At 32.3% G+C, this 103,222-nt stretch overlaps 4 protein-coding genes across 5 annotated transcripts; 3 read left to right on the top strand and 1 right to left on the bottom strand.

Moving 5' to 3' along the window:
• The first annotated feature begins 1,782 nt into the window (after nucleotides 1–1,782).
• Nucleotides 1,783–26,542, top strand: LOC124353600 (arf-GAP with dual PH domain-containing protein 1-like). 2 transcript variants are annotated; one of them, XM_046803513.1, is made up of 8 exons: nucleotides 1,783–2,213; nucleotides 4,375–4,600; nucleotides 5,915–6,098; nucleotides 7,366–7,602; nucleotides 8,418–8,552; nucleotides 9,576–9,798; nucleotides 12,551–12,611; nucleotides 17,983–26,542. In XM_046803513.1, exons 1-7 carry the CDS (start codon nucleotides 2,132–2,134, stop codon nucleotides 12,601–12,603), a joined length of 1,140 nt encoding a protein of 379 aa, XP_046659469.1. In that variant the 5' UTR covers nucleotides 1,783–2,131; the 3' UTR covers nucleotides 12,604–12,611; nucleotides 17,983–26,542. The 2 variants fall into 2 exon arrangements, with proteins under 2 accessions (XP_046659469.1, XP_046659470.1); XM_046803514.1 differs by having other exon boundaries at nucleotides 1,794–2,213; nucleotides 7,369–7,602.
• A 1,130-nt stretch (nucleotides 26,543–27,672) lies between these two features.
• Nucleotides 27,673–33,754, bottom strand: LOC124353599 (2-(3-amino-3-carboxypropyl)histidine synthase subunit 1). The gene is made up of 3 exons (XM_046803512.1): nucleotides 32,657–33,754; nucleotides 30,957–31,122; nucleotides 27,673–27,995 (listed from the first exon to the last, which is right to left on the bottom strand). Exons 1-3 carry the CDS (start codon nucleotides 33,409–33,411, stop codon nucleotides 27,687–27,689), a joined length of 1,230 nt encoding a protein of 409 aa, XP_046659468.1. The 5' UTR covers nucleotides 33,412–33,754; the 3' UTR covers nucleotides 27,673–27,686.
• Nucleotides 33,755–35,827: 2,073 nt separating this feature from the next.
• On the top strand, nucleotides 35,828–61,880 carry LOC124353598 (ketimine reductase mu-crystallin-like). The gene is made up of 6 exons (XM_046803511.1): nucleotides 35,828–36,150; nucleotides 46,587–46,737; nucleotides 46,816–46,980; nucleotides 47,857–48,040; nucleotides 58,948–59,154; nucleotides 61,327–61,880. The coding sequence occupies exons 1-6, from the start codon at nucleotides 35,975–35,977 to the stop codon at nucleotides 61,404–61,406; spliced, it is 963 nt and encodes a 320-aa protein (XP_046659467.1). The 5' UTR covers nucleotides 35,828–35,974; the 3' UTR covers nucleotides 61,407–61,880.
• Nucleotides 61,881–67,867: 5,987 nt separating this feature from the next.
• LOC124353597 (UBA-like domain-containing protein 2-A) lies at nucleotides 67,868–92,662 on the top strand. The gene is made up of 4 exons (XM_046803510.1): nucleotides 67,868–68,180; nucleotides 78,569–78,640; nucleotides 91,729–91,834; nucleotides 92,245–92,662. The coding sequence occupies exons 1-4, from the start codon at nucleotides 68,073–68,075 to the stop codon at nucleotides 92,364–92,366; spliced, it is 408 nt and encodes a 135-aa protein (XP_046659466.1). The 5' UTR covers nucleotides 67,868–68,072; the 3' UTR covers nucleotides 92,367–92,662.
• The last annotated feature ends 10,560 nt before the right edge of the window (nucleotides 92,663–103,222 follow it).

Genomic DNA, 103,222 nt, shown 5'->3' with positions numbered 1-103,222 from the left:
TTACAATAGTGAAAAATCACACATCATCTCCAACTGATATTAAGGGGAAAAAACTCTATCACTCATTACTGTTGCAGTCTCTTTTTAAGGTGTGCGATGCTGTCATAAAACATATCACCATCGGAAGGAATGCTGTTTCCACGCCTATGAAGTCGAGCAATAGGACCGTGATAGCTGTAATTGTTTGAGTGGTGGCAGGTTGAAAACATATTCCTGGATCTGGTTCCAGCAGGCACCAAGAGGGATATCCTACTCAGAAGCTCTGGTGAATCGATCGCCCCGTTGATAAGCTTGTGCAGGAAAATAATATCAAACATTCTCCTTCTGCACTCCAGCGTAGGCAGAAGAAATTCCTGCTCAAGTGCGGGGACAGAGACCTCCCGATAGGCTGCACCTCTCCGGACTCCTTGAAGTCTGCAAAATTTGTTTTGAATACTCTGTAGTTTGTGAATATGAGATGCGTAATGAGGGGACCAAACAAGAGTACAATATTCCAGGTTGATGATTTATTGCTTAACCCTCTAAAATTATTGAGAGGGTAGTCTATAAGTCCACTGACCATTAGTACCTGGTGGAAAATAAACTCCTGGTCGAGTTTAACAGAATGGTAAATGCACAAAACAGAATAAGTTTCATAACTAAAGTGCGAAAGACAAACAATGACTTGGTAAATCACACAAAGTTTAATGCTTGAGTTGATTTGAGGGACAGTATGGGTTCATAAGACCCAAATCAATCTAAATTAATTTTTAAACCTCTGCATTGATGTGGTCGAAGCTGGTGAAACAGTTTCAAGCTGGTTTTCTAATCTTTGTAAAGCATTCGACTGAGTTAATGAGGATATTTTGATCAGGAATATTTTTTCACAATACAGCTCTTGCTTTATTTACCTTATACTTAACATATATTAAGCGCAACAATATTCAAGATTAAATCTGTTCTTTCAGAGCATATAATGATCCAAATTAATTGTATACCACAAAGATTGATTCTAGATTCTCTTTACTTCTTTGATTATGTAAATGACATGACCAAAAATATCCCGATGGAAATCCATATGTTTGCTGACGACACTACTCTTGTTACCAAGCACTGGAATTTGGGAATCCTTGAATTAGATTTCCTTATCAAAGCAAATGATAGCCCAGCAGTTCATCGAAGAAGCTTGCTTAAAATTAAACTCAGAAAAAACCATAAATATTTGCTTTCTAACTCATAAAACAATAACACAAAAAATATTTTGACACCTGGTCTATGCACTGGTGTTGCCAATATAGTTGTAGCAAATTCAGCTGAGCTACTAGGAGTAATTTTGGATGATTGCCTAGACTGGAGTAAGCAGCAGGGCAAAATTTAAGTTAAATTAGCCAACGGCATCTTTATCCTTCGATATCACTCAACACTTGACAGTCTTCCGCTGTTTGAGTAACATTATGTAATAATACTATCCTTTGGGATGGCTCGTCTTCAAATCTCATGGAAATGTCTACTAGACAAAATAAAGCCAACCTAACCCTGTTGGGCTTACCACATGTTCTCATAGCAGTGAAGTTTTCACAGAATTTAATATTTTGGTTGTTCCATATCTATATGCATATTAGTGTGCCTGGTTTTTTTTTAAGTCACACACTTTAGAATATCTTACCAGAGTACACTCATATCACACTAGATTCAAAAACATATTTACTGTACAATATGGGCTTACTATTTGTGACAAAATACCAAATTTCTCTAGTTTTAAAATATTACTACAAGCATTACTTTGTAATCTGAAACTAAACGATTGGTGAAATATGGGGGAGCAACTTAAACTAATTGCTACAAAGCTTCCCGATAAAGCGAATGGTATTCTTTTGGCTTCTCCATTTATATTGCTATTGTATTTAACCACCATTGACGAGGTACTGATCGCCTGTATATTGTAATGTGGTAGACACAAAACTAAAGTTTTTAATGTTATCTATCCATTTTTTACTTTCCAATGAACGTTCCGATACCGCACTCATCTTTCATGCACTATTTATATTCAGTAAAACTACCTTTTTCAAAGTTCAGCAAAGTCAGGTCCATCCAGATCCAAGAGCTAGTAAACATAACAGACAGACCAAAATAATACCCAGTCAAAACAATAATGGCTGATAGTAGTGGTAAAGCAATTGAAGAACTTATGAAAAGACCCGGAAATGAAATATGTGCAGATTGTAGCACTAAAGGTAAGTAATTATTTATTCATAAAATATGTTTGTTATTATATTTTATTAACCATGAATTTATTTTGTGCCCTTTTATTAGAACATAACCTTGAAATACTAGATGTTCTTGGTGTTTCTAGACTAGTACCCTATTACTGATAAAGAGCTTTTTAATATAAATCGTATATAATTAATTACTAAAGTTTAAAAGACACATAGTTTGTTTGTTAAGCAGTTTGGGAACTGAACTGTTTTCATATCAAATAAAAAGATTAAAATTTGTCACTAACCCTCAATGAAATTATGTCAATATACCTAGGTCTGTTGATTTTCTGAGCACTGATTTGGCATACTGGTTTTTGTCTAAATGATTTACAATGGTCCTACCAGTTCTTTTGTATTAATCCTGCATCTGACAGTTGAAATTCCTATAATGTCAGGGACTATTTTGCTAGTTCTGCACACCTTCATTCAAATCTATGTAGAAATATTTATTATTAAAGTAAAGTATACACTATTAGTAAATTTATTACAGTAAAACTCATTGTCTCATAATTATTGTCCAAGTTTACCTGACGGGTAGGGTACGATAAGCGGACCCGGTTTTTTATATCGAAATTGGCAAACGATATTACTTAATCATAACCATCGATATAATAAATCGATACTGGTTAATTATTTTTAATGATTAATTAAATAATCTATATCAATAGCTGTAAACACTTTCAAATAATACTCTTAATGTAATATTTCAATTTTATATAAGTAACATTTGATTATTAAAAATGACAGTCAATTTTAGAAAACTACACAACATTGCTTTTAAAGATGATGACATGTTTTTCATGACTTCAACATGTTGGACTCGTGCGGAAAACCCCATTATGTGAAATTTGTGGGAAAGAAACAACTGTAACTGTGAGAGGAGCAAACATGGTCATCTTCAGTTTTCCCAATATTGGTTATAATAATTTGTTTGATCACTGTAAATATTAGATTCATATTTTAATTTAAAGCATATAACAAACAAACAGCCCTAACAGCTGTCCGTTGTTATTGACATTTGACTTGCTATATAGTTGTTTTTATGTTATTCACTTGTTTTACTATTATTGTTAATTCTAAGTTTCCGTTTAATTCATTCTAATATAAGTTATTACTGATTCTTGATTTATAAAATGAAAAATTGCAAAATTGCCAATGAAACTTTGCTTCAAAATAGCCTATATGATTTTAATTAGATATTTCAAAAAACTTTCAAAAAGATATATTGAAATTACCAAAAAGAAAATTGGGTTCTTTTCCGTTAATTCACTACCATTAGTTTTAAGGTCTGGAATTCCGTTAATTCACTACCAATGATGTTTGTACTTAAATTAGATTAAATTTTGGTTTTCTTTAGCCAATTGTGTTAGTTAATAATAGTAAATACCTGGAATGAAGTGATTTAACGGAAAAGAACCAACTCGTCTTATCTTATCAGTGATAAACGCGCGCCGCTTATCTTTTGCCTGTAATGAAACCTGCGTTAGTTCTGTCTGAGTTTTGTGAGTTGATCTGGGCTTGGACTTTGCAAGCTCGAGTTAATTTTTTTTTAAGAGCAAAGCGTTGCGCAGCGGGCAAGAATCGCGTGGTAGTGAATTAACGGAAAAGAACCGAAAATTGTTTAAAAGTATTTTCAAAAGCAATAACATACGGACATTTCATGGTAAACATTTGCGTTAGGATTAGCAATGTTTGTCATAATTAATTGCTTTTGATTTCATGATTTTCACACAAATAGATATAGGCTATTATCTGAATAAAAAATAACACGAAAATCAAAAGCCACAGAACAAATGTGTACAAATGATTAATTGTATTTATACAAGAACAACACCACATTCTATAATAAATTATCTTAAAAAAGAATCAAATTTCAAGAAATTTAGTCATTCTTAATTGAAACATGTTTTATTGAATAAAGGAATATATATTTAGAAGAAAATTAAAAATGTTTATTAAATTTTAAGAAAATATTGAACATTTTAAATTGTTTTACGCTTAAGTGAATGTTATTTGTTATAACTAAGAAAGAATTTGAGTTTATAGGTTAACTTCCTTCTGTGATGTCATTTGAATCTACATCAATTTGAATCATATTGAAGGCAAGGCAAGGCATATATAATATTTTATATTACAGATCCAGAGTGGGCGTCATATAATCTGGGGATTTTTATTTGTGCACGGTGCTCTGCCATCCACCGTGGACTCGGAGCGCACATCTCCAAGGTGAAACATGTGAAGATGGACAGATGGGAGGCCAGTCAGCTGGAACGGATGCGCGAGGTTGGCAACAGTGCTGCCAAGATGAAGTACGAGTCTCGTGTACCATCATGCTACAGGAGGCCGGTGGAGGGAGACCCTCAGTGAGTAATAAACAAAGTAACATTATTCAGCAGTAGTAGTAGTTATTCAGCAGGAATATAGAAAGTATCTATTTTTCTCAAATGAAAACAAAGAACTAATTCTTATCCAAAAAGTGGCAAATGCCAAAACTGTGCATTTAGTATTTTCATATAATGTACTTTTTATATAAATACTATCTAATTTTTCTGTCATTGATTATAATAAAGAAAGAAAATAATAAAATCAATCTTAATATCGGACTTTGTCTGTTTCTATTGTTTTCACATGTTTCTGTTGTTATTGTATCAGCCGATGGTTTTCTTCAATGGCTGCTGCAGCTGTTATTATATTTATTGTACATATTTTAGTTTCCTATTAAAAAAAGTGATTATTTTGGAATTTATTTCATCGCATAAATAATATAACAACTAACTTTTAACATTCTAAAACACAAAAATATACTTTGTAATAAATCATAAATCCATAAAAAATATTAATAAAAATACATTTTATGTTACACATTAGGCTGTATTTCTGAAATCAGCATTAATTCTGGGCATAAATTTGTATTTGATTGGTTTCTGTACACACTTTAATTCAGGAATGCAAATAGTTTTAATAATTTTACATAAAATGCGTACAATTACTTTTGTTAAACCATATAACTATACTCTGAAATCAACTTAAAATTTTAAATTAAATGTAGCCTATACATAGCCTGTTAGGTTTTGTTATACACTAAAAATTAGGTATAAATACAGTGTAAAATGTCAAAACGTACTTGGGCAACCAACTATCAGTATTATTTTTTACATCCCTTTGTAGTCCTTGTTTTAGTGGCTGAGATATTAATTAGAGTGGCCCTTTTTTTTAGAGAAAATTAAGATGTAAGTGACAAAATCGGTTTTGATGTACTTAGTGTGTGGTATACACCAGCAAGGTGTACTTAGCACCTTAAACCAGCAATAAGTGATCTTTCCTGGTGATTTAAAGGAATGAGTGAACACCTGTAGGTAGACTGCCATATCAAAAACGTGATAATCACTTGTAGTGCGATCTAAATGTAGTCTTACAGAGATATATTTGAGATTAAATAAGGGCTAAAACAAATGCAAACTAATGAAATGAAAGCTCTCCTAAAATCCGATAATTATGATTGAAATGGTTATATATCAACATAATAATTTAAAGTGATAATTCCTAACTTAAGAAACCAAAACTTTTTAAAATGTGATTACCTTTTTTCCATTTCAGTATAATTTAGACTTTGAAGAGTTGTAGAAACATTAGTAGTTAGATTCTTCTCAAAATTGCAAAGCTACTCCCTTGCGCAGACCTCTGCTGGAGGAATGGATCTGTGCCAAATACCTAAGAGAGGAGTTCAACCGTCTGGAGCGGCCCAGCTTCATGTCTGGCTCTCTGGAGGGGTTCCTGATGAAGAGGGGCAAGGAGGATGCTCGGTTCCACCCCCGCAAGTTCGTACTCGCTGGTGACACCATCAGTTACTATGTTAAAGAGGTCAGTGGGTCACAGGCTGTTTACCATTTGATTTAGTTTAGTTGCAAATTTCAATGTAAGCACAGCAAATAAGTGCCAGTAAATAATTTTGAAATAAGTGCTTTTGTGGTATTTTGTCTTTATTTGGTTGATTGTGTTTACATTTGAATGAGAAAAATATGTATAGGTATACACAACAGAAAAATGTTTACTATAAATATACAGTTTTATTATATACAGTGATAACGCATTTTCCGAATATTAATTTTTATTTTTAGCAAGGCCTTTCGAAATTACATATTTCATCATCAGGCGACTCCACAAATAAAATAAAATATTTACATGTTTCAATGTAATAAATATTAAAATAACATATGGTAAAGAATTTGGAAATATGTTTAGTCAGTATAAAATATTTTACATTTACATTTTAATTTTTTTTAATTCATCTTTATTAATTTTTTTGTTACAATACAGTATACGATACAATATGATAACATGAATAAGTGGTCAAAGCTTGATACTAGAAAACTAAAATACAGTAGTCATAAATTACATTTATAAATGTATATAATTGCAAGTAGCTACTATTTATACAGAGAAATGGAATATAAATCTTATTGTTGTTTCTTATGTACATAATTAAACTATTCTATTTGATACAGATCAAGTTGTTATAAATTATAAAATTCTTCTAAAGGGTAAAAGGTCTGTTCAACTAAGAATGTTTTAAGTAACGTTTTAAACTCTTTTTCTTTGTTAATGTTTTATTTGATTGTGGAATAAATTTAAAAACTTAACGCCATTGTATGATGCTTTTATTTAAAAAAAAAACTAACTTGAGATAAGGTAATACGAAAACTTTTTTCTTATGTCATAATTGTGGATATCTGCATGTGTTATAAGCATGTTAATATTGTTTCTTACCACCATTATACACTGCAGTATATATATATGTATAAATGGTGGACTGCTAGAATTTTCAATTCAATAAAATACTGTCTTACGGTCTCATCATTTTGTAAATTTAGCATTGCTCTTAGAGCTCTTTTTTGACCAATTAGAATCTGTTTTAAGTTTTTATTAGATGTCCCTCCATAAACACATATACCATATGACACATGGGATTGGAAATGGGCATAAAATACACCTTTTAATACTGTTAAATTACAGAAATGAAAAAGCCTTTTAAGAGCGTACATTTCAGAATTGATTCTATCTAAGATATAATCAACGTGCAGATCTCAACTCAAATACTATACTGGGACTCTAATATCAACACTCTTAGCAGAACCGAGAGCCTAAAGCTGTGGTCAAGCTGGCAGAGCTGAATGTTGCCTTCATCCCGAAGAAGACAGGACACCCCAACAGCCTTCAGCTGACCTGGGTGAGGGGAGACGGGTCCACCCGGCACATCTTTGTGTACCACGACGACCCGCAGACGATCGTACACTGGTACATGGCTATCCGGTGTGCCAAGTTGCATCGATTACAGGTCGCCTACCCTTCGGCGCAGGAAGATGAGGTACTATAACCACCAGATCTCCACACTCCTCCACTCCCTTACCCTCTCGGACCTCCTTTTTCATGGCCTTTCACTCTTTATGTGTATTTTCCAATTTTATTGATTCTATTCTGGTTAGCTTCTTTAACTCCTGTTCTCTGTTTGGAGAAGTCATCATCAAATCATCACATTAGTTTTTGGTGAATCTTCCTTCCTATCTTTCATCCTACTATCCTCAGAAATGTTTATGTGTCTCAGTATTTGACAGTGACGTTTTGATGCTTAAACCAAAGTAATTTTTATTGTACAAATAGTGACTGTTTTGATAGACTATTAGGTAGGTTTTCTTATACACTCATACATCAGTATCTGAGGTTTAGAAACAAGTGAGAAATACAATTACTAATATTTTCATTTTCCTGAAGGTTTCCTCCATGTGATTTTTTTTTGTAAATGTGTCGGATTTGATAGATAAACAAAGGTAAGTGAGATACAGAAGACTTTATCTGGATTAAGTGAAGGGTCTATTCCAAGCACCCAACCTAAAGGAGTTATAATAAAAAGTGACTAAGTTGGTAATGGAGTAATGACAAAATTAGTGCAAATCTTTTTATAAGTAGTTCGCAAATCTGCTGTATGAGAGCAACATTAAGCAGAGAGTATGGATAAAACAGTATGATGATGCATTTTGAGGCGCTTAGATTTTAGTGCAATGCTTTCTGCCTCGAGACACTTGGTAGGAAAAGTGTAAAGGCGAAGTTAACACTAGGATATATTTGTCTTTATCACTTAAAATCTTTATCATAGTATCTGATAAGTGTTATTTGTTACTATAGCTGGTGGGACTGCTTACGCAAGACTTCATCAAGGAAGGTTGGCTGTTCAAGACAGGACCTCGGCCCACTGACGCTTACAAGAAACGGTGGTTCACCCTTGACAACAGAAAGTTGATGTATCATGAAGATCCTCTGGTTAGTTTCAAAATGTAACAGTAAAACATATTCAATATTACCTTTACACATCAGATGTGCTATTAATGTTAAACTTCAGTGATGCAACGTACAACACTGCACACAGCAGTCAAAAACATATATTGTTAGACGTGGTGTTCCACTAGGTTTAATTTTAGTCGAGTTCTATCTATACCATCTACTAATAATTTACATAGCTGTGTACAAACTGTGATGTGGTAGTCTTTGTGAGTAACTACTCACTGCGTCTTGTACATTGTACAAAGCAAGCATTTCTTGAGAAAGCCAATCTTTGTTTCCAATATCCATTAAAGCATATTTTTTATTGTTTAAATTTTAATAAAAGCCTAGCATATTTTTAATTTCTTATAGTATGTTCTTAAAATTAATTACAAGGTTCCCAACCTGGGGAGTGCGACCCCCTTAGGGAGGTGTAGAAGATTTTCAAGGGAGGCGCCAGTATATTAGAATAATAGGAAAGTAATGGGGAACACGGCTTGCAAGCAATTCTTGTAATGCTCGCATGTAAGTTTGTTTGTTGAGTGATTCTTGACGTTTGCATGGTTTATATACCATATAGTATACTACACTATATTGAATGCTTTGGGACAGACAAATTGTGTATTGTTGTAATAGGCCCAAAAATGACGAGACACTGCAAAAGAAAATACTGTATAATGATGAAGTACAGAAAGGTATTTGAGATAACATTAAAGGTTTTGTAAAAAATGTATCAAATATTTCATTTGAAAATGTACAAATCTAAAATCTACCTAAATTACAAATAGAAATTTAAATCTTACTACTGTGTTGCCACAGTAAGGTAATATGATGCTAGAGGGAAGGCATGACCAAATTTCAGTGTGCTCTTAGAGGGTACATAGAAGGTACATGCCTGAATGGTTGAGAACCTCTGCGATACAAGATAATTTCGGACCAAGGTTTCTCATTCCTCCTGAGCACCATGACAACCTTCTGTCACTCACCCTAGTTGATACACTACTACGTATGAATTGTCCACAGGATGCACACCCCAAGGGGGAGGTGTTCTTGGGGCACATGCTGGAGGGCTACAGCGTGCGAGTGGGCGTGGCTGCAGGCTTCAAGGACCAAGGTTTCTCATTCCTCTTGAGCACTCCTGAGAGGCGCTACAACCTCTCTGCCCTCACTGCCCCTGACCGTGACCACTGGATATCCGTCATCCAGGATGTGCTACAACGGCCACTCACTCTGCAAGAGAAGACGAGTGAGTCACTATACAATTTGGCAGATTTAACCTCAGTTTTAACCCTAGATCTGGCATGCATTTTAGCCTTAACCGGCACAGCTTTTTAAACCCTTACCCAGAGTTAAACAAAACACTGCAAAATCAGTTATTACGCAAAACATAATGTGTTATATATAATTTTATTTGGAATAAAATATAGTACATTATACAAATTGGGTTTACCTTTACATTCGTAAAAGTATGTTGCTTCAAAGTTGAAACTTTTTTTCTAAAAATAGTTTTTATTTTCCACAGTCCATAGAAAACACTAAACACCTTCAATTTAAAATCCAAAATATCCGGGTTTTATGTTGATCAAGAAAATGTCTACTTATAATACAGAATGAAAACAACATAAAACTCAACCGAAAAGAATCCAGCTGACTCGAACCGGAACAGTCAAGATTGCATAGCGCAACAAAAATCTTTAGCTTTTAGCAACTACTAAAATACAAAGAAATGTTTTATGTACAATAGTGAGTACACTAAAAGAAAGCACGGAATCTGGGAATTATAATGATGTATCTTTTATTACAATTTGAATGAAGATTGTTCAAAAGATGATGTTTAATGCATAAAAAATTACAACTGCCAGTTCCAGGGTAAGTAATATTTTGTTACGTGAGGGAAAGTTATGTAGAATGTGCTAATTTGTAACATTGTTTAGTTTACAGATTGAACAATTATATTTTGATTTCTTGTTTCTAAATCTAGTTATGATTTTTTCAGTACTGATATTTATAACTAAAGGTATATTTCATGGAGGTAAGGATTAATAAAATTTGAAATCGGCTGAAGTCTTAGGTTGGTTATGACTCAATATGATTACATGAGATTTGCTCCAGTGGAACTTCAGGTTCTGTTAGAATATACACATTTCTTAGAAAGTTCTTCCCATACCCAACTTTTCCATGAGATAATTTAAGATAGTATTGCCTAGCTCCACACTAATAAATTCAATGTGTTAGCTGCTTAATTTATTAGTTACTAATTAAATCAATTGTCTAATAGTAATTAATTGTATGGTAATTGTATCAGTTGAATTTGTATATTGATATTTGTAAATTGTCATCTTTTTTAATGAAATGTAAAGCATACACATTATACTGTATTAAATTGTATGTTAAAACCTTAGAGCAATAAGAATTTAAGTTTATGCAGTTGGTTTTTTTTTTGCGATAATTAAGGTATATTAAGATGACAGTTTATACAGCTTAAAATAGTAGTAAATGTTAATAACAATACTTTTCAGTATATAGTTTATTTTTTGGACGAGGCCTATCAAAACCAAAGGTATAAACTATATTGGAAAAGTATTGTTTTATTAACATTTACTACTATTTTAAAATTCTTTCAAATTGCTCCGAGTCTTCAATTATACAGCTTAGTTCAATTTGATGGAAACATTCAGTTACAGTAGACTAAATTACAAATATTTAGATTACAAAAATTCTTTGATCCTAGATTTAACCCTTTACACGCCTCTACTGAATTCCATAATTTTCTTTTAATTCTGACGTTTATAAAATATATTTTTCTTTAAGTTCAAAGCTAATTTTTAATATAAATATGTTATAAGCAAAAAATATAAAACATGGAATCTTAGTCTAAAGTAGCATATTTAATCATAAAAATAAAAAAAATAACTTTGTACCATACTGTAATTTGATCTAAATACAAATTCTTGGTATAATACGAGGGCTGTTTTTTTTTTTCAACTACCGATGTGGTATAAAAATAAAACTAGGGAGAGTAATTAAATAAATTTATTATCAAAAGTTAGGTACATTGTTAGTTAATTTTCAACATAATCGCCATTTAAATTGAGGCATTTTTCATACCTGGGTACAAGCTTCTTAATACCTTCTTCATAGAAGTAAAACGAAGTTTCTATATAAAATAAAACTGAAAAATTGTATATACTACTAATTACTAAAACATTTCTTATCTAAGGTTTCGTGGATAAGGTATGTCATCTTATCATCTGGGCAGGCAACGGATATATTTGATTATGGCTCTGTAGGACCAGAAAACAGAGGAGTAGGTAGATGGAGTTAGACAAAGGGTGCCCCCCTCCCCCTGCCGCAGAATATACTTGTCTAAAAATATTTCTTAGTCAACCGCGGAGTGTGAGCCTGTCATTCCAAAGCCTTTTTATAAACTAAAAAACTCTCCAAGAGACGCAATGTATAATTTAGGATATAATCATATATGGCGTTTTGGTCAAAGTCCATCATTGGAATATATCCATCTATAGCGTGAGAAGAGTTAAATTTGTTTAATTTTAAACTAACTTACAAATTGACAGAGGAATTAAATTGTTAGTTTTTGTTTATCTTATTGTTGTTTGATAGTTAAAACTATTCAAATTCATTTTGACATGTAACAATAATCTATTTTTAGTAACAATGTAAGGATCCTCACGGATATATGTACTGGATTTTAGTGATTTGTTTTGGTTATATTACAAACTTAATAAGCCTAACCGTTTTTAAGAAACAAAAGTTGTTGAGTTAAACTTGAATTATTCCACTGTGTGATTCCATAAGATAACTTAGATGGCGGTTAAAATGACATGTAAGAATATAGAACGCAGCAAGGTTTCTTTATTTACACTAGCCTACTTGCCATGCCAAACTTTGTGGTCTTGGCAAATAATGTTATTTTATTACAATTGCATATAAATGTATTATTTGTTGTATAATAGAAGTATTTTATTTTTTGTGTGCAGTGAGCAAAGGTCTGGTACGTAAGCGTGGAATGTTCAACAACAATCGGAGGTAACGAATGAGGTAAGTGTTGTAGCTGAACCGATGAACGTAATAAAACTGTACTAACTTACAGCATTGTACCACCCGTACTTCTGGCGGAAAAAGAAATACATCCTTCGAGATAGTACTTCATATCATGTGAGAGCTCGTAAAGGTTAACTTTAACTTTGGTGCTACTAGTAACATATTTATGATAACCTAATCTAGACCTACTTATATCGCGTAATAACAAGAAGTAGATAGAGACAGAGTGGCCGACATTGCTTCCTTTCGGTAGACAGAAATTAAGGACGGACATGTAATTTTTACACTAAGTCAAATAAAGTCTGTTCTTTCTTATAATGCAGTTTTTTTAAGGCCCCCAGTAAGATAAACTTAAAAAATAAATAATGGCACCTAAATAATACCAAAGCACCATGTTTTTTGTTGCAAGTATGTTATGCTATTTGGAGTTATTATGTTAACCTGTTGAGGAGTAGCTGAAAGTTGTTCCAAAAGAGTACAGACGGTTATAGCCGTTTGATCCCAAAAGAGTATTGACGGTTATGACCGTCCATAACGGGGTTGCTAAAACAATCAATATTGCAACTGTTTATGCACTCTAGTGGCGTTCTTACATACTCTTTCGACTGTGAAATGTTCAAAGTAATTATTGCTGTACGGTGCTGGCTCCTAGTGACGGAATACCTAATCACAGATTTGCCGCCAAATGTTCTGTCATTTTCTCGCGCCACGTTCATTTATAGGCTGTACATGGAATAAAAAAACCCAAATGCTAAGGTTCACATCATGGACTTCCGAATTAACGTTATCAGACAGATACTGGAAGCACATGTTGCACCAAGAGAAGAGGCCGCATCTGCGACACGTTCGTTGGGCGGAGCCCAGCAGCCGCTACGCTTGTCAGGTCACCATTTCCCCCACCCACTACCAGTAAGGGAAAATGGCCGAAGGAAGCTAAAACGCTGCTTTGTGTGTTCAAATACAACACGGGGTGAGCGTAAAAGGAAAGAAACTGCTTATGTGCACAAAATGTGAAGTAGCACTTTGTGTGTACCCGTGTTTTGAACACTATCATACGTTTGTAAAATTCTAAAAAAAAAAACAAAATGTATGAATTTATCAAGTTGTAGATCCAAAAAATGCATTATTATGATATTTTGTAAGGATTCAATACATTTTGAATGAAAACAACACAAAATTTTTCTTTACTCCTGGAGTTCATTAAGGATAATTTTGCTTACTCTAGTATACACTAGGTATACTAGGAGGATGACGGTTATAGCCGTCAGTACTCCCCAACAGGTTAAATAGTCTTAAACATGTTTTATTAAGTATTTCTCTGTCACATAATATTGTAATAATACTGTTTCACGCATAGAAACATTACTATAATTGTTGCGATATTACATGTTACCAGGGTAATGTCAATTGTCATAAAAATGCTCTATTGCAAGTTTTATTATTGTAAAAATTGTATTGTAAATGTATGAAATAAGTCGATCAAACTATAAATTTCCTGATGAAACTAGAGAAATGTACGAATAATGTGTATTTTTGCAATTTTGATTTAGCAGTATATACCACTTCTGTAGGTATAGTCTCCCCTCTAAAACAAAAAAAAAGTATTAACAAATTCAAATATTCAAAAAAAAATATTACTTATACAAACATGGACAATACAAAATACAGACTTTTATGAAAAAACTGTATATGACAAAGCATAATCAAATTACTTTCAGCATTTCTAATACGTTTTATAAAATACCCTTGCAAAACGTGACAAATTGGTCTGTCATTAGAGGTAATTTAATTGGCAGTTCTTGGGTTAATTTTTGACAAAGTTTCTGCAGTGTTTGTACTAAATTTGCCTAGAAACAATCTCAACAATAATGACATATTTTGTTTTGAATTAGATGATAAATTCATTGAAGGAGGAGCTCTTCTTATTGGAATACCGTACACTAGTTTCTATTATTTGATGAAAGAAATGTCACAATTATCCAATAATCTTATTTTTATACATGAGGCCTTTCGACATAAAAGATGCCATTGTCAGGTGTGTGATTATCAAAACAAAATGGTGGTAAAAAGGAGGGAATGGAACTGGGCCTTTTTATTATTGGTTCATTCTACTTCTTAAAACCGTACTCTGAGTCCGCATTGGTTTATTATACCTAATTAATAAACCGATGCGGAATGGTTTTTTTTTTTGGATGTAAATAAAATTTTATCAAGTAGCCAATTTGGTTTTAGGCCAGGCTAGTGAAGGCACTGGATGAGGTTGTCTCTCAGATTCTGTAGTTTTGAGGCCCATGAATATTTGGGCATGACTTGTTGGACCTCATTTGACAGTATTTCACATCTTGTTAAATAAATTAGATATAATGGATCCGCAACGATTCTACATATGGTTTTTGGGGGAGATCAATGAAAAGAGGTTCTTGCTGGGTCCCACAGGGTTCAGTCCTTGGCCCCTTTCTGTTTACGATTTGCCAATCAGTCTAAGCTGTATATTATATGCAGATGACACATCTCTTAATTGTAAAGACAACTATTTAGCTAGCGTTTTTCATTGACCACGAACAGAGTAGTTAATACTAATGAGTCAAATCTTTTAAGAACTAATGAAAGTAGACTGAACTCATACTATTTTCAATGAGAAATTTTGAAATAGAGGATGACATTCCAAACCAGTAAAGCTTCTGGTGTCTATTAGTTGATGAACATACTAATAATTTAATATCAAAAATGTCAAGAGTGTGTTTCTTATATAAAAAATTAAAGATTAATGAAGACTGCATATTTTAGTTTTTTTCACTCACATTTATTGTATGTCCAATATGTTATGGGAAATAGTGTGGGTGCGGACACAATTTTTATATGGCAGAAAAGAGCTTTAAGAATCATGTTTGGACAGAAATTACTTTACCAGTACATAAAATACGACTGTTCCTTGCATTTTTATATTTTAGATTTAATTTATGTCAGAGAAAATGTTACAAACTTTTTTAAAATTTACAAATGTACATACTTTATCACACTAGACATGCAAAGATTTAGAAAGGTTGGAAAGATGTGCTAAGAGCCATAAATATCTACAGATAAAATTTACCAGAAGCATGGAGACGGTCAAACATTAAGTTATCGGTAGAAGATAACTCATAGAAATTTTATTTAAAATAGGATATATCTATATATTTATTTGTCAGTTGGCTAATTTTTACTGTTGTTTTAACTTAATTAATTTGTAAAGTGGTATTCGCTGGGAACTGTATATTACTGACTTGTTCCAATCTGTAAAGATAAATGACAATAAAAATGATTCTGTTCTGAAGTTCATCTAGAATGAGCCAATAAAAAAAAAAGGCCATTCATCGATGATCTGGCAGTATAGAAAAACAGTTGTAGAAATTATTATTATTATTATTTTATTATTATTCTTTATTTGAACATATTCTTAGGAACAGTACAATCGTCAGATTTTATTTGTTACATCAGTTAGAAAGTTCTGTTTAAAAATTCATTTATCTTGGAAGCCAGAGTTTTGAGTTTGTGTCCAAACTACAGCCGTCCTTTCAGTTCTAGTGGGAGGGCGTTCCACAGCTTTGCTCCGAACATAGTTGGCTTCTTCTCTCGTGGACGCTAGGCGGTGAGCTGGAAGATGGTAGTTTGCAGCATGCCGAGTGTTGTATTCATGTTGCTGTGCTCCAGTCATCACTTCATCGGGTGATTTCGGGTGTACGTAGGTCACAGCTTCTAGGATGTATAGGTTGACCACAGTGAGAATCTTCAGTTCCTGAAAGGCTTGCCTGCATGATTCTCTTGTGCGTAGGCTTGCAAGGGTCCGAATTGCTCTCTTTTGGTGTATTAGGACCCGTTGCAGGTTGCCTAGTGTGGTACCTCCCCAGACTGCTATACCGTATCGAAGATGTGATTCGTAGAGAGCATAGTATGCAGTTTTAGCTGTTCCTAGGTCGCTGATATGTTTCATCCTGTGGATCACATACAGTCCTGCGCTAAGCCTTTTACAGAGGTTGTCAATGTGGTGTGTCCACGTCAGAGAGTCATCTATTGTCACTCCAAGATACTTTGAAGTGCTGATTTCCTCCAGTTCAGGCTGTCCTCCTACAGTATCTTTGTGTCTTCCAAAGGTCATTGCCATGGCAATATTGCACTGCCATATTAACAGCCGTGTAAGCAGCTATCTCTAGCTCGTCTTGATTCGTTTTCCTGAGCAGAAGCACAGTATCATCAGCATACATCAGTGTACTGCTGAAATCCTCCATGTACTGAGGAAAATCGTTTGTGTAGAGGATAAAGAGGACTGGTCCAAGAACAGAGCCTTGCGGCACTCCTCGAGTGATGGCTTGTAGTCCTGAGCATATTTGGCATGTAACTCCTTTCGCTGTTGTATTTCACTTCTGTCATCTGGCTTCGTCCTGTGAGATAGCTTCGGAACCATTTCCAGGGATTGTCCTCGTATTCCAAGCGTAGCTAGTTTTGATAGCAGGTGGTCGTGGCTAAGACAGTCGAAGGCTTTTGCTGTAGTTAAGGAATATGGCTGTGGAAGTGTTTCCATCTTCGAGTTGATCAGCTAAAAAACTCTACCAGACTTATCAAAGCAGTTGTAGTTGATCTACCTGGTAAGAAACCGTGTTGATGTGGAGTCAAAAGTTGATTCATTGATAAATGTTCTAAAATCCTATTAAGAACAAGCTTTTCAATTACTTTAGAGAAGGTTAGGTATCAGTGATATAGGGCGGTAGTTTGCAGGTTGTGGTGGTGGGTCCTTGTTTGTATTTGGGGTAGACTTTAGCTATTTTTAATGCAGATGGGAATATTCCATCGGCTAAATGAACTATTGATAATTTCTGTTAAGGGATCGACAAGCTCCTCTTTGCAGATTTTCAGGAGTCTTATAGAGAAATTGTCGTAACCGGTAGAGGTTTATACCTTCAATGATTGAAAATCTGTGTTTCACAATCTCTGAGCTTTCAGATAAATTTCCATAAATCTCTATGCATATGAAAAAGTGGCTTGGCTCTCAACATTTCGATGACAACAATTACCTCAAAGACGCCTACACTGGCTGGCTTAAGGTGCAGGCGGCAGAACTTTTTGAAGAAGGCATTTTTAAGTTGGTGAAAATATTGATAAGTGCTTAAATCTTAATGGCAATTATGCAGAAAATTAGAGCAATCAAGTATGTAATTTTAAAATACATATAATAAAACATGTTTATTTATCTTGGTGCTTTTTAATAACCAAACAGTAGTTACTTTTGGAATAGCCCTGGAATAGATAAGGTTTTTGTTTGTATTCTAATATAGTCCAAATATAACTTTACTGTCTGTATGATAACTACTGTTCTTCTTGGTTTCTGTTGCAGGAAGAGAACTTAGACTGAAACTACTTTCAAGTCCTTATCTTGCTCTTCAGTTTTAATGTCATCTCTGGCTTTCCCCTTAATACCACAGCCTATAAACAGTGTAATAATGTTGGGTTCACATGCAGCTGAAGATGTGTTCGGAACTTTTTTTAATTTCTGCCAACGTAAGCTAAGAACAGATTAGGAAAGGGAGAAATAAGAGAGGGAAGGATGGTTTGAAAGGCTTTGGCAGCCAAAACATCTACCTCTTTTAATTCACATGAGAACTAGAATTAACACGGACCTAAGCATCTCTTAGTTTTCTAGTTTATCAATGAATTAATATGCCACCTTCGGTTTAATGATTTGGTTTCAGGGTATGATTGTATCCACATGTTACTCTACTTGTGGAAAATCTTGCGGGTCGGAATGAATAAGGTAAAAAGTAATATGGTATTGAATAGTTAATAATGTTTTCATCTTGGTAACATAAAGTTGACGCTCTGTGAATTTTACAGTTGTACAGCCAACTTCCGATTATCTGGGCAGTGTTTATCATTGATCATCCAAAACTATTTTATTGTAGAATATTCATAAGTGTATTATTGAACAGTAGCTTCAAAATGTATTAAGAACAAAGATAGGAAACAAAATTAATTACTGCACAAAATAGATTTTGTTCTGACAAATGATCTGTGTTAAATATTTTATTTTATGTTGTTATTGAGTCGATGTTGTGCAATGTTATGTCCAATGAATATTTACTTGCACAACTTAAACTCAAGATCTGACACCTTATGTTTGTGTGTACACTGGATACAGTACTGTCTCCCTTTCATGTGATATTTGCTTGACCAGTTTGTTCTTGTTAATTTTCACTGAATTAACGAAAACATTGTTTGGAAAAACTAAAAATAACATATATGGAAGTACCTAACGATGATAATTACTGTTGCGTAATTAAAATGAACATTTATAATAATTACAAGCATATTAACAAATTTTTTAATGTCTGACTTGTTCGAAATGGTTATTTAAGACGAAGAGCATCGGTATCAGTTCTGTCTTTCCTAGGTATGATCTATATATCTCACTTCCCACTTACACATTTATTACTTCTTAATTTTGTTAAGCCACTATTTGTATTTGCAGCCAGTGGTATAGCTGGAGAAGAATATCAGAGTGTAAGATGACGCATTTATCAGACGTAGAATTGGCCCAAAAATGCACGTAAGAACAAATAATTAAATGTTGCTCTCTTTGTAAACACTCTGGACGTTCGATCCATCCAACCCCTGAAAGTTTAGTTCGGCTACGCCACTGCTTGCAATATGGTTGGTCCACCGCCAGATAATCAGCAGTTGGCTGTACTTTAAATGACATCTTGAAGTTTTTTTTTTACCTGAAGAGCACTCCTAAATTTCCTCAGAGTACTGTGTGTTTTTTAGACACGTACAAGCTCAATAATGCAGAAGTATATGATATTAAAAAAAATAAATTAAATGTAATGAGACTTTATTTCTGTGGCATTCTTGGGATGAATGGTTTGACGGAATACTCATGTAATACTCGCTATAGAGATAGACTTTTAACTCCCCCTTATTTTCTCAACTTTATCCAGTGATCTAGTCTGACTATTTGAAATGGGCTACATTTTTCCTAGAATGTATGGTTGCTTAGATTAATTTGGAGCTTGTATTAAATTTAAACGGCCATTAAGCAGATTTCTTTTACTACAGAATTTGATAAAAAAATATCAAAGTCACAAAATGAAAGGATTAAAGTTATGGCAGTTATGGATTAAAGTTTTATATATATATATATATATATATATATATATATATCCATCCATCCCATAATATTTCCCATAGTATGTATATTTATATTATGGGAAGAAACTGGTAAATGGATGGAGAGAAAAGGGCTGGTAACTAAAATTATTGACCTGTTTCATGTGGGATAGGTTATATATGTAATACTGTATGGATATGGACACCGATAAAATGCGGTTGTAATAATGAATAAAGGCTCGCAACCATTTATGAATTGGTTAAGCCTCACCACAAAAGGTAGTTAAATATTTAGATTTTAGGTTAAAATGGGTGAACTTAGTATTTATTTCCTAAAAGTAGTTTAGTTAATTTGAAAAGACATGTTATTCATGTATTAATTGTTATAATCAATATTTATAAAACTTAACGGAATTGTATTTAAGGGGTGTAAAGATACGTGCTAACTAACTTCAAATTACTTTATAGAAAATGAACAGAAACTTCCTATATAAATAACATATCTTGTTAGTTACTGTGATCAGTTTTAAATGTTTCCAAACAATTTTAATGGGAAGAAACAGGGAAAGGGCTGGTAAATAAAATATTGACCTGTTTCATGTGGGATAGGTTATCTGACCCCTGCGGTTGGTAAAGTTCATATGGCTGCCTCAGGGAACTCTGGATATGATACCTGTAGGGACTGAGACGTCAGGGTCAAAGTCCAAGAACTCTGCGGTAAATGATTGTGCTGAACAAATGCACTCCAGATACATAGGTTGAGCTATTTTGTATATGCTCTTGGTTTTGTCGTCTCATTATTATTAAACAACTGCATCTGTGGAACTCTGACTCATAGTGATCGGAATATGTACGGAACTGGTCCAAAGAACCAGAGTCCACTGATGTAGTTCAGACAATGACATTTATGTACTCTCTTCATTCAAAACTGTTCAGTGAACAGTCAAGTACCGTACTCTATTCCACCAGTTCTCTATTGTTGTTTGTTAGGACATTTAAAGTTCGCACAATGTGCTCTTCTTGAACTGTACAAGCTTTTTAAAACTTTCCAAACATCATCAGGGATGATGAAAGCATACAGTTTTTCCAAAGTTGCAAACAATAAATTGGAAAAAAAACTTGGAAGCATGTGTTTTAACAGTGAATTTATCACTGAACCCCGAAGCGTGCATAGTGATCTCAACTTTTCAAATGTTATTTTACAAACAAAAATAAATAAATAAAGATGGTAAAGATACAAAAAAGTATTGCTGGGTATTCAAAAAACAATGTTCCAAATTAGGTACAAGTCCCTAATCATCTACTGTGTTCCTGATGCAACCTTCAAGTACTCACATTTCCTTCGAGAATAAAAGCACTTGTCCTTAAGGTATATGTGAGAGCTATAACAACATGGGCTTTGTCAAAGTTGTCAGCTAGAAGTTAAGGCAAGCTTCTGTACTAACCAGAGCTATCTGAACTCCACTTCGATTCAATAAACAAGAGATTGTTAGTTAAATCTAAAGAAAGAATTATGTTTCTCACATTTTGTCAAAGAGGGCTGTTGGCGTTTTTTTTTTTTTTTTGCAAGCATATCTCCCTCTTACTGCAACCCTGAGTATCTGTCGTTGTGACGACCCGAGATCTAAACAATCCATGTCATCTTGAGTGTCTTGATAAAGCTGAAGACGTCCCTAGGAGCTAACTCACCTCAGCAAGTTGTATAAATGCCCTGTGCAGGTGTAGACATCTGATAAGGGCAATCGCGTCACAGTCAAGAATGATGTACATTGACGTCTCTCTGGACTCCCTGCAGGAGCAACATGTCTTTGACTCGGAAATACCCATCTTAAACAAGTGTTGGGTAGAGTACGATAAGCGGACCCAGTTTTTTATAATGATTAATATAATCATCGATTCCTAACACTCTTGTCTCGAATACTAGACTATCAATCAATATAAAAGTATCTATAGTCCTCAATAACAATCATATGTTTGAAATCAAAATATGAATTTAATATTTACAGTGATGATAGCATAAATAATAAATGAATCAGAATGATCAACCAAATTATTATAACAAAAAAAAGGAAAACTCATAAATAATTAAGAAAATAAACATTTGGAATATAAAAATAAATGATAACAATAATTAGAATAGAAAATGGCAACTTATCGAACTATGTTTTCTCCTAGGTAGTAACTGCTTTTAGGAAATGGTTGAACGCCTCTTCAGAAATCGTACCTCTCTTGTATATAAATATTCACAGAGATGATCTACGAGAAGGTCGGCTGGTATACCACTTTTCAAACTGTGTTTTACGGCTCTCCACGAGCTTTTAACTGTCAGTGTTGGCACCAGTTGCTGGGTCTAAAAAGTTTTTGCTATAGTTGACGGTAAAATGGACCAAACCATAGCCACTCAGTCTAAAATATGCTTTCCACATGTCTGTTACTACGGTTGTTCCAGGCTTTACTTGTTTTAATACGAGAGGAATGAGGGTTTTTGCATCTTGTTTGTTTTCAGGACAAATCTCAATTCTATACCAACCTTCACGTTTTTGTCCTTCTGGTATGGTTTCAATTAAATGTAAAATCCAGGTTCCTTCTACCAACCTCCTTTTGTTATATTTTCATTTTCCAAAATTTTGCACTTGTCAATTTTCACCACCACTCCAGGACCTACAAGCTTTTCTTCCCTATTAAACTGTTTTATCAACCCATACAAAACAAACATCCCTACAAAACGACAGTCAGTCAGATATTGTACTTCTTGATGGACTGTGTAAATCCGAACTACACTCAAGAATTAAAAAGTCATAGTTCGTCTGATTTCTGGAAAAGAAGTACATCAAACTCACAATGTTGCACAGTCTAAACTTTGATCCTTCAAAAAAACTATTCTTCAGTGCATTTTTACTAAAATTATATCCACCATTACCTTCTTTTTTGCATCGGAAGACAACCATATTTGCAACTCTTACAGTTACATTTGTTTCTTTCCCACAAATTTCACATAATGGGTTTTTCAGTACTAGTCCAACATGTTGAAGCCACGAAGAACGTGTCATCATATTTTAAAGCAATGTCGTATAGTTTTCTAAAATTGACTGCCATTTTTTAATAATCATGAGTCACTTATGTAATATTCAAATATTACATGTATTGTCTGAAAGTGTTTACAGCTGTGGATTATTTAAGTTAATTGTTCAACATAATTAATCGGTATTGATTGATTATATTGATGGATATAATTAAGTAATATCGTTTGCCAATTTCAATACAAAAAACCGGGTCCGCTTATTGTACGCTACCCCAATTGTTAGGTAAGCGGTCAATGTCCAGTTATCAGATTAGAGAACAAGCTAATGTTTGATTTGTCTATTAATTTGGGGTCTGACAACTTTCACTTTCCACAATACCTACCTGCACATATCATGTTCCACTTGGAAACATCAAATCTACAGATGAAAGACTTGCATGTGGTTTGTCAACTAAAAGCATATAGCAGCAAGGATTCCACATATGGGACATTTTCAGTTTCATTTACTTTGAGTGAATATTACTTTAAAACTTAATAACAACGTGGATTTCTTATTAAGGGTGCAACACGGTCACTGAAGCTTTTTCAAACTTAATAAACAAAACAAAAAAAGGGACAACCCTTAAATTTCTTTTACAAATACAATCCGGACCATACAAATGGTTCATTAATATGCAGGATGTTTAATAAAGAATTACTGATTTTAAAACTCTAATACGTGATGCAAACGTATTAGAAAATTGGGTCAAATTTTAAAATACTCTCAGAATTTTAAGTTTTAGGTATCCTGTTAGAAATGCTCTCTGTTTTATCACCAGCAGCACAGTAAAAAATCTAAACAATAGCGAAATTTGATTAACTGTACTTTACATGTCTAAATAACAGAGGTCACCGAAGTTCATACTTGCAGCTTGTGTTACGACGAATAAAAAGACTGTTTCACCTATCCAAAGGGAAAATTCATAGGCAAGTCTAGAGATTTTGAAGGCCATGCATGTGGTTTAATGCTCATAATCACATGTGTCCTATCCAGCATTGAGGCAGTGTGTCGTTGAGGCTCCATCCAGTTGGAGTCATTTTTTGGTTTTGGGAAAACCCAAGTCTGCAACATTCGAAGGTGGCTTGTTTCCACTACTATCTGTACAAGTAATGACCAAAACACATTCATTTTTTACGACGCTCTTTCATGCGCAACGAGTTTGTATGCTTTCTCAGTTGTTTCCATACGTAACACTGTATATCAGGTTACGTTTACAAAAAATGTATTCTTGGCACGAAAGCAATTGTGGTAAAAATCTAGTCTTCCATGTCCTCTAACAGCGTTCCTGCAATCAACACATTTCCTGTTATAACCCATCCAAAGTGCTTTCACTAATTGTAATATGTAAGGTTTATAGTGCAAATTATGCTTTAAAACTCTGCAGATGTTACGCACACTCAGCGGGTGTTTTCTTCATGGTTTCCACTTCATTGACTAAATCCTTTTTCATGAGTAGGAGGTCAGGCTGGACTTTTAACTTTGGACAAAATCCTGCTTCTTCAAATTAGTGAAATCAATAACAAATGTTCTGTGGTAAAGGTATATCAATCCCAAAATGCAGATGAGAAGCAGGCTTGACGGAAAATCATTGACTTGCTCTTGGTGAACTGCAGAACATAAATGGCTTCCATGGAGCGAACTCCATTTTGCTTCTGAGAACATAAACTTTATGTGAACAAGGATTTAATGGCAGTTTCTAAATCTATGCCACTCATTCAAGCAAAACACATTTTTTGACCATCCCATATTTTGTAGTTATTAAAATTTAAAATTAGGTTAATCTTATTAAAATAACTCTGTATTTATAAATATTTTTAAATGTATAACTAAAAGTTTTACTTCAAATCTCTATAATCAAATTTGTAAAATAGTTTGAAAGTGTATTAAAAAGTATAAAACTGGGATAAGTGCAGACATTTGGTTGGTTAGTTTCAAATTGAAGATTTTAGAAGTATAGTACTAAAATTTCTAACTGGATTCAAGTTTGGTAACACTCAATTAGCCAAAATTTTGTCCGTTTGTTAAACTACAAAATTACATTTTTAAGGAATTGCTTCTAGAATGCTATTACAGAGAAAACTTATTCTTTGTATTGGAAAAAACTAAAAATTGGCTAAAATGTGTTTACTCACTATTTATATCTATTGTCACTGCAATGTTACCTGTTTCTAGTTCTTTGTATAATTTATTGTACTATTAATTGTATCCTTAGATTAAGCGTTATTTATTGACTGGGTTTAAACACAGTTATTTTGTGGGTAGTCAGCATGTTGCGGACATTAAATTATCGTACATATGTGTGTATTACAATATTGTATATAATTTATGGAAATCTTTTAGTGATGTAAGTGTTCATTGGTAATCCAAGTTATTTACAGGAACTGGGTAAATGTTATCAGTAAGTTCTTGGTTAAGGAATTATAAATCATTAAGTATTTCAAAGTACTATCTTTGTTGTTATATAGCTACTGATGTCTTGTACATTGTAATTGTTAATTTAAAATCTGCTTTACATACATAGATAATTAGCTAATTAAAACTTATTTGATATGCCCCTTTCAGATTACAAAAAATTAATAGTTATCCTTATCTACGTCAAATCCAAAAACAACTGAAAAGGCGTCACTAGTGATTTGTTTCAGAGATAAAACTACACTAAAAAATCTGCTGAATGGTTCTGTTATTTTAGTTAAAGTTGCTCAAAACAAAAGACAAAACAATGACCCAGTTCACACAGACGTATTAAAACTATGTAGGCCTACATTTACACGAAACAAAAGCAAACTGCAACATTAACAGTTATTGTTGCACCAACGCATTCTGTCTTCTGACTCTTGGCCACACAATAAAGAAGTTTAAAACAACAAAAAACATTAAATAATAACTTTTTTCTACATAATTTGCCTATTGAAGAATAATAATAACTGACAACTTAAAATTACAAATAAAATAAATGGGAGAAAAATAGTTCACTCCATTTGTTTAATAAAATAATTGTTTTATTATAACTATTAATTTGATTTTCACAGATTATTTACTGGATTTAGTGTCTTTTTTAAGCATTAAATGAGGCATCACAATCTACAAAATATCATGGAAAAATAGAAAATCTAAAATTAAGGCAGATTAAAATTTAACAAATCAAAATCATAACCTCACTATGAATCAAATAAAAAATACCTTTGTAATATAAATAAAATAAGGACACATGGAAGTAATTTAAAAAAAATTAAAAAGTATAATTTTGCAGGGAATGAGCAAAAATGTAGACTAAATTGCGATCTCATTTAACAGTTTTGTAGTATTGCAGAAGCTTGAAAATGATATGCCACACGTTATATGTTACGATTTAAGAACTTTGAGAAGATTGTATGAACACAATATGTCGAAAATCAAACAAAATTAATGTAGTTTATGTACTAGAGTAGATAAACTGTTGTTGGATAATAAAGAAAGGGAACGATTATTTTGAATATTCTAAATTAAGTTGTAAGATTTGTATTATGTAATCATTACGCACACATCATAGAATAATTAAAGATGAGCCATCTATACTGGCACAACCTCTAATCTAGAAGCTGACTGCCCAGCCTGAGATCTGTCCTGCTCAAGACTACAATGTTATGTAGGTTAGTCGTTGACTAGAGCAATATCATTGTTAACCTGACTTTTGTGTATATTTATAAAAAGATTCATTTTACTTATAAATATAATTATGTTGAATTTGTATGTGTTATTCTTTTTTGTCCCTGATGACTTCACCGAATTTGGGATCGTGTAGAACATAAAATTTTTAGTGCTTTTGGAAAAAGTTTTTATAAGAAAGTGGAAATTCTGTTTGTTATATCCACAACTTGATTTATCTCTGGAAAAACCAACAATTTTTAATTCTGGAACTTTGTAATTTAAGTATTGGATATCTTTGTAAGGGATGAACTAGGAATGAATTAAAACCAACAATGTTTAATTATGAAACTGTGCAAATAAAGTATTGGCACGATATCTTTGCAAGAAATGAAGTAGGAAAGAATTAAAACCAACAATTTCTGAAACTGTACAATTTAAGTATTGGCATGATATCTTTGTTTTCAGCTTCTTTGTTGTTGATTTTCTTTGGATCTCTTCAGACGAACATGACTTCAGAGTCCAGGAATCAAGTATGAGACAGTGTCATACCAGACGAGTTTGAGTGTTTCGAAGATTGGAAGAAGTGCCGGGACAAGTACATAATATCTTTGCTTATCCTTCAAAATTCAGAATTAACCATATTTTGTTTAACTTAAATGTTACCGTTACCACAGCAAAGAAAAAACGTGCAAGAAAATGAAAGATATCAAGATAAGTTTAATCTACATCTCTGATGTTTTGCAGCACTCAAATTTTAAAATTTAACGTTCTAAGGAACAAAAAATTGTGGGTGAAAATGTTTTTATAATGTGAACCTATGTTTTTTTATACTTTAGTAATCAGGAGTTAAATACTATGCTATCTTTACATGCAGAACTATGCTAATATCACCTTTATGGATTGAAATAAGTTAATTTTGAATCTACTTTGTCACAGTTCTTTTTTAATGTAGAATCCAACCGTCTGGTGTTGCTTCCTTCCCAGAAAATTATACGCTAATTTTTACTAATATAGACATTGTGTAACAAATATACACACCTACTTCATGAGTATAATAACGACATACTATGTAATTTTATTCCAACTGGCAGGGAAGCAAGTACATGATGACGCTCTGTCAAGTAATAGCTGAGAAAGTAACATCTAATATCCACAAAATGGTCCTTTTAAATGTAAAGAAACCACACCACTAACTTATGATGGCTGGGGGGATAACGAAAAGAATATTAAAATACAAAATAAACATTTATTTATCCTTGTGACATTCCTTGCCACAACAACCCTCTGGCTTGTGGTTGGGGGTCCAAGGACCGAGACTTCCAGCTGCGTAGAAGTCCATCGGGTAGTTCTGTCTCCACTCCGTGTTCTTGAGTACGACAGCAGCCTCGTAGGGTGTCAGCAGTGGCTTCGGAAATGCAGTGCCCCAGTCTATCGACAGACGAGGACAAGCCACTTGTATAAAAGCTCCGACGTCTTGAAACAACTCCAGTTTACTGGGAAAGATCTCGGACAGTAAAATTATTACACTTTCCTTTGATGCCGCTTCAAGTCGCTCCTGAAAAAACGTAATTGTTGAATGCCTTTATTTTTAACTCTGGTTATGGAATTAAATATGGTAACAGACTAAATTAAATGTAAAAGTGATTGCATGTAGATTAAGAAATATATTCAAAAGTATACGAGTCTTTTATTTTATGAAACTAACTCGCTAAAAGTTTGCAAACAAGTTATCTAGAATAAAAATGTATATTAGTGGATACGCATTGTTAAATATAACAAGGCACTTGAATTGAGATAGCATTACTACTGAAAAATATACAGTGAAATAATGGGTTATGAGAGGTTTTACATTACATGATTAATGTGGAATATGAAAGAAAGGGATATTTGCTGTTTTAAAAAAAATGGTGGGATTTCTCAGCCAATGTATGTAAAATAACAACTGAGATATATAATGTGACGTATTAGACAAACATGACAGGTATGTAGCAATGCATTGGAGAATTATAATAAATATTAATATTATTATTGCATTAATTTCCAAGTTATATTTCACTGGTTAGCAATAAGGGTAGTAATGGTGTTCTAGGGCTCTTGTGATTCAAAAATTGACAAAGCCTATACTGTCTAAGAAATGGTTACATAAGTTCATTAAAGCTAAGAAACAAGCAGAAAATAGCAACTAAATTGAATGAATAATTGCTGCAAATAAAATACAAAGAGATTTTTATGTAATGGCTTTGATTATTATTTGCATAATACAAAAATAGATTAGTGTAGTGATATAATAAACAAAAATTCTGCTTGTGATAAAATATATGTGATTTCTTCCACAATAATATATTTAAATCTTTCACATTGGAAATAAACAAATTGATTGAGTATTTAAATGCAAAATTACCGTATATATTCATGTAGTAATTCAAACTGTGATGTTTTTTCAATGAGAATGAGAATAAAATAGTTTATTTAAACTATGTCTAGTTGTTGTCACTGCCTTTAAAACTGAACTTCAACTTCTTAATATAGTATAAAACACAATTTTAAACAAATCCATATCTATATGTCACTCACAATTCAGCTATTCTGCTCAAATATAAAATTTTAGTTCATGTACATAAAAATTTCCATTCAATATTATTCTGGTTCACCCATACAACACTTTGGTGCCTATGCTAAAAATATAATAAATTCATTTCTACAACAAACTCATATTATATTACAAAAATATTGTACAAGTACACAACAACGACTTTAAAATATCTTCTTCATCTATGATTAAGATTTGTATCTCAACCCTCTGTGAGCTGTTGTTTTAAATTTGCTGGATAGAGCTGAGTCTTTTCAAGTGGCTTCAAGATAACCTAAATGTCCTCTCCATTTCCCTCTACTGCCATTGTCGGAACCAAACTTATTTCCGATAACTGTTTTTAAACTAACCATTATTTAATATATTTATAAAAACATTTGCAGTTGGTTTCTTTAAACAAATTAACAACAGATGCCATAAATAGATGATATACGTTTTCCCTGCATTTTTCTCTCTTTTTAATTCTTTTACAGCATATTTATATATTATTTATTTGTTACACACAGACTTTAAATACCTGCTTCCAAAATTGATTTTAATTGTTTCACGAATGTATTTATGTACTTGGTGAAAATCATTATTTAATTTCAAACAAGTTACCTAGCTCAAAAAGTTTATCCATGGTCTGGGTAAGTTTTACTTTTATTAGCCGTCATGCATGTTCATCCTCGTTTTTAGGATCGTCCTAACATCCCAAAAAGAGACTGCAAACATTTTGAAGATTAACAATTCAACATTGAAAATGTCTGTAATCCTCTTATTCTTTCAATTAATCCTACGTTAATAATAACAAAGAAGTGTTAACCGTAATTCAATGTTAGTTTACTCTACATGGCTGCATTATAAGCGGCTACCAACACAGTCGGAAAATAATTATTATCGATTGATTTGAATCATCGATATTCATGACTATCCAAACGAATGAAAACAAACTGTCAAAGACTAAAAACAAAATGTTAGACCAAATAACGTAATAGATATTTAAAAGACAATATGGTTTTGGTTGTTTTCAATCTTAGAAATTAGTGTATAAATATTAATATAATTTACAAGTTAAAATATAATATATAATTAATAAAATTACAAGAAAACAATAACATTTAATTACCGTGTGTATTTTCAAGGATACATGACTGCTTTTGAAACAAAGAAGACACGTACGTCACTGTTCTTGCCGCCATTAGAACAGTAAATAACATTTGCCATTTGTTTAAATGTTAGTAAATAACAAAACACATGATTTAAATTTTAAATGTATTTCCAAACACGATTTTACTTTGAAATAATTTTGAGCGAACTGAAATAAGTTTTATGCTTCTAAAATCCTATCATGATGAAGCTATATATGTAAAAAGCTTTTATATGTAAAAAGAATGTATTTGTTTCAGATTGCATAAAATAACTAAACTACATTTAAACAACGTTTGAGCAGCGTAGTACTTACGATTACTTTAGCCAATCTGAAATGGCATTTTTGCATGTACTGATGCCGTCAACAGTACATTCAATTATAATTAAAAGTCATAGTTTGTTTGATTTCAATTAAAACAGTACATGATTTTTTATTATATTCATAAAAACATATTTAGAATGTTCATAAAAAGTCTTCTCAATATCATTAAACGGACAATTCAGATTTAAAGAAGCAAGGTCATTATCTTGTAACCATTTATAACATTGCTCAGTGTTTATAAAATTATTTTGAGCCAATATCTGCATATTCATCACCAATGTGCCTGTCGTTGTCATTAGCCTTCTCCTACATAAACGAAATAACAACAGCTGGTAATGACGTCACTAGTCTAAATAAAGAAAGCTGGCAATGATTATTTATGAATATCTACAGGTCAAATGTATTCAATAGTATCGATAATCATAACCCGATTGTGTTGGTGGCCGCTTATTATATTGTAGCCCTCTACACACCTTTAGATTGGTCAGGACCTTAGTGCTCCCCTGTCGTCCTAAGGTACCAAGGATGAGACCGAACCTGCCTTCCTCACTTGCCTTTCTCACAGCCATTTCTCGATTGTTCTTCATCGCTTCATGGTCATACATCTCTTCAGTTAACTCCTTGGCATACGGATCATATCTGGATTGAACAGATTAAATTCAGTTATGTCACAACCACGGTCTCAAAAGCCTCTTTTTATGAAATTGATTTATTTAACCCTATAATTACCGTGAAATCAATTTTAAGGTTAAATTTTATTTGTTTACATACAAAGTACTATGGTGCCACTTTAGCATCATTAGACTGAAGGGTGTTAGATACAGTACCTCATACTGACGTAATGAAATTATTTAGCTTAAAAAAAGAGTATTACAATTTAAATAGTATATATTAATTGCTAGTGATAATCATATTTTATAAAATAATTGACCTTACATAGATAATTTATATGATGACACTGATGCTGTCATCGTTACTAATAATTGTGTCAATGACATTGTTCAGCGAATAAGCTCTACTGTACTATATTATCAGGATAGACACATGCATCAAAACACTAATCGTCCTCCTCCGTAGACTAATGGTTATAGTCTCGGCTCTCTAACCGAGAGATCACTGGTTCAAATCCTGGGGAGGTCCAATCATGTACTTTGACAATAAAAACCAGTGGACTTCGAAGCCAGCATAGCTGACGCTTAAATGAGATTAAAACAAAAAACAAGAGTTTTTTATTTTTATTATTTATTATTATTATTCCACTGAAAAATAAGTGTCACATCTAAGAGACTGGTGGAAATTTGAATCAGCTTATTTACAGCTGAGAGTTGAATTCTCAAGTCAGATACAACAAAATAACTACAATTCTTTTAGGACTAATTTGTAGAAAACAAAGTTAGTTCAGCTTTTGACATGGTAATGTTCAACAAGATGTAGACTTGCTGCAGCGCAGATATAGACTGTGACAAGAGAAATTACTGCTTGAACTTCAATTTCTTTCATACTTTAATATGATAATGAGGCAGTCCTTAGAAAGCAGGATACATGAAAATTAAGTGTAAAAAAGTCATTATTGATCTTTCCATTAGTGATAAGAAGATTCAATCTACGTAACAGGCCTGTCATCTCGTCTAACCTACAATTTTATCCACCTAAAATGTGTGTTTTTAGGCCATCATACACAGAACTTGATTTGATTGTTTTCTATATGGCAGTGATAACGAAGTGAACTCTGAACTTTCTTATCGCTCGGTAACTTAAAGGATGGCTTTCCGACTCTTAATTTATGTTTTTTTTACTGATTTATGATTTTTATGTTTATTACTTTATATCTGACTACCTGATCTTCATATTGAAATATGAAAGAAATTTCAGTTGACCCAGTAATTGCACAGAATTACCTTAAACGAAATGTTGCTCTACTTTTAATGTTCTACAACTTCTTTGCTTGTAATCTTCATCCCTTAAACTTTGCATAGATTTATTCAGGAGGCAGAGTGCAATGAGGTAAGGTGCAATAGCATCAAAATAATTATTTTTCACTTCAGAAATATCTTAGATTTCATATTCAAACTACTTACAGTAAGTCTATAGTACAGGTCCATGTGATATAAAATGTGAAAGTAGGTCTTCTAATATTAATAAGGAAAAATTAAGCCTAATTAGAGTAACATACCTGTAGTACTTCATTTTGGGATTAGCAATCATTGCAGCTTCTAGATGAAATCTTCCATCGCCTAAGTAAAGGAGACAATCAACATCAATGAATGTAGGGGCAGTGCATCCTAAAATCTCTCCAGGTGAAAGAGGCCGGCTCTGAGGAATAGTTATTGAATATCCATCTTTGCGAAGTTCGTTGGCTGATGTCTGGAGTGTTGTTACAAACTGTATTGTACTGACAAAACCTAGCTTGGTTGTATTGGGAAAATTGGCTTTAACTGTTTCTATAAAGTGGAGTGGGTCAATTTTTATATCAACAAATATATAGAGCACTGTAATGCCTGAGGTTCGATCTATGGGTATTAAACAACTATGCCCATAATGTACAAGCAAATCAGCTCCTAATGCTTTAGCAGTGAAATCATCAACACAACATGCACCATAAGTTACATCACCCATAATAACCGTGTCTGCATCTGTAAATTTTTCAATTACATCACATAAAGTAACTGAATACATAAGCAATCCTTCAGGCATTTGCAAGGCTACTCTCTTACATTTATTTTGCTTTATTCGCCAAATGGTTTTGTGAACTTCAAAGTTATAATTTGATGGTAGAAACCTCAGAGCTGCATTAAGTTCTGCATTATTAATAAGTTCATCAGGAATCTTACTGATAGTCTTAATGGGTCTAAAAACTTTTCTCTCAGGCTTTGCCTTTACAATGACTGCTCCAGCGACATTACCAATACTTCCAGTTTCCTCGCTCATTTTAATTAAATATAAGTTAATTTATTATAATTTTTTCACTTACAATTTTACAGTGAACTTGTTACAATTTAATTTATAATTATAAATATTTTTACCATGTTTAAAATACAACCTTCAGGTTTCCTAACCTTTTTCACCCACTGATATATTTCTTTAACAGTATTCCAAAATGACGATTTTATAAATATAATTAATAAAAATCTAGTAAAAATAACTTAATCACTGATTTTAAAATACGAAATTAAAAATTAACAAACTCGGAAAAACTACCAATAAATAGGTTCCGCACTACAAGCAAATTATAAACATAACAGTGCACACAATGTGTAGTCTGCTTTTCAACCATGACTTGAATGAATATACGAAAGTAAACATAACCTTATACATGTTCACTTCTCAGTAGGTATGAGATTATAATCATGAAACCATGTGGTTAAAATTCTGCTACAAAATAAACGTACGGGGATTTATGACATTACAACAATATAATGAAACATGAAGTTTTTGTAACGACCAGCTGAGTTAAATAAGAGATACTAGACATTTACTGGATTAACCTAATCAAATTTGCCCAAAAAATTATTTTTTGTTTGAGTTACTTTACCTATTTCAAGTTTTATGCAAAGTTTAAATTTCGTCACACGATTGAGGTGGTACGAAATCTGTTTAAAAATCTGAAAATTATTTCATAATAATAATAATAATTGTATTATTCTAAGACGTAACATATCGCCAAGCAAGTAAGCCTCGGTGCTTATTAATCACTTCTAAAAAGTGAACTAAAATCCTACAAGCAGTTTATTTGTTTTTATATATTACATAATTGTATTATTTTCTATGACGTTTGCCATTTTCACATTCAAAGTTAGAAGTTTTAGAGTAGTATTAATAACGATAATCATATAATATAAATTAAGCATAATAAAATATACAATATAAGATGGGATGATACGTTCTGTTTCTGTATATTAGTAAATACGTATTTGTGTAGTGCATAGATAATACAATTTACAATATAAGTCGATAGTGGCAATACAATTACGTTTACACTGTATTCAAGAAACGGAGCAAAACAAAACAGAATAATATACTTGTGAAAACTGTAGTTAAAGTGTAAGTAAAAAAAATAACAATTCATCGTAGAGAATAAAATAAGATAAAATTCGGAACAAAACTATTATGTACAAGACTGTAGCTAACTGTATTAAGATCATGGAACGCCCAGCGAAAATAATTTGTTCAATTAAGAACAATTCCATTGACAGGCCAAGACAATTTCCAAAATCCAATGGCTCATAAGCCAAGGGATTTTTCTTGTACTATAAAATAGCGCAGCCTGGAAGCAATTGCTCAGTCCTAAAAATGGTAAAAAACCGACAAAGTCTTTCTGAGGAAACTTACAATACTTATAGTAGAGCCAGAGATGTTAAAGCTGTATGAGTAATTTAACTCAATCGCTGTTGGTTTTTGTTCGACTAGGTAATACATACCAGTCGAAAAACAGATTATTTGTGCATTGCATAAATCACAGATTAGATTATCTAGAAATTCTAAAGATACCCCACTTAATGAACAGTTCCACAAACGACGTGAATAATTATTTGAATACCATTGCAAGTATTTACGCAGAATAGTAAAAATTAACTTGAGTGAATACTGTATTTGGATCTTTCTTGTTTCAGTAACTTACGTCAAGGAGTAAAATTTTCTTCTATATGCATTATTACTGAATGAATCTCAGTAAACTGATCAAATTTTGAACTAGGGATTTTGCTCTTAACTATACATTTTATGTTGTGAGCGAATACCCTGATTCTAAAAATTGTGACTACTAATCTATAGATGCACCTGTTCTAATTTGTTTTTAGGGTCTGCTGGAAGTTCTTCCACTGCATTAAAAAGGACCTTCGATATATAAATTTGGATCAAATCTTAAAAAATAAACGAAAATACGTTTAATTTCCAATTTACTAGAAATATTAAATGTACTAAGTAATATTGACATACAGTTTGTATTCCAACAATATTAAATTAAACTAGTGCCGGTATCGTATTTAAAAATGTAAGATAAATAAATCAAAGGTTATACGATAAACATGACTTCTTTTCGACTGTTATGAAAAATGTTTATCATAAAAATAACAATAAAACACTCAATCTTATTATTATAAGAATAAAGCACGTTCTGTTTTTGCAATACAGTATACGGACACTACGGATCATGCAGCCTAGCGGATGATATTGAAACTATCTGCAAATATTTTTTGCCTAATAGTACAGAGTGCACCTGTTGTCGAATAGAAAGCTATACTCTGGACTCTGATGGAGATGATGTGACATTACTATCACCACATAGAGCAGACTTGGCGATGTAATGTTGGTAAGACTGAGCTTGCAATAGTTATAAAGTGACGGCGCCTCTGTCAATCGTCATCACTTTAAATTTGGGAGTTGTGATAGAAACTTAGTTGTTATCTTTGAGAGTTAATTCTTAGATTTTTGTAATTATATTTGTTAAAGGGGATTAATTAGTTGTGCAAAACTTAAATTACCATTTTTAGTGATGGGTGATGAAAAAATATTATATTTAAATGACACAGTTATTAAACACATTTTGACTTGGGACACTCTTGTTCCCGCCATAGAAAATATGTTGTACGCTGGAAGTAACAGGGAGGAAACTGATACTTTACAACCTCATAGAATATCAATGAAAATACCATCTAAACCACAAGGAAGGTAAGTTAACAGCTTACTAAAAGTACAACCCTTCCTAATAATTAGGTGTATACAATAATTTCTATGGAAGTGTGATTTTAAGTAACCGATGGTGCTACCTTCAGTGTTTCTGTAAAAGTCAACTGAACAATATTGTAAATCAAGTATGTTTACTGAAGTAATGTCTCGTTCATGCCGAACAAGACCTGTAGTGGCCATAAAATTGACCATTGCTTAGTGTTTATTAGAAGAAATAACTGGAGTATCAAGACATATAAAAATTTAATACAAGAGAAGGCAGGGTTGGTCTCCTTTATAGTCTTATAACACTCCTTCTCGTAAGCCACATGTCTGTGCAAGAGTCTTTTTCAAAGGTTTCAGAGGTTTCATATGAATCAAAATAATATGCATTGTTATCATTTTTATAATATCACATCCAATCTTTCACCTAACCTAGCATCCTTTGCTAAAAATCTATCCATTGCTTTATCTTGCAAAATGTTATTGCATATCTGCAATATGCCTAGAATTTGTATCTCTGTGTTTCGCATAAAAAATGTCGTGTTCCATTGCAGCTTTATCTTATTTATTTATACCAGGATCTCCTCTTTTCGTTCGTTTTTCAAATTTTGTGCTAGATTCCAGATTTTGATAGCCTGGTACGTGTATTTCAAAAGGTAAATTGTTGATAAAATCATTCAAAAGTCGACTACCTTCAATAAAATATAGAGAACTTATTTGAGGCAAAATTTGTTGTAAATATTTAATTCCATCGGGTTTTTCAATCAATTCATCAAGTTTGTTCGAAATAAAATCTTTAGTTGTTTTCTTTTCATTTAAAAAATTGTTATTTCCAGCCTTTTCTTGAGCATATAATAGAAATATTATATTATAGATTGAAATATAATTAACAATTCCATCACGTTTTGTCAAATCATTGATATATCTGATTCAATCTTTTTATCGCTGTACTTTCTTACACCAAATACTTCGATTCGTTTTACCCAAATTGGTTTAATTCAATTCATATATTTTTTACCTCTACTTCATTTAGGTATTTTAGTTGATGGATCATTATTTGTATAAATTGAATCACATTTCCATACAATTTCGGTATACTTTTTCAAATCTTTTTCAGAATATACATCGTCTTTTGGGAGATTATTATCTGTTATTAATCTCCACAAACCTTGAGTTCCTTTATATGTTTTATCTTCAATAGTTATATCATTATGTTCAAAATTTGCGGTCAAATTTGCAATCATAAAAATGTTCTTTTTTCTATCCCAATACAAACCAAATTTATCATCCTCTGCTCTAGGAAGAAATTTTTTACCAATTTCACCAATGATTATATACGTTGTTCCAAGACTTATTGATTCAACTACTGTAGATTCTTCAATGATTGTAGGTCTAAATGGTGTTGAAGATGGTTATTTTGGCAATTCAAATTCTTCTACTTCAGATTCTGGAATCGAAATATCAGCAAATTGTCGTACAACTGGAACTAAATCCATCATTTTTTTTAATTTTGATTGAACACATTTTCAATTTTCCCCCTAAATTCTTATTGCAGAAGTTACAGGTTGGTTGATTTTTTGAATAAATTCTTGTTTTTTTCATCAATTTTAATATATTCTTTAAATTCTTTGATAAATTTCTTTTCCATTTGATCCAGTGTTTTTGCTTCTCCTAAAGTTACGTTTGCCATTTATTAAAAAAAAAAATTGAAACTTGAAACCTAAACGTGGAATGTGAAACATGAAACGTGAAACACCAACAAGATTATTACACGTTTATATTAGAACATTTATTTAAATATCTACCGTTTTTAGGCTTCAAAGTTAGATTAATTGTTAAAACCCGTAGTCTTTTTTCCAAAATCTATCACATAGCTCATTAAATTGATCAGACGCCACATCACAACCAACATAATCATTGTAAATATTTTAGTATAGTATTTTAGTTTAGTAACATATATAGATCATTTCTTATAACTTGCTTATCACCTTTTGAAAAACACTAAGGAAAATAAATACAAGATATATTTTTTATGACGTGAAACGTTATTAACATCAATTCAAAGAGTTATAATTTTTTAACATTTTTTCGTATTGGTGTACGAATTTCTCTAGCTTCAATTTCTTGTTTATTCTTCGATTCTTTCATAACAATTGTTTTTCATTCTAGCTTCAATTTCTATTTCTTCTTTATTCTTCAATTCTTTCATAACAATTACTTGTTTTTCATTTGGATTCTTTATAAACTTACTCTTATTTGTCTTACATTTAGAACATTTTGCAGCAATTCTGAACAATCCGTTCTGAGTTTGAACAATTTTGGAATCTATATTTTGACGTGACAACGTCTTAAATTAGGTTGCGGCTCGGAGTCACTCATGAAAAAGTGTAACGCCCGGTAACGTTACGATGCCCGTCCAGTGGGTCCGCCGCACGGAATCCGCACGGGATAAAGCAGATAACTGTGGGTCCGCCGCACGGGATAAAGCAGATAACTATGTTTATTCGTGAAAATGTGGAGTGCTTAGATTCGTCATTTACAACAACTACAACAATAAAGGTAAATAATTGTACACTGATATTTCATTATCGTAAACTATGATTGATTGATTAATTGTTAGATTGACACAAAAGTTGAGAAACTGAGTTTATAGGTTATGTCATACTATTGACAAATGTTGATAGTGTTAAGTAAATTATTAGTTTAAATCACTCTGCAATCAATCGTAATTCAGTCGATTGAGAAGAAACAGCGCGTATTGCTAGTCAAACATTTAAAATAACAAATTATAACCTCTAACCTGTCATAACAGTGCGACCAAACAAACGAACTAAACCGACCAATCACCACGCGCGGAGTTAGAATTTAACTGTGTTTAGCAAGAATTTCAAATTCCAATTTTAGTAAATGTTTTATTCAACTTTACCATTTACAATAACAAATTTTAATTAATTTCAAATTATGTACAATGTTTTAGTAAACAAAATATATTTCTATAGTTAAAATTTGTGCAATTCTTATTTTCATTCAATTCCTTGTTCCTATTGTGCAATTTAATAATATTCATATCAATAAATATTCTACAGAGAAAAAGACGTTGTCACGTAAAATCTTCGCCCGTAAACCCGACTTTACAGGCAACCATAATTTTTTAGTTTTCTTTTTACATTTGTGACAGTGTATTAAATCATCTTCCATTTATAGTCAAACATTTTCAAATTTTAATTTTGTTTAATTCATCTAATATATCAGATTTTGCTTCATTTTTATAACTAGTACTGTTTCGATCTTATTTTTTATCATCTTTCGAGCTCAGTGCTAACTTGTTTATAGTAACTGTGTACAATTCATGTTTGTAGCTTTTGATTACATTCATTTCGCTAAATACTTCTTTACTTTCGAACAAACACTTCTTTAAACTATCGATATTTATTGTTTTGTTAACAACACTTATTTTGATTCCTTTACAACTAACTGGATTTTTGTCTATATATTTGTACGAGTACATTTTAGATCTCAATCCACAAAATTCTTCTAATATTTCACCATGTTTTAGTTCGTCTTTAAATTTTCCTATTACTTTCTTATTTTTATTAGTGAAACAATTATTGGTTTTTTTATAATCACTTGTATTAAACTCGTCTTTGTATATTGTCTTTATTAATTTTGCAAGGATCTTTGGTCATTTCAACGAAATAACTGTCTATATCCATGTAACATAGATTCAAATCTGGATCATATTTCTTAAGTTTATCGAAAAAAAACTCATGCATTAGCAATTTTGATAGATCAAAAAATGAAAACCCTATGTAGATTGGTTTGTTAAATTTAACTTTTTGCTTGTACATATGACTCGCAATGCAATTGTCATAAAAAATATTGAAATATTTGAAGTTAGATTTTTTGCTTGTTTCATTGAAAATTCTTCATTTCCTAGTTTGATATCGCATCTATTTCGAACATTTTCCATCGATTTAAAAAAAAACTGAGTTTTTAATTAGCTTATAAAAGTTCTTTTCGAAGTCACTTGTAGCTTTGGTTGGTATATTTGTATTAAAATTGATATATTTTTTTCATAAAAGGCTTCTGATCAAATGCGATCACTCTATTCACATGTTTCAACACCATTCCTTCTTCTAGATAGTACATATTTTAAATTTCTTGAATGAACAACATATTCAGTTTTATCCAGTAACGTTAAGCAAAGTTTCTTGTTAAAATGTTCTGGAGCAAGAGGTAAATCTTTGTGATTTTCGTGTAATTTTTTTGGATATCCTAGATCAACTTCGAGAATATAGCCATATTCTTCATCGCAATTCATCATTTCTATAATTATGTTTTAGGATCCAGCCAGTTCATTTTATTGTACCTCAAATTTTGCGACAGAGCCCAACCATAAAGATTATTGGGATCGTACAACAGATAGTTTTCTGGTTTTGCTTGATCAAAATCTTTAAGATATTTGTAGCCTAATTCGCTTTAACATATCTCTTGATGCATTGAGAAATTCCACCACGAATTTCCTTTTTAATCATCAAATACATATTATAATCACTGACAAATTGTAGTTCTATTTTGGTTAATTTAAAACATTGCATCCGAAGCAAGATGAATAAGCTGCACCTCTAAATGTTTTGGTAAAATGACAATGATCTGTTACTTTTAATATTTTTTCATCGTCAAAATCTTCTGCTTCACAAATATGGCAAATGTTAGAAATTTGATGCGAAATTTCCTCTTCCTCGGTCAATTTTATAGGTTGTTTGTTTTTAGAATTATATTTTTTAGTTAGGTTTTTTGACAATTTATTGAGCTCTTCGAACAGTTTAGTTGAAACATTCGGCAAATCTTCTTCATTTTTGACTCTATAACATGTAGCTTTATACATGTGATTGGTTACATTCGACATTAAATATAGAGTAAAACCATTAGGAATATTGGTTGTAGTTGCGGTTTTTGTTGATTATTCTTACATGTCGAAAATTTCTCTAATATGCTCTCAAAATCCATATAAATAACATAAGGATGATTAAAACTTTTTTTGATAATTAATTAGTAAATGTAGTGGTTTGACCTAAATATTGCATAATTGGCTTACAAACTTAATATTTTTTACAAATTTCCAAATGATCAGCTAAATTTCCAGATTCGTAGAAATGACATAAACATCTTCCACAAAGATTTTTTTTTGTTCATGTATAGACAACTGAGAACTTACTAATCTATTTTTTTACCTTGATCTCTTGTGGTAAATCGATATATGATCCAGCATTCATAACTCAGTGTTCATAAGGCTCAAAATGTTGTTTACAGCTTTTAAATGTCCAACCACAACCTCTATTTGAATGATTTGTCTGTTCTCGATGTGATAATGTATTGAATTGCTTAGTAATAAAGTATTTTACGTTAAGTATTTCATCTGCTTTTATTGTAAAATACATAGGACAAGTTTGTGTTTCACCATGCACTAAAATTCTTTCATATTCAAATTCTAAAAAGAAATAATCTTTGCTATTTTTCACAGTTTCTTGAAAATTTTCGATAAAACTTTTAATTTCTGGTCGCATAATTGATAGATATGTTTAAATTGACATGAAATTATGGTTTACATTTTTTACAAATGTATTGCTTGAAATAACCATGTAAAGAGAATAAAATCTCAACATTAATTATGTTTTCTACTGGTTTTTCGATGTTTTTAATAGTTTTATCTATTTGCTCAATGATTTCAGACTTAGTTTTATCGTTAGTTTCAATGGATAATTTATCCGCAATTGAACGAATTTTTTATCATTAAATAGATCAAGATTTGTCTCATTTTCCATATAATTTTTCATTAATTCTCTTAACTTTTCTATATTATACATCTTTTTGTGATCGAAAATTTGATTTTCTTTAGCCCAATTCCTTAAATAGTTCAATTCATCTCGTAAATTTCTTTGTTCTTCAAATGAATCTTAGAGTTGTATTGTCTGGTTTAATGATGTTCGAAAAATTCTTTATTGAAGTATGGACATGATATTTTTTCCGCCCCATTTATATAAGGAAAAATTGTATTTACAAAATTAAAATTGTTTAGTTTTTTGAGTAAATTTAAAGGCAATTTCTTCAAATCAGCACAATTGATGGTGAAACAGCGATAGATTCTTCTATTTATTATAGAAAAATCTTTTAACTAAGACTTTGAAAAAATGTATTCGAAGTAGACATGAGGACATTGGCAATAGATTTTACATCGATTCTAAGTAGATTTGGCTATATTTCTAGTATATTTTACGTTGATTCTAAGCAGATTTGACAATATTTCCAATATATTATATAGTACATTGCTTCCAAACAGATTTTACATTGATTTCAAACAGATTTGACATCACTTTTAGTAGATAGTTCATTGATTCGAAGCAGATTTTACATAATTTTTAATAGATAGTTCATTGATTCAAAGTAGATTTTTCATTAAAACAGCTTAAGACATTAGAAGCTCCACAATTAACAGTAAAACAGCTATAGATTCAGTTATGTTTTCACTGAGATTTACTGTTTGATATCAAATTCATTTATGGTATATTGAACAGGATTTTATGTTTATTTTCTGACTGTCCCAAAGTGTGCTAGAACCGCCATAATCCCATCTACTCATTGGTCAATACAATACTCATATAAATCATATGTAGTATTTATCTCTTTATTCGGTACTAGCAGTTACCTGCGGTTTTGCACGAAATTTCGTAGGCTTTGTAGGTGTATGAGCACTTCTGATTCGATTGAATTATATTTCCAACGCCAATTTCATTGGCGTGCGCGCCAACTTTGTCTTTAGTATCTGCTATATATTAACTTCTAAACATATAGGGAGCCTAAGAATATTTATGTCAAATTTCAGCACAATCGGTTTTAATGTAATTGAGCCACACACACACACACACACACACACACACACACACACACACACACACACACACACACACACACACACACACACACACACACACACACACACACACACACACACACACACACACACACACACACACACACACACACACACACACACACACCGCACGCACTCACGCACACAAACATTAGATTTTTATATAATAGTATAAATAATATCAATTACATAGTATAAAATAAAATTGAATGTATATTAAAACAAAACCACTTTCATTATTACTTTCTAAGTACAGTAGTCGTTTATTAAATTTTATTATACAGGTTACATTATTTAATTAGATCCTAGCTATTATTTTATTTGCATATGTTTATTAATAACGAAATTTTACTTGTAGTAGGAAGAGTGAATAGCAATTTAAAATACCAATCAAATACAGGACTGAGAACACTAGGGACGTTATAAGTTCTGGAGTTCTAGTTCTTAACCGGCCAATACCTGTATCTCTTAAACTAGATGCTCGCATATTTTTCCATATTAGGCTGAGCCTGTTTTATTCTTTTTGAGAGAGTCCCTTTACTGTTCCAGAGGAGGAGGAATTGAGTAGTCTGTGTGATTAATAACTAGCAATGAAATAACAAGATAAATTAAATTAGTTTTAAAATATACCAATATTTAAATTTTTGTTTCAGTATTTTTGTCAACTTAGAACCTCGACTGCCAATATAACTATCTTTGGCAGTCATTCTCATGTCCACGGTACATCAATCCCATAAATGCCAGAAGCGGTCATTAGAAAAAACACAATCTCTTTTATATCTGCATCTCAATTCTGTTTGTTAAATTACAGTTTTGACCCTTACTTCCATCAGAGATATACAATTCCATACAGGGACATTATTTACGATGACTGGATTGTTTAGATCTAGAGGAACATGTGTGCTAAGTGCAGAAGCTCTATATAGTTTTATTAAATTAATTGTTTGATAACTATTGAGCTTTTGAAAGCTCTTATGGAAATAGTTTTTGAAGAAGCCAATAATTTTTACTGTCATTGGAACTTAACTGCTTTCACAAACTTACTGTTACAGTATTCGACAAATACTGTACATAAGATCATAAGATTAAGTAAACGCACATCATGCTTTACTTGGTAGTTTTGTTTTAATAAAAGACAAAAAGTAGTGGGATGATAAAATAATTGTCATTTAAGCAAATGTGGTCTTATTCCTGATCGCTGCGCTCTAGCAATTTGTAATTTAATAATAATAAACTTTATTTCGAACAGACAATGCACACATTGTATCACAATCGTCCTACCTAACCTAATCATTCATTCTGACAATAGACCATTCAGACATAGGCCTACATGGTATCACTCACGCCTCTTTCACACAATTTACAGGCCCGGCAAGTTTAGTTATTTTGACGGTCTTTAAGAACTTTTTTGTTTTAATCATCCCAGCGATCCATCATAAACTCGCCAACATAGTAAAATGCTTTAGAAATCAGAAGGGTTTTCAACTGAATTTTGAATTGATTTCCATTTTGTTGTTTGATGTGTTCAGGGAGACTATTAAGGTTAGTCAGGAGACCTGGGAAGGTTAGTGCGTTTGCTGACGATATTGCTTTGTTTCTATTCAAATAAAAATGTGCAAGTGCTGAAAAATCAAATTTTAGAAGATTTATTATTATTAAAAAATTGGTGTACATTAAATAAAATGCATGTAAATGTTGAAAAAACACAGTATGTAAATTTTAACTTTAATGATTTTATTTTTGACCAAGACCTTAAGTATCATGCTTTAAATTGTGGAGAAATTGACTGTAATTGTAAGATAATTAAAAAAGAAGAAGACCATTTTAAATACTTAGGAGTAATTTTTGACAAGAAATTAACATGGGAAAATCACATTATAACTTTAAAAACCAAACTTAATTCAACAATCAGAAAGTTTTATTTTTTAAAGAATTTTTGCGATCAAGATTTGTTAAGAACTTTATATTTCGCTCTGGTTAATTCAAGAATAGAATACGGTATTATTTGCTGGGGGGAACATATAAGTACTTAATAGAGAAGTTAAGAGTAGTTCAGAACCATTTTATGAGAATTATTTTGTACAAACAGAGGAGAGATAGTTCTTTCCCACTTTTTTGTCGACTTAAAATATTGCCTTTGCAGAATTTATTTATCTTTAAGGTATTAAGGGCTTTTTATCTCAGAAGTGGCAATTTGGGAACTACTGATCTAAAATATGAGACCAGAAGTATAGAAAATCGAATTTTCCGAATTCCTAAAGTGAATAAGTCTGCATTTAAACATTCTTTTTCCTATGTTGGTCCCAAGTTTTTTAATAGATTGCCATACGAAATAAAGTTAGCAAACAATATAAATTCTTTCAGTTTTAAGCTAAAGACATTTTTACTATCTTTTGAGGAGTGTAATTGGTTTTTATGATTAACTTCAAATTCAAAATTAGCACTAATTTACAGTAACTTTAATTTAAATAAAATAAGATGAGTATGTTTATGTTCTTGATAAAAATGATTTTCAATCAGTGTCTGTATATTTGCCGGGTTTTTTATTTTTATTTTTACTTGTTACTGTGGAAGCATAATTTTCTTTGTTTTATATTGTAAGCCTTTTGTTATCTAGTGAGTAAGGTATAGAAGTGTATTGATAAGCCAAATGCTAGTGTTATAAGACACAGATGCCACAGAGAGCGACTCGGCTGTTGAAAACACATTAAGAAACTGGACTCTGACACAAACAGTGTATTTTATTTTGTTATTTATACTGGCCACAATACATGTAAAAGTGGCCAGTTAATTCCAGGATTTTCATTTTTTTCAATATTGACTTTGTTGTTTGTGGAAGGAATAAAATCATTTATTCATCATTTATTTATTCTATTGATCAATCTGACACCAACTTGGGATTGTAAGTTTCTGACAAAAAATGAATGCAGGAATTCAACTAAGAAAAAGTAATTATTTCCAAAATTTGAAATGTTTTTGCTTTAATACAGAGAGTCGTGTCGTCAACATACTAAACCACCTTTCCATTCTGGATCGATGGGTTCAGATCGTTTACGTAAAGAAGAAAAAGAACTGGCCCAAGGATAGATCTCTGCGGGACTCCATGGGTGATCTTTACTTTTGATGATAAGGCACCCGAGATCTGCACACACTGCTCTCGGTCACTAAGATATGATCCAAGCCATTTTAGAGGCAGACTCCGTATACCACTCCTTTCTAACTTGTGCAAAAGTGTTTCATGATGCACACAGTCAAATGCTTTGGAGAGGTTGAGAAATACGCTGAACACGTGTTCACGCCTCTCCAGTCCATCGACAACATGTTCCATGAGGTTAGTTACAGCGTCTACTGTACTCCTTTTTTTCTCTGAATCCGAATTGGGTCGGGCTGAGAATATCAAAACTTTCGAGGAAACTATTGAGTTGTTGGAAAAGTTTAAGGAATATATAAGGAAAAGTTTCTCGAATTGTACGCTTAACGGTTACATTTCTTGTTTTTTTTGCAGTTTGCTGTTGTGCATGCCTGCTTACTGTGGCAAAGAACACGCATTTGGCTGTAAAGTAATATCTTCTTTTCCGCAAAACAAAGAGAAAGGAATTCCAAGCATAAATGGATTAGTTATTCTTCTGGATACTGAAACAGGTAGATTGAAAATGGTAAGTATATGTTCAATTAATACAGTATGTAAGATGTCTTATTTGAATGGTTTACCTCAAGTTTTGTTTGTTTGGTAGATATTGGACGCTATCGAGATCACAGCCTGGAGAACAGCTGCTGTATCTGCCGTGGCCACCAAACATATGCACAAGGGTGAAAAGAAAATCTTGGCAATCCTGGGAGCCGGAGTGCAAGGGAAAAGTCACGCCTTAGCTATGTACAGTATCTTTAAGTTCTCGCAGGTAAACATTTGTGTGAAATTAAACATTAGAGAACAACTCTGACAATAACAAACGTATTAAAAACTAATCACTTACTTTTTAAATTAATAAGGTTAAATTAATTAGTTAATTTCAAAGCCGAGAAAAACTGATCCTGAAGAAAAACCTCGAATATTCTTCAATGGATTGTTTACTCGTTCTTACTCTGTAAAGAGTCATAAAATGGTAAATGAGGTGATAGATATAAAAATAATCCTAACGTCGTAATCGTAAACGTATTAGTAAAGAGATGCTGAAAATCATGGGGATGAAATCTTTCATCCTGTGTCCTATGTCTAAAGATGCTTGATAAAAATCCTTTATTCCAACCTATCGGAAAATCAATTTAATGCGAAATGTCTATTTAGTTTCTTCCCAAATTGTGATTCGTTTAACGGACGTTCAACTTAATTTTTAACTTCTTTTTATTATGTATATTTTTATTTTGTTTTTCTTGTCCATATTAGCCCAGATAATACAGTGAGAAATGAACACTATCTGCGAGTACTCAACGTAGCTTGTATTGTTTATTTTATTTATTTATTTTTAGTTTTATGAAGAACCTTCTTTTCATTTTATTATTTTATATAAATATAGGTTATCATTTTTTAATATAAAACAGTTTTGACTATAATGTAGCTCTTGTTTTACAATAATAGTATAGTTTATAAATTTATGGTTAGGTGTAAGAGAGGACTTAATAGTCCTAACCTCGCCAATTGAATATGTTTTTCTTTGTATTCAATAAAGACATTTTTCATTTAATTTCTTTTTGATATATACTAATTTGTGGACACAGAAATAACTCTGAAATAAAATACTTTTAAATTATCTTACTATGCTTTTCCTCGTACTTAGGTGAGAATTTGGAACCGAACATCTGAACGGGCAAAGGCACTCTGTGCCGAACTGGGACCATGGGCTGTGCCGTTTGAGGACAGAGAGATGTGTGTTCGTGGAGCAGACGTCATTGTCACCGTAACGTTTTCAACGGAGACCATCGTCGAAGCAAAATGGCTGAAGACTGGTGCCCACATAAATGGTGAAGTAATCACTTGTTTTAGTTGTAGATTATGACGGATAAACGATGCTTTGACCCTCCTTCAAAAATTATAAACAAATCTCACGGTGTAGACAATGGTGTACTCTTGTTCAAAACAGTGGTATGTTATATAAATTAATTTCGTCAGAACCCATCCAAATTTCACTAATTATTATAAAATGTATTTCCCCATTACATAATAAATCTATCAAAACTTTTCCTCATACTTCTAACATTGATGTGAATGCAATTCAGATTATCAGTGTTATTTTGGGGATCGAAAAACATTAATATTTAAGTTTACACTATTTGACATACCCTATTGGAAGTTAAGGAAATTCTGTCGATTGACAAATTTAAAGTAAATATAGACAGATCTGTTGAAACATATTTGCTTTTTAAGACTAACGCGTTAACAAAAAACTACTGGAGCTTGTTTAGTTCACCATAACTGTCAACTTTTTTTATACTTTCCATCCTGACACCACCGCACAAAGAATTTGCCGTCAACTTTATCTTGGGGCAATTTCAATAATTTCCTCATTTCCCCCAGAAATAAAGTATGGAAACAAAAAAAGGCGGCAAACGCCACAACCTTCTGTTAAAATAAAGTATTTATAAACAAAAGTAAAACTAAATGGAGCCAAACAGATACTAGTTGTGCATAAGCACTAAGTGTACGCGTAACAGCTTATCTGTATTTAGGCTTAAATAATAAATTTAAGTGTCCACTGCCGCGTTTGAATTTTAACAACCACATATTGTTTATTATTTGTATCTATAATGTGTAAATATTAAACATTCATGTGTATGTAGAAAAAAGTATTCTTGCAAAGACGTATGCATGCTTTAAATCAGAAATAAATTTAAAATCTCATTAATTTTTACTTTAACATTTAATAATTTGTTTGTACAAGTAGGCCTAAATGAACAAGTAGGCCTTTTTGTTTGTTAGGTTTAGAACAATTTATACAGGCTGCTTTAGACTGTTTAAGTGGGAACAATAAAATTAATGTTGTGTTTAATTGGTTTACGTAGTTAACTTAATTAATTAATTATAAAAACTAAAACTCATAACTATTTCAAATTTCATTCAATATTGTAGGGGAATATTTTCTACGCCAATGGCATTTAGATTGAGCATACTGAACGTTCTTACGAGATAACGGTCCGAAACCCACCTTTACATATTTATTGGCCTCACCGGGAATCGAACCCGTGACGTTTCGGTTTGAGAGCCTCAGCCTTGCCCCTGCGTTACGGTGAAGGTCATAGTAGTAAAGGATTTTTTAATAGTAACGCTAGTTTTAAATTTATACCATTTTAAATAGTAATGATATGAATACAACAATACAGTAAAATTGAAGCTATAATAAATGACTATTTATTTATCTTGATGTAAAGAGTGTTTAAATTGTTCAAAATTGAGATTCAGTATATGAGAAGTTCTGTGTACAGTTTTGGTCTTTATTTACGTATGTAACAGTATCAGGCTAATTTTAGAAAACCTATAATATTAAAAACTGAATTCAAAATCACACAAAGAATATAAAATGTTAGAACGCAACAAAAACCAGAGCTAAGCATTGTACTAATAAAAGAGCCATTCTTACAACACAATACTTCATGCGAGCTGCCAAATATATTGAAGTAAGTTACAAGGACAGATTTTTGAACAATTTATCTAAATGTTACTTCAAAAATTGTTAAGCGTACGAATAATTTTCTGTCATTCAATTTCGTGGTTAATTTGTTTTTCTACACGATGAGTGTTGGTGGTAAATTTTAATTTAAAAAACCATTATTTAATTGTAATTGTATTATTGTACACAGTTTTCTTCAGTATTACATTTTCTACAAGTTTCTCTGTAAGAAATTACGTTTTCATTACCTATTTAACACATTAATGTACGTTAAACATAAAACATCGTTTTTAGAATGCTTTTTGTCTTTTACATAGTAGCCTACATCTTAAATAATATGAGAGATACAGTTATGGAACAAACTTTATTCAATTTATCATGTCGAAGAACATTAGAAAAAACTGTATTCGTCTCTAAATCCCTCTTCCCAAACTCCCAATGATAATTTAACCTCGGGTACTAAATTGTGGATGAAATCTTTTGTAGGATGCTACTCAGTAACACAGCATTTCCGGACCTATGTTTGTATGAACTTTTTTCATTATTTTGTATAGTACATAAGCTGCTCAGAAAGTGCCGGTAACACTAACCGAATCACCCTGTATATCAGGGCATCTCAATGGCGGTTTGAAGGTTCACAAGATGACCATCACAACCATCACAAGTTTGAAGGTTTGATTATCACAGATGGAGATTTTTGTGAAAATGGGAAGATGAATGGGAATTGAGAGAATTCATCCAGCACTGTACGAATGCATTGATTTCCCGAGTTAGAGAAAATGGGATTTAAAGTTTATGCTCAAATTTCCTCCGAAGTCTTGAATAATTTAAGTTCCGAGCGTTCTAATGAAATTTCTTTTTTACCCTGATCAGTTTACCCACTTAATTCACAGACTTTGATTCATTCTCGTTCATTTTCTGATTTCCTCAAGAAAACAAGGTATGCTTCTACTTCTCCAACTTACTTAGTGGGTCAGACTAGTTACTGTAATATGACAGATGTTTATGAATTTCTTAGAGATCAAAAGTTAATCGTTGGTCATATTCTTGATACAATTTTCTTATCTCCAATAGTAAATTACGTTATATTTTAAAAGTGAACATTTTTAGAACCTGCTCCGTATTTAAAAAAAAATCACGACAATGACCCCCTTTTCTTTGTTTCCAAACATAAAAGTGACAACACTAATGTTTCCTAACATTAGCGATTAGTGTAATGTCTGCAATTTCTGAAATTTTCCACAATCACTTGAGTTTTCAGTGCTGGAATGGGCTTGATCTCGTTGTGGAAGTTCCCTGGAGAAAAATACCAAAGGTTGGCCTTTGTGTCAACGAAGAATTAGTTTCTATTTAAAATAAAAAATCTTAGAGATAGATGAGTAAAATGAGTGCATTGTATATTAAAAGGTTTGGAATATACGCGTATAAAAGTAAAACGGGTTTTATTGTTTAAAGTCAATGACTGGATACGCTATAAAGATAATTGATTCCCTTATGTATTACGGCTCATTCATACTTCAAGTAGTGGTTAATTTTTATTTGTCAGAACTGTATACCCTGACAAACTGATTTCTAATTTTAGTGAAAGACAATAATTGTTTAGAAAATGCGTTTATTTATAGCTACAAATTTTACATGCTTCAATTAGTCTGTTTGTTTTCATTGGGATTTTATAGCTCAAAAGACATCGATTTCAATGATTGTATTGTCTTGCTTCCATTGCATGATGATACAATAAAAAGCATTTATCTATTGTTCTTAGTTTCCGTGCAATCGGGCGTGCATACAATACTTCAGCCTAGCGTATTAAATGAAAATGTAAATTTTAACCTTGAAAATAACTTTTCAATAAATCTTCTGTCGCTGCCGTTTCAAATTATATTATATGTTTGGCACTTGGTTTAGCTTCAGTAATAGCTGATAACCATAGATATGAATATGCGTTCGTATATGTTTTTCGAGCAACGAAAATGTTTTAAAAATATAATTAAGAAGTTAAAATAAATTACACTAAAACTGTTGGGCTACGTAAGAAGTTTAATAATCATATTTCAAATAAGTTATAAAATTAATATCCCGGTGATTATACTTTAATTGAAAACATATAAGTATCAATAAATTGTAGTATTGGATTACTTATTATTACTTACTTAGATTACTTACTTATTGGATTTCATAGTTTTAGATTAATTTATAAATCAAACCGTCCATTAATAAGATTTTTTTCGTGAGACCTTTCGCTTTCAAAGGACACACAATCAGACCCCCATAACTGGATACAAAGTGGTTATAAATGATAATATAAAGAAACCTTTACTTAAATAAAAACACGTCATTAAAAGGACTAAAATTGGAAATAGGAGAACCTGCCTGATGCACATGCAAAACACCAAAATTAAAATTTAATTACATAATAAACAGTATCGGTGAGTTTTGATAAAGTCCTAGTTCATTATTTACTATTTTCTCCTTCTTTACAAAAATCGTTTCATGAGCATCGAGGTATTTTTTATTTAGGATTTCCTTTCATAATTTTACGTTTGAAAAACAGTGTCCCCTCTTTTACAAACATTTTTTTATGAGCATCGAGGTATTTTTTATTTAGGATTTCCTTTCATAATTTTACGTTTGAAAAACAGTGTCCCCTCTTTTACAAACATTTTTTCATGAGCATCGAGGTATTTTTTATTTAGGATTTCCTTTCATAATTTTACGTTTGAAAAACAGTGTCCCCTCTTTTACAAACATTTTTTCATGAGCATCGAGGTATTTTTTATTTAGGATTTCCTTTCATAATTTTACGTTTGAAAAACAGTGTCCCTCTTTTACAAACATTTTTTCATGAGCATCGAGGTATTTTTTATTTAGGATTTCCTTTCATAATTTTACGTTTGAAAAACAGTGTCCCCTCTTTTTACAAACATTTTTTCATGAGCATCGAGGTATTTTTTATTTAGGATTTCCTTTCATAATTTTACGTTTGAAAAACAGTGTCCCCTCTTTTACAAACATTTTTTCATGAGCATCGAGGTATTTTTTATTTAGGATTTCCTTTCATAATTTTATACGTTTGAAAAACAGTGTCCCCTCTTTTACAAACATTTTTTCATGAGCATCGAGGTATTTTTTATTTAGGATTTCCTTTCATAATTTTACGTTTGAAAAACAGTGTCCCCTCTTTTACAAACATTTTTTTATGAGCCATCGAGGTATTTTTTATTTAGGATTTCCTTTCATAATTTTACGTTTGAAAAACAGTGTCCCCTCTTTTACAAACATTTTTTCATGAGCATCGAGGTATTTTTTATTTAGGATTTCCTTTCATAATTTTACGTTTGAAAAACAGTGTCCCCTCTTTTACAAACATTTTTTCATGATCATCGAGGTATTTTTTATTTAGGATTTCCTTTCATAATTTTACATTTGAAAAACAGTGTCCAGTTTTGAAGTTCTTGTTTTGTTTGCAATTGTCGATCTCGTTATTGGTGATTTTTAACCATATTCGATTATACTTAACTCTTTTTTAACTTTTCTTTTGTTTTACCATTTTGATCAAAGTTTTCAAAATTAATTTTATTAATTCCTGATTTTTCTTCCTCGATTATTTATTCTTTTGACATACTAATACATTTTTTATTAATTTTAAATTATTATTAAAAGAACAACAAGGAAAGGAAGGTCATAGTGAACTACTAGAGGAATGTGATTCAAAAATGGCTGAATCAAAAGCACCATAGCAAAAGACTGACTTAAAGTATCTCGACATATGTTTCAGAAATTATTAGCATCTTTGCTTTACGTAACCCGATACAGCTTTGTTCCAAATTCACGGATTTCATATGAGAGTTATAACAATTTAAGAATTCAATCTCACAGAATGGAATTGGAGTCAACGTAAATGTACAGACTCCATAATTGTACAATAGAGTTTGTAATTAGTTAAAATACGTTTTAATGCTCAACTAATAGATTTTCGGAGTGATTTTTATTCCATTGATAAGTTCATGGAATATCACTGGGATCAATAAATTTAATTTGTTCAATTTCTTCCAGAAATTAACCTTTATAAAGAGTGACCCATTAATGTTACTAAAACACTACCGCACTTTATGTAGGTGTATACTCCTTTCTTGCCAACCAAAAGAGAAAAAATTGCTTCCATTTCACATTAATAGTTTTGACCTTTTGCACTGTCAAGATAAAATGTGTACCTACCTAAAAATAACGGAACAAGGATTTTCTTTGCATAAATAAAGCTGTTGTATACAACGGTGACACTGGGGTGTACGAATATTTCAATATTAGACATATATTATACAATATTTCATCGGGTGTACGAAATGGCTGTAAACTGGTAAGACGACTTTTGGTCCTGACTTTGGCGCACCAAAAAATCTTCTTTTGGTGATATCCGAAACACCGGAGAGTCGGTGCATGGAAAAAACTTCCATACTAGCAGGGATGGGAATTTTTTAAATACTAGGTTCTAAAATGTTTAAATATAGTACTTCTGAACTAATAACAGGAGGCCAAAGATGACATCTGAGTGTATAAAGTTTACAGTAAAACCACTCTACTACTACCACTCAGCAGGGGAAAGCTTAAACAGAGATAATTAAAATACTCTGTAAAAAATACAGTTTATTTAACTAAAACTAAATTTAATCATCAAATTTACAAAATATTGAACAAAATAGTTCAGTTTAAATTACAAATCAAGATCAAAGCTAAATCTTTATGTCTTTTATCGAATTAAAACGTTTAGGTATCCGAATAGTATAGGAAGTTATATTAATATTTAGTTTGTTATTTTTGCAATTCTACATATTATCTTAATGTTTAATAACAATAACTTCCCGATTGTATATCAATAGCAACGGGATAGAAAAATACCGGTTTTGGCAATTTTCAACCAATCTCCAACTTTGAACATTCATAACTCGGAAATTTGTGATCCGATTAAGACTAAATGTTTATACAAGATAGGTACACGTGTACTGTAATTGTAATTGTGGTATGTAAGTTTAGGAAAAGTATGAAAATAGTTGTTATTAAATTACTATCTTTAACTTTTATTCTTGACCGTGTGGTCCACAAAATTCGGCATTGGTCACATTATGGATCTTAGTCATTATCTAGAGCGTGTAGTTTTGTAAGTCACTAATTTTTAACTTATGTTAACTTTAGCAAGATGTTTTAATTCACTGTGACCAGTAATTATTCGTTTTAAAGCGCAATAGCCAGAATGGTCAGGGTGGTGTTGCCTCATAGTGATAACGAATGACTTGTTTCAACGCAACACAGTACATAACTGCTCAGAGCTCGGCAACTTATTCATTACTGAGACAACTTATCACGTGGGGACTACTGCAAAATGTACTTTTTGTACCAATTACTCTTTTGTACAGAGAGTACAAGTTGCTGCAAACCGAAAGTACTCGGTACAGATTACTGTTACAGATACATTACACGGTTACTGTCGTTCCTGGTACTAAGTACTCAGACTCTTAGCAGTAACAGTAAATGGAACTTGTGCCTGTATCATTTTAGGAGGATTCTGTAACGTATGAGTCTAAATCAGTACGAGTACATTTTGTACTTGGTTACTGAAGTACCGGGTACAGGTAGAAGCCAGTAGAAATAGTAAGAACTAACCCCACTTTTGTGGTTGCTGCCTGACGATGAAATTCAAATATTTAATTATCAAAAAAATATTAGTTAAAAAAATCTAATTATTATATGTGCCGCGTATTTCGTAAAGTAAAATAGGTATAAGGTTTGAATTTATATATTTGAGTGTGATTAGTTTCAAAGTTCCAGCACAAATGTTACTTTTAGTCAAAAATATACTATTAGGCGATCGATTATTTAAAAAATGCTCTGGGAAGGGGAAAGGTCTTGTTCGTCCTCCCCCCCTCTCAAGAGGGTGCCCACGTTATCGCCATTTCGTACATCCGATCTTAAATTCAGATACAGATTATTTCGCCGAAACTTCTCTCCACTTCCATTATAGATTCACTAACTACAGTTTCTACGTTATCTCAGTCAGTTTAATTTTTAATTCATGTATGTTTGTTTCCATTGTAACTGTGTTTTATTTTACTTTGATATTATAATTTGTCTATTAAAAACATTTTCAAAGAGGGACAGACAAATGCTGAAGAAAAATAAACTAGTTTCTGAATATTTCAATTACAATTCAACCACATTGGACAGACAAATAGTGAAAAAATAAACTAGTTTCTGGATATTTCAATTACAATTCAACCACATTGGGCAGACAAAATGGTGAAGAAAAATAAACTAGTTTCTGGATATTTTAATTACAATTTAACCACATTGGGCAGACAAATGGTCGGAAAATAACTTAGTTTCTGGATATTTTTATTAAAATTCAACCGCAATAGTTTGATGTCGGTTTTGATCGTTGGATTTGAGGTTTACTGATTCAATCTTCCAGGTTTCTTCCAGGTAGTGATGGAATATGTTGATAGGGTCCGTAATGGTATCGTAAAAAGGCAATCGAATGCTGCGAATTAAACTGCAATAGAACAATGAAACAATCTAAAAAAGGTTATTGTTAGTAGAGAAACAATAGTATTTTCCATCTACCTCAGTCAATGATTGAGCGATTCATTGTTAAACATACCAGAGCGATCATTACAATGAATAGCAATTATCCACGGCTTTGCACGCATTTGCCTATTGATTAACAGATAGCTTACGCCATATTGTCACTGGAAGATATTCCAATCTCTTGATGAATTTCAAAATAACTAAGATCTAAGTTGTAAGGCAGTTAATCTTGGATTTTATTACTATACTACGCAATGAAGTTTGGTATGATGCCCGCTCGCCCAATCAGAATACTAGTGCCGTTTTTTTTGTCATTAAACGCACAACCTAAACAGAGAGTTTTTAAACCTAATGCCTACCTACTAATAAAATAATTGAAATTATTTACTTAAAGAGTAATTTTATCTAACCTGTACGTATCTTGATGCATTGATATGAATACTTTATTGATGTAAATAGCTTCGGATACGCTAATAAAAAAGTACACCTTCAAAGAGAAAGATTGTTGGAAATAGATACATGCAAATGCGGACTTTTTTTGCAGGCCTTTTTAAAATGTACAATTCTGAAGTACAATATTTTGTTATGCGTCGTAAGGTCAGGCGATATTAACAATGAAAGCGCACCAAAAATGTAAATTTTTATTTATACATGTACAAACGTTTCACTACTTCCTATGATTAAAATATTGATGTATCATACTCAAGAACCTTCCCTAGTTTATAACGAAGCTGACAGTGAAAACCGCATCAAAATCAGTTGGGTAGTTTAGATAAATATCGTTGCACAAACAGATTAACACAAAAAGCGAAAATAAATAAATACGAATAGAATTGTATTTATACTATTTATTGATACAGTAGCTATAATAAGTAACGAGATAAACCGAAATTCTCAGAAAATTATTTCTAAGCTTTAAAAAAAATTATAAAATTGTAATGGAATTAAGAAGTTTATAGCTAAACTTATAAGTAGACATCGATTTTACTTGTATGATTCTTTGCTAAATATTTTTAATTTAAAGGTAATGTAATAAGATTAATATTTAATATTAATATAGTTCAAAATACAAGCTTACGTAATTTGGTTACTAAAATATTCTCCGAGTACAGGTTTTGAATATATTGGTATAGATTTATTGTAAACGAACAAGTTTCTCAGTTTGTTAAGTTTTTTCATGTAATCTAACAGAATAAAACTGGGATTCTTGCTTTCACCAAACTTAGCGGCAAGGTCAACTGGTACATCGGTACTATCCGGAGGTCACTATTTTTAGGGAATTTTCTTACCGGGGATCTAAAAAAAACTAAATTATTAGAAAAACAGCAGACTATTTTACTTACTTTGAAAATTACATGTTATTATGTCAATTGGACCTTGTTTTCTGTTTTCCAAATGGAAGCGAAGTCGGAGAGGGAGAGAGAGAGAGAGAAAGAGAGAGAGAGAGAAACTTTATTACATAAGCTTTGAGCTTAGAAATGGTGTCACAAGATACATTATTTTAAAATTCTCAAGTCACATCTTTAAACAGTTTTTGAGTTTGATGTCTTCAGCTTGTTGGCCTTCTATCACAGCGGGCTACAAACTCCTCAATGCTATACACAGGGCCCTCAAGCATCCACTTCTGAAGTCTTCTCTTGAGTGTCTTCGGGTTCCCGCATTTTAAGTCCACTGGAAGGAGGTTAAAAAGTCTGGATCCAGCATATGACGGCTTCTTAGAAAATCTGGAGGTTTGGTGTACAGGGAGATTGAAATTATCACGGTTTCGGGTGTTGTGTTGATGCACATTTGAATTTCTTGGTAGAGTTGAGGGTAGTCGAAAAGGCAACAACCTCGCAGATGTAAATGGCAGCTAATGGAAGGATACAGGTTTCGGGATATTCTCCAGAGGGAGAGAGAGAGAGAGGGAGAGAGGGAGAGAGAGAGAGAGGGAGGGAGGAGAGGAGAGAGAGGGAGGGAGGGAGGGAGGGGAGGGGGAGAGATCCCTCCAGAAGAACAGTTTATCAATAACTACGAGTATGTAGGCCTATTTTACTTATGGGTTAGGTTAGGGTTAGAACTTTATGATGAGAATTGGGTGGGTCAGTGGTTGCTCAACCTGGGTGATGCTGCTGCAGAGGCACTGATTTGTTCGCTTACCAATAAATTATGTAGAAGCCTCTTAACAGGAAATATTGTGTACATAAGAATTATTATTCTTCGATGTGGTTTGATGGTGCTGTTGGACTGTTTTCATCCATCTAACAGTAAATATGGTGGTTAAGCGGTGCCTAAACTGAATAGAGCGCGCGCGCGCGTGCGCGTGTGTGTATTCTCTTGGAGCAGTTTTAAAGGAAAACTACAATTATTTACTGTACAATATTTCGTTTTAATTACAACTTTATCAAGTACACTGTACTGTTCATATAAACATACATGATTTTTATAATAATGCATTTTCTACAATCTTAACAATCTTAAACTAACATTTTGTAAAATTTTATGTACAACTTTTATGTAAATTTAATTCAAGATAAGTCTGATTTATGGACTCTACCCCTTACACAGACTTTTTCATTTGAAATGATGGAAGTGTACTGTATATGTTATTGTTTTGTGTATGTGAATAGAAAAAATTGAATTTGAATTAAAGTAGCTAAACTTGTCAAACACTTTCGCTAAATTTATCTGGAACATTTTACTTCACAGCTGTTGGAGGTATGCGAGGACGCTATGAGGCAGATGTGGACGTGTACAAACGTGCCACAATTGTAGTGGAGTCGCTGGAACACGAAGATGAAGATTTCAAAGGGTTGCATGCTATGGGAGTAAAGCCGCTCTGTGAGGTTGGGGAACTTATCAAAGGAACTCGCAAGATGCCAGACAATAAAGAATTCTCTGTCTTCCATTCCTTGGGTAGGTTCAATTAGTCATATTGTGTAAAGCTCGAGATTGTAGTAGATACTTCGGTGCTTTGTCCATATTGATCATTATCAGTAGTATTGGAGTGCAAGCCATCAATCATTTTTCTAGAAAATTAAGATAAATGTTAAATTTTTTATGAAGCTCTCATAGAAACTGAAACTGGAGGTTCATTTCGTAAAAGTTTTTTTTTATTGTCAGTATTTTACACCGCGATGTTTTTAATATTTGTGTAGCAAGCTAAAAAATAATTGATCCAAACTGAAGAACATGTGTAATGACTCATTTCATACACCCATCTCACATTCATTTCAATATTTAATTTAATTTAGAAATTTATTAGTAATAATAATGAAATAATTAAGGAATAATTAATTATAAAATGTCTCAAATTTTAATACAAACCATAATAAATACAAAATCAAAATTAATCAAAATTTACCTTATTACATATAAAACTCAAAAGTTATAAAGTGAACTAAAGTCAGTGATACAGTGTGCAGGGATGATTGTTGAGTGAAGAGAGCAGATGTTTAAAAGTTTAGAGGAGAGAGGGACCTGGAAGAAGTGAAGCAAGATTATTATTTTAAATAAAGAAACTGGTTACAGTTTTTATTTAATTATACAGAATTATACAAAAATTCAGCAGTATTTGAAAGGTTACTTTATTAAATTCATATTATCACAGAAGTACAGAGAAGCAGAAGACAGACATTGGGTGAGAAAGTTCCTTTTAAATTTAACAGTGATCCATTGGAAGAATATAAAACCCAGGAACATTTGATTTGGCTAACAATTCAAAATTAATATAATTACAATTTAACAAAATTATTTTTCAAAATTACAATATCTTTTATTAAAAACAATACCTAATATTTCTATTTCATTAAGCCAGCACGACCACCCTGCCCTAAAATATAAGAACTGTATTTAAAAAAATTTATCATTATTGTATCCTCCATCTTGTTTCAAAATTCAAACCTGTATGTCAATTTATCATCATTAAAGTTCACATTTGTATCATACTGAGTTATTTATTATTTCAAGCTAAAATCATCAGAATACAAATTAAGTTTAACCATTTATTTAAAGTGTATAGTAGTAGGATATTACACATGTTTGCATGAAATTTAACAGCTTATTTTGTAGAACACTTTTATTCATTTCGATAAGCCAGGTGCACTACGTGTATTGGTTCCAACGCAAATTTAAAATATGCTTAATGTATAAATTAAATATAAGACTTAAATTAATGTTAAAACGCTTTCTCTATGTGTGTAACAGTTTGAATATGTATGTTCTTGTTAAAACAATTAATATCGCATTATATCAAGATATGTTGCTCCTTTTCAATAGTGTGACATTTCATAAATCATTCAAATCTTATTTTATCGTAATAAGATACCAACCGAAGAATTATAATAATATAAGCAATGTTTAGATAATTTATTGTAAATATGGATTTAATTCCATTGTTAGTTAATTTTTTATGTGTTAGATTAATTCTGTGTTCATCCACCTTATCATCAGATTTTAAATTTTAATCAGCTTAATATAAACATGATAATTATTTCAACCAAAACATATTTTCCTCCCCCACAATTTTCAAAATAAGTAAAACAAGTTTAATATTTTACTTTCAAAATTCTGTTCAACCAATCTAGTATTGTTAATAAGACAAGAAGACTACAAGCAAGAAGGCTGTGAACAACAATATTGTTAAGAACTACCACTTGTGTTGCCTGCCACCTCATCCTTTTTCTCTACATGACTAGGCTATGGAATAAACTGAAATTTAGGCACTAACCCAAAATTTGTTTTAGTCCCTCGGAACCAGTGTTTGAACACCAACAGTTTAACTTGTTTTAGACTGCAAAAACCACAGAGTGCATTTCGCTTTTTAAATTACTTTTGATAAAATCTCTGTAGTGAAGAGTATACATTTTTGTGAGACCCAACCTTTACTACTTCATTAGAACTTCACACCCACAGAACGTTCAACGTTTCTAATTTGTCAAGAAGACCACCAATGTTTAACCCACATTTGACTTTTGAAGAGATACCTTTTTAATAAATTACTGTATACATTCGTTTTAGAGTGAGTTGATAAGATATATAATAGCATGCACTGATTCTAGTTAGAATGATATGGTCAATCTGTTTCAGGCATGGGACTTGAAGATATCGCAACAGCTGAACTCATATATAACCAATATATGAAAAGAAATGAGAAACAACTGTTGTAACTAATGACTTTTTGTCAATGTTTGTTTGTGGTATACCTTATAATCACTGGGTGTTTTATGTATTCTTGATGGGTTAAGGCATATTTTATAAAGGTTGGCTAAGAACGTCTTGTTAACAACTTTCACTTTTGTTTTCACTTTTGACGTTTTTTGTTTGTTGTAAGAGATCTAAAATATTATATTTAATTATGTCAAACAACTTTCGTCACACACAGTTTTGAAAATGTGAATTAATTTATCTGAGAAAACCGTGCAGGTTCAAAAATACAAAGACATACAATACATTAAAATTTTTACGAGAAATGAGAAAAAATATGAAACATGGGTTGTTGAACACTCGGAACATGCTGAACTATGGTTTGTTGGTATAGTTCAGCAAACACCTACAAATAGATCATGTATAATGTTAGTAATCATCTAAAAATAATGTGACTTCACTTTATAAATAAATATTAACTTGTGGGAAAAGTAAAAGTGTATTATTTCTCTGGACCTTTTTACCTTGTATGCATTCTACTGATCCTCCCAATGGCCAATGATAACAAACCAGTAGAATTATCGAAGAAGCGTGTTTAAAACAATCAATGAGTTCTGAGCATGCAGCACTGAAACAAAGGCGTTTTTACGACTTTGTCACAAGATTAAATAGATTTCCGCTTAATCACAAGAGACACTTTTGGAACTTCGATACACTTTTAAAGAAGGGATTGTTAATGATAAAATTGCTATAGTTTCCTTTAGTATATTGATATACAGTTGTATTATTTTCAAGAATAAAGCTTATAATGTTGGCAACACTGATTCAGCAAATAAACCAGCCGTGGCCAACCAGTTTTCTCTTACCTCTCCTTGTCCATGACCACATGCCGGTATATGGAGATAGCTGATCTCAAAAACAAACGCGGTTGACGATCGATTTTTTTACTTATACGAAATTTCTCTATCGATTAAAAAATTCATATTATGAGTTTATACAATGAAAATTTGCTCTTGTCTCTTAAAGTATACGTTTAGATTACAATATTGTCGAAAATAGTATAAACATAGTTCAGTAGTAGTATAATCATTTATTCAATTAAAGTTTCACATCGTGTTTACATTCTTTAGAAGAGCTAGAATAAACATGTCAATTGTCACAGTCAACGCAACAAATAAAAAGAAAGAGAAATAAAAAGTACAAATTACACTTTTGCTCAACAAAATGATTTAAGGCAAATAAGAAATATAAGTAGATAAATTAAGTATTTAAGTACTCTTCAACAGAGTAATATGCCCGATTTATGAGGTAACATTTTAAGAAATTTTTAAATGTTTGAATTGAATATTAATTTTTAAAAGATTTTGTCAATTTACTGTAAAGTTTTTATACGGAATCCCCTGCTCAAAGAGTTGAACAGGATAGTGTAGTATCTAATTCCTTGTATTGTAAGGGTGAAATACTTGATTTTTATGGAACTGTTCACTATTAGATTTATAAAACCTAAAATTTCAAAAATGTACAGAGATGGGAGGGTCAAAATGTTCTTATTTATAAAAAATGGTTTACATGACTGTCGAGTTTGAGCTTAAACATAATTCTTATAGTTCGTTTTTGCAATTGAGATTAATGAATTTCCCAAAAATGCCACCCCATATCTCAGGTGCGAGAAAACATATGTGTAGTTAACAGACTTAGTATCACGGTTTAATACAGAGCTAACTGTTCTCAAAGCAAAACAAGCTGTATTTAGTTTCTTTATTAGTTGCTTTACGTGTTCATTCCATTTTTAAGGTGTCTGTCTATTACTACCCCGAGGAATTTTGAAGAGTGAACAACCTCAATATCAGGCAATTTTACTTCTGGAATCTGATTTTAAAAAGGCATGAAGATAATTATTTGGCTCTTTTCTTGTTGAGCATCAGACCGTTAACGTTAAACCAATTACTTATTTCACATAGGGACGTTTGCAAGGAACTTTCAAGCTCGGCCAAATTATCTCCTTTTACTGATACAGTTGTGTCATCTGCAAATAACGTAACGGACGAACATGTTAGGCTGTGTGGAAGGTCATTAATGTAAATTAAAAACAGCAAAGGGCCCAATACTGACCCTTGGGGAACTCCACGTGTAAAATAGCCTTCCAAGTTGAAATTTCTATTTCCATTGATTCATCTTTGTATGTGACTCTCTGTTTCCTATCAGATAAATAGAAGCTTAGCCATTCGTAGACCTTTCAATGTAAGCCATAATAATCAAGTTTTAATAAGAGCAGATTATGTTCCACGCATTCGAATGCTTTTGTCAGGTCACATAAAATTGAAGGAGTTTGATGCTTTTTATCAATGGAATTTAATTCTGAGTCCAATAAATTGTATGCCGCAGTCACTGTGGAAGATTTTTTAATAAAGCCAAACTGATTTTTTTTACATAAAATGTTATATTTTCCGAAATGTTTCAAAATACTAACTGTCATTATTTTTCAAAGATTTTAACAAAAAGGTAAAATCGATATTGGTCTATAGTTGGACATGTCTCTCTTTTCAACCTATTTAAAGAGTGATTTTACTATAGAAAGTTTTAGTTCCTCCGAAAAAATCCCTGTCTGAAAAGAAACATTTATTAAATCAGCGAATGGAGCGGAAATATCAAAGACAGACTGTTTAATGAGAGAGGTTGGAATGTTATCCCACCCAACCGAGTTTCTATTCTTAAGGCTCATTACAATTTTATGAATTTCCTCCGAATCAGATGGAAACAAAAGCATTGTTGGATCCGTGATTCTCCAAAAGTTTTGCAGAGGATAAAACATCTGTTTTTAAACCTATTCAAAAATTTATTGAAAGAATTTGTAATTTCACTAGGTTTAACGATTTTTTCCATTTACTATCAAAGTTACATTTTCTTGCTGTTTACTGACCAGTTTGCCTGTTTCACGATGAACAACCTCCCACACAGCCTTAGATTTAGTTTTCGCACCCGAGATGTGCCTGTCGTTAGCCATCCTCTTAGCAGTACTGTACTGATTACTTTTTTAAATATTTTACAATATTTCTTAGAGTGAGTGGTAAGCTCGGGACAGTCAACCGTTCTCTAGGTTTCAAATGAAAGCCTTTTGCGTTCACATGATAATTTAAACCCCACAGTCATCCAAGAGGTTGGTATTAGCTTATATTTTTCTTTCGTAGTGGTTTCAGGGGAAAAGACTCACTAAAAGTTAACACAGGAAAATTATAAAAACATTTAAATTTATTTAAATAACCAGCACAACTTTGTAATTTTAAGTCAAGTTGAGAAATAAATATTCTAACATTTTCTTTATTAAAAATTCTCTTAAATTGAGTTTTATACAAGGGGTTTGCTTAAATCTTGGAATGGTGCATGAAAGAATTAACAATTTGTGATCTGATAGACTGGGTTCAATAGTATTTGTCTGAGCTGGAGCAAAATTAGTTACTATGTTATCAATTCCAGTTGATGATTGTTTCGTTATTCCAGTGGCTTCAGTAAAACTCATACTTAGCCCAAAAGATGTAATTAAATTCTTAATCTCGATAGAATCCTTATTGTCTGATAGAATGTCTATATTGAAATCCGAATTTCTTCAGTTTTTTTTTAATTCGTCTATGGAGCTACTTGTGTTTTTGTAAAGTGATGCAATATAGTATAATACACCATTTTTACTCGCTTCAATTGTGAGAACTCGAAACTGCCCTCTGAACAGCTTACATGATTCGGAAAAGGAACATTTTTGTATTGAAGTTCGTTTCTTATCAAAATTGCAGTGCAACCCGCACGCTGTTGTATGCGTGCGTACACATATACTGGCTTGTAACCCGCCAAAGTATTCAAAATAGCGGCACTGTTACTATCAGTCAATGTCTCCTGGAGACATAACACATCGGGATGCTGTGGGAGGGATTTCATGAAGACCGTCAACTCAGGCATTTTATGACTAACACTTGTTATATTATCGCTAGCCACAGTTAAACATGTCAACTGTTTCTCTCTAATAGACCCAGGGTTGAGTCATCGCCGTCCCGAGCCACACAAGCGTCCAGCTCCTGTCGCGGAGAAAAATTGTTTACTTTGGGTTCTAATAAACTGCTATGGCTTTGAGTTGGACTGGATAAAGGAGAGTGATCCGAAGGTCTGATTTCACTAACAGGTAGTGGAGATGAATGAGACAGGACTGAAACGGGAGAGAGCTGTATCGGAGTAGGCTCGGTGGGTAATGGCGATACAGGCATTTATGCGACAGGAAGTTGGGGTCGTACTTCGCAAGCGGCAATACACCTGGCACACAACTTTGATTTACCAAACTTATTCAGGTGCAGGCTGTGGCCGTCGTAGTGCCGTCTGCTCAAACCCTCATTTATTTCAAATATTACTTCATTGTCACTATTTACACTAGTTATAGTTAAATGGTAATTGAGATTAACTTGATCATAGCGATATGGTAATGTGAATACAACTGAAGTACGTTTTGCAATATTTTTTACAGCTACCTATAAGGTTTCTCCAAGTTCGGTTTGTCCTTCATCACCAATATCGTTCGTACATCCAACAATAACAACAATATCGTCCTCTGTGATGCATTCAGTCATACCTTCAATATCGTGCACCACATGTGATAAGGGAGCCCTGGCGTGACCAGAGCTGAGATGTCGTACCCTGGGCCTAACCTGCGTACATTGCAGAGCAGATAGTAAATACAAAGTTACTATCAAACGTTCACTACAGATTGCGCCAGTGACGAATTTAAGCCAATTAATGATTTGGAAATGTTATTTAAAACACGCTTGTAAAACATACATTAATGAAGAGACTGTGAATATACTCTAAAATGGTTAGCTTTCTTGACATTGTGAAATTACGTTTTTTCTTGCCGGAAGGTGGTACTAAGTTAGAGATAAACTATTTGATTTGAGGAATATAAGGCTGCATTAGTGTTAGTATAGAATACAATATTGGTTGGAAAAAGTCGTTTGTTCAGGTAATTATGTTTAATTGAGTTTGTTTTTAGACTCTTTGCTAGCACTAGCGTAACTTTGTAGCAGGTGAATGGATATTGTAATTCCTGATACTTGCAGAGTATTAAAGTAAACTGGTTTTTAGACGTGATTTTAAATTCAATTAGTATGAGCTTAACACTATAGTTAGTCGTATTTTGTTTACTACTGTCTATACATTTGACTGGATTATCTTTCTTGTTCATACATGCGAAGTACACATTGTTGCTAGCGCATTTTACTCGTAGGGTTTTGAGTTTCAACAATTTCTAGTGTGCCCGAGTGGTTTAAAATATATGTGATATCTGATATCGATTGTATTTCGATGTCGGTTTCAGTTCAATTTAAATTTTGAAATAAAACAGGAATGCAAGACAAAAAAATGTTAGTTCCATAATTTGAATCTTCAAGTTTTAAGGCTCAGTGAAGCATATGAAATATATTGCATTTACAATTAATTTTGAACGTTGGGTAGTAGTTGGTTTAACTATGTAGAAATTTCTTCATCAAACAGGGAAAAGAGGAGTTTTGATAAAAGTGTTTTCGAGTATGAAAAAAACATGAAACGGTACGTTTACGTTATTAAAATAAGCGGTTAGGAGTAGTCTTCAGAGGTCGAAACATTAATTTGTGTAGTTATAATTTTAGTTATAGTTTGATAATATTGTAGAATTTAATCTCGGTCTTCAATCTAATTACTGGAGTATTAAAGAAAACGAGTGGAATACGTTGCAATTTGGGAGAAGCAGAAGCGTAGTTGTTATCATTAGAGTTATTTATGGGATCAAACCGATTTTGGAGTAGATTACTGTTTTATAGCATTGATGGGTAAATCGAATGTGAGATTAGAAAGATGTTTGGTTTTATATTATTCTCTACTAGTTTGAAATCACTGTTTGGTAGGTTTATTACTCTGATGCTACGTAGATTAATTGATGTGAGTTCTTCAAAATGTGTTGGTTCCGTTTTGCAGTTACTTGTGTTGGCTTAGAGTGCCGAAGTTTTACTATTCTAAATAGCAAAAATAACACAAGCAAAAAGAATCTTGGAAGTCAAGTTTTTCTTTCTTGTTCTTGATATTGAATTATTTCATCATGATCATCATCTTTAATAATAGCAATTTACTCTTAGAATATTGTTATACTACAAATGGAAATAGCGTATACCACATATAAAAATAAATGAGTTTTTAAGTAATTATGAACGTAATGGAATGTGGATAGAAAATATATATTGTAACTTAACTAAATAAAGTTATGCAGATAAATACTCGTACGTAACTTTATACTAGGGATAAATCCATATTTTTTATTATATTCATGCGGTTTGTTATCCAATTGAAGGAAAGAATACTTTTAGTATATTTTTGTGGTATACTATTTTCTTACCGTATATTGCGATTTAGTGTTGGCCACCCTGTTGTTTACATCAGCAAGATGACCTTGTTTTGTTTTGTTGTTGGGGAGCGAGAACACGTAATGGAACAGCGAAAACAACTCATGAGCGATTCATGGAAGGGATTTGTTTAGAGGAAAGAACAGCAGTTTAATTTCATCCAATCACTGGCTACAACTTGACGTCATTCATTGAATGGTTCGTAAGATTTGAAAACAAGTCGTATTGTGGGTTCGGGTGTGCTGATTGTGGATTACCAAGATAATTGATAATTGTAATAAAATGGACTCTTTACGTGAACAGGTCATGATTAATCAGTTCGTATTAGCTGCAGGATGTGCCAGAGAACAAGCAAAACAATTACTTCAAGCAGCCCATTGGCAATTCGAGGTAAGCTATTTGTAAACAAACATACTATGCCAAGGAAAATGGCTGGCCGTCAGACTTGATTATTGATGCGTTTATTTGGAATTGATGATAATGTTGAACATTATTGAAATGTGTTTCTGTTGATCAATAAATAGGATAAGAGCCCTATAAGAATCATCACATTTTCTTATAAGACATTTCGTTTTGAACATGGTGACTCATAAGTACCGTTTTACAAGTTTTGTCAACATGGAGATTGGAATTGTATGAAATACGTAGGCAATGTGTTGTCACAAAATAAACTGGACTTGCATTAAGTCAAGTTCTTCAATTTTCATCCTAATGTCAACTAAAATAACCTAACTATAAATTAAAGTATATGTTACTTTCAATTAAAACTGGAACAAGTTCTGTAATCCTATAGTAGGCCTATGCTTTGTAGTGATAACATTATCAGCTTCTTATATATTTAGTTTTTGTCAGTACATTTTTAATTTACAGCGAGCAAAGGGTTCAGACATTTGTAGCCTACAGTTATAGGCTTATTTCCTTTTACAATTAATTAATAATTTCAGATTCTATATAAACTAACTGATTAGTGACAGTAAACAGCTAAGTTAAGTTAATTATTTTAAAAATTCAGAGTTTGAATAAGTTAAAAAAATAAATAATAAATGAAAACATTTTCCAACAGTTTTGTAACCTCTGTTTAGCTCTGGATCAGTGACTAATTGCTTAAAAAATCTTGGGGTAGGGTCCAATAAGCGGACCGGTTTTTTTATATCGAAGAATATAATCATCGATACCTAATATTCGCATATCGAATCATAGACTATCAATCGATATAAAAGTAGTAACAATCATATGTTTTAAATTAAAATGTGAATTTAATGATGTAACAAATAATAAATGAACATAACCAAAATCAGGGAAACTAATAACTTTAACTAAATGAAACAGAACGAAAACATTTTTACTAAAGTTGTGTCCACCATTACCTTCTTTTTTGCATCTGAAGACGACCATGTTAGCTCCTCTGACAGTTACGTTTGTTACCTTTCCACAAATATCACATAATGGGTTCTTAGGTACTAACCCAACATTCTGAAGCCATAAAAACATGTTATATCGTCTTTTAAAGCAATTTCGTGAAGTTTCTTAAGATTGACAGCCATTTTAATACACAATGTTACATGTGAAATTTTAAATATTACCTTAATTGTATTATTTGAAAGTGTTTACAGCTGTTCATATAGATTATTTAAGTTAACTGTTAAAAATAATTAATCAGTATCGATTGATTATATTGATGGTTATGATTAAGTAATATCGTTTGCCAATTTCGATATAAAAAACCGGGTCCGCTTATTGGACCCTACCCAAATCTTGCCTGGCTGCAGTATAATAAGCGGCCTCTGCCACAATCAAATCATAATTATCAAATGATATCCAATCATCGATGTTCATGACCATCCAACCACCTAAAAATACTGAAAGCAAAATGTCCGACTGTATAACGAATTAGATATCTCAAAGAACCATGTAGTTTTCTGGTTTTATTTGTTACAAATTAGTTAATATAAATTTTAAGTAAAACTATAATATATAATTAATATAATTACAATCAAAATCATAACATTTACTTACCTAATAAAACAATACTTTTCCAAATGGTTTATTTTTTGGACAAGGCCTTTCGAACCATCTTTAAAAATAAAATAAAAATGTTTATTGTGGAGTCGCCTGATGATGAAACTTTTGGTTTCAAAAGGCCTCTTCCAAAAACTAAACAGTTAAGATAAGTATTGTTTTGTTAACATTTAGTATTATTTTAAACTTTTCCAATTGTTCCAAGAGTCTTCAATTACCTTTTAACTATTTTCAAGGATAAATGTAACTCTTTGTGAAACAAAGAACACAAGTACATCATTGTTCTTACTGCCATTAGTAAATAACCAAACACATGATTTCACTTTAAATGCATTTCCAAATATGATTTTACTTTGAATAAATTTTGAACGATAATGTTGAAGTGAATTAAGTTTCAGGTTCTTAAAATTGTATTAGGTCTATAGATAATCTGTACTTTTCACATGTATTTATTTCAAATCGTATATAATAACTGAACTGTATTTAAATTACTCTTGAGTCATGTAGTACTTACGATCACTTCACTGGGTAGACGTGTGATAGCATTTAAAAAATGCTCTGATGGATCACCAATAATAATCATTACTTCTCGTCAATACATGTATTTTGCAAGATGATCAACAATGCAGTCACTTCTGAGGCAAACTTTTAAGGATTTGTTTGTAGCTCTCCAATTAGATTCTGTAGTTTTGATGTTTACTCTAGTTAGTGGATCTTTGAAGTTTGTACTGTGGTTAAGTAAAATATGATCATTTAACCTTTGTTTTTGAAATGTTTAAAAACTTTGGGCCGACATCTGCATATTTATCACCATAGTTCTTCTCGTTTTTACTAACCTGCGAGTAGAGTACAATAAGCGGAGGCAACCTTTAATAATATACCTAAAAATGGAATTGTTTCTTCATTTCTTCAGCACATTTTAAGAACAAACAATATATTTTCGTTCTTCCTTTAGAGCGCCATTAGCGTTCGGCCCAGTCCCTCTATTTCCATTACAGTTAATTTGAAGTACGGTATAAGATAAGTAAACAAAACAATATCATATCAAGATGCTTCTATAATTATTTTATTTTTGTTGATTAGTTGACTGATACTTTGGTATTATCTGGAATCGTTTGTAGTATAATACTCAATACTCGTCCAATACTCAAATGATCGATAATGTCTAATCATCGATATTTATGAGTTAAGAATTCTTGCTTCAACTACTTAAACCAAATTGCATTATATTTCAAATTACAGTTTAAAAAAGTAGTAATGTTATAATAAATATAAAAAACAAACTAGGATATGTTTAGGCCTATGTATAAAATATAACTAACAAAGCATATAACATTTACTTACTTTTTAATATTTTGAAGGATAACCGTGTCTGACAAATAAAATGGTGCATAACGACTGCACTTGCTGCCATTACAGATGGGCATTATTAGTGTCAGTTCAGTGGCAACGAATTACCGGGATACTGTTGTTTCAGTAACAGCTGGGCTAAATGATTTGTTCTCATAACAATTTTTTGTTTTTTGGTTATTAGGTAACCAGTAACAGCTGAGGCCATTTCGTGCAAGCAATGAGGCTTAGAATAAAAATATTACACTATGAAATGTTATTATGCTATATAAGTAGGTTTACATTAAGTTATTGTAAATATGTTACTAGTGTAGTACGAAAGATTTTTTTGTTATTCTCGAGGGAAACAGACGGTTGCTTCCGCACATAGCCCTAAAAGGACCTTACTTAGCGCTTTCTTTACTTAACATTTGTACCCTCAGAATCTGAGAATTGTACAGAATCCAATCAAATTTGAGGGCTTCTGTTCTCTGATGTCCTTGGGACTGAGTAGATATGCCCCTAGGAATGTTTTCCCACTTTGATATGGCAGGACAGTTTAGCCATATGTGTTCCGCTAATTCTTCTGCATTTATCAGGGTCTGACTAAGACCTACCTTCATAAGATGTTTTCTAAGGGGGCCATATCCTATCAACATCGCTATATCCTCCTTACTTTGTTCTAGGAGAGGTGTTCAAAATTTATCATAAGGATAGATAAATATTTTAGATTGATAAATTAAAAATCAATCTAAGGCCCTGCTCCAGTGTAAGGATCTAATTCTCTTTTCCCAATATTTTACAAGAGTTTTGCTGTAGGAGAAAGCTACTCTACAGCTAATACTCAGTGTTAGTAATGTTTGTGAAATTCTTTGTGTAAATAAAAAAATACTATTTTAAGAAATTGTTAAAATTAGTATTATATCTTACTTAGTGTTATTAGTGACCACTTGTAAACTCAGCGCGTCAATATTCTAGGAATTCACGAAATGTTCATGGACTTTCCTGGGTTTTTCTCCCCGGTTGATTACAGTCACTATATTTATAGTTTAATGTCTTAATCATTTAAAATTTTATTTATTTGGTACCATATCTATATTTAGTATGAAACAAGCCGAGATCTGAAAGGATAATAGAATTTCGGATACTTGCCATAATTTATAGGCTATAAGTTACAAAAGATGTAACACTACATTTCTAGGATTGAACTCTATCCTTCTCTTCTTCAGATGCCAAAAAACTAAAGTGTGTGGCAATGGTCTTCTTTGTCGTGCAAGTGTATGTATTGGGGGTTTTGACACCTGAAGAAAAGGATACATTATTTTCAAACCTCAAAATATGGTGTTTATATATTTTTTGTATCAAAGATGACAAATTTCAGAAATCCTATTACCCTTTCAAGTCATCCATTGCCAATAACAAACTTAAAAGAAGAATTCTAGGTCTTTTGAGGTAACCGTTTGCATTGTCCAGCATGTCCTATGGTAAATTTCTTTAATAGCTTAGCTTAAATGCTCAATTTTAACAGTTTCAGCAAAAATTTTGCGGTCACATTCTCTATAAAAATTTAACATACAGATCCTATGTTAATATTAAACTTAATATATCCTGTTTTGATTGTTATTTCTTTCAATGTGACACAACGACCATCCATGACAAAAGATTTACACTTCTTCAATGTAATTTTCATTTTGACATGATGGTTTGCTTGAACGAGGTTCACTGTTCAGTGACCATCTTTAAAGCTGTTGTTCCATTACTTTGCACATGATTCCTCATGGTGTCGTCCCCACAAGTTTGTTGAATCTTACAAACGGTTTCCTCTTGGGTATCACTTAGTTTTCAGCAAACTTTGATGTAATTTCACTGTTCAGTTTCCCGTTTTTAATATTAATTAATGAAATCCAACGAGTACTTTACTATAATTTCTCACTCTGAGGCCTACTGCCAGTGACATGCACAACTCTTGCTTCTACATCTCCATAAATGGACGCCTCGTACACTTCATTTGTTCATGGGAGAAATAAGAAGATCTTATACTTCTTAACATACTCCTTGTGTGCCGTGATCATCCAGTACTAGACTTTACAATTTTTGAAAACAAAGAACATCAAAATGGACAAATTATGACTTACTCAGTGTGTATTTCCCTAACCATATTATTTCACAAATTCTCTTTATTGTACATGATTTATATCTGAAGAAAACAGGCACTATTTAACAGAATAACTCTGGAGATGGCTAAGATATTGTCAACCTAAAGTGATTTGTCAAAAATTTCTTGGAAACAGCCCTTACTCATCTAATACATGAACATTTTCAACACTAAAATTGAACTTTCAAAATAAAATTATGATATAACTGTTTATTAACTAGGCTCCAATATGTTCCACTAATTATTTTTATCATTTATTCTATAAAAGTGCAAGTTTGTAAAATACATGAACATTAACAACATCGGGTGAATTGAATAAAATTAGAAAATTCTACTTTTACGAAAAAATACGAACAAAGTAGTTGTAGCACATCTTAAACGAGATGAATAAGAATTGGCTATGGCTAACTAGTATATTCTACACTCATCCGGATCACTATAGAATATTTTAAGAAGTTAGCACGAACGAACCCCCAGTATTTTCTAAGATCACTCATACACTCCTGTCGTGATATGAACGTTCAGTTGTGCTTATGCATTGAGTCACTTCTGTGATGCTGCTCACTGTTACTGTGTAAGGTAGGAGCTCAGCTCATAAACTACCAACAATAGATTCAGATAAAGAGGAGTTTGAAGATGGACCAGAGAATCATGTAGTTAGTTGTAATCAACTAATACAACTAATCAAGAAGTATCCAATTATTCTGGAAAAAAATAAAGTACCAAGTAAGGTGAAATCAAGAAATATGGCTAAGACTAATTTGACTGAAGAGTTGTGTAATACTCTTAGGAAGAAATTCACTATTGAAAGATGAAAAAGTTAGTAAATAATATGGAAGTTGTAGTAAAAAAGAAAACTGACATGAAAACGACAAGAAAACAAATAAAACAGAAAGACTGGAAAAAATCATTTTTAGACGTTGTGGACAAGGAACTGAATTCTGTATTTACCAAAGTATCATGTACCAAAGTACCAAAGAACCAAAGCACTATCTGCTGGTGTAATCAGGACTGGAGGTATATTGGAGGAGCCAGAATCATCTACGGCAAAGAACCAAAATGATGAAGGACAACGCCCCACGTGCGAGGATATATTCCAAACGGATTGAGATATCGATTTACAATCTTCACTATTCTTATAAAAAAATTTTCCTCCCCTTTTCAAAGGGGGTTAGAAGGGGGTCACTTTTGAATTTTAAAATTGCAACCCCTACCGGTACCTTAAGTCATGTCATTTTAAAGGCTATTCAATAGAAACACAGTGACTTGAATAAAACACCTCTAAGATGTTTCTATCAAAAGTTAGAGGCAAATAACCTCTTACATTGTAATGCCACCTAGAAAAAGACACCTAACAAAACTATACATACAAAAAAAAACTAGATACTACGTAAATGGATAAGCTGGGCATCTCAAAGTCTTACTGAAACTTTGATAACTGAAGTGTTGATGTGCACAAGACATTCGCATTGTCCCTACAGATTATAATTTTTTGTGTGTTATTAGATATAAAAAAGGAATTTATAGAAAAAAATGTATTGCTTTTTAAATTATATGAAGGAAAAGGTGACAAGAAGGTCAGAAGAACTAGAACAAGAAAATACTTAACTAAATTACATTCCATTGTAAAATATAAACTAGGAGAGAAATCTGTGAGCCTCAACGTGTATTACACAAATTTATATGTCTAAACTGTGCACTGTTTAAGAAAGTAATATTTATAAAAAATGGGTTATGGAGTGGCAGCAAGTTAATCAGTTCATTTTAATGTGAGTTAATTTGCGTCTGTGTGCGTCACATGTCTGTGCCCTTATGTGTTTGTATGTACGTATGTGTGTTCTTAGTGCTGATTATGAAGTGTGGATGTTAAAGTAAACGTCTGTCCATGGATATGTGTATGTGTTACTTATATTACGTAAGTATATGGAGACAGAATACTGCTATACAAATATACGGTCAACACTCACCAGCAATCCAGTTAGAATATTTTGATAAAGATGTTGTGAATTTTCAGAGAAATACTTAATCTGGAAGGGACTTACATATAGTGGGTTTTGTTTAAAACCATCCAAGCGAATCTTCAGTGGACAATCTTTCTCATGAGGTTTCTCTTAAACGGACAGGAGAGAACGTAGTAGTTTATCGGAAGCGGGTCATCTACAAATTTGTCTGATTCCATGACCCAATCTGGGTTTTTCCCAGACTATTATAAAATGTAAAAAACCCGACAAAGAACTAAGTAAATCTCAATTATCATCTGTTCTTTAAACAATCTGGAAAATCAAATGTTGAAAATAACTAAAACCGACCATAGGCATAGAATAAACATCTTTTACCAAAATGTACAAGGCTTATAATTTGTTATTTCAATGCAATCGTTAATTGTCAGAGATGATGGTTGTATTGTAGTCTAATATTTCTTGACGATGGGCTGCTGTGATTTTATTTTTAACAGCGGAAAAGACTCGTGATTGTGCTATAACTGCTGTGTTGGCATGTTGTCAGGTGTGCCAACCTGCACTATTGTTAGCGCCTTCAGTATGGCCATTCCTTTTCTCTTTGTCTCCTGACACCCTATAATTTAGTGTGTCATATATATTTCATTTCATGGAGTAATTAGAGGAGAGCTAAATAAACTAATAATATTATTTAATTTTTTCATATTGATTTTACAATGTATTGTAACTATCTACTCTTTTTTTAGATTTTATTATAATGTGGGATAAATCAAAATTTTTCTTTTCCTAAAGGTGAAATTTATTACACAAATAATAAATAAAAACATAAATTCTGTCACCTGGAAAGAAAAATTTAGTTCCACAGTTGATAAATGTTATAGAGAGTTAGGATAAATGGAACAATAAATGAAACAAAATAGATAAATTTAACCAAACAAATGAAAAAGGATGAAATCTTAGAATCGTGGGTTGTCAGAGTTTTTAGGTTGAGAAATAATGTATTATATGTAAATTTATAAAACTATGACAAATTTTTGGAATTTGGAAAAAAATTTATGATGAATAAGAACAAGCTGTCGATGGAGATGCTGAAGTAATGGTTGAGGAGGTGCGTGTCTTTTATTCTTCAAGGATTATAATGCCTAAGTGGGACGTGATCCAGCGTAGAATTCCTCAGTAAAAATGGTAGCAATTCCCAAATATTTCCAGTCCTCTCGATGACAGTTGTGATGGGCTGGTTCCTTTGAGTGCTGAAACTGATGATTGTAGTAAAGTTGAAATGAAATTGTTAAAAATAGATTCTTCTTCATTGAATTGTAAATATAAAGTGTTCCGAGTTAGTGTATATCTCTTAGATTGTTCAATCAAAGTTAACATTTATAAATGATATATAACATTTAGTTAAAATACATACTACTACTACTATATATATATATTTATTATGTATATACAGAATATATACATATTATTATATAATTTTCCTTAAATAGTTGCAACTTATGCATTTCGTCTTAGTTAAACCTGCTTCAATATTTATGCATGCACAAATTTAAGGTTTGCACTAAGATAATGTCTTTTTATCAATTGTTTAGTTCTAGTCGCTAGCAATAACAGCCTCTGGCTGTAGTGAAGTAACATTAAGTTTTACCTCACAACAACAATTTAAACCTTATTAGTTTTGGTTGTAGAATTACAATATCTCATTTAAAATAAATAATCAATACACATCCAATGTTTTTATTTTACTTTTTCTTTTAAAATATACACTTTGTTTTATTTTGAAAAGTACTAAAAAATTAAATGAGCAATATTTATGTGATGTATGTGTGTTTAAAAAAAATTAAACAAAAAAAAACTACAAGGTTTTTGGTAAGTTGTAAACAAACTTTGAATTTCTTTTCTGGCGTGATATGTAATTTTCTTATATCTATTTACATGTCCGCAAACATTTGGGTAAGGAACCATGTCTAGGAAAAGATTATTGTAAGGTGCAGATTCACATAATCTTTATTGTAATAATAGTCTAACTAGGCTTAGGCTATTTGTAGTGTAAGTATTAATTTAAAAACTAATATTAGTATTTAATTTAGTGTAGTGAAGCAATTCTTTGTACCTTGTACATATTATGGAATAAAGTAATTTGACTATTGACTATAAAGTAATAAAATTAGTTATAACGTTACTTGATACTGATAAGCCATTACTTGTCAAATTTGATCTAGTTTGAGAAAATGCATAAACTAAATGCACACATGGAACTGTACTAAGAGGTCATGTACACTTGAAGAAAAGCAGGTGTATCCAGAAGAGTTCGCTAATAGTACTTTAAATTTAATATAATGTAATAACCATATTTTTTGTAACCCGAATTGAAAAACACAGTACAGTAGTAATGAAATAAATGTTATGATTCATATTAAAAAGTGCTCTTTGTAATAATTTATAAATTTTACAAAACATTTCCATATGACGAGTATAAGACAATCTGGAAAGCTTTTATTACATAGCAAAATTGACAATTCAATATAAATGCAATAAACAAACTGTTTGTAGATGAGAAGATAGCAAATATGAGAACCTGAACGAGTTTACTTTTGTGTTTGTAATATAAGACTTCTTTTACTTTTTTGTTTGGACTTAAGTAGTTTGACTTCATACAGGATATTTTTATTAGAGATTTAGCCTTGAAAAGTGTTTGATAAAAATATACAATAACACACCTTTTAACACTGTTTCATGGATTTTATTTTGTACCATGTACATTGTACAAAATAAAATCTATCAAAAAGTATAAAAAGGTGTATTTTTGTATAGAATATTTTTTATATAATGTTTTTTCACAATCATTTGTTGATACAAAATATATTTATGAACCAGTGCAAAACAGATCATGGGAATAATTATATAAATAGTATATTTATGAATGTTTTTATTAAATTAAAAAATCTGTTGATTTTTAAATACAAATATGAAACTCACATAAATGTAACAATTAATTTTTAAAGATAATTCAATCTTGGATATTTGTTGAAAGTATAGAACACAGAAAAAGTACAGTTTTTTTATATTTTAATTTTTACAAGTCTGACATCTAAACATTTAGCTGGTTTGGAGAATGTAGCACTTAAGTTTGTACCCCTGTTTACATTTTACATACGTATATGTGGATTTCTTTCTGTAAAACCATTGACAGGTTATATAAAAATTATTTCACTATCTATCATGATAGCTAGTTGTGTATAGTGTCTGTATTGCTCGTGTGTTTGTCTTGGTAACATTGCAAGCTCTTGACATTGACTGTTCTGTTTCTGTTTCAGACGGCCTTGAGCATATTCTTCCAAGAGGCTGCTCTGCCCACCTACTCCCAGACGGCTACACACTTTGGCCAGGTAAATATTGACTTTGCAATCTTTCAACAGACAAGTTTCTGCGGTTCCCTCTTTAATTTGTTGGAAAAGCCGATACATTAGATATTCATGCTAGAAAGCTTTCAGCACTCATCTCAACTAGGAATGTCTCTCGTGGAAAATTTATAAAACAGAAAACTAAGCCTTGAATAATGTCGATATGCCAAGATAAAAACGTCTCAACCGTCAAATACTTGAAAAACCTGGAAAAAGTTTGGAATTTTTTCAAATCTGGAGAAATGAATGAACTTAGAGGAAGTCGAATTTTACAGATGTTTGCTCTGGAAACCAAGCTATTCAGGATGTGTATAAGCGTTCAATAAAAGATATTGTTGTGTAACTATCTGTTACAGTTTTACAGAGTGTTTCCTGCCTCCGGTTATGCTGGTATGTGTTAAGACACCCCTATTGAATATACAATTTAATCATTGGACATCTGTTGGCATCTCAAAAAATATTTGTTTTACAGTCAACTTAAAATATGTTTATGTTCATGGGAAATTAGTATAAGTTTTTTTTATTCAATGTTTGAGCAAATAATATTTTTATAATCAGGCCAACTTCAAAATGGATTGTTATAATCACTCAATGTTTTGAGGTTTAACAAACCTTTTTAATTTGTTTTTATGCTTTAAATGTTTTACATATTGAATTAAGTTTTCAAGATGTAAGCTATGGAATGTTAACAACATTATTCCTTTAATATAATTATATTACATAATATTTATAATCACATGCCATTATCAATTAGTGAGCGCGGCTGAAACTACAGATGACATTTTCTACCAGTGACACTTGCAGGGACAAAGATCAGAGTCATCTCAAACAATTTTAAGAAGCCTGGTGGGAATGGAAGGCCATGGAGTCTGTGGAGGGAAGAGCCATGGAGTCTGTGGAGGGGAGGGCCATGGAGTCTTTGGAGCGGAGGGCCATGGAATCTGTGGAGGGGAGGACCATTTGACACTATTCTTGTACATGATGTGCATTTCATGAATAAAGACTTTTTGAATCTTGAATCTTGACCATGGAGTCTTTGAAGGGAAGAGTCATGGAGTGTGGTGGGAGGGGAAGGCCATGGAGTCTGTGGGAGGGAGAGAGCCATGGAGTATCTGGTCACTTAGGGTCTTCAAAAAACAAGAGTTGCCTTAAAATAAAGACCGGACACCAGGCTTATAGATCGACCCATGTACACCATTCAAGAATTTTAATATATCCTCAGAGGATGACTTCCTAGTTGATAATTATTGTTATCTTTATTTTATTTACTTGTAACACCACTACTTTTTTTAAAGAAAATATAAATAAAGATTATGATTGATTGGGATTTGGCAGACCGTTGGCGAATATTTTTACATCAGTCGTATGGGCAATTATTATGGCAACAAGAAAATTGCAGAATAAATAAATTTGTGAACAAACTCAAGAAAAAAGATTTAAACATGTACAATAATAACACATGGTCTTAACTATTCCAACACATACATCATTTTATAGTGGCTTGGTGTGTAGACTTTTATTATTTAAACACTGATATGAAACCCAATTTAATGGACAAAAAATCTGAATGTATCATGTGGCAAGATATGTTGAGGCAGATTTCATATGTACACTTTAAATTTTTAATGAAACCTAATTTCTACAAGACTGAGTTCTATGATGTATCATTTTTGTGTCCAATTTCGTTTTACGTGATTGTTTGGCTGTCTTATCTGTCCATAGGACATCTCGAGAATGGAATGAGCTACAGATATGAGATTTTGCTAGCAATCTCAGCGAAACCTTGTACGACATGTGGTGTGGTGTACTTTTAACTTGCTTAGCTGTACCAAAAATTGATTTTTATAAGGACATTATTATTTAGAAATGAATGAACTTCATGTCAACACTTATTCAAGGAATTAACATTAATAACAGTTTGAAATATATACATTTCTTCATGGTTTTTGTTTATAAAAAGAGAATTCCCATATAGCAAATTTATTAACCAATCAATACCAAGCTTGTTGTAATACAAGATATAAAAATAACCTCAAGTACTTTCAGCATTGTACTCACATTTATGGAAAAAATATCATTTTACTCAGGAAAAATCTATGTAATAAACTAATTTACAAACAATATAAATTTGGTTTTAGAAAAATATTGAAGGAGTTCCTAGATTTAGATATTTTATCAATGACTATGTGCTATAAGGATGTAAACTGAGCTATATTTTATAATTCATATATTTTAGTTACCATATTTTTTTATTTTATGGAATAACGATGCCATCTACTTTTGATGTATTTCTATTAATTTTGTAACAATAAAAATATTGATTGATTACTGTGCTAAAAAAACTATATAATTGACTTGAATAATGAAAGTTTTATAATGAACTAGTATAAAATTGATACTGATTGCATCCATCCTGTACTGGCATCATTGAGGTGAGACAACAAGAGTACTTTGTGATACATTGCAGCCAACAACTGAGACTGGTACACACTGGAGAGTTCTAGTGGTATGACCTTGAGTGGAACTGACACTAACCAGTCTCTGTGGTCACTGACATCATTAATTGGTACTTGTTGACATACATGTCACTCAGTGTGTTTTTATACACTGGATTGCTCGTCTACACTTCCTGTTAGCTGTAATTGTCTCGTGTCTCTGTGGCGATTTTCATTTCAACAGTTGGCAACTTTTTATTCCATATGTTGCTTCCCATAAAAAAACAATTGTTGTTTCTAAGAAAACTTAAACTGTACTTATTATCTAGTTGAGTTAACTGTTTCACTGCCAGACAACTTGTTGACTACCAGTGTTACTAGTGCCAGGCTGTTTAGCATGGGCATGTACTCAGACTGCCAGCCCAGCTTTAGACTTATATAACAACTCATAAATTTTCCACACATGGTCATAGAACATTTCTTAAAACATTTAAAATGTTTACAACTAATCGTTAACTATGTTTTAATTTGTTTTTTAAGTAAACTTGGTACACAAAATTATAACTCGTAAACACATTACTATTAATAACAAATTACATACGTATCTTTAAGATTAAAATGTTATTAGTGTTTTATGATTATTACAAATTCACAACTTATTTAAGTAAAGACACCTTAGCTTAGAGTTTGTTTTTATAACTTAACTTGGTACACATAATTAAAACTCCTAAAACATTACTATTATTACAACTACATTAATAACACTAACAAATTACATATCTAAATATCTTTAAAAGCAAAATGTTAGTGTTTTATGACCTTATCACAAATTTACAACATTTTTATTCTAATTGCAAAATCACAACATTACCTCTCAAAAATGTCTGATTTTAGCAGACATTTTTCATTCAATTAGCCCTAAAATTACTTCAATACTTTTCTATAGCTAAAGAAAATAATGGGTGGTGTATTTTAAAATTTCGTAGGAATAATCTTCTTCAGCTGTTTGGAAAATGATCACCTGCATTGTACTGATATGTGTTTTGGGAAAAACACAAAAAAACAAAGTCCACGGTGGAGTATAAAAAGGCTTTTACCTGAACAAAATCCATTCCTTTGGAATATGGCTACAATATTGAAAGGGGCAGAATTCAAATACGATCCAATTCTTCCTTGTATAAAAATGCTTTATGTATACCTGCCCTTAACAAGAAAAAATTGTGTTTTTGAAAGAGATTTTATTCAAACAAGGATGAATTTGTAACGTCATGCCAATTTTGTGGACTTTTTAACTTGCATTTTTCAAATTAGTGTCAAACACAAAGTAACAATGTAATATGGTCAAAAATTGGTGTCGCTTCCTTAATGTGCAGTACATACAACATCTCCTGACTTTGCTTGAACTTATCAAACTGGTATCATAAAGCGAAGGACCTTGATTTGACATTGCTTGATAAGCTTATCACATATAAACTTATTAATTACAATACACATCCCAAGAACATTATTACAACAGTTCAGAACGTGTGACTTGTCATGAGCTTGATGTTATCAAATACTGGAACTTTTTTACCAATGGTGCTGTGTAGCGGGTACAACGGTTATTGCGAGATAACCGGGTCAAGCAAAGTCGAGCGTGGCTGCTGCTTGGATGGGTGACCGCTGAGCGATTCTGTCCGTGCAAGCATCCCGCCTGCCTGGCCATTGATGGTGGTTCGGAAGTCACTCTAAACCGTCGATCTCCTGGTTAAGTGTTGCAGAGGGCTTCTTAGCCCTAACTTTGCCTGGTAAAATAAGACATCTTTACTCTTCTTTTACAATAGACAATAGACAATATTCTTTATTTACATATTCATAGAGAATAGTAACAGCGTCCTTAAAACTAACAATATTAAAATTTGTATGCAATAAATTGGTCTTGTTTTTTCCATCAAAAATCTCTTTCTAGATATTCTTCAATGGTGTAGTAGGGATTTTCTAGTAGCCACTTCTTTACTTCACTCCTGAAAGCCTTTGTGTTACTCTTCTTCAGATCTTCTGGTAAATAGTTCCACAGCTTCATACCCATGTATGATGGCTTCTCCTCAAACAGGGCCATTCGATGCACAGGAAGATGAAAGTTTTCTGCCCTTCGAGTGTTGTAATGATAGGTGTCACGACCTCTTGGTTGTTTTTATATTGTTAAATACGGTGTTTTAATAGGCACTACAACTGAAAATTATTATATCATTTAGTACATCCAGATATCTCAAAACAAGCAACTAATACATTTGGAACACAGTTACCTAAAACAATGTTACCAGTGGGGATCTTTCAAAATATAATTGTTTTCTTATGAAGACTTCTTTCCCAATACGTTTAAAATTACTTTTTGAGATTCACTTTTAATACATCGAATTAAATTGATATATAACAATAATAGAACTTGTACTATCATTAAATGAATTTTATTACCTTTGATTTTTTACAATAAATTCAAAAATACCAATAAATAAAAAAACTGCAAATATACTACTAAGTGATATGACAGTTAAACATTACACAACTTATAACATTAACTAAACTAAACATAAAACAGTTATTAAGGATGCATAGCTTAGTTTGAATGAGTTAAGTATACAGTGCTGGCCAAATTATTAGACTAAAGCATATTTTTTTGTATTTTCTTCTCAATTTTTACTAAATAAATTTTTAATTTTATGTTGGTATATGTTAAAGTATGTACCCTCATTCGTATGTTACTTTAGAATAGTATGAGCAGACAATTTGGTAATTTTATGTTGGCGGGTGGCAACACTGCCTGTTTTGTTTATCATCTGCCTTTACAAATCTACCAGCTCCATAACCACAATCAGGTTACAGTTAAGTTTTCATGTGGTTAACATTTTTTAGGTTCAGTAGATCTTTCTATTGGTTTTAGGTTTTAAAACCAAATTTCCTGTGCTGTAAATAAAAACCATGAAATTGTGAACAAATAAAAACAAAAACTATACTAATACCTCGAGTAGTTTGGAAGATATGGGTACCGAAGTGTAAAAAAACAAGTTTTTCGGGAATTCCATTTTTTCTAGGCTATAACTTAACAATAGTGACTCATGTATCTCAGTGCATTCCTGCTGCATAGGGTGGGTTATCTAGATCCTCCTGCTGCTCATATATATCCTACACACGTCTTTTAGCTGCCTCACGCTTCTGGCGACACTTCTTTTCAATATCTTCTACTGCCTTTTGCGCCTTCCTTATGCGCATCCTGTCGAATCGCTTCATAATCTCAACATAGTTTTTGTCTGGCATTATACCTACTTTCTTGAGTACTTCACATTTAACAATGTTTCCTTTGTTGAAACAGGCAATGGCTTCATAAACACCAAACCCAAGGGTCTTTTTCGTAACTAAAAAGTCGATTTTGGAATACGCGACCACACTACACTGTTTAGCGACTCGCTCGGATTTTGGGTCTGTCCATGAAGACATTTCGCCAGCAGCGTCGGGTTTTAGCTAAGTCCTTGAACATTTGTTTACCTGTTCCATTACTACAGGGGCAATGTTGAAGTGTTCATTGTGGTCATAGGCTTCTTTCTTCTGGATAGCTTGTTGGTATTTGCACCACGTATCAGCAGTTTTCGGACACAAACTGCGCTGGTTCTTCATTTGTTGAAATGAGATGGAAATACTCCGCCCAAACTGCCCTCTTCATATTTTCCAGACTGTCAACATTTCTTCTAATGGCCAGTCCATAGTATAATTAAATTTCATTTATAGCCTCGAGAGTCAACCTACCTTTCCCCCCAATAGTTTTATCATCAGGAAGTGTAAACAACACAATTCACAAAGCAAAATAATAACACAGAAACTTTGGTTGTAACAGATGACAACAAATGAGAAAGAACCATATGACAGTAAAGAACAAACAGTGTTACCAACACAACAAGTATGTGTAGCTTATATTATTACAACTGTAGTATGTATAAACATATGTCCCTCGCCCTGACGCCGCTGCCAGCGAAAAACACAGTGCAGACCATTACAAATAAATTAATTACATAAGGTTGTACTGGTCCAAATTGTATGTATGATATGTCAAATTACTCGTAAGATTCCAAAGAATACAAAAATGTCAAAAAATAAAAATTGAAATTTTGACCCAAAATGGACCCCAGACGCCCCTTAAATAATTTTCTATGATTACTAGCTATTTATCTAAGTTAATAGTTTTGTAAGTTCTCATGTCTTTTGCAACGCTCCTGTTAATTTTTAAACAAGTCTATTGTGCCGAAATCTTTTTTTTACTCATTGCTGCTTAATAGTTTGGCAAGGTCTATTGTAACTTGTTATGTTGTTTAATGACTAATAGAGACATCTTGGATCTGTTAAAAAAATTGGAGGTATTTATTCTGAAAGAAGTCCCTAGTTTTGTTAGGTGGTGTTGTAGAATATCAAGCTTGGTTTTATATCTGGTGTGTGAATATATATCCTGTCTGATTTACAAAAAGCTTTGCAAATTTTTTAAAATGTTCAAACCCTATCTACTTGATTGTAAACAGTATGTCACTTTTAACAATCTTTATACCACTTGTCTGGATGTCTCTTGTGGTGTGCCACAAGGCTCTGTCCTTGGACCATTGCTTTTCCTGGTTATGATTAATGACCTAGGTGAGAATGTGCCATCTGAGGTTGTCTTGTATGCTGATGAAACCACTATCATCAACAAGCATTTAAGTTGCAGCTAAGCATTGGAAAATTCAAAATTAATTAAAAAATTAGCTCAAAATTGGTTGGCTACAAATCAATTGGTCTTAAGTGAAGAGAAACAAATTTCTTTTATATCTGGTACAAAAGAAAAATCTAATAACAATTTTCCAAAATTTCTGGGCTTAACCCTTGACCCAACTCTTTGTTGGAATCAGCTTATTATTGCCCTCAAAAATAATCTCTGTCAAAGTATTTTTGCTCTGAAATGCCTTAGAGGTGAGTTAGATAGGGACAATCTCCGACAGGCTTACTTTGGACTGTTTCAGACCCATGGTCTAATTGTCTGGGGTGGTGCTTCACTATCACGAGAAATATTTCTAGTACAACAAAAAAAATGTAAGAGTCATAGCAGGAGCTACTAAACTTGAACATTGCAGAGAATTATTTAGAAATCTCAGAATTAATACTTTGTTTTCACTCTACATTATTTAATGTTTGTTATATTTTAAAAAGTACCCTGAGAAAGTGCAATTAAGAAATGAAATACATTGTTATGATACTAGGTTTAGTTGTCTTGTTGATGTACCATCTCATAGGTTAAACAAAAGTGTTAAAAGTCATTTTATCATGTCCTGCAAGTTAGTTATTCAATAAAATTCCTCTAACTGTAAGGCAGTTAAGTTACTTTAAATGTAAGAACAAAATTAGTGACTTTTTTCTTAAACAAGCATTTTACTCAATTAGTGAGTTTGTATCTGAATAATGGACTGAAGAAGATTTCTTGTAATAAATCCCAAATTTGGCCTATTATTGACTTGCCTTATACATTTGTAATGAAATGTCTCTTTGATGAATAAATATTCTATTCTATTCAGTGTTCCTGCGGCCCAGCACAATAAATTGTCCTAATAACTTTTTTGAATCAGCAGAACTTGTGAAACTGTTACAGAATCTATGTTCCCATAAGATTAGATAATATGCTACATGAGATTGAAATAGATCCAATAGGCAGTTCTAAGATAATCAATTGAGATATAATCTCTCAAATTCCATGATAAGCTGTTAAATAAAAAAAAAAAAAAATTATTTACATTATTGATATGACCCTTCCATTTTAGTTTTGTATCAATAAAAAGTATCAAGCAGCTTTATTTACACATTCATGGTTAGTATGATGAACCAAAACTAAGGAGTAATTTTTCTGTCATTGTGTGTGCACACAAGTTTATTTGAGGAAAACCAATTGATTATATCCGATTGATCTATTTCCATTGTGGTGTGCAAATCAGGTATACTTTTGTTAGGCTACTATTACATAAAGATGAGTCATTTGCATGTATGACAGATTGTATATCAATACATTTAGATAAGTTATTCATCACCACAAAGAGAAAAGACTCAATTATATTTCATGTAATGCTGGTTGCCTTCCTTTAACAGCTACGTATTGTTTGTGGTTTACCAGATATGATTCTATGATTTTTATTGAATCAAGAGTTTAGATATGCCATAGAAATCCAGTTTTCTATGAATACTATTGAATCAATAGTATGAATACTATTGAAAGGGACACAATCTAAAGTTTTACTCAAATCAAAATAGAGATAAAGCAACTGATTCTTTACTATTCAAAGTTTCAAGGACATCCCACCCACTATATCCATCACTGCATTAGTTGTAGAGCAATTAGTTCTAAAGCCAAATTGTGAATTAGATAGTAAATAATTGTAATTTTGTTGCCTGTGCATTGTAAGTTTAAATTATTTTTGAAAAAATTTGTACAATTGAAAGGGGTTGGTAATTTTAGAGCAGAGCTTTATCTTCTTAAAATGAGTAATTTTTTTAATTTTCAATAAATAACTAGATATTTGTTAATAGTTTTAGCCAATGGCTCTTTAATATAATATATTGTACATTTCAGTACATATTTTAAAAGCCAGTAATGATAATCTGTACTTTTTGAATTAGTACATTTGGAATGGATCTTGGTTAACCTAATGGTTTCGATGTCTGCCCAACAAAATTTATCAGGTGTAACTAACTAACTGGCCTGTTGCCTAGAAAATCACAAATAATGTTGTGGTTTGTCACTAAATTCCTTTACAGAGTCAACAAAGTAATTGTTTACTAGATCAAGGTCAAGTGTGGTGTATTGTGCATGGGATGATTATCGGTCTTGAGAAATTACATCCCAAGCGGCCTTACACTTGTTAGGAGCCCGATTAGTAAACTTTTTACAAGCTATTTTTTTTTAAATGATACTGAGCAAATGTCAGATAAACCTATCTCTTCCCTACTACAACGGACTTGCACTACAAATGATAAAACATAGTAAAATACCTTACGCTGCCATCAAAACGTGGCTATATTTATGTTACAAAATGTATAACACTATCTTTGAGGATTGAAATCTACCCTTTTCTTCAGGTATCAAAAACCCTAATACATAAACATGCACACAAAAAACTTAAAAATTGAAAAGTTTTTATTTCGTTTCAAATCTTCCATTGCCAATAACAAAATTCTAGATACAGTTCTTCTTTAAGAGAAATCGGATAAAATGGTACTGCCTATTAAATCTCTTATAGAAAAACAATAACTTTGGAAATGGTGTAATACATTATTTTTTCACGAAAATATGGGGATAATTGTGGTATTAAAACATTATGTATAAACCATTAAAAAATCTGACTACACAACAAAATTTTAATTTTTGTTGAAAAGTGGTGGGAATGCACCTAATAAAGTGTGATAATATAATAAATACTGGAATCTGAGATAACTGATTTATTCTTTATTTTATCTAGTTTCAGAAAATATATAATCGTAACCAGGTTCTCTTGAAGAAAAATTTAATATATTTTAAAAACCACATATAGTAGACAAAAGGCACAATTTGTTACTATAGGTACAATTATTTTCAAAAATTTACAATATAATTCTTACGCTAATTGGTGTTGAGAGCGACAGGTTTCAAAAAATCAAAAGTTATCTTCTTATATAAATTTCTATATGGAAATATTTCACTGATTATATTAATTTTACTATAAATAAATAATAATTTTGAACTTTTTCTGAATGAAATATTGGCTTAGTTTGGGGTTCCAAAAGCATAAAACAATTACCTAGGTGTCACTGTCAAAGTTGTCCGAGTCTGATAGGTCAACAAGTTTGGTAATGTCAAAAATTATCAACATTTTAGGATATTATTGAAATGAGAGCATAAAACAAAGTTATAACAAGCTATAAACCTACATAATACACCATACCCCTGATATATCACTAATTCTATACCACTGCACAATACCTTAGATTAACTTAGGTTTTCTTCTTCCAACGTTATCACATATAAAACCATGAAATTACTAAAAAAAAAAAACACTAGATATTGTTTTAAGAAGATGCATAATAAACTGTTCATAAGTAATTGACACTATCTCGCAAAATAAAAACATTTTTGTGACTAAATCAGACCAAAACTGACAGACACCTGCTTCAAAATGATGGACAGAAAAAGACGATCATTCTGGCAAGTTTATGACGTCACTGTGACATCATTGTTGCCAAAACAGTAAAACAAATTTCACCATTGAAATCAATAATTTTTTGTCTTTAAAATGGTATAAAATAATGGTAGTAGTGTTGAGTTATGTACACAGTATGAACTGTCTAAACGAATGCTTGTCAGATCGATTATAATGTCGATTGCCAGGGTTAAAGGGTAAAAATATTTGGGAAATGTCAAATTTGAATTATATATTTAATGGTTTTCATCTAGTCAAGACCTTTAAAAGGATGTACAACTTACTTGATCTATATTTTATGTTTTAAGATTTTTCATCAATTCCTCATAGGCCACCCCACTGTTAAAGATTGGGTATGCGGAGTTTAGTTTTTACATTAAACTGTTTAAAGTACATGACTTTCACCAATAAATACAATCCACCTCTCATTAAAATATTAAATAAGAGAATAGTTTTTAATTTGGGATTCAGTAATTATTTAAAATGTTATTTAATCTAAACAAAATGGACAGTTGTTGCTAGTTTATTAGTCAGATTAATCATCTTGGACTTTGAATTTGTATTGTTCATGCTTTGACGGTTTAGATAGAGCCTTCCAACATTTCCGTGCTGCCCTTGTGCTGATGGTGCAGGAGTGAATGACAGTGGTACAGAATTAGACAATGTTTCCTAGTCGCAAATATCTTAGAGTAGACAAAGCTCTGCTAACTTTAAACCAGAGCTGGCTCATGTCCAAAACACTCTTCTCCTGTTGATTTTCAAAACTGTAGGATTTCCTGTTCTGATCCTGTTCTGTGCTTTATTTGGGAATAATAGCTTTCAATAAGTACTTCGATATAAAAAAATAAACGGTAAAAAAATGTGGCACACATTTTAAATTTTATACTGGACTTGAGTTTACCATTATGTAGATTTCTGGAAAGTCTGGTTTGTGTCCTCATTATTTAAGTAAGATGTACTCATATACATAATCAAAATTAAACCCTTAGATGGAAGCTTTTTGCTGTTATCATTTATGCAATTTTTTATGTAATAATGATGGGTATTACAAAATAATATTGATGTTAAATAAAAAAATAAGATAAGATTTTTGAAAATGTTAAAATGTTTAATTTATTATGTTTTTGTAGGCTGTCGTGCAATAAATATAGAATTAAATCAATATCAGGCCGTCTATATGGACTGTCGGGGTTTCATTGGATATTTAAATTTTACTATTTTTACAAGTAAAAACACACAATACAATATATTGTCACTTAACAAGTTCTCCCTAATAATCATTCACATGTTTCTAAGTCATTTCAGGTACATGCATAGACCTGTTTCAATTCTTAGGAATAGGATCATCATTTGGGCCACCAGATCACCATTTATTCATTGCATCACCATGTCTTCATTCAGGAACAGTAATTTTGATTTCATCAACATTTTCATCAAGGTTTAGCACTAGATTTTGGAACTCTTCTGGATTATAGTCATTAAGCCTGTCAATTTGACTGTTTCTAGTGTTACTTGTTCCAACCATAACTGTAGAACAAAGTAAAATAATTCTTTTTAGCCCCAATCCACAAACAACACAAAATGCCTGTGCAGACTGATTGTATACATGGTTCACTACACACACTAGAAACTCTACAGTACACAGCAAAAACTAATTGCAAGATAATAATTACAATAGCATGAAAAGTGTTCGAAACAAATAAAATCAACGCAAAGGCGATGTTAACACAACTGGCGCAATCCAATATCTGGCAAGCTGACTCACATACAATGTCGACATCTCTTAGCTGGATCGTTACAAAGGCTGTGAAATATATTGATTTTGGCTGGAACTTGATTGCTCATTTAATTCTGTATAATATTTGGAATTAAAATTATTGTAACCGACGTTACTCAGAAAGTATACCTGTCATGAGACGTACTGAGTATGTCAAAATACATACAAAACGTAGCAGGAGACGTACTGAGTACATCATATTTTTCATTAGACTTAAGCATCTGATGGGCTGTAAATGATAGGAATTTAATCAAAATTGTTGCAGCGGTTTTCTTTAAATTTTTAGATCCCGACTAATATAGAATTATTATGTTAAATGTTGACACTATCTCAGCCATGTCACTCTGAAAGAGGAGGAGGCTAGGTCTGCTCCAGCCTCTTCCAAGCAAAGTGGGCCGGAGAAGCCTTTATTCTTTCATTTAGACTTCGAAAAGCGTATAAAATAATGCCTCAAGTAGAAATTTATATGCAAAAAATTTAATTGATTGTTGAAAAATTGTCAATACTAAAGAAAAATAGATTTTACTGTGATTTTTGGGTTTTACATTTTTGTGTTCCATTAAGGAAATGTGTGTTTTGATATGTCCAATGAGTGTAACAGTCAGGATGATGCCTATTGATAAATGTTATCATTTCTTGTTGTAGGTGACTCCGTGTAATACACCTGCTACTCCTCCAAACTTCCCGGACGCTCTCATGGCCTTCTCCCGTATGTCAACCAGTGACAAGCTTAGTTCCTCCCCATCGCAAGGTAACCTAACCATATTTTTGACATCCTTGAAAACCTTAACTTACTTTTCAATGATTACATTACTAAATGTTTCCTTAGTAAATAGTTGCTGGTGTCTATTCTGAGATTTTAAAACCAATCGTTGAACAAGATTGTGAAGTTTTCGTAAAAAAGGCGTTTGAGAAGTCTAATTCCAATAATGTATTGATTGACCTTGATACTACATTAGTATTTTATTGATCACACATATATTTTTGAGGCGCCAAATCAACTTCCTCAACAGATAATAAAATAATATATCCCTGTTGTGTTGGAAGTTAGGTGTTACCCACAATCCAGCAGCAGCCTTTAGTGATCCACAGGACCAATATATCATAGAGTGGCATCTGTTCCCCAACAGATAAGCTAATATGAGTATGTTTTGTTTGTAGGAGTAATCTCTACGTCTCCAAAGCAGCAGCTACCCACACAGCAACAGCAGCAACCCATAGTGATCCACAGGACCAACACCATGTCCCAGAACAGCACCAGTTTAGGAGTCCTGAATAGATAAATGGCTTTGGTCGTCGGCTTCTTGACTCATCCAAAGAACACAAATCGAGCAGCCTAGTAACCTAGTGTATATATGTATTGTATGGCGAACTCCTTAGTCTGTGTACATATCAATGCCTAGGTGCTCATCTTTTATTATGTGATCGATTAGTTTGTATAAGTTTTCTAAGACTTTTCGTAGACCTCCATATAATTTGTCATCGCTGTTGTCATTGGTGTCACAGCACATTGATCTATGTATTATTTTAATTTATATTACTAGTTAAGCACCCTAAGAATAAAAACCAGTTAATTTCATACAGTGTTTTATTTCACTTTCTTTGTTGAGTTAGTTGTTTATAAGATGAACACGTATTGAGAGGATTACAGTTGAATTTAAATATCAGAATATTTGTAATTTTTTTAACTGTATACAACTAAATTGGTTATATTCCTTTATTATCTATGTTCCTAAGTTCAATCAATCATTTTTGTCAGAACACAAAGTGTATAACGCCAACAGTGACAGGATAACAACAATCCACACTAGCCTATTATTATTAAGTAAAAATACCTTTTAAAAATTCATTAACCCTTTAAATACATGTTTTCTTTACTATAGTCAAAATTAAAGTTTTTTGTCATTTTGCAAGACATTACCAAAACAGTGAATATTTTGTTTAATAGGCCTAGGCCTAATTAAAAATTACAATTTAGTGGTCAAGGAGTAAAACTAACTAAAAATGTATAAAATATAGTGATGCCAAAGGACTAAAACCAGGTTAAAAGTTGTCCTATACATCAAAGTACTCACTTACAGTATACAAGTATTTTTCAGTTAACCATAACTTAATAGAAATTTTAAACCTGTTTAGGAGCATGCCTTTGACGTCACTAGGTAATGCATTAAGTAACTTCATGCCCTGATATACAAAGCTGTTTTGAGTGCTACAGAAAACACATCTTTTTGTAACAATATATATATATATATATATATATATATATATACAGTGTCGCTAAAAAGTTTAGGGACAGGCTTAAAAAAAACACAAATTTCTGACAAAAGTTTGTTTTTAATGGAAACAAATATTTAAATTATACAAAATAGTAAAATGGACATGAATACATACAAATCAGTAATCAATAGGTCCTCCATTAGCTTTATAACATTCTTTGATCCGTTTTGGCATCGAATCAATGAGTGTCAGACAGTCTTCCTTCTTGATACTCCGCCATATCTGTGCCAACATGAACTTCAGTTCAGCTTTGTTCTTGGGTTTGTTCTTCGCTAGACGACTGGCCATGGTATTCCATAAATTTTCTATCGGATTAAGATCCGGGCTTCGTGGTGGCCACTTCAGAACCTCAACATCATGATTACTGAACCATTCTTGTGTGTGTCTTGATTTGTGGCACGGTGCATTGTCTTGTTGAAAGATGTAATTTTCACCAAGCAATTTATTGGCAGATGGTAACATGAATTCTTCTAGAGTTTGACAATATTTAATACTGTTCATTGTGCCTTCAACGAACTGAAGCTCCCCAGGACCCTCACTTGAAATGCAACCCCATATCATTACTGCTTCGCCACCTGCCTGAACTGCAGGCGCTACACATGCTGGTAGAAATTTTTCGGTATTGGTACGTCGTACCCTAACTCTGCGCCTTGGAAATAGTTCAAAACGGCTTTCATCAGAAAACAAAACACGCCGCCAAGCTTCTTTTGTCCACCCTAATCGAGCCTTGCACCAAACTTGGCGTGTCTTTTTGGCCTTGTCATTTAACAAAGGTTTGCGGATAGCGTAAAATGATTTCATACCTGCATCTCTAAGTCTGGAACTCACAGTTGCTACACTCACATTGTAACGATCATCATCTTGTTTCATGCTGCTTAGTAAATCAGGTGCACTTGCATTTCGGTCCTTTTTGCTCATCACGAGTAGCTTACGATCCTGCCGAGGCGTGGTTTTACGTGGCCTACCACTCCGCGGGGCATCAATCACGGTACCGGCTAGGTTAAAACGTCGCACTGTATTTTCAACACATGTTTTGGACACATGTAACTTGGATGCAATTGTTCGGTATGAACTACCGGTTTTATACATACCGATAACTTGCCATTTAATGTCCTCGGACACAGATGAGCGGCCCATAATCACAGCTTTAACTTTCACAAAACAGCGAAATAAACAAATCACAAAGAAGATTGCAGTACAACTGTCACAATGGCAGTGTGGAATGCGCGCGCGCAGGCTTGTTTCACAAAACAACCGCCAGAGGAACAATGACGTGCAGACCGCATGTCTGTAAATGAAGGCGTCTACTTGTAGAAGCGAAATTAAAACTCACATTTTTTGTTAGAAAATGTTCGAAAATAAAATTTTATTTGTACCCTGACCAGTTGAGTACAAAATTTATTTGTAACATGACATATTTTTTTAAATGATCATCATATTATAATAAAAGTACTGTGCAAGTTTCATTACAATATGGCAAGCCGTTAAGAAGTTATAAAAATAAAATATCTAAAAAACAAGGTTTTTTTGGCAGTTCCTTAAAATACATTAATGCATGCTTCTTCCACATTTTTGGAGATAAAATATTGAAATTTTGAATAAAAACTTGAATTGATGTCCTTAAAACAGCCAACAATCAATAGCATTGAGAAATTAGTTAGTTTAGGGCCAACTGTAACATTTCTCTTTCAGACAGGTGTCCCTAAACTTTCTAGCGACACTGTATATATATATATATATATATATATATATATATATATATATCCTATTCCTTGTTTCATAGCAATAAATATCAGCTATATGTTGAAAAGCATGGAGGTTTTCTTTAATGTACATTAGTGTAGAAAACCTCCATGCTTTTCAATATATAGCTGATATTTATGGCTATGAATCAAGGAATAGGATATATATTGTTCTATCCAGGATGAGGGGTTCTGCTTCTGGATGAAGTAAAAATAATAATGAACATCAGTCTCCTGGTTCACACAACGTTAAAACATTGCTTATAAATGTCATGAACTTCTTGAAATATTTCACCCTCTCTGTGGAAAACCATCTTCAATCAACAGATGTTAAACCGAAACAACCAATACTAAGTACTCATCTGTATAGATGAGTTGAAGAGGCGAAGCTTTATTGTGATTGGCTAAAGTGTATCCAATCACTGACCAGTTACGATCAATGTGGCTTCTGTCTCACAAGATTCTAGTTTTTAGATAATTTTGCACTATTTATTTTTAGTCTTTATTATTTCTGAAGTTAATGTTATCCAAGGATAGTCAATCAATATGGCTTGACCGTAATTGGTCAGTGGTTGGAAAGCTTCAGCCAATCACAATAAAGCTTTGCCCCTTCAACTCGCCTATACAGTTGACTTATTATTGGCAGTTTCAGTTTAAAATCTGTTGATTGAAGATGGCTCTCCGCATTGAGGCTGAAATATTTTGAGAAGATAATTGTGTAAGCAATGTATCGTTGTGATGTGAACCGGATGACTGGTGATAGTTACGATACCGGCCGTGTAGGCCCAATAGCTAAAATTACTAACCTGCACAGGAAGAAGATGTATGAGAAAATAAACCTTTTTTACTTACTGAGTGTGAAAATAGGGAGGAAGTTTGCTCAACTAACGCTTATGAGGAGATATAGGGATATTAGAATTTGTACCTATTGTATGAAGTCCAAATATCATAACAGTTCTAGAACTGTCACAGTTCTGTTACATGTCTAGACATGTAAACATGATCTTGAAGAAGGCAGAAGATTCTATTTTACAGAATGTAATATCAGAAGGCCATTATGAACTACACAAAGCAATCTGACTAGTTAGTTTTAGACTTAAAAAGAGAGTCTGTGAATTGAATAGGCAGAGCCACGTAGAAGATTGGAGTTCTGTATTTAATTACATTAAAACATTTTGAAAACTGCTGCAGAATAGGACAATATACAAGGCCATACTACACAAATAAATAGGTTTTTACCAAAACAAATTTACGAAACATACATGTCAAATGTGCCACTTTTAAATCCAAAAATGAAGAATGTTAAAAACTAGCCTATCTGTTGTAGAATCACCGTTTGACCAATAAATTAGGGAGAATATTAAGGAGACAATAGGTATCAGAATTGTATTTAAGCCAGCATAAGAGTTGAAGAATTTTTTAAGAAAAGTTCCACTGTCTTCACTGGGGGTCTATGAAATCCTATGTTGTTATAGCTCAGTCTAGATTAGTGAGACAAGTTTAATATCCATTCAAGTCAGTGAAAACATTATGCACAAAACATTAATATATGGTAAAATAGGCCATAGCAGATCACAGTTTTCTAAGCCCAACATGCAAAAGAATTCAACACAATAAAAGTAATTGTCAAAACACGACTATTATCCAAGGGCAATAAGAGAAATTTTAGAAATATTCAAGAACAAAAATAACTTCAACAAAGAAGGTAGATTGTCTAATTGGCATCCGGTTATGAAAGGCGATATTGATCATAACTGGTAGGTAGTTGTTAAGCTTCAGCCAATCACAATGAAGCTTAATACCTTAATTGGCACTACAGTTGACTGCTTGGACTATTGACAGTTCGATTTAACATCTGTTGACTAAAGATGGGTCTTCACTGAGAGGCCTAAATAATTAAAAATGTTAATTGTGTTTCAGGAACGGGAGTGGTAATCGGCAAAGTTCAACATCTTCTGTAACACTGATGTTAGTTAAGATGTCAGCCTAAGAAGTAACGCCAAAAATCGAAATTTAGGTATCAACCCATTTGCCTATCAAATGTAATTAAAAATTTTTACTATCAGTACCATTAATTTTGCATTTATCAATGAAAATCATTATTTGGGTGCTCAGTGTCAAATAAATATGTTAAAGTTAAATTTATTGTCTTATATTTTAAGTTTACTGCTAATACGAGGGGTATTCAATAAAGACTGACAGTAACGTACATGTAAACAAACAAAGTACAATAATTCGTTATTTTCAAGTTAGTATGAAACATTGAAGTATTAGCAACAACCAAATCAGCTGTTAACATTATTGCATATTTATTGTTGTCATGGCAACCGATTAATAAACAGTTGCAAATTTTTGCCTCTAAAGTTTACTATGGCTGATTTTCGTGAGCAAAGATGTGCGATAAAGTTTTGTGTAAAACTGGGGAAAAGTGCTACGGATACTTACAGCGACTTGAAAAAAGCTTTTGGTATTGATGCAATTGAGTGAAAGAACCTGTTTTAGGTGGTATAAAGACTTTAAAAATAGATGGGAATCATGTGAGTTGGATGGTGGGCCTGTCGCCCCTGTTTCTGCCCTTACCGAAGAAACAATCAACACTGGGGATGTTATAATTCACACTGACCCACATTGACTATTAGACAGCTTCCTATAATGCTTGATATATCAATTGGCAGTGTCCATGCACTCATACATGATCATTTGAATATGTCACGTGTCTGTGCTTGTTGGACACCACGTCTGTTAACACCAGTTCAGAAACAAAATCGCGTTGAAATTTGCCAAGTTTGGTTACAGTGCGTGCGTCGAGAAGGTGATGCATGATGGAAAAATATTATTACTGCTGATGAAAGTTGGACTTACTGTTATGATTTTGCAACAAAACAACAGAGTACAGAGTGGGTGGAAAAAAGGTGGACCGACGCCAAAAAACCTCCTGCTCAAAGGTCTGCTGCAGAGGCAATGGTGATCACGTTCTTTGATTATCGTGGTATGGTGTACACCCATACTGTACCATAGGGTCAGACAATTAATGGGGAGTATTATATGTTAGTATTGAAGCAACTACAAAGATCACATCCCAAAAAAGCGGCCAGACCTCGTCGGACACTGGAAACTGCATCACGGCAATGCTCGCCCCCATGTTGCCAATACTGTGCTTCAGTTTCCAGCCTAAAAATGAATCGAAATTGTGCCACATCCACCCTACGGCCCTGACTTGGCTCCAAATGACTTTTTTTCTGTATCCTCAGGCCAAAAAGGAGCTCAAAGGCTGGCGTTTTCCAACTGCTACTGCCACTATTAAGACTCTAGATGCGATTTTGAAAGTTCTGTCTAAGGAGGGCTTTGAACACGCCTTCAAGGAGTGGCAGAGTCGGTGGAACAAGTGTGTGGCTTTAAATGGCGACTACTTAGAAGGAGATACAAGTGTTAAAAGTCTATACTTTTATATTAAAGGTATTGAAAGAGTACTGTCAGCCTTTATTTAACACCTCTCATACATTTACAGCACTTTCTGTATTTTCTTGAATTACATGTCAATTAGTAGTTATGTTAGGTGATAGTGTTAATAGCAGGCCTGGTTAACTTACATACTTACTGTGCTAATATGCTTTCCTTCTTCGGCTACAGGTGCTAGTTGGGTATTACACCACAAGGAGCGTTAGTTGAGATACCTCGTTTTTCATTGGTTGAAGGTTTATACTGCAGTATTAATATCAAAACACAGATGCCAAAATAAATTCACACGGTTATTCATTATTATTTACATTCTTCACAGACATTGCGTGTTACAACTTCATTCGTAGCATGATTTATCCACATTGCTGTGTTTTATTCATGTTCAATTTTATTTATAGAAAACTGTGTTTTTGATATTCACAGGCTCAGGTTTCTTAATTCTATTAACTTGTTAACTCCTTTTCTGTTGTGTGGCAATTAATTAATGTTTATATGTCTTACAATCTAAACAATCGTTAATGATTGGCATGTAATGTTTACGAATCAAAGCCAACAGAATTGTTACTAGTTTAAGGTAGTTAAGTAATGGTATTAATAAATTTGAAATTAACACCATGTGTAAGGTACCGGAAACAATGGTCTCCAGTTTCCGGTGAGTTAGTGTGGGTACTGCAATGGATGAGTGCATTGAAATCAAATGTTTGGAACGGCTGGATTGGATTTTGGAACATTGGATCTTGCACTGTTATTTTTTTCCTTTTTTACTCTGTGGTTAATAGCTTCAGGACAAGTTCCAAACACCTCCAATAAGGGAATTTTTAATAATGGTATGTCATTGAAAAATTGACATAAAATAAGAACATTTCCCCATCATCAGTGCAGTAAGTAATGTAATTTTAAGAATACCTCACCTTTCCAACTAACATATTTTGCTGCTTCTGGGTTGGTTAGACAAAAATACAATCTCAGCACTCCTTATCACTGTTCCAGAATATGTTCTATTCTCCTACAGGGATATTTTTTGAAGTGAAAACTTCTTTAGGCGCGTTGAGCGTTTTGGTAGAGGGTAAAATCCTCGGTTCGCGTCACCGACATGCTAATGATACTAACCTGCATGAAAAAGTCAGTCTCACTGTGTTTTTTAACCGTAGACTTGGCCGCGGACTACTAACCTGCATGAAAAAGTCAGTCTCGCTGTGTTAAAACTGTCCCGGCGGAGTATGAAAACAGACTGCGAAAATCAGTGACCTTTACGGCTTCCTCTCGCGATTTAAAAGTGAAGCCAATGTCGTACAATTCTGTAAGATGCGTCAAATTAAAGCTCTTAATATTGGCAATCTATTGGTTACATTTTTAAATATTAAAAAAATTTCGAAATAATTTTTATTATTGTTTAAATTTTACATAGCGTTTACAATGACAAGAAAAAAGTAGTAAGCGAGGATTTTTTTTATTTTTTGGTCAGACAAAATTTGTCAGCGAGAAAGTTGTGTGAAAATAGATGAATATTTTTTTTGTAATTTATCATTTTTTTATTGGAAGTTTAGTTTAGCCTGTAGTAGCGTATGAAGTGATGAATGAACGTTTCTGCCGGAACTGTAGTTGGCGCATTGGCTCACTGATACCGTATTAACTCAATAAATTAGTTTATTGTGCAATAAAAATACCTTTACGAAAGAACCAAGTTAATTTAACTAATTTATTAGTTTTAAAAATATTGTGGGTTTAATTGTTATTGCAATTATATCCTTTATCCGTAGCAATAACTGTATTATTTACAACGGTGTTCAACTCACTGTTGTTCACTCGGTGTTTACTCACTTGTATTCTATGTTTAACTAACTATTATACTAGCGTGGTAAAATAGATTTCTAGTTATTTGATAATATTTTTTCGTGGATTTTAAAATTGGAAAATTAAAAACGCGTCACATTTACAATAACAGATGTACTGCTACTATAACGTATTGTTAATTACTCTCAACTTAATAGTTCCGTTTTCACTTCTATCGGCAGTCCCACGACTGCTACTGTTTTTTTTAAAAGCTTAACATAACAGCAACATTTTCTTAGAGTTACCAAGGCAGGTAATGTACAAGGACATGGGCAGTGAAGTGTTTCCTTAAATCGGAACACATGAACTGAAATCCAAAAAAATGTATCATTTTAGTTAAGACCATCGTGTTTGGTCATCATGGGCTGTATTTCACCTGGAACCTTAACATGATCAGTGAAATGTCCCTTAGCATTCTTGAGGTAAATTATTGTAATTGGAAAATTCTCCATCTCTGCAACTTATTCTGTTCGTTTCTCCATATCATGTCAAAAGGCACTGCAGTGGACTAACAGCTGATATCCTGACATAAAGGGAAAGCTTACCCTATCATGTGTGAAGTTATACAGATTTCTCCAAAATCATAATATCTGCATTTATCATGTTCCAGGCTTCTGGTTATATATATATATATATATATATATATATATATATATATATATATATATATATATATATATATATCACATCATTCCCCACTGATGCGTATCAAATTCAAATTCTTTATTCAGCATGTAGACAGAGTTAACAATGTATATGCCAAGTCAACAAATCATAACAAAATATAATAATGTCTCTCAATAAAATAATTTTACTTTTTCAAGTTTACACTATCTTATCAGCTAAAAAGTCCTTAACAGAATAGTAAGCCTTCTCGATCAACAACCATTTCAATTTTTTTTCTAAAAACTGTGTAATCTTGGACTAATCTTAAGCTTAATGGAAGACTGTTAAAAAGAATTACTGCTGAATATTTTAAATGATTTTCAAAAAATGAGGTGGAGTGTGGCGGGATATTCATAATGCATCTGGGTTTACTTCTTGTTCCATACATGTGAGTCGGAAAAAATCTATTAAAAAGGTGAAAGTTTTTATGAAGAAATGATAAGGTTTCCAGAATATAAATGGAAGGAAAAGTTAAAAGTTTGTTGGAGGAAAAAAGGTTAGCACATGAGGTTCTGGATGGGACATGACAAATTATTCTTAAAGCTTTCTTTTGAAGCCCAAACACAGACTTAGTGTTATCTGAATCCAACAAGAAGTAAATTTTGTTCTAGCAAAATTGAGGTTTCATGGTGTTAAATAAAAGAAGTGCATCTAAGCACTTAGTCTCTCTTATCCATGGGATTTCCAGAAGAGAGCAAAAACTTGGACTTGGGAATGTTGAGTATATTGTGTGTGTGTGTATATATATATATATATATATATATATATATATATATATATATATATATATATATATATATATATATAAAGCTACATCATTAACACCGGCTCCTTCATTCTAAACCAAAATCAGCCAGTTTTGAACAAACATAGTAGCCGATCAATAACTGTGTAATGAGCCCTCAATTCTAATCACTTGCCAACCTCTCCTTTAATAACACCAATCCATTCTTGTGGATAACAATACGTCGGTAGTTATGGGTATAGAATCTTACAAATAAAAAAATGGATAACACTTTTTATGGATAGTTGTTTGCCATATTATACACAATTTAGTTTTGTTCTGAACAAGAATAACGTAAAAAAAGTTTGCAATCATATTTTAGTACATCATTTTGCTATTTGATGAAGTCCTATGTTTGTTTCATGATGTTTTGGCCTACTGTACTTTTAGTATTCCTGGATATCAATAATAAATAATTAAGAAAAACGCTATGGGATCTTCTGATATATAATTTCTAGATAAAAAGTATAGGCTATGTCCAATATATGTATATAGTTTATAATGGTCAACCTAACACAATCCATATTAATTTACCTAAGTGCTTTGATTGCAATTGTGCACTGAACGAAATGTCCATCTTTGACCTCAATCAAATCTACAGAAAATAGAAAACGCGATAAAGAGAGGTTTGATTAACTCTGAAGCAAACCCATTACTACTGAATGCACCAGCAGATAACGTAACCAGCTGCAAACGGAAAATTTCCAAGTTTCGTGGCTTTTTCGCCATGCTTACAAGTTCCAAAAAGGACGAAAACAGGATCGCACAACTTAGTCAATCACACTTTGCTTCGATGTATGATATTTGCGAAACGATCCGTATCACAAATAGTTTGGGTTCGGAATCTGTTACTCAAACAAAGAGATCGGTTACCCGTTTCTTATCCGTTACTCGAGTGACTTCGAACGAACCGCATTTCGACAACTGCCGCGTTTTTCCAAACAAAGCTATGAGTGAAAGTAAGTAAAGTCTACCTTAAGACAGGATGGAGATCGTAGGAATTAATACCTTTGCCTGAGCAGTATGACCTATAAAATTGTGAAACCTCAAAAAAAAGTAGCGGACTTGAAGTATTGTAATCCTCAAAGTAGATGAGTTTGTTTTTTTACTGAGTTGTTCCATCATTGCGAAAAATATCTTATATTAAGTTTAGAGCTGTCAAGAGAGGGAAATTTCCTTGCAAAATTGGGAGACGGAGAAAAGTTTCATTTGGATGTGTAAAGCAGTATTACAAAGATTGAATTTTTGGCAACTTATTGACCTTAAAACAAAAGTCAGATTATTTATTACCTAAACTTCAAGAAAAATTATCTAGATATTCACGACGATTTGATAAAAGTGGAAGTGATGTAGATATAGAAAGTGTGTTACACGTTAA

Source organism: Homalodisca vitripennis, chromosome 2 (genome assembly GCF_021130785.1).
Source record: "Homalodisca vitripennis isolate AUS2020 chromosome 2, UT_GWSS_2.1, whole genome shotgun sequence".
Lineage (NCBI taxonomy): Eukaryota > Metazoa > Arthropoda > Insecta > Hemiptera > Cicadellidae > Homalodisca > Homalodisca vitripennis.
This window is presented reverse-complemented; position numbering and strand designations above follow the sequence as displayed.

Bases quoted from the DNA above. Each gene is read 5' to 3' on its own strand.
- LOC124353600 (XM_046803513.1), top strand. From the start codon at position 2,132: ATGGCTGATAGTAGTGGTAAAGCAATTGAAGAACTTATGAAAAGACCC. The intron at 2,214-4,374 runs GTAAGTAATTAT...TTTATATTACAG, and splicing joins TGCAGATTGTAGCACTAAAG to ATCCAGAGTGGGCGTCATAT. The intron at 6,099-7,365 runs GTCAGTGGGTCA...CAACACTCTTAG, and splicing joins TCAGTTACTATGTTAAAGAG to CAGAACCGAGAGCCTAAAGC.
- LOC124353599 (XM_046803512.1), bottom strand. From the start codon at position 33,411: ATGAGCGAGGAAACTGGAAGTATTGGTAATGTCGCTGGAGCAGTCATT. The intron at 31,123-32,656 runs GTATGTTACTCT...TGTTCAATCCAG, and splicing joins CCCAAAATGAAGTACTACAG to ATATGATCCGTATGCCAAGG. The intron at 27,996-30,956 runs GTGTGTAGAGGG...ACGTTTTTTCAG, and splicing joins AGGTCCTGACCAATCTAAAG to GAGCGACTTGAAGCGGCATC.
- LOC124353598 (XM_046803511.1), top strand. From the start codon at position 35,975: ATGGGTGATGAAAAAATATTATATTTAAATGACACAGTTATTAAACAC. The intron at 46,981-47,856 runs GTAAACATTTGT...CCTCGTACTTAG, and splicing joins GTATCTTTAAGTTCTCGCAG to GTGAGAATTTGGAACCGAAC. The intron at 59,155-61,326 runs GTAGGTTCAATT...AATCTGTTTCAG, and splicing joins CTCTGTCTTCCATTCCTTGG to GCATGGGACTTGAAGATATC.
- LOC124353597 (XM_046803510.1), top strand. From the start codon at position 68,073: ATGGACTCTTTACGTGAACAGGTCATGATTAATCAGTTCGTATTAGCT. The intron at 68,181-78,568 runs GTAAGCTATTTG...TTTCTGTTTCAG, and splicing joins CAGCCCATTGGCAATTCGAG to ACGGCCTTGAGCATATTCTT. The intron at 91,835-92,244 runs GTAACCTAACCA...TTTTGTTTGTAG, and splicing joins TAGTTCCTCCCCATCGCAAG to GAGTAATCTCTACGTCTCCA.